The 143,572-nt window shown below is 44.7% G+C and overlaps 7 protein-coding genes, 4 non-coding genes and 2 pseudogenes across 15 annotated transcripts; 6 read left to right on the top strand and 7 right to left on the bottom strand.

Annotated features, from left to right (window-relative positions):
* Positions 1–55,222: 55,222 nt before the first annotated feature.
* LOC136548094 (uncharacterized) lies at positions 55,223–75,226 on the bottom strand (annotated as a pseudogene).
* Positions 75,227–77,606: 2,380 nt separating this feature from the next.
* LOC136549460 (uncharacterized) lies at positions 77,607–80,152 on the top strand. Its single transcript, XM_066540748.1, has 2 exons — positions 77,607–78,671; positions 78,789–80,152. The coding sequence occupies exons 1-2, from the start codon at positions 78,264–78,266 to the stop codon at positions 79,572–79,574; spliced, it is 1,194 nt and encodes a 397-aa protein (XP_066396845.1). The 5' UTR covers positions 77,607–78,263; the 3' UTR covers positions 79,575–80,152.
* Positions 80,153–87,196: 7,044 nt separating this feature from the next.
* Positions 87,197–91,363, bottom strand: LOC136549457 (pentatricopeptide repeat-containing protein At5g64320, mitochondrial-like). Its single transcript, XM_066540741.1, has one exon. The coding sequence runs from the start codon at positions 89,355–89,357 to the stop codon at positions 87,288–87,290; it is 2,070 nt and encodes a 689-aa protein (XP_066396838.1). The 5' UTR covers positions 89,358–91,363; the 3' UTR covers positions 87,197–87,287.
* LOC136553042 (small nucleolar RNA SNORD96 family) lies at positions 90,057–90,150 on the top strand. Its single transcript, XR_010782947.1, has one exon. It is a non-coding gene; the product is annotated as a small nucleolar RNA SNORD96 family (small nucleolar RNA).
* LOC136553053 (small nucleolar RNA SNORD96 family) lies at positions 90,285–90,382 on the top strand. The gene has a single exon (XR_010782958.1). It is a non-coding gene; the product is annotated as a small nucleolar RNA SNORD96 family (small nucleolar RNA).
* Positions 91,364–93,408: 2,045 nt separating the features above from the next.
* On the top strand, positions 93,409–96,762 carry LOC136549458 (uncharacterized). 4 transcript variants are annotated; one of them, XM_066540746.1, is made up of 11 exons: positions 93,409–93,553; positions 93,630–93,690; positions 94,051–94,092; positions 94,213–94,272; positions 94,422–94,441; positions 94,528–94,593; positions 94,907–95,074; positions 95,164–95,421; positions 95,671–95,883; positions 96,090–96,361; positions 96,463–96,762. In XM_066540746.1, exons 4-11 carry the CDS (start codon positions 94,233–94,235, stop codon positions 96,602–96,604), a joined length of 1,179 nt encoding a protein of 392 aa, XP_066396843.1. In that variant the 5' UTR covers positions 93,409–93,553; positions 93,630–93,690; positions 94,051–94,092; positions 94,213–94,232; the 3' UTR covers positions 96,605–96,762. The 4 variants fall into 4 exon arrangements, with proteins under 4 accessions (XP_066396843.1, XP_066396840.1, XP_066396839.1 ...); XM_066540743.1 differs by lacking the exon at positions 94,051–94,092; XM_066540742.1 differs by lacking the exon at positions 94,051–94,092 and having other exon boundaries at positions 94,128–94,272.
* Positions 96,763–96,976: 214 nt separating this feature from the next.
* On the bottom strand, positions 96,977–98,485 carry LOC136549459 (uncharacterized). The gene is made up of 2 exons (XM_066540747.1): positions 98,018–98,485; positions 96,977–97,252 (listed from the first exon to the last, which is right to left on the bottom strand). The coding sequence occupies exons 1-2, from the start codon at positions 98,144–98,146 to the stop codon at positions 97,151–97,153; spliced, it is 231 nt and encodes a 76-aa protein (XP_066396844.1). The 5' UTR covers positions 98,147–98,485; the 3' UTR covers positions 96,977–97,150.
* Positions 98,486–100,736: 2,251 nt separating this feature from the next.
* LOC136548093 (regulatory protein opaque-2-like) lies at positions 100,737–103,794 on the bottom strand. The gene is made up of 6 exons (XM_066539733.1): positions 103,328–103,794; positions 102,171–102,228; positions 101,852–102,044; positions 101,670–101,745; positions 101,431–101,556; positions 100,737–101,060 (listed from the first exon to the last, which is right to left on the bottom strand). Exons 1-6 carry the CDS (start codon positions 103,724–103,726, stop codon positions 100,737–100,739), a joined length of 1,176 nt encoding a protein of 391 aa, XP_066395830.1. The 5' UTR covers positions 103,727–103,794.
* A 3,512-nt stretch (positions 103,795–107,306) lies between these two features.
* LOC136551002 (tryptophan synthase alpha chain-like) lies at positions 107,307–111,714 on the bottom strand. Its single transcript, XM_066542598.1, has 8 exons — positions 111,380–111,714; positions 110,637–110,783; positions 110,369–110,543; positions 110,033–110,109; positions 109,219–109,296; positions 107,858–107,935; positions 107,691–107,750; positions 107,307–107,583 (listed from the first exon to the last, which is right to left on the bottom strand). The coding sequence occupies exons 1-8, from the start codon at positions 111,590–111,592 to the stop codon at positions 107,449–107,451; spliced, it is 963 nt and encodes a 320-aa protein (XP_066398695.1). The 5' UTR covers positions 111,593–111,714; the 3' UTR covers positions 107,307–107,448.
* A 3,075-nt stretch (positions 111,715–114,789) lies between these two features.
* On the top strand, positions 114,790–117,906 carry LOC136551001 (transcription factor UNE12-like). Of its 2 annotated transcripts, XM_066542596.1 has the most exons (7): positions 114,790–115,122; positions 115,240–115,338; positions 115,453–115,572; positions 116,231–116,296; positions 116,674–116,739; positions 116,822–116,896; positions 117,430–117,906. In XM_066542596.1, exons 1-7 carry the CDS (start codon positions 114,946–114,948, stop codon positions 117,661–117,663), a joined length of 837 nt encoding a protein of 278 aa, XP_066398693.1. In that variant the 5' UTR covers positions 114,790–114,945; the 3' UTR covers positions 117,664–117,906. The 2 variants fall into 2 exon arrangements, with proteins under 2 accessions (XP_066398693.1, XP_066398692.1); XM_066542595.1 differs by having other exon boundaries at positions 115,240–115,572.
* Positions 117,907–122,292: 4,386 nt separating this feature from the next.
* Positions 122,293–126,670, bottom strand: LOC136548092 (uncharacterized; annotated as a pseudogene).
* Positions 126,671–137,390: 10,720 nt separating this feature from the next.
* On the top strand, positions 137,391–137,497 carry LOC136553163 (small nucleolar RNA R71). The gene has a single exon (XR_010783069.1). It is a non-coding gene; the product is annotated as a small nucleolar RNA R71 (small nucleolar RNA).
* A 2,698-nt stretch (positions 137,498–140,195) lies between these two features.
* On the bottom strand, positions 140,196–140,302 carry LOC136553023 (small nucleolar RNA R71). Its single transcript, XR_010782930.1, has one exon. It is a non-coding gene; the product is annotated as a small nucleolar RNA R71 (small nucleolar RNA).
* Positions 140,303–143,572: the final 3,270 nt, after the last annotated feature.

Here is a 143,572-nt window from a genome sequence, read left to right as displayed (position 1 = left end):
ATAAATCCTAGAAATTCTCACGGTAGCCAGAAACTTCTAGCCTTTAATTTAGTAGACTCTAATCATCATCACCCATAATAGACATTAGATCTATTATGTTTAATGAAAAAAATACCCACATCTGTCATTATGAAAAATACATAAAGTAATCCTCTACTTTTGCATCTAAATTACCCACATCTACCATTATAAAAGACAATTCAAAATCAGTTTATAAACTATCCATGTCTGCCATTACAAAAAAATTCAAAATAACCACCTAAATTTGCACTAAATTACTAACATTTTGCTATTATGAAACATAATTCAAAATAACCTCCTAACATTGCATCTAAATTACCTAGCTTTGTCATTATGAAATATAATTTAAAATATAAAGTAATCAATGATTCTATATTTAATTTAAGGTACCCACCTATGTCATTAAGAAACACATGATCTAAAATAGACCTAAATTTGTATCTAATTACCCACGTCCTCCTATTATGATAGATAATTCGGTAACCTCATTTTCATCTCATTACTACAAGAACTAAATATCACCTTAAATTTACATCCAAATTATCAGCATCTTCTATCACAAAAAGTGCAGTCTCAATTCAAGCTCTATCACTTCTCTTAAGCGTCATGGTGTAGGTTTTAAATGATTTCTTATGTTATTGTAGTATTTAAGAACACACTCTACCATTTAACATCTTTATTTTAAAAAGTGCCAAAATAAGAGTTAATAAAAGATACAATAAACACAGTAGTTTCACCTAATCTTGGGGATAAAAAAATCTATAGAGGTCAATAAGAATAGTTATTTTAAATATTAGTAATTTGATTTGAGCACCCTATATATAAAACAATAATACACATATAATCCTGTGATATAGCAAATTCAACATGCTCAACGCCAAGGTGCAAGCTGAGTTTCTAAGAGCATCTCCAAGAGTTCCCTACTTTTTTCTCCTAAAAACTTATAGTTTGGCAACTCCTAAAAAGATTTGGGGAGGAAAAAAGAAGGTCATCTCCAAGAGTTTCTAATAAATGGCATCTAAAAAATCAAATTTGGGGCCCACATGAATTATGTTGCGGCTTTTTTTCTTTTCCATGCATCTTCCTCCTCTCACTTTCGGGCAGACCCCACGTGTCATAGACAGCAACATGCATCTTCCTCCTCTCGACAGCAGGGATGTCGCACTCACCCGCTAGGGCAGGCCGCACTCGCCCCCTGGGGCTAGCCGTGCCGCGGTCGTTGGCCGGGGCTAGCCATGCTGAGCTCACCGGTCGGGGCTGGCCGTGTCGCGCTCTCCAACCGAGCCTGTCCACACCGCGTCGGCCTGGGAGGCGTGGGGCGGAGCTGAGGCACGTCGTGTGGGCGGCGGCCGGGTTCGCCGGAGGTGGAGGGGCAACGAGCCGCGGAGGTGAGGCGAGGGCGTGCGGGAGGCAGCAGGCTTCGCCGGAGATGAAGGGGCAACGGGCCACGGCATCCTCTGTGCTGGATCTGCGATCGTGCCTGCCGCCAGGGCTAGGGCCTGAGTCCCGAGCGATTTGCCGCGCCGCGCAGACCGTGGCTACCCACGCTCGCTGGCCGGGGCTCCCACGCTCACCGGCAGCGAAGGAGGAAGGGAAGGAGCGAGGGAGGCAACGCCGGTCGCCTGCTGTGCCATTGGAGCCGCGTCCGCGTGACCAGAGCAGGCGCCGCCGTCGGGATAGGACGCGTCACCGCTGGGATAGGACCACGCAGCCGCTGGGGATGGGGCAGAGATGCCCGTGGCCGGCAAGGGAGGATCCAGAGCGAGTGGCGGCGCGCGGGAGGTGAAGGAAACCGAGCGGGAGTCGAAGGATACACGCGAGGCTGCGGCGCGTAAAGTTACACGGATGATGGGAGATTTTTTCCAACTCCTAAAATATTAGGAGATTGTATTAGGAGTTGTTGGAGATGGATTTTTTTGTGGATCTTTCTAAAAACTTAGGATTAGGACGAGGTTTAGGGAACTCTTGGAGATGCTCTAACTTAACATGTGGAAAACGATGCTACTGGGACCTAAACTTTTAATGAAAAATAATTTTTGAATAAAGGATATAGAATACTAGAATTTCTACTTAACAAGTCAAAAATTACAACTTAATTAAAAGTCAAAAGTTAAACTATAGATTCATGAAGCCACCGAAAAGGATACAATAAGAGTTTATGTCGGTGCCGAAAGTGACCAACATGTAAATATTTGTAGTTTTGCCATACGTTGTGATCAGAGGTGGCCTAGCACTCAATGACACAGGGTTTATACTGGTTCATACAACGTGCCCTACGTCCAGTTCGAGTCGGTCGGTGACTTTATTCCTGAGCCCAAGGTGCTCGAAGTTTGCAGTGGGGTTACAAACGAGAAGGAGAAAGATGGGGGTACAAGAGGTCCAGGTCGGACTCTGGTCAGAGGGACCGAGAGCGACGGGAGCTCCGCTATGTGCTAAGTGTTCGAGCGTATGCTCGTGGTTTGAACCTGATGGTTCTGTTATAGTGTACTAGTGAACTTGATCGATCTGAATCAACTTATCTGTTGGAAGAGAGCGCATCTCCTTTTATAGATGAAGGGGATGGCTTTACAAGTGAGAAGGAGGGAGTACGTTCGTTGCTTAAGTCTTGCTGCCCACACCGGACGAGTACAAGATGATGGTAGACGCCCATAATACTGTTGAATGTCAGATGCACGTGGGAGGTTGTGTCGTCTTCATTCAGGTATGGTAGATGTCAGTACCTGCTATACTATTGATGCCCAGAGGCATGTGAGGGGTTTTATCGTGTTCCATTGCTATGGTAAATGCCGACGCCCACAACACTGTCGATGCCTCAGAGGCACGTGGGGGGAGCCTTACCGTATTTGTCTGGTATGGTGAGTTGATGGTGCCCACAATACTATAGGCGAAAATGTCGGCGCCTACAACACTGCGTGGGCTCTGCCATGCCTAGGGAAGGTCGTAGGGTACTGTCCTGTAGGTGTACATGGTACGGTCCTTGGTATTGCAGATTGACTTGGGTGCCCTATCTTACCTTCTCTGCTTGTTTTCTAGTCCCTACCGAGCAGGACGTCTTCGATCGGTTGGTCCCAGTCGTCTCTGATTGTGTAAGTCCAGGAGTAGAGTTGTAAGCAGGGGTTCGGTGCATCCCCGGTCGGAAGAAGCGGGTCAGAGTCAGGAAGTGGTGTTGGGCCAGGCCTTCCTAGTCAGAGAGGCCAGTCCGGAAGGCGGGCTGAAGACCGAAGCGAGCTCTCCGGTAGGAGAGGCGGGCCAGGAGTCGGAAAGCAGGGTGTCGTTCCTCCTCGGCCAGGCCTTCCGATCAGAGATTTGGACCGCCCTTCTGGCATGTCGTTTAGGTACTTGGGCCGGCCCAAGAGCTGCGTGTTGTTCATAGCGTTCGTCTGCTGGGCCGAGCCTTTGCTGGGTAGCCGGTCCATGAGGGACCCCGGGTTTATGAACCCGACAGTTTATATATATATCTTAACATTAGGTTTTCAACTAAATACATATCATGCTAGAAAAAGACTAATACTAGAAATTCCCCAATGGAGCCCAAATATTCTTAGTAATGATACATATTCTCCAATGCTATATTATATATCCACATATATGTCAAAGAAACCATTTAATTTGTTAGAGCTGCTTTAGTCATCATTTTTTACTAAAATGATTATTAGATAAAGTGGCCTACCAGAAATGAGCCAATGGAATTGCAAAGAATGTGGAATTTACGATAGTAGAATTTGACTTTAATTTGTTTAAGTTTTTGTTAACTTGTCAAAAAAAACTAACGGTATGGGCGTAGTAGTAGAGTTAATACTGTAAAAAAGTTTCAATGTTACTAGTATAATAAACGGACTTGCTAGAGCCCGAACGTCCGAGCTAGGGCGTTAGTGTCGGAGGGTACCCGCTCAGTGAGCGAGCAGCACCCCAGCACGTCGGGGTTGCGAGCGAGCGACACAATAGTGAGCCTGTGCCATCCCGAACGTCACCCGCGTCGCTAGTCGCTTCCCATGTGCATCCCATATGCAACACCCAATCTACTTTTAAAACATCCATATGTAACAGTTGCAAACATACAAAAGAAGACAGATAAAACACTTGAAATATGAGTCTGAAACACTTGCAAAAACACCTAAAAACACTTAAAAATCATTGCAAACATATGCAAAATCCTGATGAAACACTTGTAATAGACGTATGAAATATCTGAAACACTTGAAACATCTGATTGCAACATGCATATATATGCAAGAGTCTTTTACCTATATGCCATTATAAATATCTAAAACACTTGAAACATATGATTGCAACATGCATATATATTGCAGTTGACTTGGGTGCCCAGTCTTACCTTCTCCGCTTATTTCCTGGTCCCTACCGAGCGGGCGTCTCCGGTCGGTTGGTCCCAGTCGGCTCTGATTGTGTAAGCCAGAGTGGAGTTGTAAGCAGGGGTTCGGCGCATCCCCGGTCGAAGAAGTGGGTCAGAGTCAGAAGTGGTGTTGGGCCAGGCCTTCAAGTCGGAGAGGCTGTCCGGAGGCGGGCTGAAGGCTGAAGCGAGCTCTCCGGTCAGAGAGGTGGGCCGGAGTCAGAAGCGGGTGTCGTTCCTCCTCGGCCAGGCCTTTCGGTCGGAGATTTGGACCGCTGCAAGGTCGTGATGGCGGACTAGAGGGGGTGATTAGTCCTTTCTAAATTTAATTGAGTCGGCTGACAGAAACAAATGCGGATTTAAAACTACCGGTCTAGCCAAGTCTACACCCCTCTATTTATGTTCTCTAGCACCTTCCAAAGATACTAATTAAGCAACAAAGGTGTCGGGCTAGCTAGAGCTCACCTAACCAATTCTAGAAGCAAGACCACACAAACCTATGCCACTAGTACTTTAAGCAACAAGGGAGCTCCTACACATGCTAGTAAGTAAAAGCACAAAGCCACCCAAGCTCACTAGCAATGCTCAATAACAAGGCAACCAATTGCCAAATTAGAGAGCGCAAATACTTAGCTACACAAACTAAGCAATGTGACTAACAAGGTTACACAAACCAAATTAGCCACGCAAGGGAGCCACTTCTATGCTACACAAGCAAGAACGTAACTAGTGAGCTATACAAGCTAACTAAATACAAGAGCAACTACACAAGCACAATGTATATGAAAGTAATTACAAGCTTGTGTAACGAGGATGCAAACCAACGGGAAGAACAATGTTGACACGGTGATTTTTCTCCCGAGGTTCACGTGCTTGCCAACACGCTACATCCCTATTGTGTCGACCGCTCACTTGGTGGTTCGGCGGCTAATTGGCATCACCCGCCAAGCCCGCATGTCGGGCACCGTAAGAACCTACCCCGAAAGTAAGGGTAGCTCAGTGACATGCTTTACTAGAGTTGCTCTTTGTGGCTCCCGTGGGGTGAGCACAATGCCCCTCACAAAGCTCTTCTCTAGAGCACCGCACAAGCTTCTTGTGGGCTTTGACAGAGACCACCACCAAGCCGTCTAGGAGGTGGCAACCTCCAAGAGTAACAAGCACTACCAGCTTGCAACTCGATCACCTAGTGCCACTCGATGCAACATCATAATGTAATCGCACTAGAATCGCTCTCTCACATAATCGGATGATCACTATCAAGCATATGTGAGATGGAGGGCTCCCAAGCACTCTCAAGCATGGACACAAAGTCCCCCGAGGTGCTCAACCTCAGCCATGGCCGAGACCTCCTTCTATTTATAGCCCCACGGGCTAAAATAACCGTTACCCCTTCACTGGGTGTTTTTCGGGTTGATCGGACGCGCCGGTCATATTGATCGCACATAGGACCTCAGCGTCCGGTCAATGGATGCTCGCCACATGTTACCCCATAGTCGCTTAATCTCAACGGTCAAGTGATGACTGGACGTAGCTGCTCAAAGTGACCGGATGCAGGACCCAGCGTCCGATCACTTCCAGTAAGCGTCCAGAGGTGAAAATTCGTGACCGAACACGTCCAGTCGGTCATGATCAGACGTAGCATCAGTGTCTGGTCATTTCTCCTCTTCTCTGTGCTACCACGTCAGTAGGACCGGACGCAGCCACCCATCGTCCGGTCATGAAGTGACCTAGCGTCCGGTCGAAGACCAACGCCTGCGCCTTCATGGCTTCCACTGACCAGACGTAGGACCCCAACGTCCGATCACTACATGACCAGCGTCCGATGCACACTAAGAAACCCTATCTTTTCTATACAGGGCACCGATGGCACCGTCGGACTATTCGTACTCTACAGGCGGACACTCTGCTGGTGGAGTTTCGAACCTTTCTCGCCTTTGTTCCATCACCGAGTTGATCCACATCAACTCCAATTTCATCACCTTTGTAAATGTGCCAACACCACCAAGTGTACACCACCATGTGTATGTGTGTTAGCATTTTCACAATCATTTTCCAAAGGATTAGCCACTCAACTTGCCATGCCACTCAATCCTAGCGATGATGCAAAGTTAGATCACTCGACACAATCAACACAATGATATGATCCACTTCATATCATCACATGATCATATTGGTTCATCGATCTTTACTTCACTTGCTTTTCACCGTTGCCTTCGTCCATCGGCACCAAGTCTTGCTCAAGCTTCACCACCACGCGGTCCATCGCTCTAAAGCCTCCAACTTGCCCTTCACGCTTACAACCGGTCCATCAATTCAAGTCATGTCTTGATCTTCTCCACCTTGATCACATGACTCAATGTCATGTCTCATTTGCAATGAGCTCCTTCATCATCACATGTGTGAGCTTTGCAATATCTTAGCGCCATTTTCACCTTCATGGCATATGTTGCTCACACACATGTACCTATGGACTAATCACCTATGTATCTCATATAAACACAATTAGTCCACCAAGGTTGTCACTCAATTACCAAAACTACACAAGGACCTTTCAATCTCTCCCTTTTTGGTAATTGATGACAACTCTACAAAGATATGTAAATTAAGCTCTTTTGGATTCATATTGCTTGCCCAAGCAATGTTACCATGTGTAATGATTTTGGACAAGTACCACAAACCCGAAATGGTAGTATTAGCTCCCCCTACATATGTGCTAGAGTGTTTGGTTTGAAGCTCGCACATATGCATAGATTGAAATTGTGGGAGAGTAATTACTGCCAAATGATGCTAAGGTGTATAGAATAAACCTTTGAAGCATGATACCAATCGGAGTTGCACCTTTAAGTTCATCCTTAGCACCATGGTAAGCTAGATATCACTTGGAAATAAAAACACTAGATACCTTGTGAGATCAATATTAAAAGCAAGGTACTAGCATTACTTGAAAAACATACCAAGTGTCTAGCTATCATCCTATGCATGCTAGTTTTCATTTCATCAATCAAATTCTACAACTAGCATACATCACACAAGCATGCATATTGAATTTAAGAACTTATGCAATACAAGCAAGCACATGAATATGCACATGTCAAATGCAATCAATCAAAGTTCATCAGCTTGCTCCCCCTACTTGTGTGCTTCTCTTGTCCAAGAATTTTGATCCATCTCTTTTCTTCAATGTTGCTCCCTCTTTGTCCATGCCCATGTCCAACCTCTACTTCTTGTCAATCTTTCCCAAAGCTTTCATATCTTATCTCTCCCCCTTGTACAATCTCAATCTCAAAGCTTTCATATCTTTGTACAATATCTCCCCCTTTGTCATCAATTTCCATAAAAGGTGTGCTTGTCATGATGCAAAGGTATGCATTTGGGGTAGAAGGTTGAGGCTTGAATCTTTCATTTTTGATGGACATCACTTGATTATTGGAATGACACCACTTGTAGATACCTCTTGTAACTTGTACCACTTGTATCTAGTGTAAGGCTTCTTGAGATACCACACATAGATTCTTTGATCTTGATATCAATTTGTGTGACACCTCCCCCTATGTGATAGCATGGGTCATCCATTTGATACACTTGAGCTCTTGTAGGTGAGGGATGCATTCTTCATTTGATGATCACTTAAAGTTGAGGATCACTTGTGGAACCATCATCTTGCATGATTGATACCATGTGTAGATGTGATACCACTTGAAAGAATCTTCTAGTATGGAACCACTTATTGGATTTATCAATAAAAACCATTTCTTGAACATTTGCTATCTTCATGAGTATCACTTATAGGATATCACTTGTGAGTTGATCTAGATATCACTTGTAGATTCTTGATGAAATACTTGAGTCTAGATACCACTTGAAACAAACAAACTAGATATCCATTTGCATTGTTCTCTTGTGCTTGTACTCTTATCTCTATCATGAGCTTCTATGGTTGACTTGAACTAAATTGATTTGCCTAAGCTTTCAAGTCCGGTTTGAACCAACGACAAGCTTCTTCACACCTCTTGGAAGGGTTATCTTGCCAATATTGTACTTGTCACTTGTTGGCAATCCAAATTAAATCAAGTACTTGGGTTTACTTAGCTCATGAATAAATTCATATACTAACCACTAGATCAATTAATCATTCAAGCAATAGTGGTAGGCTATGAATGTAAACATTTCATTTGTTATGCATGATCCTATAAAGTATGTACTATATGCACTAACCGCATACTAGTAAGGGATGAAATGATCATGCACATTACAATGATACATTTGCTATGTTGGAGTAGAGGATAGTCATATAGATTCCAATTCATTACTCCAATAGCAATGTGAAGTCCAATTATAAGCTTGGTGAAGACCAATAGATACCATTTTGAATTCCATTCTTCACCCATATGAAATTAATACCACTTATGATCAAGTGCACTTTCTTGTTGTGGTTGGCTTGCTTCATCTTTTGATCAATGCTTACATGAGAGCATCAACGTGAGAATACCAATTGAAATATTATGATTAGCTCTCTTTTGGGTGTTACTTGCTTTTCTTGGTCAACCCTTTTGATTGCTTCAACTAAGCATCTCAAATATTTCTCGGAACCACTTCCATGTTAGCCTTCCAAGTACCACACTTTGTTTACCTACTCATAGACGGCAAGCCCCTACAATAGGGAGAAGTGACCTCTCTCCAAGAACCATTCTTGATACTCACTTGAAATAACTTGATTGATTGGTCCAAGTGATAGACTTAACTTGATGAGTAACCTTGATTCCTACTTTAAGTCCTTTTATTTCTACTTGTTTAAGTCATTTTCTTTCTACCAAATGATTTCCAATAGTCACTACAACTTAAACTTCATCTTCATCTTGAGTTTGCTCTTGATCTTCCAATTTGAGTATCGAATATGTGCAAAGTACACTCCACAATCAAATGGCCTTGTACTCTTTGCTTCTCATGCTTAAAGATCATCTTAATACCAAACTTAGGTGCCTCAATTACTTATAAATATGTTTCCAACTTGAAGACCTTTCAATCAAAGTGACTCTAGATCAATCCAACATTTGTCACTTTTCTGGCAGATTTTGTACTCTTCAAATAAAAATGCATATCTCCCAAAATACAAATCCAAATGCCACAAAATTTGGTGGAGATGTTACTAACTAAGTTATATAGCAGCTGTAAAAATTTTAGCTTCATTTGAGTTCTATATTTCTACCATATTTCAATTCTTCCACCACTGCTACATGTTGAAAACTGTTGCACTATAGCTAACAAGATTTACTCCAAAACTGAAGCATATCTTATTCAATTCTCATGAAATTTGTACATAATCTTATACCATAAGTCTAGAGCATGTACATCAATTTTTATGCCAATCCAATAAGTTTTGATCACTCAAACATGGCTAAGATCACAGCTGGCTCAGATTTTGCAATATAGGACAGATTTCAATAATTGAGCTATACTTCATCAAATATGAATCAATTGAAACTCACTTGTTTGAATACTTTCACAAGACATAAGTCCATTCAATCCATTTACTAAATATCATCTTATGAACTTATCCAACACAAATCAATTATCCAATTCAATCATCTTATAGCAAGCAACATTGCACGTTTATCCAATTCAATCAACTCATATGCACCCAAATGAAATGATCAACAAGAGATATACCTTGGTTAGCTCAAGATCATCCAACTAGCAAGCTTTAACTCAAATATTTGCAAGCCATCTAATATCTCTAATGGATCATCAACAACTTGAATATGACACTTGTATGTTGTAGCACTTTTGGACTTCACTAATTGTTGGCTTGGCATTGGGATAGGAATGCACTAAGCTTCATAACTTGACTCTATATGTGATGATCAATGTGAAATCAATTGAATCAAGTCTCCAATGCCGATGGTACCTACAATCAATCATCCATCTTTTGATGGTACCCAAACAAGTTTGGGTCCTCTCAAGTTAGGAGCAACATACTTAGGCAACGCCTTAGTATGAGTAGCGGGATGTTTTGCAATAGCAACCATAGAGGTACCATTACCATCCTTTCTAAGCACATCATTATCAACAATTGAAATAGGCTTATAAATGTTACCTAGAGTACATGAATGTGCCATGTGTCCCCTTTCCCGGCATGAGTAGCACTTTCTCTTTTATTGAGCCTTCTCTTCCTTGCTCATGTGGTGCTTCTCATTGCCTTGCCTCTTATGAATTTCTTGAGTCGTCTTCTCAAGCTTGGTAGGACACTTAGAGGCAAAGTGTCCCGTATTTCCACACTTGAAGCACTTGATATGAGCATAATCTTTCTTCTCTATTTTCTCTTCTTTGTTCTTGCTCATTTGCTTTGCATCGTGATTCATCCTTGGACGCATTGCTCTTTCTCTTGCTTTTTCACCCCTTCTAGTTTTCTTCTTTGTCACCAAATCACTACCATCATGGTTGATTTTGATTTGCTTTTGGGGTGTCTTTTCTTGCTCAACTTGTGGCTTTGGTTGAGGCTCTTCTAGTTGCTTCACCAATTGCTTGGTTGGGCACATTGAGGTAAGATGACCCTAAGTGCGGCACTTGAAGCACTTCACATGCTTGAGCCTCTCTTCTTCTTTTATCTTCTTGAGCTTCTCAATGTTAGGGCAACCATTTGCAAGGTGTCCCGCTTCATGACACCGGTAGCACATGGTATGAGAGAGCTTTCTTTGTTGTAGCTTCTTCATCTTTCTTTCTCTCTTTCTTTCGCCCTTTGTCATCTCCTTCTTGAAGCCAAGGCCACACTTGTCACCATAGTTTCTTTGAGTCTTTAACATGTGCTCAAAGGTGACTTTTGAGTTGTAGCACCTCTCTATCTTATTGCTCAAATTCTTCACTTTATTTTTCAGCTCATTGTTCTCCTTTAAAAGATTAGTCTCACAAGGCATAGAAGTAGAACAATCATCTATATGTGAAGAGCATGGCATATCTAATAAATCATCACAAGAGGTGGATACATGCTTCTTGCCTACATCACAAGGGTTAGCAACAATATGTGATTGATCAATTGACCCATGTGATGAGCTTTCACTAGTTTTAGATTTTTCATTTGAAAGTTCTTTAGTGAGAAAAGCATGGTCTTGTACCAAGTTACCATGAGCAACACTAAGTTCCTCATGAGCCAATTTCACCTCCTCATGTGAACAAGTAGTAACGTAAAGTAAATGCTTTTAGTTGTTCACATGTGTTCTTTAGAAAAGAGTTATCATTTTTCAATTTCTCGGTTTTAGCCATCTCTTTTTCTAAAGCTTTGATCATTCAACCATATCTATCTAGAAGCTCCTCATATGAATCAAGATCAATCACATTTGCATTAGATACCTTAGTGTCACCTTGTGACATGAAGCAATGTGATGTAGTTGGAGATCTTGAAGAAACATCACTCTCATAGCCCGAGCATGATCCACCATTATCACCATCAGGTGTGCATGGAGTAGCATCATCATTGGCATCACTTGTAGCATCATCATCAATCTTGTCAAGTGATCTTATGGTATGATCATCGTTGTCATCACTTGACCATAAGGTGGAGCAATCTTCCACAATCACCAAGTCGTGGTCATGCTCAACACACTCATGCGCCTCCTTCTTGGGCTCATCATCATCATCGGAGACCGTCCCATACTTCTCATTGAGATAACTCCAAATCTCATGGGCGGTCTTCATGTCAATGATCTCTCCAAATATGCTATCATCCAAAGATCTATACATAATGTCAATTGCTTGGGTGTTGAGATCTAGGCATTTCTCTTGTGCTTGAGTTATATTATTTTCATCCAACATATGAGAAAAGCCTACATCTACCATCCACCACATTTGAGGGAAAATAAACTTAAAATTGTATATCATCCCATTTTTCCACCGTGCAAAGTGTGTGCCATCAAAAATGTGTGGACAATCAACATCTAGCCCAAAAGTCGCCATCCTCTTAGGTCGGTGAAGACCACAAATGAGAGACCTAGCTCTGATACCACTTGTAAGATCGAGATGGCGGACTAGAGGGGGGTGAATAGTCCTTTCTAAATTTAATCGAGTCGGCTAACCAAAACAAATGTGCAATAAAAACTATCGGTCTAGCCAAGACTACACCCCTCTATTTATATTCTCTAGCACCTTCCAAAGATACTAATTAAGCAACAAAGGTGCCGGGCTAACTAGAGCTCACCTAACCAATTCTAGAAGCAAGGCCACACAAATCTATGCCACTAGTACTTTAAGCAACAAGGGAGCTCCTACACATGCTAGTAAGCAAAAGCACAAAGCCAACCAAGCTCACTAGCAGTGCTCAATAACAAGGCAACCAATTGCCAAATTAGAGAGCGCAAATACTTAGCTACACAAAATAAGCAATGTGACTAACAAGGTTACACAAACCAAATTAGCCACGCAAGGGAGCCACTTCTATGCTACACAAGTAAGAAGGTAACTAGTGATCTACACAAGCTAACTAAATACATGAGTAACTACACAAGCACAATGTATATGAAAGTAATTACAAGCTTGTGTAATGAGGATGCAAACCAATGGGAAGAACAAGGTTGACACGGTGATTTTTCTCCCAAGGTTCACGTGCTTGCCAACACGCTACGTCCCCATTGTGTCAACCGCTCACTTGGTGGTTCGGCGGCTAATTGGCATCACCCGCCAAGCCCACACGTCGGGCACCGCAAGAACCTACCTCAAAAGTGAGGGTAGCTCAATGACACGCTTTACTAGAGTTGCTCTTCGTGGCTCCCACGGGGCGAGCACAATGCCCCTCACAAAGCTCTTCTCCGGAGCACCGCACAAGCTTCTTGCGGGCTTCGACGGAGACCACCACCAAGCTGTCTAGGATGTGGCAACCTCCAAGAGTAACAAGCACCACCGGCTTGCAACTCGATCACCTAGTGCCACTCGATGCAATCTCACGATGCAATTGCACTAGAATCGCTCTCTCAAAGATGATCACTATCAAGCATATGTGAGATGGAGGGCACCCAAGCACTCTCAAGCATGGACACAAAGTCCCTCGAGCTGCTCAACCTCAGCCATGGCCGAGACCCCCTTCTATTTATAGCCCCATGGGCTAAAATAACCGTTACCCCTTCACTGGGCGTTTTTCGGGTTGACCAGACGCGCTGGTCATATTGATCAAACACAGGACCTCAGTGTCCGATCAACGGATGCTCGCCACGTGTTGCCTCCGTTCAACCTCAGTCGCTTAATCTCAATTATCAAGTGATGACCGGACATAGCTGCTCAAAGTGACAGGACATAGGACCCCAGCGTCCGGCCACTTCCAGTAAGCTTCCAGAGGTGAAAATTCATGACCGGATGTGTCCGGTCGGTCATGATCGGACGCAACATCAGCGTCCGGTCATTTCTCCTCTTCTCTGTGCTGCCACGTTAGCGGGACCGAACACAGCCACCCAGTGTCCAGTCACAAAGTGACCTAGCGTCTGGTCGAAGACCGACGCCTGTGCCTTCACTGTTGCCACTGACCGGACGCAGGACCCCAGCGTCCGCTCACTACGTGACCAGCGTCCGGTGCACACTGAGAAACCCAATATTTTCTATACAGGGCACCGGTGGCACCGTCAGACTGACCGCACTGTACGGGCGGACACTCTGCTAGTGGAGTTTTGAACCTTTCTCGCCTTTGTTCCATCACCGAGTTGATCCACATCAACTCCAACTTCATCACCTTTGTAAATGTGCCAACACCACCATGTGTATGTGTGTTAGCATTTTCAGAATCATTTTTCAAAGGATTAGCCACTCAACTTGCCACGCCACTCAATCCTAACGATGATGCAAAGTTAGATCACTTGAGTGGCACTAGATGACCGATATGCAAACAAGTTTGCCCCTCTTGATAGTACGGCCATCTATCCTAAACACGGTCATCAACTTCTCTACACACCTATGACCGGTGAAATGAAATGCCCTAGGTTATACCTTTGCCTTGCGTATTCCATTCCATCTCCTTCAATGTTGATGCAACACTTGCACCTACACGATAAACAATGATATGATCCACTTCATATCATCACATGATCATATTGGTTCATCGATCTTGACTTCACTTGCTTTTCACCGTTGCCTTCGTCCATCGGCGCCAAGTCTTGCTCAAGCTTCACCACCACATGGTCCATTGCTCTAAAGCCTCCAACTTGCCCTTCATGCTTACAACTGGTCCATCAAGCTAGATCATGTCTTGATCTTCTCCACCTTGATCACATGACTCAATGTCATGTCTCATTTGCAATGAGCTCCTTCATAATCACATGTGTGAGCTTTGCAACATCTCCACGCCATTTTCACCTTTATGGCATATGTTGCTCACACACATGTACCTGTGGACTAATCACCAGTGTATCTCATATAAACACAATTAGTCCACCAAGGTTGTCACTCAATTACCAAAACTACACAAGGACCTTTCAGCCGCCCTTCTGGCCTGTCATTTAGGTACTTTGGCCGGACCAAGAGCTCTGTGTCATTCATAGCGTTTGTCTGCTGGGCTAAGCCTTTCCTGGGAAGCCTGTCCATGAGAGACCCTGGGTTTATGAACCCGATAGGAGCCTCCGAGCCCCTGGGTGATTCGAGTAGAATCATCTAGGGGATTTTTGTCTCGACGGCGGGTGCGCCGTGGGTGTAGCCCCCAAGCCCTCGAACGATTCGGGTAGAATCGTCTAGGGGATTTTTTGTGTTGCCAGTGGGGGAAGTTTTCGTTTTGTTAGCGGATGCACGCGAGCGCACCCGTGGGTGTAGCCCCCAGGTGATTTGGATAGAATTGTGTGGGGGTTTATCAGCGAGCGTGTGTGCGCGTATTTTAGTTGAGTTAGTTTGTTTTTTAGGGACCGGGCGAGACAGAGCTCGTGGATCCTAGCATCAATGCACGCCGTGGGATCAGGCGAGTTGGAGTCGTGGATCCTTGCGTCAGTGCACGCTGTGGGATCAGGTGAGTCTAAGTCATGGATCCTGGCATCGGTGCGCGCCGTGCAGCCATAGTAGTTAGTTTTTAGGGATCGAACGAGATGGAGCTCATGGATCCTGGCATCGGTGCACGTCGTGGGATCAAGCGAGTCAGAGTCGTGGATCTTGGCCTTGGTGCAGCCCACGTAGCCGAGGCAATTAGTCAGTTAGTTTAGGGATCGGGTGAGTTTGGGGTCACAGACCTAAGCATTTGGTGTGCAGTCAAGGCGTAGCCGAGGGATAGGGCGAGTTCGAGGTCGCAAACCTGTGCGTTGGTGTGCAGGTGTCTTGAGCCCCTACGCCCCATTGGGCTTGGTAGGGGTCGGTTTTGAGTTTTGTGCATTACCCTATCCTCGATTTCTCACAACCGGGGGGGCTGAGTTTTGTCGCTTGCCTCGATCGCTTGGGCTCGAGCGACGTGCTTGGTGAGCTCGCTAACAGGTATGATCGAGTGGAATCTGGGTCCGTCGTTCGTGATGGGTCAGCATAGCCCTCTTGTGACATTCCACTGCTCCTTTACCTACAACCCGGCAGATGCCTGGGTCATTCCAGAGACTGACTAGGGTGGCCTACTGGCCTCCCCTCGATCGAGATTCTGTGGACTTAGCGAGAGGTTTAGTATCGAACAAGAAGGTTGAGATGACCCTATCTACTTTGGGGTAGACTGGGCGAGGGTCGCATGGGGCTTATCTACGTTGTCTCCCCTGGCTCTGTTTGACGTGGGGTGGCCTCGAGCCCTTCGTGGGCCGGCCTTCCAACCCCGGTTGGTCATTGCTCATGTTGAATGAGGCAACTGTCGCTTCGTGACGCAACACAGAGCGTTGTGATGCATTTTGCCGCATGTGCGATGCCTTAGTTCCTGAGCCCCCGGGCGGTTCAGGGCCCGATTCGTCCGGGGGGCACGGGCGTATGAAATGAATGCATGTATGGATGTATGAAATGATTATAAAGAAATAGCGGGGGTCGGTAGTATTACCTTGATGACTCGAGTGATGGGGTTTGAACAACTCCAATCAGAAATATCCAACCGGGACCCATGCTCATCATTCGTGATGGAGTTGGCATGGCCTACATGGGGCGTCCCTCGCTCCTTACCTGCCTCTCGGTGTTTTCCTAAGCCATTCGATCAACTTTAGGAAGCCCAATGGTCTCTCCTGGCGGAGATCCCATCGTTTGGGTTTTTCAAAGTCCTACCTAGGGAGGTAGAGAGCCGCCTCACATGGTGATGCTTTGGTTTTTGTGCCCATCATGCGGTAGTGGTGGGCCATACCTAGGCCATGTCCCATCTGACCAGGCGTCGTTCCATCGGTCAGTGTGCGTCCCATTGGTCAGGGTGCGTCCCATCGTTTCCCATCCGCATTGAATGGGGAAGGGAGAGAGTTTTTCGCTCTGATCCTTTGCCCTTCTTTAGTTGTCACATTTCCTCCTTAAATAGGGGGAAGGAGAGGGCTTTTCATCGCAGTCCTTTTCTAGTTCTCCAACTATTGCCTCTTCTCCTTCTTCCTCCTCACCGAGAGTGCCTATATGCCGCGGTGGTTCCTAAGTGAGAGAGAGGGTAAGCGAGGGGGAGGACTTACAGATCCTTTCATGAATCCAGAGCATGATGTCAAGCTGGAGGTTGCCCAAGGTGGTACTAGCCATCTTTGCCTGAGGAGGGGCGGCTTCCGCCGAAGGGGGTGGCACGCTGGATTCATCTGCGAGGCCTTTTTTGGGATGGAGCCGTGTGCGGATTTTTTTCTAGTGGATCTTCACCGAGCGAGCCTTGTTGGAGGGGAAGTTGCCTAGGATCATGCTGGTGGAGGGTTCTATGCCTACAGCTACTCAGGTTGGCCAGTTCATAAAGGTTGATGAGATCTCTTCTAGCCATGGTGGCCAAACCTCGGTAGCAGTGTCCCTGCCTAGGAGCTACCTTGACTACATGAGAAGCTTAGGAGCTCCATGCTCTTCTACTGAGCATCTATGGGTGCAACGCCCTTGAGGCACCCATTGCGCTTGCCGAAGTCAAGGGAAAGGACCAGGCGGGTCCCTTGAGGTACCCGTTCTGCTCACCAAAGTTGAGGGAGCAGAACCAGGTGGGGCCCCTGTGGTGGTGGTTATGCCCAGCGGTGTGTGACGTGGCCTCTCCTTTGGCATCAGGCGATGTCATCGAGAGGCCGCAGTAGTATTTGGAGTAGAAGTAGTTTAGAAAATGTAACAGTTGAGTTTGTGGGTAAGCCCCCATGTGAATAGTTTTTTGTATCAATGAATACATCAGTTCTGTTTTTGTGATAGAACCACTATCCATTCCTTGTTTTGATCCTAGCATAGTTTTTTGTTTTTATCCTTTCTTTTTTGCACCAACCCATTAGTTCCATAGGCTGTAGCTTTTGTGAACCTGGTCATGGCCCATGGGGCTCGGCTGCTTGTAACCGTAGGTCGTGGCGGGGTGCGTTCGGTTAGGAGTAAGAACAAAGTCATGTAGGGCAATCAAAGGAATGGAATGTGCTTCCATTCGGGGATGGAGTTGTTACCATGTGATAGTAAAAAAGAGAGGTAGTATTTATTATTGTACCCCCATGGAGCCCTCGAGCGACCCGGGCTGAAAGTGTTCGGGTTGGGGTGCTTTGCAGGAGCAAGTGTTGACTAAAAAGCGGTAAGACCAAATTTAGGGGAAAACGATGTAGGTGTTCAATGTTCTAAGTGTTGGTGAGAACGTTGTTGTTTTCATCCTCCAGTCGGTAGGTGCCCGGTCAAATCACTTCGGTCACTGTATAGGGTCCTTCCCATGGTAGAGAGAGTTTGTGCTTTTCCTTCGTTGATTGGGTCTTCCAGAGTATGAGATCACCGACTTCGAGGATCCTACCCCTAATCTTCCTTTCATGGTACCTACAGAGAGTTTGTTGGTAGCGAGAGGAGTAGATGACGGTTGTCTCACGGGCCTCCTTGAGCAGATCGACTGTGTCTTGCTGAGCCTCCGTAGCTCAATCATGGTCGAAAGCCTTCACTCTTAGGGCGTCGTGGTCGAGGTCAGAGGGCAGCACTGCTTTAGCTCCATAGGCCAAGAAGAAGGGTGTGAACCCTATGGATTGGTTCAGGGTCATTCTCAGGCTCCAGAGGATCACTAGGACCTCTGCAACCCATAGCCCAACATACTTGTTGAGTCGGTCGAAGATGCGTGGCTTAAGTCCTTGGAGGACCATGCCATTGGCACGCTTGACCTAACCATTAGTACATGGATGTCCAACCGAGGCCCAGTCAATCCTGATGCTGTATCCATCACTAAAGTCTAGAAACTTCTTTTCGGTGAAGTTAGTCCCGTGGTCAGTGATGATACAGTTAGGAACGCTGAATCGGTAGATGATGTCGAGGAAGAATTTGACTGCCTCTTCCGAGCAGATGTTGGTGATGGCCTTGGCCTCTATCCACTTGGTGAACTTGTCGATTGCTACAAGTAGGTGAGTGAAGCCGCCTAAGCCCTTTTTGAGGGGTCCTACCAAGTCGAGGCCCTAGACCACGAATGGCCAAGTGATGCGGATGGTTTAAAGTTCCTGTGAGGGCAAATGAGTTTGTTGAGCATAGAATTGGCATCCCTCACACCTGCGGATGACCTCCTCTGCATCTCGTAGTGTGGTAGGCCAGTAAAAACCTTGGCAAAAGGCTTTTCCGACCAGCGACCTCGGGGCCACGTGATGTCCATAGATCCCAGCATGGACCTCGAGGAGGAGCTGCTTCCCCTAATTGGTGGGGATGCACTTCATGAGCACCCCTAATGGACTCTATTTGTAGAGTTCATCATCGAGCATGATGAAGGTCTTGGTGCATCGAGCGATCCATCGGGCTTCAGTCCTTTCGGGCAGGAGAACCTCCTCGAGGAGGTAGGCAAGTAGCAGTGCTCGCCAGTCGGTTTAATTGAGCGCTAATACGGTGATGTCAGTGGGTGACATCATCATAGAGGCACTTGGGTCAGAGCCCCCGAGCGCTGGCTTGGCGTCAGGGTCAGAGCCCCCAGGCATTGGCTTGGCATTAGGACGTGTCTGGATCGAACCTTCTAGGACGTGGGCAGACGGCTCATGAAGATTGTTGATGAAGACCCTGCTCGAGGACGGATCCCGCCTGGCGGCCAATTTCACTCGAAAATCGGCGGCATCGTTGTCCTTTCGTGAGATGTGATGCAGCTCGATTCCCTAGAATTTGTCCTCGAGCTTGCGCACCTCTTGATAGTATGCTGCCATGAGGGGGCTTTTGTAGGAGGACTCCTTAATGACTTGATCGACGACCAGCTCTGAGTCACCACGAATGTAGAGTCATGTAGCACCAAGTTCGATGGCGATGCAAAGTTCATTGATGAGGGCCTCATACTCCGTGGCATTGTTTGAGGCTAAAAAGTGGAGGCAAATGGCGTAGCATAACCTACTCCTGTCTGGGGAGATCAGAACCACTCTTGCCCCTGATCCAGGTGCCATGATGGACCCATCAAAGTACATTGTCCAGTACTCATGGGTGACATCTAGGGTCGGTAGCTGGACCTCCGTCCATTCAGCAGACTTAATGGTGGTACGGGGGATATACCTGATGTCGTGGCCCATGAGTTCGAGTGCCCACTTGGAGATCCATCCCGTGGCATTGTGGTTGTGGATGATGTCTCTGAGCGGGTTTGAAGTGACTATCGTGACTTTGTGGTCGGTGAAGTAGTGTAGGAGCTTCTAGGTTGTCATTAGAACAGCGTATAGGAGTTTCTACACCTGGGGGTACCAGACCTTAGGGTCAGTGAGTACCTCCCCAATGAAGTATACGGGTCGCTAGACCTTAAGGTGGTGTCCTAGTTCCTCCCTCTTGATGACTAGGGTGGCGCTTACCATATGGTTGTTGGCCGTGACGTAGAGGAGGAGGGGTTCTCCCTGTTTGGGAGCGATGAGGATTGGGGCCAACATCAGGGATGCTTTGAGGCTCTCTAGAGCCTACTGAGGTTCCTTGGTCTAGATGAAGGTGTCCATCTTTTTTAGGAGCTTGTAGAGTGGCATCCCTCGTTCACCGAGCCGAGAGATGAACCGGCTCAGAGCGGCCAGACAGCCGGTGAGCCTTTGCACGCCCTTGACATTGCGTATGGGACCTATGTTAGAGATGGCCATGATCTTTTCGGGGTTGGCCTCGATGTCGTGCTCGGATACAATGTATACTAACAGCTTCCCCTTTAGAACCCCAAAAACACATTTCTTGGGATTCAATCTGATGTTGAACCTTCGGAGGTTCACGAACGTTGCAGCCAAGTTTGTGATTAGGTCGCAAGCTTGAGCCGCTTTGACCACTATGTCATCGACATAGACGGCGATTATTGGTTTCGGCAGCTTGGCTTGATCAGGCTGATCGAGCGGGTCGATTTGGTCGGTGAAGCATTGCTGCATGCACCTTTGGTAGGTGGCGCCAGTGTTCTTCAGGCCGAAAGGCATGGTTAAGTAGCAGTACGAACCATACGGGGTGATGAATGAGGTTGCGAGCTGATCGGACTCTTTCATCGTGATATGGTGATAGCCCGAGTAGGCATCCAAAAAGGAGAGGATCTCACAACCCGAGGTGGAGTTGACTATCTGGTCTATGCGTAGCAAAGAAAAGTGATCCTTTGGACATGCTTTGTTGAGGCTAGTATAATCAACGCACGTTCTCCACTTCTCGGTCTTCTTTTTAACAAGAATGGTATTGGCAAGCCAGTCGGAGTGGAATACCTCTCTGATAAATTCGGCTGCTAGGAGTTTGGTGATCTCTTCGCCTATGGCCCTACGCCTCTCATCGTTGAAATGGTGCAGGCATTGCTTAGTGGGCTTTGAGCCTAGGATGATGCACAGCGTGTGCTCAGCGATGTCCCATGGTATGTCCAGCATGTCAGATGGCTTCCACGTGAAGACATCACGATTGGCATGCAGGAAGTCGACGAGGTTGCATTCCTATTTGGCCGAGAGCTGGGTCCCGATTCGCACCATCTTGGTTGGGTCGGTGGGGTCGATTCCCACTGCCTTGGTTTCCTCGAGTGGATGGAAGGCGGTTGAGTAGGTTGGTTTGTTGCAGTCTAGGACTGCTGGGGTCGATGACTCCCTAAGTCGTGGGAGCTCGAATGAGTTGATGACCGTAGTGGTGAGCTCGAAATGCTCACGGTCGCACGTGAAGGCGTGCGAGAAGGCGCTGCTCATGGTGATGATGTCGTTTGGTCCTAGCCTCTTCAGGTTGATGTAGGAGTAGTTGGGGATAGCCATGAACTTGGCATAGCATAGCCGCCCCAAGATGGCATGGTAGGACCCTGGAAAGTCCACCACTTCGAAGGTGATGACCTTCGAGCAGAAGTTGGCTCGGTTGCCAAACGTGATGGGCTTGTCGATCTGCCCAAGCGGGTATGCCTGCGCTTCTAGGATCACCCCATGGAAGGGAGAGCCCACTAGGTGGAGTTCTGACCAGGGGATACGCATGGTGTCGAGGGTGTCGACGTAGAGGATGTTGAGGCTGCTGCCTCCGTCCATCAGCACCTTGGTGAGGCACTTCTTGCGGACGATGGGATTAACAATGAGCGGGTAATGTCCCGGTCTCGCAATGTGGGAGGGATGGTCCCTCTGATCGAAGGTGATCAGAGATTCTGACCAACTGAGGAAGCAGGGGACGGCCGTCTCGGTGGCGCTTGCCTCCCTATAGTGCACCTTGTGCTGGCACTTGGACCAGATGGTGTCGGATCCACCAAAGATCATGATGCATTCATTAGGGTTGGGGAAGCCATCTCCGTCCATGCCCGCCGTGCCTCCTTCTTGGCCATCGCCTCTTTGTCGTCTCCTTCTTTTGGCCCGCCGGCCTATTGTAGGAAATGTTTGAGGAGCTCGCAGTCCTTGTAGAGGTGTTTGATGGGGTAGGCGTGGTTGGTGCATGGGCTGTCCATGAGCTTGATGAAGTGGTCAGGCAGTCCCTATTGGGGCTGCTTTCCCATGCGATCAGCCACGGCGACCAACGTGGTGTTGTCCGGTCGGCGCTGTTCCTTTTTATTCTTCTTGCCCCTCTACATGGAGGGGGCCTCATCTTGGTCCGCACGCTGGGCCTTACCTTTGTCTCGGCCTCCATTGAAGACCGCTTCGACCGCCTCCTCGCTGGAGGCATGGTTAGTGGTGATGTCGAGCAGGTCATGGGTGGTACGGGGATTTAGGCAGCCAAGCTTGTGGATCAGGGACTCACAGGTCATCCCGGAGAGGAATGCGCTGATGACGTCCGCATCGACAACATCAGGGAGGGAGTTGCATTGTTGGGAAAACCTATGAATGTAATCCCGTAGGGACTTGCTGTGTCATAGAACCGACCAATTTATAAGAGCACAAGTACAAAAACAATCGCCGAAACGATCAAATTCTTGCAACTTGAGCCCATATAAACCCGGTAGTCAACTGAAATCTCAAAGGATTTCAAACCAACTTGCATACAACCAAGATCATAGTAATTCAACATAACATATCATACGTTACAACATTTCACAGACGGTTTGCAAATAAATTACATCACCTCAGAGTCATCGTTATTACAAAACAAGTGTTGTAAATAGTTTGACTTACACACCTGAGTTTAAATACAAATACTGGTTTGCTGATCACAACCCGCAAAAGCATTCGGATAAGGGAACAGAGATCATGCCCATGATCTAGTCTTCGTCACCCGCCGGGTGGAGACAATACTTACAGAATCCCTGATATAGAAGGTCATCTGCAACAAGAGGGAATAAACCCTGAGTATGAGAATGTACTCAGCAAGACTTACCCATCGGAAACTAAAACAAATGACACCAAGGATCATGCATAGCTTAATTTAGTGGATCTGGCTGACACTTTCTTTTAGCGGAAAAGCATAAGTAATAATGATCAACTCTTAACCTGAACTAGCAGTGACTTTTAGCCATTAACCTGTCATCGATATTAGCACCTATACTAAACAATCATTTGATTAAGGTGCAAACATTAATAACCATAGCAGGTATAAATCGTGGCAACATTATCATCATCATCCATTTAACCATATCGTTAAATTAATTGAATCTACGTTGCCGCTGCTCAGTCAAGTTCTCACTATCCGGGAGAGACGACGATTCAAATCAATTCCTATCCAGCTGGAGGGGTATTCCTAACACAAACCTTGCTTCCCCCATCAGGGTCGCAAACAAGTCACCGTTGGTACAATTCAGGAGTCGCGAGTCTGAACAGTGCCGCAAAATCAGAGAACCACTCTGCCATGAGTGCTCGGTGACTTAACCCGCCCTTGGGCTTATGCCAATGGCTCCCCGCACATCCTTACTTCCATCCAGATTGCGGACCCCTGCTCGCGTCCTCGGCCTAAATCGAGCTACTAGGCTTCGCGGTCGGAACGACTTATCCTGCCAGCTAAGTGTTAGGCTGCGTTCAACATGACATAAGGACGTACAGCGTATCGGTCCTTAAACGACACAGACAGAGTCACTATGTCCAAACCTACACAAGACTCTGTCCGGTCTTAATTCATTATTAACATGGTTCTTTTCCACGATAGCAAATATAGCCAACCGTGATCCACCTCATCCTAAAGCTCGTAGGTGACAGGAAATCACCTGACTTCTACCGCACTAAGCATGGCTAAGTAACCCGTTCCTGAACTTAAATAGGATTCCAGTGCGATATCTGGACAAGGATGGATATATAATGCAACAATTGGTTCCAACCAATTCCTATACTTAATGCATCATCAACGAATAAAAGATACTCAAGGTATTTGTAAAAACATGGGAGACTTAATATGCTCCGGGGCTTGCCTTTTAGGAAAGAGGAAGGTTGGTGGTCAGGGCACTCGGGCAATTCCTCCTCGACGGCTGCTTCGTCGATTTCCTGCACCTCGGGCTTCTCCTCCTGGTTGGCTCCCTCGAACTCCAGCAGCGTCACTCCCTCTGACACACCTATTGCATGAATGCGCAAGATAAATATCATGGATGCACATGAATGAAGTTAGGGATGCTCGGGGAATGCACATGCTTACTGTAGTCCGCATTTTCCGACTTAGGCTCTATTCAAATCACTTTACTTACCAAGTTTATACAATCTAATGTACAATTGCTCTTCTTCAGTTAAGGACCTAGCGCCTGCACCTAAGCATGTTCTCAAGTTAGGCTAGCACCTAAACAATCAACAAGAACATTGCAACAAGGCATGCACACAAACATTCATATTTCAGCAAAATAGAGACTATATAGCGGTACGGTAAACTGACCATAACTGAAGATCTACAACTACAAATGACATGCAACAAGACAATTTGGAAAGCTTATGAAATTACCTACAATTCATTTTTAGACCTCAAGGCATGATTCCAACCATTACCAGGTTGAATTTATAGAACCACATAATCAGGTCTAACAAGACAGAGAGCAAGCAAAATTGTGATCTGACTTTGAACAGCTGTAGCTCCTAAACTACTGGGCCAAACGCTACCAAATTTCGACAGGAGCTAGATACATAAGTTATCTATAACTTTTGTATTCACCACATTCCCAGCAAACCAAATTATCATGGGTAACTTTGTAAAGTCCCCAGAACTGTCCCGGAAAACACAATGCAGAAAAATAATTATTAACTTATGTTGCAAACATATAATTGAACAAAACTAACTTTACTCACTCATCACACATGTCATAAGAACACCAGAAAGTAAGGTGTTCACCATCAATTCATTTCTTTTAATGCCTTTCTTAATTTATTTAATTAATTAAGAGAAATGACAAACATATATTAGAACTACACCATTTAATCTACAAAAATTACAGTAGGTGCTACATGCTCCAAGTAGACTACCATAAAAATTTCACATCATTTGAGCAAGTATAACATTCTATACAAAAATGACAAGGCATAAAGGCTTAAAATGACATAATTAGGAAACCCAAGTGAAAAGTGTCAAGCAACAGATTTTATATTTTTCCTTGCATCCTTAAGGTACTAGGATATCCTCCAACAAATTTCATGGTCATTTGATTCATAGATAATTTACTAAAATTCACACAAGGATCATTTAATGATAAAAAGGAAAATCTATAATTCAAAAACTATACATGCAATGATTCTCAAATTTTTACCAGAGCTTCTACTAAGCAAGAACAGCTCACCAACAAACTTTCATAATTTTTGGAGCACAAGAACTCCAGATATAATTTAAACAAGTTTGCATGCATTTGAAAACACATTTGAAGTTCCTATTTAATTCATCCAAAAATTCCACTACAAGTGTTCATGTCATATTTTTCCTAAATACTACACTTCACCATGATCCTAACAAAATTGGAACCACCCAATTTGGATCTACAAAATGGGAGCTACAAATTTTACAAAACAGCATCCAAATCTGAAAATTTGAACTAGCTTTTGAATACACAGTCACTGTCACGCGGGGTCCACATGTCAGCAGGGCCCGCATGGCAGTGAGACGGAAATAGGGGAGGGACTGCCGCGGTGCTCCGGTGAGCTTTTCCTCGCCGGCGTGGAGGGCTCAGTCGGTTGCGTCACCACCGTCGCCATCCCTGAGCTCAACCGCGTTGAGGGATGTATGGGGCACGACGAATGGCCCCTCGGAGCAAGGACGGCGGCGGCCATGGCGGACAGCGAGGATGCCCAATGGCATGCCGACCAACTCCAGCCATGGTATCACCCAGCGAAAGGTGCTAGAGTTACCAAGAGCCCTAACGCAGAGATAACCTAAGGTAGGGGCAGCTAGGGTAGCGCTGGTAAGCTTGGCCGCACGCACGGTCTCACGACGGTGCCCTGAGCATCACGGCGGCATGGCTGTTCTGGCTCAACGGCGACGAATCCGAGGACTATGTCTTCGAGGTAGATACTACAGCTCATAAGGGTCCTCATGCGCGTGCTAGAAGAGGCAGGAAAGGTTCAAGGCCGCCGGCCACGATGAGCTCGTGCTTGCGGCCATGGCGGACACGGTGAGGTGCACCGGGGCGTTCCCAGGCACATGCATGGTAGCATCTAGAGCTATTCCTACCAGAGCATCAGCAAACTAGCACGGTGCGCGTGGTGTGGTGGAGTGCCATGGCCACGTGAACCGCAAGCACGGCGTGCTCTGGTGAAGTCTCCAACGGCGGAAATCAAAATGTGCCTTACCCACGGTTCAAGGGAGTAGAGCGAGAGGTCCGGGAGGTGGAGTGGAAGAAGATGTGGTGATGGCCGAGACGGATTGGCCAACAGTACGGCGTCGACGGCGAGCTGCGGTGGCAAAGCGAGCGGCGTCGACAATGGCGAGCAGTGGCGTTGCGAGAGAGAGCGAGTGGGAGGCAGAGCGCGTGCGGGCGAGCAGAGAGGCAGCAGGCGTCCTCCTCTTCACGCCGGCCAGCGTGCAGCGCGGTTAGGGCCAGTCGGGCGTGTGGCATCCAAGCGGCGGCAAGGCTCTACTGCCGGTCGGTTACTGTAGCAAATCTAAAAATCCGATTCAGTTACCAAGTGAATCGACTGATAGGCGATTTTCAATGCTACATAACTCCTAAACCGTGATGATTCAGCTCATGGCTTAGTTGACAAAGTTGGAGTACTAAGTGAGATCTTCATCTTTGCCAATTGGAGCTCGAGCTGGTTCGGCTTGGTTTGGGAGCTACAACGTGAACAAGTCGGGTATGTGAAACTGAAATCCAGTCTTCACACTTAGAAAATTTCCAGGTGTTGAATACAACCCCAAAACTGACTTGTGGAACCTCTTTGAGCATGTTGTGCACATTTTCATGACTTGGCTTCTAAACAAAGTTTTTTCCTTATAAAATTTGCTACAACTTTGCTTTAGGTCGCTCAGATATGCAAACAGTCTAAGCTACACTTTTTAAACAGTCAAACTCAGGAGCTCAAGGGTTCCATAATGGTCAAACCATGACTTGGGAACCTAATTAGGCAAAATGATCAACATGAACATTGTTCCTAATGACATTCTAAGTGTAACTAAGGTTCTTAGGAGAATAATTAGCCACACCCCACATTGGTCACACCAAAATCAAGCATTACATGTACTGAAATAAGGAAAAACCAGTGAAATATTACCTTTGTTTCAAAGTCATGTTTCACATGTTTCATGATTTTGTTGAATAGTACTAACTAACCATGTTTCACTAAAGTGAGTTGCACATGTTGCACTTGAGTGTTGCACACTATTCATTTCATAAAACAAACGCACATGAAATATAACAATATGTTGTAATCTTTTGAAAACATGTTTCATGCAATATAAGCTCATGAATAGATGAATGATGCTCATGTTCATGAAATGCAAGTGCAAATGTGGAAGCCAAACACCTGGGGTGTTACAGCCCTCCCCCCTTATAAAAATCTCGTCCCAAGATTTGACAAGAGTACCATTGTTGATAGAATTCCTTATAACCATCCCTCAAATAATCTTCTCTTTCCCACGTTGCATCACGTTCACTACCCTGGTTACTCCACATGACTTTGTAAAACTTGACCACCCGACTCTGAGTCACTCGCTCCCGAGTGTTAATTACTCGGACCGGTTTCTCTTCAAAAGTCAAATCCGATTTTAACTCGATATCCCCTAGTGGAACTCTCTCTTCAGGGATGCGAAGACATTTCTTCAATTGTGACACATGAAAGACATTGAAGATAGCACTCATCTCAGGAGGTAATTGGATCTTGTATGCTACCTTACCACTTTGTCCAATGATTTCAAACGGACCAACATATCTTGGCGCAAGCTTTCGCTTCACACCAAAGCATTGGACACTCTTCATGGGTGAGACTTTCAGATAAACGAAGTCTCCAACCTCGAATTCGATAGGTTTTCTACGACGATCAGCATAACTTTTCTACCTAGCTTGAGCTATGGCCATATGAGTTTGGATAGTACAAACTTGTTCTTCGGCTTCTTGAACAAAATCAATTCCATAGTATCTCCTTTCACCGGCCTCAACCCAATTCATCGGGGTTCTACACTTCCGACTGTACAAAGCTTCAAACGATGCCATCTTGATACTCTCTTGATAACTATTATTGTACGAGAATTCAGCTAGGGGCAACCACTTTTCCCATGAACCCTTAGCCGAGATGACACATGCTCTCAACATATCTTCTAAGATTTGATTCACTCGTTCAGTTTGCCCATTGGTTTGCAGATGATAGGCAGAACTTCTTGCTAACTTAGTTCCTAATAATCCGTGTAAGTGCTCCCAAAAGCAAGCAGTGAACTGTGGTCCTCTATCAGAGACAATAGTGTGAGGTATCCTATGAAGTCGGACTATCTGATTAAAGTACAATTCCGCATAGTCAGTGGGACGGAAATCTATGCGGACAGGAATGAAGTGTGCAGACTTGGTCAGACGGTCTACAATCACCCAAATGGATTTAAAATTCCTCTGAGTAGTAGGGAGTCCAACAATAAAATCCGTACTTATCTCCTCCCATTTCCAACCTGGAATAGAGAGTGGCTGAAGCAATCCAGCTTTCATGTGCACCGCTTTGACTCGACAACAAGTGTCACACCTAGCCACATAAGCGGCTATCTATTTCTTCATTTTGGTCCACCAAAAGCGAGGCTTCAAATCATGATACATTTTGCTACTACCAGGATGAATAGACAATTTCGAGGAATGTGCTTCGGATAGGATTTGATTTCTAAGCTCTCTATCTTTTGGAACCACTAACCTATCCTTAAACCATAACATGTCATTAGCATCTACCTGAAAATGTTTGGTTTCTTGCTCTTTCATCTTACGCTTGATGTGGAACACACCTGAATCTATCTTCTGTAGCTCAATAATTTGACTCTATAGAGTACAACTGACAGTGATGTTGTAAAGGACTATAGGATGTAGGAGTTTTGACAAATGGAAGTCACTTTCAATCAAAGAGTGGCAATGAGATTTCCTGCTTAAGGCATCCGCAACGACGTTTGCCTTGCCAGGGTGATAGTGCACTTGGAGGTTATAATCCTTGATCAACTCGAGCCATCTTCTCTGACGCATATTCAACTCAGGTTGGGTGAAGATGTACTTAAGACTTTTATGATCAGTATAGATGTTGCACACATTGCCTAGCAAATAATGTCTCTAGGCCTTCAAAGCATGAACAACTACAGCGAGTTCCAAGTCATGCGTCGGATAGTTCACCTCATGCTTCCAAAGTTGGCGAGAGGTATAAGCAATGACTCTACCCTCTTGCATAAGAACACCTCCTAAACCTATACCTGATGCATCGCAGAACACATCGAAAGGTTTCTCGATATCCGGTTGCGCCAAAACCGGAGCCGAAGTTAGAAGAGTTCGCAGGGTGTGGAAAGCCGCATCACACTCGGAAGTCTAGACAAACTTCATGTCTTTTTGCAGCAACCAAGTCACAGGCTTGGCTATTTTAGAGAAATCCGAGATGAAGCGACGATAATAGCCAGCCAATCCCAGAAACTCCAAACCTCGTGCACCGAGATGGGAGCCTTCTAGTCCAACACTTCTTGCACCTTGGTGGGATCCTCCATAATTCCACCATCGGACAACACGTGTCCGAGAAAAGGTACCTCACGAAGCCAGAATTCACACTTGCTGAACTTTGCATAAAGCTTGTGTTCCCGCAATCTAGTGAGAACCACTCGCAAATGTTCGACATGATCTTCTTCATTCTCAGAATAAACCAGGATATCATCTATAAATACCACCACAAATTTGTCCAACTCGGGCATAAACACCGAATTCGTCAAATACATGAAGTGTGTGGGGGCATTGGTCAATCCAAAAGACATAACAAGGTACTCATACAAACCGTATCTTGTGGAGAATGCCATTTTTGGAACATCCTCAGGCAGAATTTTGATTTGATGATAACCAGATCTCAAATCAATCTTGGAAAAGACTTTTGCTTTAGACAACTGATCAAATAAGATATCTATGCGTGGCAGAGGGTACTTATTCTTGATTGTAATTGCATTCAAAGGCCTATAATCTACACACATGCGTAGTGATTGATCCTTCTTCTTTACAAAGATAGCTGAGCACCCCCACGGAGATGAACTAGGACGGATAAGGCCTTTCTTTAGAAGTTCATTCAACTAGGTCTTAAGTTCAGCGAGTTCATTGGGAGGCATCCTATACGGCCTTCTAGAGATGGGCGCTGTACCGGGTAGCAACTCTATCTTGAACTTCACGTCTCGATCCGGGGGCAATCTGGGCAAATCATCGGGAAAACATCCAGAAAATCACACACGACAGGGATATCTGCCATAGCCTTTACTTGCACCGCATTAGTCGTACAAGAAAGATTGATGTCCTTGGGTAGCTGTACTAGAAAACCCTCTTGATTACCAGGATCTCTGAGCATGACTACTCTAGTCGATGAATCAATAAGCACTCCATGACTGCTCATCTAGTTCATTCCCAATATCACATCGATACCCAGCCCTGGTAAAACTATCAGATCAACCTGATAACTTCACCCTCTATCACAAATTGTACGTCCCCAACTACAAGCTTGGTTGGGATAGTACCACTGGCCGCCCTATTACAATAACCCTCACCCTCAACAGTGTACATTTTCTACATAAACATGGATGCAAATGCGGGACTAATAAAAGAATGCGAAGCACCCAAATCAAATAGTACAACTGCGGGGTGTTGATCCACCAGAAACTTACCAGCCGTTACCACCTCTCCTGACGGAATATCAGCAATATTAGTGTGGTTCACCTGTCCCTGATGGCCACCTTGGTAGTTATTCTTCTTGGGGTAAGGACACTTGCTTGACTAGTGGCATGGCTTGTTGCAGTTCCAGCACGGCATGTTGCTTGGCAGAAAATTGGAATTGCCTTGACTGGTAGTGCCTTTGGGAAGAGCAACTGTAAACGCCTTCCGAAACCCAGTCTTGCCTGGATTTTTCTTCAGCAGTGGGTGGAACTTAGCAACTGATGCTAGAGGACAGAATGGAGCCCTTTGGGTGACTAGAGCCTTGGATTGTGAGGCACCCGCCTCATAGGCCCTCTTACGATTCTTCGAAGTGGCATATACAGCATTGTTGTTCTCTTGCGATAAAGCATCACTCACAAACTCATTAAAATGAGCACACTTGCAATTTCCCATGGTCTTCATCAATTTGGGGCTAAGTCCCCGCTTGAAACTAGCGATCTTTTTGGCATTAGTGTCAACAAACTCAGTAGCATACCTTGCAAGGTTATTGAAAGCCTGCAGGTATTCATTCAAGCTCTTGTTCCCCTGGGTCAGCTTCATGAACTCCATATGCTTGATTGCCATGAGACCAGGAGGAATATAATTTCCCCTGAAAGCAGACTTGAACTGATCCTAAGTGATTTGGGCATTAGCGGGCATAGTGGACCGATGTTGACACCACCAAATACCAGCTGGCTCATGCAGTTGGTGAGATGCATACTCAGTCTTCAGCACCTCAGTCAAGCGAAGCAGACAAAACTTCTTCTCGAGAGTGTTCAACCACTCATCAGCTTGTAGGGGCTCCTCAGCCTCCTTGAAGATCGGGGGTTTCGTGTCAAGAAAATCTTTGAAGTCACTATATTGGTTTGGTTCTGGTCCTTGGCGTGCACCACGACCATCACGATTTGCAATCATGCGGAGAGCCTCAGCCATAGTGCGTTGTCCTTCCACGAGAATTGCCATCAATTTCGTTGGTGTGGGTGGTGGTGGCAATGGAAGATCATCGTCATCACCAGCCACACCAGTGAGCGAGTGTGAGGCATCTGCAACCATGCGCAACCAGCAATTATTGGTGATGTTAGCACATTGGAGAGGAACAATGTAATTACGCCAAACTGAATTTACTGGAGAGAATGAAAACTTCATACAATAAACAGAGGCAATAATTTATTCTCCAATCACCACATCATCAATTAGATTACTAGCGCCATACGCAGTGCATTCCAACATGACAAGTTTTAAACTTAACCAACAAGATACACATCCCGATGGGAGTGGATTAAAGTACATTATATGCCAAGTTTGAATTAAAAGGTACATCCCACATTAGTCATAGTACTAGGTCCATTACACCAATGACTGCAAAAGCTTAACTAGTGAGATTTGCTAACTAACTACTCATCGAAGTGATCGCTGTCCACATCAGAGATGCCTTGGACTTCTTCCGGATCTTCCTCCTCTTCTTCATTTGTAGGTTCAGCTGCATTGTCATCCATCTGCACATCCTCTTCTTCGTCATTGGCCTCAATCACTTAAGGTCCACCCACATTAGGATACCTTGGTATGGGGTGAGGAATAGGAAACAGACGGTTGTTCAGTTGATGGTGCTCAACCTAAAGCTCTTCAAGCAGCTCTTGGAGCTCATGCTCCCTTTGGAAAGCATTGTGGTTAGCCATGATCCAGCCCTGACGTCTTTCTTCTGCTAACTCTAAAGCTGCATCTCTATGACGGGTCACACGATCCAACTCTTGTGCTGCCTCATCTCTCTCTATGGTGAGGTTCATAAGTTGGTTATGAAGCTCGTCTCTCTCGCGTGCTGTTTGACCCCACTGCTGCAAGCGATAATTTGCAATACCTTGAATCTCATCTACTTCTTGCTGAGCTCGCCCACATGTATCCGTCCTATGGTGATATTTGCGGGCACGTAACCTGAACTTGTGTTGGGTGCCATTGCCTTGCTAGCTTCTTCTAGCACACTAGAAAGGGTGTCCTGCCTGACTCAACAAAGCTTCAAGACTGCCATCATAGCACTCATTCCAGCATTGTCGCTCTGAACCCATTCACCACGGCCTCGAACCAAGGCCTGGTCAACCTCTTGAGTCCACTTAGCCTTAGTAGGAGCCACTCGGGGAATGGATGAAGCTGGTCCACCCACTAACTCATCCTCGAAGCTCTGTGCTATATCCATAAGCACATCAAGGGCAGCAACTTGAGCGGCTTCCCATGGGCTTTGCCCATCAGTCTCAATTCTCCACCCATGCCACAACGGTCTCATGGGGTTCTGTGGCACTATAAAGGTCACAACATACCAAGGTACGTCTCCCAATGGTACCGCCTGCCTCCACATGTAGCGGGGTGCCTCCGGGTACCCAACTAAACTGAGCACCCTCTAGAGCAAGGTGGGCGTACCGAACTGGTCCAAAAAGGTGCTGCTACCAGTAGGAAACACGGGCGCAACCATCTGTATCAAAAAGGGATGCAACTCATGTGAGAGGATTACTTTGCTGAGAGATTGAACTTAATACTTGGGATAAGCAATTATAAGGGAGGAAGTAATGCAATATGAATGACATGAGTGAATATGATGCATGCTCGTTTCGTACGTCCTCACAAACCTAAGAAAATTTAAGTTTTAGCGGAATATACGGTGGCATACATACGTTCTCTCAATTAGCGGTAACTAGTCGATCTACATGGTGCGTTGTTAGCATACCTGCAGAAAACTTCATTGCAGCCCAACCCAACAAGATATAATGCTAATAACAAAAGTAGTAACTAAGATACTCTCCATATATACATCCCCAGATATATATACTTTGGTATCCAAACTACCCGATAGATGTACCCACAATTAAGTACCTTCATATATATACATGTATACAACATGTAAATACTCTAGTAACCACAACTAACTCTCCCCTAGACCGACGGTTGGACGGTCATGCTCTCACAACTCACACTTACCTTAGCGTAGTGGCAATTGATCCATACATTACCATTCAAGCGAATGGCACCCATGCAATAGCACGCTGCATGGACGACGAAATAGAAACAATCAATTTCCCCCAAGTTAGTAATTATATATAAGCCACCTAGAAGTCCTTAAGTGGGCTACAAGGGATGTGATCACCAGTACACCTTAAAATTTTTGATTTTTGAACACTTATATATAACTATAAGTTGGAAAACCATTTTCATAACAAAAGCTTTTGTTTTAAATACCCGTATGACATGTTTAGTGTTGAATCTAGCTCTGATCCCAGCTGTCATAGAACCGACCAATTTAAAAGAGTCCAAGTACAAAAACAATCGTTTGATTAAGATGCAAACATTAATAACCATAGCAGGTATAAATTGTGGCAACATTATCATCATCATCCATTTAACCATATCGTTAAATTAATTGAATCTACGTTGCCGCTGCTCAGTCAAGTTCTCACTATCCGGGAGAGACGACGATTCAAATCGATTCCTATCCAGCTGGAGGGGTATTCCTAACACAAACCTTGCTTCCCCCATCAGGGTCGCAAACAAGTCACCGTTGGTACAATTCAGGAGTCGCGAGTCTGAACAGTGCCGCAAAATCAGAGAACCACTCTGCCATGAGTGCTCGGTGACTTAACCCGCCCTTGGGCTTACGCCAATGGCTCCCCGCACATCCTTACTTCCATCCAGATTGCGGACCCCTGCTTGCGTCCTCGGCCTAAATCGAGCTACTAGGCTTTGCGGTCGGAACGACTTATCCTGCCAGCTAAGTGTTATGCTGCGTTCAACATGACATAAGGACGTACAGCGTATCGGTCCTTAAACGACACAGACAGAGTCACTATGTCCAAACCTACACAAGACTCTGTCCGGTCTTAATTCATTATTAACATGGTTCTTTTCCACGATAGCAAATATAGCCAACCGTGATCCACCTCATCCTAAAGCTCGCAGGTGACAGGAAATCACCTGACTTCTACCGCACTAAGCATGGCTAAGTAACCCGTTCCTGAACTTAAATAGGATTCCAGTGCGATATCTGGACAAGGATGGATATATAATGCAACAATTGGTTCCAACCAATTCCTATACTTAATGCATCATCAACGAATAAAAGATACTCAAGGTATTTGTAAAAACATGGGAGACTTAATATGCTCCGGGGCTTGCCTTTTAGGAAAGAGGAAGGTTGGTGGTCAGGGCACTCGGGCAATTCCTCCTCGACGGCTGCTTCGTCGATTTCCTGCACCTCGGGCTCCTCCTCCTGGTTCTCTCCCTCGAACTCTAGTAGCGTCACTCCCTCCGGCACACCTATTGCATGAATGCGCAAGATAAATATCATGGATACACATGAATGAAGTTAGGGATGCTCGGGGAATGCACATGCTTACTGTAGTCCGCATTTTCCGACTTAGGCTCTATTCAAATCACTTTACTTACCAAGTTTATACAATCTAATGTACAATTGCTCTTCTTCAGTTAAGGACCTAGCACCTGCACCTAAGCATGTTCTCAAGTTAGGCTAGCACCTAAACAATCAACAAGAACATTGCAACAAGGCATGCACACAAACATTCATATTTCAGCGAAACAGAGACTATATAACGGTACGGTAAACTGACCATAACTAAAGATCTACAACTACAAATGACATGCAACAAGACAATTTGGAAAGCTTATGAAATTACCTACAATTCATTTTTAGACCTCAAGGCATGATTCCAACCATTACCAAGTTGAATTTACAGAACCACATAATCAGGTCTAACAAGACAGAGAGCAAGCAAAATTGTGATCTGACTTTGAACAGCTGTAGCTCCTAAACTACTGGGCCAAACGCTACCAAATTTCGACAGGAGCTAGATACATAAGTTATCTATAACTTTTGTATTCACCACATTCCCAGCAAACCAAATTATCATGGGTAACTTTGTAAAGTCCCCAGAACTATCCCGAAAAACACAATGCAGAAAAATACTTATTAACTTATGTTGCAAACATATAATTGAACAAAACTAACTTTACTCACTCATCACACATGTCATAAGAACACCAGAAAGTAAGGTGTTCACCATCAATTCATTTCTTTTAATGCCTTTCTTAATTTATTTAATTAATTAAGAGAAATGACAAACATATATTAGAACTACACCATTTAATCTACAAAAATTACAGTAGGTGCTACATGCTCCAAGTAGACTACCATAAAATTTTCACATCATTTGAGTAAGTATAACATTCTATACAAAAATGACAAGGCATAAAGGCTTAAAATGACATAATTAGGAAACCCAAGTGAAAAGTGTCAAGCAACAGATTTTATATTTTTCCTTGCATCCTTAAGGTACTAGGATATCCTCCAACAAATTTCATGGTCATTGGATTCATAGATAATTTACTAAAATTCACACAAGGATCATTTAATGATAAAAAGGAAAATCTATAATTCAAAAACTATACATGCAATGATTCTCAAATTTTTACCAGAGCTTCTACTAAGCAAGAACAGCTCACCAACAAACTTTCATAATTTTTGGAGCACAAGAACTCCAGATATAATTTAAACAAGTTTGCATGCATTTGAAAACACATTTGAAGTTCCTATTTAATTCATCCAAAAATTCCACTACAAGTGTTCATGTCATATTTTTCCTAAATACTACACTTCACCATGATCCTAACAAAATTGGAACCACCCAATTTGGATCTACAAAACGGGAGCTACAAATTTTACAAAACAGCATCCAAATCTGAAAATTTGAACTAGCTTTTGAATACACAGTCACTGTCACGTAGGGTCCACATGTCAGCAGGGCCCGCATGGCAGTGAGACGGAAATAGGGGAGGGACTGCCGCGATGCTCCGGCGAGCTTTTCCTCGCCGACGTGGAGGGCTCAGTCGGTTGCGTCACCACCGTCGCCATCCCTGAGCTCAACCGCGTTGAGGGATGTACGGGGCACGACGAATGGCCCCTCGGAGCAAGGACGGCGGCGGCCATGGCGGACAGCGAGGATGCCCAATGGCATGCTGGCCAACTCCAGCCATGGTATCACCCAGCGAAAGGTGCTAGAGTTACCAAGAGACCTAACGCAGAGATAACCTAAGGTAGGGGCAGCTAGGGTAGCGCTGGTGAGCTTGGCCGCACGCACGGTCTCACGACGGTGCCCTGAGCATCACGGCGGCATGGCTGTTCTGGCTCAACGGCGACGAATCCGAGGACTATGTCTTCGAGGTAGATACTACAGCTCATAAGGGTCCTCATGCGCGTGCTAGAAGAGGCAGGAAAGGTTCAAGGCCGCCGGCCATGATGAGCTCGTGCTTGTGGCCATGGCGGACACGGTGAGGTGCACCGGGGCGTTCCCAGGCACATGCACGGTAGCATCTAGAGCTATTCCTACCAGAGCATCAGCAAACTAGCATGATGCTGGACCAGAGGAAGAGGCAGCGCGTGGTGCGGTGGAGTGCCATGGCCACATGAACCGCAAGCACGGCGTGCTCTGGTGAAGTCTCCAACGGCGGAAATCGAAATGTGCCTTACCCACAGTTCAAGGGAGTAGAGCGAGAGGTCCGGGAGGTGGAGTGGAAGAAGATGTGGTGATGGCCAAGATGGATTGGCCAACAGCACGGCATCGACGGCAAGCTGCGGTGGCAAAGCGAGCGGCGTCGACAATGGCGAGCAGTGGCGTTGCGAGAGAGAGCGAGTGGGAGGCAGAGCGCGTGCGGGCGAGCAGAGAGGCAGCAGGCGTCCTCCTCTTCACGCCGGCCAGCGCGCAGCGCGGTTAGGGCCAGTCGGGCGTGTGGCATCCAAGCGGCGGCAAGGCTCTGCTGCCGGTCGGTTACTGTAGCGAATCTAAAAATCCGATTCAGTTACCAAGTGAATCGACTGATAGGCGATTTTCAATGCTACATAACTCCTAAACCATGATGATTCAGCTCATGGCTTAGTTGACAAAGTTGGAGTACTAAGTGAGATCTTCATCTTTGCCAATTGGAGCTCAAGCTGGTTCGGCTTGGTTTGGGAGCTACAACATGAACAAGTCGGGTATGTGAAACTGAAATCCAGTCTTCACACTTAGAAAATTTCCAAGTGTTGAATACAACCCCAAAACTGACTTGTGGGACCTCTTTGAGCATGTTGTGCACATTTTCATGACTTGGCTTCTAAACAAAGTTTTTTCCTTATAAAATTTGCTACAACTTTGCTTTAGGTCGCTCAGACATGCAAACACTCTAAGCTACACTTTTTAAACAGTCAAACTCAGGAGCTCAAGGGTTTCATAATGGTCAAACCATGACTTGGGAACCTAATTAGGCAAAATGATCAACATGAACATTGTTCCTAATGACATTCTAAGTGTAACTAAGGTTCTTAGGAGAATAATTAGCCACACCCCACATTGGTCACACCAAAATCAAGCATTACATGTACTGAAACAAGGAAAAACCAGTGAAATGTTACCTTTGTTTCAAAGTCATGTTTCACATGTTTCATGATTTTGTTGAATAGTACTAACTAACCATGTTTCACTAAAGTGAGTTGCACATGTTGCACTTGAGTGTTGCACACTATTCATTTCATAAAACAAACGCACATGAAATATAACAATATGTTGTAATCTTTTGAAAACATGTTTCATGCAATATAAGCTCATGAATAGATGAATGATGCTCATGTTCATGAAATGCAAGTGCAAATGTGGAAGCCAAACACCTGGGGTGTTACAGCCCTCCCCCCTTATAAAAATCTCGTCCCAAGATTTGACAAGAGTACCATTGTTGATAGAATTCCTTATAACCATCCCTCAAATAATCTTCTCTTTCCCACGTTGCATCACGTTCACTACCCTGGTTACTCCACATGACTTTGTAAAACTTGACCACCCGACTCTGAGTCACTCGCTCCCGAGTGTTAATTACTCGGACCGGTTTCTCTTCAAAAGTCAAATCCGATTTTAACTCGATATCCCCTAGTGGAACTCTCTCTTCAGGGATGCGAAGACATTTCTTCAATTGTGACACATGAAAGACATTGAAGATAGCACTCATCTCAGGAGGTAATTGGATCTTGTATGCTACCTTACCACTTTGTCCAATGATTTCAAACGGACCAACATATCTTAGCGCAAGCTTTCGCTTCACACCAAAGCATTGGACACTCTTCATGGGTGAGACTTTCAGATAAACAAAGTCTCCAACCTCGAATTCGATATGTTTTCTATGATGATCAGCATAACTTTTCTGCCTAGCTTGAGCTATGGCCATATGAGTTTGGATAGTACGAACTTGTTCTTCGGCTTCTTGAACAAAATCAATTCCATAGTATCTCCTTTCACCGGCCTCAACCCAATTCATCAGGGTTCTACACTTCCGACCGTACAAAGCTTCAAACGATGCCATCTTGATACTCTCTTGATAACTATTATTGTACGAGAATTCAGCTAGGGGCAACCACTTTTCCCATGAACCCTTAGTCGAGATGACACATGCTCTCAACATATCTTCTAAGATTTGATTCACTCGTTCAGTTTGCCCATTGGTTTGCAGATGATAGGCAGAACTTCTTGCTAACTTAGTTCCTAATAATCCGTGTAAGTGCTCCCAAAAGCAAGCAGTGAACTGTGGTCCTCTATCAGAGACAATAGTGTGAGGTATCCTATGAAGTCGGACTATCTGATTAAAGTACAATTCCGCATAGTCAGTGGGACGGAAATCTATGCGGACAGGAATGAAGTGTGCAGACTTGGTCAGACGGTCTACAATCACCCAAATGGATTTAAAATTCCTCTGAGTAGTAGGGAGTCCAACAATAAAATCCGTACTTATCTCCTCCCATTTCCAACCTGGAATAGAGAGTGGCTGAAGCAATCTAGCTTTCATGTGCACCGCTTTGACTCGACAACAAGTGTCACACCTAGCCACATAAGCGGCTATCTATTTCTTCATTTTGGTCCACCAAAAGCGAGGCTTCAAATCATGATACATTTTGCTACTACCAGGATGAATAGACAATTTCGAGGAATGTGCTTCAGATAGGATTTGATTTCTAAGCTCTCTATCTTTTGGAACCACTAACCTATCCTTAAACCATAACATGTCATTAGCATCTACCTGAAAATGTTTGGTTTCTTGCTCTTTCATCTTACGCTTGATGTGGAACACACCTGAATCTATCTTCTGTAGCTCGATAATTCGACTCTATAGAGTACAACTGACAGTGATGTTGTAAAGGACTACAGGATGTAGGAGTTTTGACAAATGGAAGTCACTTTCAATCAAAGAGTGGCAATGAGATTTCCTGCTTAAGGCATCCGCAACGACGTTTGCCTTGCCAGGGTGATAGTGCACTTGGAGGTTATAATCCTTGATCAACTCGAGCCATCTTCTCTGACGCATATTCAACTCAGGTTGGGTGAAGATGTACTTAAGACTTTTATGATCAGTATAGATGTTGCACACATTGCCTAGCAAATAATGTCTCTAGGCCTTCAAAGCATGAACAACTACAGCGAGTTCCAAGTCATGCGTCGGATAGTTCACCTCATGCTTCCAAAGTTGGCGAGAGGTATAAGCAATGACTCTACCCTCTTGCATAAGAACACCTCCTAAACCTATACCTGATGCATCGCAGAACACATCGAAAGGTTTCTCGATATCCAGTTGCGCCAAAACCGGAGCCAAAGTTAGAAGAGTTCGCAGGGTGTGGAAAGCCACATCACACTCGGAAGTCTAGACAAACTTCATGTCTTTTTGTAGCAACCGAGTCACAGGCTTGGCTATTTTAGAGAAATCAGAGATGAAGCGACAATAATAGCCAGCCAATCCCAGAAACTCCAAACCTCGTGCACCGAGATGGGAGCCTTCTAGTCCAACACTTCTTGCACCTTGGTGGGATCCTCCATAATTCCACCATCGGACAACACGTGTCCGAGAAAAGGTACCTCACGAAGCCAGAATTCACACTTGCTGAACTTTGCATAAAGCTTGTGTTCCCGCAATCTAGTGAGAACCACTCGCAAATGTTCGACATGATCTTCTTCATTCTCAGAATAAACCAGGATATCATCTATAAATACCACCACAAATTTGTCCAACTCGGGCATAAACACCGAATTCGTCAAATACATGAAGTGCGCGGGGGCATTGGTCAATCCAAAAGACATAACAAGGTACTCATACAGACCGTATCTTGTGGAGAATGCCATTTTTGGAACATCCTCAGGCAGAATTTTGATTTGATGATAACCAGATCTCAAATCAATCTTGGAAAAGACTTTTGCTTTAGACAACTGATCAAATAAGATATCTATGCGTGGCAGAGGGTACTTATTCTTGATTGTAATTGCATTCAAAGGCCTATAATCTACACACATGCGTAGTGATTGATCCTTCTTCTTTACAATGATAGCTGAGCACCCCCACGGAGATGAACTAGGACGGATAAGGCCTTTCTTTAGAAGTTCATTCAACTAGGTCTTAAGTTCAGCGAGTTCATTGGGAGGCATCCTATACGGCCTTCTAGAGATGGGCACTGTACCGGGTAGCAACTCTATCTTGAACTTCACGTCTCGATCCGGGGGCAATCCGGGCAAATCATCGGGAAAACATCTGGAAAATCACACACGACAGGGATATCTGCCATAGCCTTTACTTGCACCGCATTAGTCATACAAGAAAGATTGATGTCCTTGGGTAGCTGTACTAGAAAACCCTCCTGATTACCAGGATGTCTGAGCATGACTACTCTAGTCAATGAATCAATAAGCACTCCATGACTGCTCATCTAGTTCATTCCCAATATCACATCGATACCCAGCCCTGGTAAAACTACCAGATCAACCTGATAACTTTGCCCCTCTATCACAAATTGTACGTCCCCAACTACAAGCTTGGTTGGGATAGTACCACTGGCCGCCCTATTACAATAACCCTCACCCTCAACAGTGTACGTTTTCTACATAAACTTGGATGCAAATGCGGGACTAATAAAAGAACGCGAAGCACCCAAATCAAATAGTACAACTGCGGGGTGTTGATCCACCAGAAACTTACCAGCCGTTACCACCTCTCCTGACAGAATATCAACAATATTAGTGTGGTTCACCTGTCCCTGATGGCCACCTTGGTAGTTATTCTTCTTGGGGTAAGGACACTTCCTTGACTAGTGGCATGGCTTGTTGCAGTTCTAGCACGGCATGTTGCTTGGCAGAAAATTGGAATTGCCTTGACTGGTAGTGCCTTTGGGAAGAGCAACTGTAAACGCCTTCCGAAACCCAGTCTTGCCTGGATTTTTCTTCAGCAGTGGGCGGAACTTAGCAGCTGATGCTGGAGGACAGAATGAAGCCCTTTGGGTGACAAGAGCCTTGGATTGTGAGGCACCCGCCTCATAGGCCCTCTTACGATTCTTCGAAGTGGCATATACAGCATTGTTGTTCTCTTGCGATAAAGCATCACTCACAAACTCATTAAAATGAGCACACTTGCAATTTCCCATGGTCTTCATCAATTTGGGGCTAAGTCCCCGCTTGAAACTAGCGATCTTTTTGGCATTAGTGTTAACAAACTCAGTAGCATACCTTGCAAGGTTATTGAAAGCCTGTAGGTATTCATTCAAGCTCTTGTTCCCCTGGGTCAACTTCACGAACTCCATATGCTTGATTGCCATGAGACCAGGAGGAATATAATTTCCCCTGAAAGCAGACTTGAACTGATCCTAAGTGATTTGGGCATTAGCGGGCATAGTGGACCGATGTTGACACCACCAAATACCAGCTGGCTCATGCAGTTGGTGAGATGCATACTCAGTCTTCAGCACCTCAGTCAAGCGAAGTAGACGGAACTTCTTCTCGAGAGTGTTCAACCACTCATCAGCTTGTAGGGGCTCCTCAGCCTCCTTGAAGATCGGGGGTTTCGTGTCAAGAAAATCTTTGAAGTCACTATATTGGTTTGGTTCTGGTCCTTGGCGTGCACCACGACCATCATGATTTGCAATCATGCAGAGAGCCTCAGCCATAGTGCGTTGTCCTTCTGCGAGAATTGCCATCAATTCCGTTGGTGTGGGTGGTGGTGGCAATGGAAGATCATCGTCATCACCAGCCGCACCAGTGGAGCGAGTGTGAGGCATCTGCAATCATGCGCAACCAGCAATTATTGGTGATGTTAGCACATTGGAGAGGAACAATGTAATTACGCCAAACTGAATTTACTAGAGAGAATGAAAACTTCATACAATAAACAGAGGCAATAATTTATTCTCCAATCACCACATCATCAATTAGATTACTAGCGCCATACGCAGTGCATTCCAACATGACAAGTTTTAAACTTAACCAACAAGATACACATCCCGATGGGAGCGGATTAAAGTACATTACATGCCAAGTTCGAATTAAAAGGTACATCCCACATTAGTCATAGTACTAGGTCCATTACACCAATGACTACAAAAGCTTAACTAGTGAGATTTGCTAACTAACTACTCATCGAAGTGATCGCTGTCCACATCAGAGATGCCTTGGACTTCTTTCGGATCTTCCTCCTCTTCTTCATTTGCAGGTTTAGCTACATTGTCATCCATCTGCACGTCCTCTTCTTCGTCATTGGCCTCAATCACTTAAGCTCCACCCACATTTGGATACCTTGGTATGGGGTGAGGAATAGGAAACAGACGGTTGTTCAGTTGATGGTGCTCAACCTAAAGCTCTTCAAGCTGCTCTTGGAGCTCATGCTCCCTTTGGAAAGCATTGTGGTTAGCCATGATCCAGCCCTGACGTCTTTCTTCTACTAACTCTAAAGCTGCATCTCTATGACAGGTCACACGATCCAACTCTTGTGCTGCCTCATCTCTCTCTATGGTGAGGTTCATAAGTTGGTTATGAAGCTCATCTCTCTCGCATGCTGTTTGACCCCACTGCTACAAGCGATAATTTGCAATACCTTGAATCTCATCTACTTCTTGCTGAGCTTGCCCACATGTATTCGTCCTATGGTGATATTTGCGGGCACGTAACCTGAACTTGTGTTGGGTGCCATTGCCTTGCTAGCTTCTTCTAGCACACTAGAAAGGGTGTCCTGCCTGACTCGACAAAGCTTCAAGACTGCCATCATAGCACTCATTCCAGCATTGTCGCTCTGAACCCATTCACCACGGCCTTGAACCAAGGCCTGGTCAACCTCTTGAGTCCACTCAGCCTCAGTAGGAGCCACTCGGGGAATGGATGAAGCTGGTCCACCCACTAACTCATCCTCGAAGCTCTGTGCTATATCCATAAGCACATCAAGGGCAGCAACTTGAGCGGCTTCCCATGGGCTTTGCCCATCAGTCTCAATTCTCCACCCATGCCACAACGGTCTCATGGGGTTCTATGGCACTATAAAGGTCACAACATACCAAGGTACGTCTCCCAATGGTACCGCCTGCCTCCACATGTAGCGGGGTGCCTCCGGGTACCCAACTAAACTGAGCACCCTCTAGAGCAAGGTGGGCATACCGAACTGGTCCAAAAAGGTGCTGCTACCAGTAGGAAACACGGGCGCAACCATCTGTATCAAAAAAGGATGCAACTCATGTGAGAGGATTACTTTGCTGAGAGATTGAACTTAATACTTGGGATAAGCAATTATAAGGGAGGAAGTAATGCAATATGAATGACATGAGTGAATATGATGCATGCTCGTTTCGTACGTCCTCACAAACCTAAGAAAATTTAAGTTTTAGCGGAATATACGGTGGCATACATACGTTCTCTCAATTAGCGGTAACTAGTCGATCTACATGGTGCGTTGTTAGCATACCTGCAGAAAACTTCATTGCAGCCCAACCCAACAAGATATAATGCTAATAACAAAAGTAGTAACTAAGATACTCTCCATATATACATCCCTAGATATATATACTTTGGTATCCAAACTACCCGATAGATGTACCCACAATTAAGTACCTTCATATATATACATGTATACAACATGTAAATACTCCAGTAACCACAACTAACTCTCCCCTAGACCGACGGTTGGACGGTCATGCTCTCACAACTCACACTTACCTTAGCATAGTGGCAATTGATCCATACATTACCATTCAAGCGAATGGCACCCATGCAATAGCACGCCGCATGGACAACGAAATAGAAACAATCAATTTCCCCCAAGTTAGTAATTATATATAAGCCACCTAGAAGTCCTTAAGTGGGCTACAAGGGATGTGATCACCAGTACACCATAAAATTTTTGATTTTTGAACACTTATATATAACTATAAGTTGGAAAACCATTTTCATAACAAAAGCTTTTGCTTTAAATACCCGTATGACATGTTTAGTGTTGAATCTAGCTCTGATCCCAGCTGTCACAGAACCGACCAATTTAAAAGAGCCCAAGTACAAAAACAATCATTTGATTAAGATGCAAACATTAATAACCATAGCAGGTATAAATCGTGGCAACATTATCATCATCATCCATTTAACCATATCGTAGTCCGCATGCTTACTGTAGTCCGCATTTTCCGACTTAGGCTCTATTCAAATCACTTTACTTACCAAGTTTATACAATCTAATGTACAATTGCTCTTCTTCAGTTAAGGACCTAGCACCTACACCTAAGCATGTTCTCAAGTTAGGCTAGCACCTAAACAATCAACAAGAACATTGCAACAAGGCATGCACACAAACATTCATATTTCAGCGAAACAGATACTATACAGCGGTACAGTAAACTAACCATAACTGAAGATCTACAACTATAAATGACATGCAACAAGACAATTTGAAAAGCTTATGAAATTACCTACAATTCATTTTTAGACCTCAAGGCAAGATTCCAACCATTACCAGGTCGAATTTATAGAACCACATAATCAGGTCTAACAAGATAGAGAGCAAGCAAAATTGTGATCTGACTTTGAACAGCTGTAGCTCATAAACTACTAGGCCAAACGCTTCCAAATTTTGACAGGAGCTAGATACATAAGTTATCTATAACTTTTGTATTCACCACATTCCCAGCAAACCAAATTATCATGGGTAACTATGTAAAGTCCCCAGAACTGTCCCGAAAAACACAATGCAGAAAAATAATTATTAACTTATGTTGCAAACATATAATTGGATAAAACTAACTTTACTCACTCATCACACATGTCACAAGAACACCAGAAAGTAAGGTGTTCACCATCAATTTATTTCTTTTAATGCCTTTCTTAATTTATTTAATCAATTAAGAGAAATGACAAACATATATTAGAACTACACCATTTAATCTACAAAAATTACAGTAGGTGCTACATGCTCCAAGTAGACTACTATAAAAATTTCACATCATTTGAACAAGTATAACATTCTATACAAAAATGACAAGGCATAAAGGCTTAAAATGACATAATTAGGAAACTCTTGTGAAAAGTATCAAGCAACAGATTTTATATTTTTTCTAGCATCCTTAAGGTACTAGGATATCCTCCAACAAATTTCATGGTCATTGGATTCATAGATAATTTACTAAAATTCACACAAGGATCATTCAATGATAAAAAGGAAAATCTATAATTCAAAAACCATACATGCAATGATTCTCAAATTTTTACCAGAGCTTCTACTAAGCAAGAATAGTTCACCAAAAAAAATTCATAATTTTTGGAGCACAGCAACTCCAGATATAATTTAAACAAATTTGCATGCATTTGAAAACACATTTCAAGTTCCTATTTAATTCATCCAAAAATTCGAAAACAAGTGTTCATGTTATATTTTTCCTAAATACTACACTTCACCATGATCCTAACAAAATTGGAACCACCAAATTTGGATCTACAAAACAGGAGCTATAAATTTTACAAAACAGCATCCAAATCTGAAAATTTGAACTAGCTTTTGAATACACAGTCACTGTCACGCGGGGTCCACACGTCAGCAGGGCCCGCATGGCAGTGAGACGGAAATAGGGGAGGGACTGCCGCGGTGCTCCGGCGAGCTTTTCCTCGCCGGCACGGAGGGCTCAGTCAGTTGCGTCACCACCGTCGCCATCCCCGAGCTCAACCGCGTTGAGGGATGTACGGGGCACGGCGAATGGCCCCTCGGAGCAGGGACGGCGGTGGCCATGGCGGACAGTGAGGACGCCCAATGGCACGCCGGCCAACTCCAACCATGGTATCACCAAGCAAAATGCGCTAGAGTTACCTAGAGACCTAACATAGAGATAACCTAAGGTAGGGGCGGCTAGGGTAGCACCGGTGAGCTTGGCCGCACGCACGGTCACACGGCGGCGCCCCGAGCATCACGGCGGCATGGCTGTTCCGGCTCAACGGCAGCGAATCCGAGGACTATGTCTTCGAGGTAGATACTATGGCTCATAAGGGTTCTCATGCGTGCGCTAGAAGAGGCAGGAAAGGTTCAAGGCCGCCGGCCACGATGAGCTCGTGCTCATGGCCATGGCGGACACGGTGAGGTGCACCGGGGCGTTCCCAGGCACATGCACGGTAGCATCTAGAGCTATTTCTACCAGAGCATCAACAAACTAGCATGGTGCTGGACTAGAGGAAGAGGCAGCGCGTGGTGTGGTGGAGTGCCACGGCCACGTGAACCGCAAGCACGGCGTGCTCCGGTGAAGTCTCCGACGGCAGAAATCGAAATGTGCCTTACCCATGGTTCAAGGGAGTAGAGCGAGAGGTCCGAGAGGTGGAGTGGAAGAAGATGTGGTGATGGCCAAGATGGATTGGCCAACAGCACAGCGTCGACGATGAGCTGCGGTGGCAAAGCGAGCGGCGTCGACAATGGCGAGGAGTGGCGTTGTGAGAGAGCGAGTGGGAGGCAGAGCGCGTGCGGGTGAGCAGAGAGGCAGCAGGCGTCCTCCTCTTTATGCCAGCCAGCGCGCAGTGTGGTCAGGGCCAGCCGGGCGCGTGGCGTCCACGCGGCGGCAAGGCTCTGCTGCCGATCGGTTACTGTAGCGAATCTGAAAATCCGATTCAGTTACCAAGTGAACCGACTGACAAGCGATTTTCAACGCTACATAACTCCTAAACCATGATGATTCAGCTCATGGCTTAGTTGACAAAGTTGGTGTACTAAGTGAGATTTTCATCTTTACCAATTGGAGCTCGAGCTGGTTCGGCTTGGTTTGGGAGTTACAACATGAACAAGTCGGGTATGTGAAACTGAAATCCAGTCTTCACACTTAGAAAATTTCCATGTGTTGAATACAACCCCAAAACTGACTTGTGGGACCTCTTTGAGCATGTTGTGCACATTTTCATGACTTAGCTTCTAAATAAAGTTTGTTCCTTATAAAATTTGCTACAACTTTGCTTTAGGTCGCTCAGACATGCAAACACTCTAAGCTACACTTTTTAAATAGTCAAACTCAGGAGCTCTAGGGTTCCATAATGGTCAAACCATGACTTGGGAACCTAATTAGGCAAAATGATCAACATGAACATTATTCCTAATGACATTCTAAGTGTAACTAAGGTTCTTAGGAGAATAATTAGCCACACCCCACATTGGTCACACCAAATTCAAGCATTACATGTACTGAAACAAGGAAAAACCAGTGAAATGTTACCATTGTTTCAAAGTCATGTTTCACATGTTTCATGATTTTGTTGAGTAGTACTAACTAACCATGTTTCACTAAAGTGAGTTGCACATGTTGCACTTGAGTGTTGCACACTATTCATTTCATAAAACAAACGCACATGAAATATAACAATATGTTGCAATGTTTCCAAAACATGTATCATGCAATATAAGCTCATGAATGGATGAATGATGCTCATGTTCATGAAATGCAAGTGCAAATGTGGAAGCCAAACACCTGGGGTGTTACAGCCCTCCCCCTTTATAAAAATCTCGTCCTGAGATTTGACAAGCGTACCATTATTGATAGAATTCCTTATATCCAACCCTCAAATAATCTCCTACTGGTAGCTCTTGAGGTCCCAGGAGTTACCAGGGCGGACATACGTCCTCTTGAGGTCCACCCAGTCGCGGATGCTGTCGTGCGAGAGGAATTCAAGCCATACCTGAACATGTTCCCCTACGCGGATGGGGAGATACTGAATGATGAAAAAGTCATCATCCACCCCTTTGGCTCGGCAGGCGAGCTAGAAATCTTTGAGCCAAATACCAGGATTTATCTCCTCGGTGTACTTGGTGATGTTGGTGGGCGATCGGAAGTGCTATGGGAACGGCGCTCTCCAAATACGCCTATCAAATGCCCGTGGTCCTAGGCCCTCAGGGATGAGACTCTGGTCGTCTAGCCAGCGACCATGCTCGGGGCGCATTTCGCCACTCCCCTCGATGGTTTGGCCGAAACCCATGTCGCCTGCCCTCATCGCCGCCCGGTGGATGTCATCATCATGTCGGGCCTGATGCTGGTTGTTGATGACGCTACAAGCGTCTTGGTGTGGACTGGGTCATTCATGTACCAGTGGTCGGTGTAGAGCAGGCGCCAAGTTGGGCCACGGCATGGCTGCTGCCTCCTAAGCCACGCTTGGTGGCTGTAGCAGCGAGCGGATCGAGCAATCCGTCTGATGCATCCCCACTCCCCAGGTGGGGAGAGAAGGCGCGTGCTAGAGTCGCGATGCGGAGCTTTCCGCCTATTGAATGGCGGCGGCTTCTACCACCACACGGAGGTTCCGGTAGACCGCCCGCTCCTTGGGGTCAACAGGCTTGGGAACGTCGCATAGAAGCATTGCCGCAGCAGCGATGTTCTGACTAGCCTAAGCAAACTGTGGGGGATCGTTCCCCTCATTCGTCATGTCATGTTGGACCTGGTAGGCGCGACCTCGAGCGCCGCCCGCCGGGTCAAGCGCATGGGGCGCAACGTGCTGCACCAAGCGCGTTGGTGCAGGTGATGGCTGGTTCTACCACTATTGTCGTAGTTCCTCAGCGTGCTCTTGCACAAACACGAGGGCCCCCGCATGTGGGTCCAGACGGGTGTGAGTCTGCATAGACTCCACAACCACCGACGGCTGTCCCAGAGCGTCCACCATACCGCACTCTTGGGATGGACAGTGGCTAGGTGCCATATTGCCGATGCTGGAGCCGTCGCTCTCACCCTCGTCATCTGGGAGTTTGTGGAAAGTGGTAGGAGCATAGCTCGCCATTCCCATGAATTTGGATGTGAGGGGGGATGGCGCCAGTGTCCTTTGGAGCCCCCGAGCGCACGTGTCCAAGGGGGATGCGAGGCCATAGGGGAACCAATCATATGGTGTTTGTGGTGCGGTCAATACGGTCCCTCCGGATAATTGGCGGGAGAGAGTAAATAACAGTACGCACATTACTCAAAGCGGAGTTTGAGCAGAGAGTTAGCACAGAATGAAGCGCAGATGCCTCGTCATTGAAGTCGTCGTGTGTCCTAGAGCCGATGGAGGGTGCCCCTCCAACTAGCGCCGGAACGAGTGTCTCCTCGTGGAGGTGTAGTACGCCGAGCCAGTCGGCGACGAAGTCTAGGCTTTCAAAGAGGAAGGCCTGGGATGGCCCAAAGATGGGTGGAACCCACATCCCAATAGGTGGGAGTGCGAGAAACTCCAATGAGCCAAAGTGAGTCATATCGCTTGACCCCGCCATGGTGAAGGTGGTGAAAAAGTGGGCCATCTGATGACCAAAAAGTGTTGAACGTACAGCATCTTCCCAACTGATGGCGCTAACTATCGGTGCAAAAAGTGACCAACACATAAATATTTGTAGTTTTGCCATACGTTGTGATCGGAGGTGGCCTAGCACTCAATGACACAGGGATTATACTGGTTCAAGCAACAAGCCCTACGTCCAGTTCGAGTCGGTCGATGACTTTATTCCTGAGCCTAGATGCTCAAAATTTGCAGTGGGGTTACAAACGAGAAAGAGAAAGATGGGGGTACAAGAGGTCCAATTGGACTCAGGTAAGAGGGACCGAGAGCGATGGGAGCTCCACTATGTGCTAAGTATTCGAGTGTATGCTCATGGTTTGAACCTGGTGGTTCTGTTGTTGTGTACTAGTGAACTTGATCAATCTGAATCAACTTATCTGTTGGAAGAGAGTGCATCCCCTTTTATAGATGAAGGGGATGGCTTTACAAGTGAGAGGGAGGGAGTACGTTCGCTGCTTAAGTCTTGTTGCCCACGCCGGTGGGTACAAGACGATGGTAGGCGCCCATAATACTATTGAATTTCAGATGCACGTGGGAGGTTGCGTTGTCTTCTTTAGGTATGGCAGATGTTGGTACCTGCTATACTATTGATGCCCAGAGGCATGTGAGGGGTTTTATCGTGTTCCCTTGCTACGGTAAATGTTGATGCACACAACACTGTCGATGCCTTAGAGGCACATGGGGGAGCCTTACCGTATTTGTCTGGTATGGGAGTTGATGGCGCCCACAACACTGTAGGGGAAAATATCGGCGCCTACAACACTGCCTAGGCTCTGTCATGCCAGGGAGGTCGTAGGGTACTGTCCTATAGGTGTACAGGGTATGGTCCTTGGTATTGCAGTTGACTTGGGTGCCCTATCTTACCTTCTTTGCTTGTTTCTCGGTCCCTACCGAGTGGGCGTCTCCGGTCGGTTGGTCTCAGTTGGCTCTAATTATGTAAGCCAAAGCGGAGTTGTAAGCAGGGGTTTGGCACATCCCCGGTCAGAGAAGCAGGTCAGAGTCGGAAGTGGTGTTGGGCCAAGCCTTTCGGTCGGAGAGGCCATCCGGAGGCGAGCTGAAGACCAAAGCGAGCTCTCCGGTCGGAGAGGCGGGCCGGAGTCGGAAGCGGGTGTCGTTCCTCCTCGGCCAGGCCTTTCGGTCGGAGATTTGGACCGCCCTTCTGGCCTATCGTTTAGGTACTTGGGCTAGCCCAATAGCTGCATGTTGTTCATAGCATTCGTCTGCTGGGCCGAGCCTTTGCTAGGAAGCCGGTCCATGAGGGACCTCGGGTTTATGAACCCGACAGTTTATATATATATCTTAACATTAGGTTTTTCAACTAAATACATATCACGCTAGAAAAAGACTAATATTTGAAATTCCCCAATGGAGCCCAAATATTCTAAGTAATGATACATATTCTCCAATGCTATATTATATATCCACATAGATGTCAAAGAAACCATTTAATTGGTTAGAGCAGCTTTTGTCATCATTTTTTACTAAAATGATTATTAGATAGAGTGGCCAACCAGAAATGAGCCAATGGACTTGAAAAGAATGTGGAATTTATGGTAGTAGAATTGGACTTTAATTTGTTTAAGTTTTTGTTAACTTGTCAAAAAAACTAACGGTGATGGGCGTAGTAGTAGAGTTATTACTGTAAAAAAGTTTCAATGTTACTAGTATAATAAACGGACTTGCTAGCGCCCGAACGTCCGAGCTAGGGCGCTAGTGTCGGAGGGTGCTAACGGTGGCTAACTATAGGATCTTTGGTTGGCCTAGAGAGGGGGTGAATAGGCCTATCAAAACAAACATTCAAACTTTTATCAAATTCACCCTGTGGCACTGCCGCTCTGGAGGGCGGCACTACCAGACTGTGGCACTGCCTGGCCAGAACAGCGGCACTACTGCACCTGCAGATAACTTTGAGTCATAGTTCAAAATCCATGAACGAAAATTTAAATCGGAGAAATTTTCTAGCATACTGCCGGTATGACAATCACAGATCAAGAGCTAGAAGTGGTAGAAACACCACACACAAGTAGATCGGCTAGAAACCCTAGAAATCACCTCAACCACAATATGTTATGCAAGTAATGTAAATTAAGCATAAATGACACAATGATTTATCCCGTGGTTCGGCTCGCCATCAAGACTTGCCTACCTCCATGTTGTTGAGGTTAGCCACTAAGGCTTAGGGCTTTCCAACCCTTCCTCATTCTCAAATTAAGAGACTTAACTCTTGAGATTAGGGGTGAGTTTACTAACTTTCAAAGATGGTTACAAACCTCCCAGTGCTGCCACACAAGTTGGAAAGCTCCACGAGCGACGCTCTAGCCGGCTAGGAGCCAAGCTCCAAGAGTAACAAACACAACTGTCGGCCAAAACGTAAATCAAGTGCTCTTTAGAGTTGGGGAATCAATGGAGCTGCTCTCTAATCGAGTTTTGGACCCTTTTCCCTCAAAGATTGATGGGAAATCAATGGATTTGCTTGGGGGATTAAGGTCAACAATGGAGGAAGAGAGAGAGAGTGGCTCCTTTTTGTTTTGGACGCGCTAGAGTGAGGAAGAAGAGGCAGTGAGCCGTTGGGAAGGAAGGGAAAGGGTATAAATACCCCCTAGCCCCCAACGGTCACTTGAGTCGTGGCAGTGCCGCACTATGGCAGTGCCTCTCTTCAAGTACGGCAGTGCCACACCACGCAAGACAGCGATGCTAAGAGTGAAGTGTAGACTATCTTGGCTATGAATCTGATGATGCATGTGTATGTTTGAGCACTTGGTAACACATATTAGCTTAAGCATTGCATCCTCCTTTATAGTACGGCTTTTTCTATACTCAAATTCAAAATATAAAAAAAAAAATTAAACCTCCTTTGAGTTTGAAGCCATCTACATTTGTAATTGGGGGCTCCTCTATTTCGTGTAGCATCCTCGAACATGAATTCCCTACTTGTCATCTCGATAAATCTCATTAGTTCTCTAATTGCGTGATCATTATCATCAAAACTCACAATTAGGGATTGATTGCACTTTCACTAATGGCATTGAGAAAAGACTTAAATGCCCTTAGGCTAGAGAAACTAAATAAAGTTCTATTTTCCCATGTGTCATTCCCTGGCTGAGTGTTTTGACACCAAACTGGTTGCCATTGACCATTATTTACCACACTAATTTGTATTTAAATTATTTGCAATATTTTTTAATTTTGAATATCACAAATTTGAAAATCTCGCACTCTTATATTAAACAACAACATATTCCTACAATAATATTTTCGATCTAGTTGGTATGACTAAAATCAAAATAAAAATAATATTAAGGTGCATGGTGCCAACTACCTCGCGTTGCGGCACCCTGCACGCGCCTCCTCCTCGCGGCCGCTGATACAGATAAAACATACGTCTGATATAGATAAAACATTTAGATCATACACTTAAAACATACGTGCATAGCTATTGTAACATGTGCAACATTCCGATCTACTTTTGCAACATCCCGATCTACTTTTGCAACATGGATACGAAACAATTGTAACATACCTCTGAAATAACTAAAACACCTAAAACATATGCTTGCAATATGCATTTGCAGCGCAACATCTCCTTGCAGCTTGGGAATAGAGGCTCTAGTTCATCTGCATAGAGCTCATTGGTGGCATGAAGCTCGTCGCTTTGATGGAGAGAAGGCCGCGACTAGGTCCAGTAAAGAAGGCCGTGATGGATCCGGCGTGAGCTGTCATCGCTCCGATGGAGACGTATGAAACATCTAAAATACTTGAAACATATGCTTACAACATGCATGTATATGAAACATCCAGATATATTTTTGCTACATCCAGATGAAAAACACTTGCAACATACGTCTGATATAGATGAAACATTTAGATCATACACTTGAAACATACATGCATACCCATTGCAACATGTGCAACACCTCGATCTACTTTTGCAATATCCCGATCTACTTTTGCAACATGGATACAAAACAATTACAACATACCTTTAAAACAACAAAAACACATGAAACATATATGCTTGCAACATGTGCTTTCAGTGCAACATCTCCTTGCTGCTTGGAAACAGAGGCTCTAGTTCGCATATGTAGAGCTCGTTGGTGGCGTGGAGCTCGCCGCTTCGGTGGAGAAGACCATGATAGGTTCAGTGGAGAAGGTCGTGATGGATCTAGCATGAGCTGTCATCGCTCCAATGGAGAAGGTCGTCCCCACGTTGGAGAAGGCCATGGTGGAAGGGGGGCGCGGCGGAGATGGAGGAAGGCGAGCGGCCACGACGGGCTAGAGACCTGATGGAAATTGAGGAAAGGCGGGCGGACACGCTCAGACGGGGTGAAGATACCAGCTGGCAGGCACTCGGATGTTATGGAGAACGCTAAGCTGGAGTGCGGTCACGGTGCTGCAGAATGGAAGCGTTAGAGTGTTGGAAGCCTTCTGGAGAACGAAAGTGTCCGAGTGTTGGAGAGGATACAACTGTTGGGCTGGTGTTGCAGCCCGCGAATGGGAGCGTCCGGATGATCGAACGCCCTCAGCATAGTATTTTGGTATAACAAATCCAAATATTTTGATGGCAATAATAAAACAAACATTTCCGTATAACAAATCTGGATCTTTTGATGGCAATAATAAAACCATAGATCGATCAGTTTACATAACTAACATTTTAGAACTATGATAGAGAAACAAAACACATGCGATGACCACGTACACATCAACAAATAATTAAAAACAAATCAAATGGTAATACCTACACTTTGCTTGACCAACTACTACTTGACCCCCAAGAGGCTTCCCCTGTACAACCCAACAACGCTACACAATTTTCTGAAATTGACCACGTCCTCACAGCCACCGGTCCGTGGATTATACACCCGCACCACGCTATTGGGGTATCGCACCCTGAATGCAGTTTGTCCATCGTCCAGCACCATCAACGGCTACGCCATGATTTCACCGTCGCCACGGAGAATCTTCCCTAGAGGAAGAGGCTCCACTCTCAGCCACATCCCCCTGTCCAGGTCCATCGTCAACACCCACATGTCCATGGCGTAGGACAGGTAGTCATGGTGCACAAACACCAGGCAGTCGTTGAGCTCGACCAGGCTGATGCTGTCGCTGCAGCAGTTGTGCTTGTTGGAGGAGAGTGGGCACTGGAGGAGCATCGGCCTCCACTCCTCCGTCGCCAGGTCGAACGAGGCGATGATGTCGTACTCGGCCCTCTGAGGGATCAAGAAGTGGGTGACCCCTCGCGTGACCGCCCAGTGCCGGGAGGGCGCCGTGCCGACGACCACCGGAGGGCTCGGCGCCGGCCTCCAATGCTGCTTGCTGCCACCGCTACCATTGAGGGTGAGGATCTTGCATGACTACTTGGTCTCGCCATGGCCGACGGTGTAGACATGGAGCACCTTGTGCTCTCCCGTCATGGGGACATGCCCAAACACGTACGCCGATGAGGTATTGTTGCCGTTCACGTACGCCGGGATGCTGGTGACATCACCGGTGGTCGGGTCGAGCACGCTAATGACCGTGGCGCCATCAGTGTCGATGAGGCAGAGGAGGTCATCGGTCACGCTGAAGTGGCCGTTGCCTTGCTTTTCCAGCCGGGCGACCGTCGTGCTAGACGCCACGTCCACGAGCATGACATCAACGCCGGAGATGTTGGCGGCGTTGTAGTAGGCGGCGATGAGGAGTGGGTTTGTCTTGCTGGTTGGCCGCCCGATGGTGCGGAGGCAGCCTAGGATCTTGGTAGGTGGGCGCAGCTGCCCCTGCCCGTCGTCGTCTGTCGGGAGGACGGCGGCCTCATTGTTAGGCGGTGCTTGTCCTGTTATTTCTATAGGATCACTAGGATCATAGATCTAGCCGGTAGAGTGATTCTATTTGGGATAAAAGACGTAGTACATCCTAATACATGTAGAAATAGAGAGACAGAGAGAGAAGGGAGAAGGTGTTGAACCTGACACTGCAGAGGGGGAGGGTTCAGAGGACGCCATCATGTTCATCGGTGTAGTCTGCACACGGGCAGCGATGGCCGGTGAAGAAAGTGGTGAAGATGTCGACGTCGATGGAGCAGGCGGCGCGGCTAGTGGCTTCCCGTCACTGGCTATGCCCCTCTCTAGATCGGGTTAGGGTTTAGGTGTTGGTGGGGAGCTTGGCTCAGGCGAACCTCATCATAAGAGCCGTCGGCCCCCACCTCTTTTTATAGCGCATTGTGATAGGGGCCCTCCAGCCATGGTGGGCTGGGCGCCCCCGATCAGGGCGCAAATCAAAGGCCCAACTGGGCCATTGGGTCCAGTTAGGATTAGAGATCAATCTAATAATCTCCCCCTTGATCTCCTTCCATCTTTCATTTTCATATCATTTACTTTTGTTCATTCCATTACAGATTAGCGCATAGAGCATGTCTCATCGTCACGATCCATTGCCGATAGATTTAACAGCTACAACACACGACTCTGTTCTGAAATAGATACTTATCTTTGGGCCTTCTTTTGTCCAGGAATTATAGGCTTTTCCTTAAACCCATGCTGGCTATATGTTCTCTGAACACGTTGGGTGGTAAGCCTTTTATAAGCGGATTCACGAGCATCTTTTCGATACTTATATGCTCAAGACTTATGACATGATCCTGGACTTTATCTTTCACAACATAATACTTTATGTCAATGTGTTTGGTAGCACAACTTGACTTATTGTTGTGAGCATACTGTACTGCCGGATTATTATCGCAGTATAACTTAAGTAGTCTATAGATATCATCAACCACCTTTAAATCGGGTATGAACTTCTTTAGCCAGTTCACCTGCCCCGTTGCCTCATAACATGCTACAAACTCGGCATACATTGTGGACGATGTAGTGACGGTTTGCTTTGAGCTTTTCCATGAAATAGCTTGTAACGTCCCGCCTCTACAAGGCCGGGCCCGCTTACATTTGGCAGCTTTTCTAGGACATAGACTGCCCTCACAGACCCACACAAGTCTTTTCTGCACACTTTGTCCTCACTCATGCGCACCCGGGAAGGACTTCCCGGTCGGTCACCCATCCTGAAATTGCTCTAGACCAAGCACGCTTAACCTCAGAGTTCTTTAGAGATGGGCTTCCGGAAAAGAAGTTGCAACTTATTGGTATGAGTATCCTATTAATCCTGTTAAGCCCTGGGCTGGGATGTTACATCTTCACCCCCTTAAGACATCGATGTCCTCATCGGTCAATCCCAAGCCAGGAACGTCCCCTCTTGGCCACATCCGTGTGTCTAGTGACAGTGCATGTGCCATGCTGTGTGACCACTCTAGGACCACCCCAGCCATGCGCACCATGCCTGCGCAACTACGACACACGCGCCTGTGAAACCACAAGAGTCGGCTCTGATACCATTCTGTAATGTCCCACCTCTATAAGGCCGGGCCCGCTTACATCTGGCAGCTTTTCTAGGACATAGACTGCCCTCACAGACCCACACAAGTCTTTTCTGCGCACTTTGTCCTCACTCATGCGCACTTGGGAAGGACTTCCCGGTCGGTCACCCATGCTGAAATTGCTCTAGACCAAGCACGCTTAACCTCAGAGTTCTTTAGAGATGGACTTCCAGAAAAGAAGTTGCAACTTATTGGTATGAGTATCCTATTAATCCTGTTAAGCCTTAGGTCGGGATGTTACATAGCTCCCCCTACGAGAGTTAATACATATCTAGACGTAGATTTTTTATCATCTCCCGCATAATCTGAATCTGAATACCCCACTATATGGAGTGAACCTAATCTTCTATATGTCATCATGAGGCCTTTCGTTCCTTGCAAATAACGTAAGACTTTCTTTACTAATTTCCAGTGTTCTGTTCCAGGATTGCTCTAGAATCTGCCAAGTAACCCGATAACAAATGCCAAGTCAGGGCGCGTACATACTTGAGCATATTGCAAGCTTCCGACAGCTGAAGCATATGGAACCGCTTTCATTTGATCGATCTCATATTGGTTCCTAGGGCATTGAAAATCCCCATAGATGTCGCCCTTGACTATAGGAGTAGGTGAGGGACTACATTTGTGCATACGGAATTTCTTTAAGATTCTTTCTATGTATGCCTTTTGTGACAGTCCTAATACCCCTTTACTTCTATCTCGGTGAATCTCGATCCCTAGAACGAACGAGGCTTCACCAAGATCTTTCATATCAAATTTTGAGGACAAAAACTTCTTTGTCTCTAGTAGTAGACTGACATCACTACTAGCAAGTAAGATGTCGTCCACATATAGGACAAGGAAGATAAACTTCCCATTCTTGAACTTTGCATAGACACAATTGTCCTCAACATTCTCTTTAAACCCAAAATTCCTTATTGTCTAATCAAATTTCAAGTACCACTGTCTTGAAGCTTGTTTTAATCCATAAATGGATTTCTTTAGGCGGCATCCCATTCATTCTTTTCCTTCCATAACAAAACCTTTTGGTTGTGCCATGTAAACATTTTCCTCCAAGTCTCCGTTGAGAAATGTCGTCTTTACATCCATCTGATGTAATTCTAAATCGTAATGTGCCACTAATGACATTATGATTCTGAAGGAATCCTTACATGAGACTAGAGAAAAGGTCTCATTGTAATCAATCCCTTCTCTTTGCGTAAAGCCTTTTGCCACAAGTCACGCTTTATATCTCTCTATATTCCCTTGAGAGTCAAGTTTTGTTTTGTAGACCCATTTATAGCCTACTATTTTAGCTCCTTTAGGAATTATTTCCAAGTCCCAAACTTTATTGGCATTCATTGATTTCATTTCATCTTCCATGGCCTCAAGCCACTTTGATGAATGATCACTTCTTATGGCTTCTTCAAATGAGGTGGGATCATCCTCCATTTGAAATTCCTCAGTGTTGTATACTTCATAGTCAGCAGGAATAGCTTATTTTCTAGCTCTTTGAGACCTTCTAGGGGCCTCCACATTTGGCACATCTTCTGTTTAAGACTTTTGTTGCTCCCCCTCATGTGTGGCAATAGGTTCTATAGGATCCTAAAGAACAGGTTCCTCATCATCATTCATTGTTGCCACAGGCAGAATAACAACAGGTGTTGACACCACAGTATCTTGTATTGTTGGTGCAGCGACAGCAGGTAGTGAGAAAAATGGCTCATGAATCATTGGAGTGGGCGCATACACCCGCTTCTCTTCAAGGTCAATTTCTTGATCTACCATGCTCTCCCTTATCATTTCATCCTCTAAGAAGACAGCATGTCTTGTTTCCACAAACTTTGTATGTCTGTCTGGACAGTAGAAACGAAAACCTTTTGACTTTTCTGGGTAACCAATGAAATGGCAACTCACTATTTTGGGATCTAGCTTCCCAATATTTGGGTTAAATACTTTAGTCTCAGCAGGACACCCCCACACACGTAAGTGGTTTAGTGAGGGTACTCTTCCTGTCCACAACTCATACGATGTTTTGGACACCGACTTGCTTGGTACTCTATTGAGAATATGAATGGCGGTTTTTAACGCCTCCATCCACAGGCTCATCGGTAAGGTGGAGTAACTTATCATACTGCGCACCATATCCATTAGGGTACAATTGCGCCTTTCAGCTACTCCATTCTGCTGAGGTTCGCCTGGTGTAGAATACTAGGCTACTATGCCATTCTCCTATAAGAACCTTGCAAAAGGTCTAGGAACTTGGCCATATGGGGTTTGCCGACCATAGTACTCCCTCCCACGGTCGGACCTGACTATCTTAATCTTTAAATTGTGTTGGTTTTCAACTTCTACCTTAAATATCTTAAATTTATCCAATGCTTCTGTTCTTTCTTTGATTGAATAAATGTAGCCATAATGGGAGTAATCATCTGTGAATGTTATGAATGAATCATAACCATCCATACTCTTTACAAGAAATGGACCACAGATGTCTGTGTGAATAATCTATAAAATTCTTGCGCTTCGTTTGGCATCTTTCTTAATTTTCTTTACACACTTTCCTTTTATGCATTCTCTGCATTGTTCTAAATCTAAGAGCTCCAATGGAGGAAGAATATTATTCTTAACTAGTCTTTCTATTCTCCCCTCGAAATATGGCCTAAATGACAGTGCCATAATTTCAACATCGCATCGTGAGCTCTCTTTCATTTTCTGTTTACATCTGCAGACGAGGATATATTCACATTGTCGCACGCAATGTTCCCATGATCGCATACAACATTTACATCATCACGTAGTGATAACAAATAAAGCTCATTCTGTAAGATAGCAAGACCAACACATGCATTATTAAATGTTATCTTACATTTGCCATTTTCAAAATGGCAATCGTATCCATCATTGTCCAAGCATGAAACACTAATCAAATTTCTCTATAATGAGGGAACATAAAGAACATCTCAAAGTATAAGTGTGAAGCCATCAGCAAGCTCTAGAGAAAGATCGCCAACGGCTTCAACATCTGCTCGGACTCTATTTGTAACTTTAGCGTGTCTTTCGCTTCTTTACGTAGTCCTCGTCGAACAGAATCCCTGTAAAGAATTAGCAACATGAACAGTTGCACCTGAGTCAATTCACCAAGTAGATTTCGAATACTGTACATATAGGGATTCATTTATGAACGTAATAATGTTCTCATCTTTCTTTGACATGATCATCTTTAAGTAATTAGGACAATCTTTCTTATAATGTCCCATCTTCTTACAATAGAGACACTGGTCTTTCTCTATTGTGAACTTGTTCTGCTGAGGCTGATATAGCATGGGACCCTTTCCCTTTGACTTTAAGGAGGAGTTAGTATTATTATTCTTTTTTTATTGTCTTTCAGATAATTGATAGTGCCACCATTGACAGCTTTCATTCTCTCCTCCTCTTGCACACACATAGCCATGAGCCTCTCCATGTTCCATTTCTTGGGCTGTATGTTGTAGTGGACAACAAAAGTGTCAAACTCTTTTGGCAAGGAAGCAAAAATCATATGGATAAGAAACTCTTTTTTGAGAGCCAGATCCATTGGTTTTAGCTTGGATGCCAAATTGCTCATCCTTAGTATGTGCTCTCTTATGCCACCATTACCTGAGTACCTCTCTGTCACCAGCTGCTTTATCAGCTAGGTAGCATATGTCTTTGAAGAGCCAGTGAACTGACTCTTTATTCTTTTGAGGTACTCAGTGATGGTGTCACACTCTGGGATTGAGCCCACAATTGCAGGCTCAATCGTGTTCTTTATCATAGCCAAATATTTCTTGTTGGTAGTGACCCGCTTCCTATGCTCAAGGTTATAGAACATTCTTTGGGATGCAAAATTCCTCTCTTTGGTTGCCTAAGCGGCATCAGCCTCGTTTGTCTCCCTCACCGGTGCCACAGGCTCAGTGGGACACGGTGAGGTGACTACCCAGTTCACCTCAGCCAAGATGAAGGCTAGGTCAATCTTTTTCTTTCACTCCGTGTAGTTATCACCTTTGAGAATGAGGATCTCTTTGATACAACCCATCAAGTTGTATCCGCCTGAAAACACAATTCATATAGAGTGGGAACATAAATAATAACAATAACAATTGCATGCCTTAGTTCTAATGTTGCTCAAAATTAAAACATACAATTGTCCTCTACACTAATTCTACATCACCGTTGGACAGAAATAGAATTAATGCATGACAAAACATCATAATATTGCCATTAATCAATGTTGGTAAGAATAATAATAATATTATAATCAATTAAAACATATCCCTTTTCAAAATTAAATTCTCCCGTTGGTTCGAATTTAATAATGAAAATAACATCTTTAAATAAGCAGCGGAAAAATAATCTCAATTTAGTGAATTTTACCCACAGAAAAATTCTCTTTTCTATTTTCTTTAAGCCATTTATTCATTTTCTAGAAAATAAATATTTACTGGAAAAAGAAAAAATTAAAAACTAATTCATTTTAGCACTGTTCATTCGGCCCAGCCGGCAAAACGGCCCGGCCCAACTCCCTTGTACGCGGGCTGCCCGCACCCAGGCCGCAACCTGGGCCTAGGACGGCAAAGCAGCGCGGCCGCTCGCGCCCGCCTGGGCCGGCCTTCGGTCCGGTCGATCTCGGCCGCTCATTCAGATCCAACGGTTGTCCGCGCGAGTCGCTCGATCAAAACCACGACGGCAGCGGCTCCCCTCGAACCCTAACGCCATTTCTTTCTTCCCTTTCTTTTTCTTCGCCGCTCTTCTCAGTGCAGCGCAGCCGCAGTCCAAGCGAGTCGAGCGGGCGAAACTGTGGAGCGATGGCGTCGTCGCCGGCCCCCTCGCCGGTGTGTGCGCTCCCCAGCGGGTGAGCGCGCCGCCGTCGAGCGGCCTGGCCGCGGCGCCCCTTTGGCCGGAGCCAGGCGGGCAGCGCCCCCGGCTTGGCCTTCTTCTCCCCGCGCGCCGGCGAGGCCGCAGCGCTACGCAGCGGCGAGGTAGACCCCCCCTTTCCCCAACATCCCTCTCGGTTTTGCTTCTTTGTTTCTATTCTCGGATTCAACCGATTAGGGATACGGATCGAAGTTAGGGTTAGAGTTCCACTGTTTATCTTTCCTATGAAGTCTTCACGGGTTTAGGGTTCGGCTCTTACCTTCTTAAGGCCGAAACCCTCTTTTTCTTCTCCTTTCCTTAACCCAGTTAGGGTTATGGTTCAACCGAACCCTCTGTTCTTCTTAGACCCGCACTGGATCTAACCTTCTACTTTCTTTTCTAATCGGTTTACCCATTCTAGATCAAAAACCCTAGAAATCGATGGCTCTGGTACCATTGTTATTTCTATAGGATCACTAGGATCATAGATCTAGTCGGTAGAGTGATTCTATTCGGGGTAAAAGACGCAATACATCCTAATACATGTAGAACTAGAGAGACAGAGAGAGAATGGAGAAGGTGTTGAACCTAACACTGCAGAGGTGGAGGGTTCAGAGGACGCCATCACGTTCGTCGGTGTAGTCTGCACACGGGCAGCGACGGCCGGTGAAGAATGCGGTGAAGATGTCGACGTCGATGGAGTGGGCAGCGCGGCTGGTGACTTCCCGTCACTGGCTGCGCCCCTCTCTAGATCGGGTTAGGGTTTAGGTGTCGGTGAGGAGCTCGGCTTAGGCGAACCTCGTCATAAGAGCCGCCGGCCCCCACCTCTTTTTATAGCGTAGTGTGACAGGGGTCCTTCAGTCATGGTGGGCTAGACGTCTCCGATCATGACGCGAATTAAAGGCCCAATTAGACCGTTGGGTACGGTTAGGACTAAATGTCCGAGTCCGAGAGCCCCGACGTGAGCGCGTTCAGGCGACACGGAGCGCTGATGAGTCACTGAGTCAGGAGCCCGTGGGCGTCGGGATGGCGGCCGCGCCAGCGTCGCCGCTGGACGCATCCTCCTGGGCCTGGGCTTGGCCCAATCATACATGCACGCACGCACCCATTCCTGACGCTGCCTGCAACCAAACAGAAACACGGAGCCTGCTGTGCAATCCAACGGGCCGGCGAGCCTTGTATCAGCAATTCAGAAGCCTGGGCCTCGTCTTCTTCAGTCGAGTCTTGATGCAGACGACTTCAACCATAAGCTGACTTCAGCAGGTCAGGACTTGAACCTCCGTCCTCCGATGGGGCCTCATCGTGGGCCTGCTCTCATGGCCCACAGACCGGCCAGTCCGGCGAACTGAACTGACCGATGGCGCTCTCCGATCGACGTGCTGCAGCTGCAGCCCATCCAGGTGAGGTGACGATCGAGCGTACCTTGAGCAGCACCAATATCTCTCCCGTATCTGAGACTCGACACCGCCTTGATTGTCAACATGGACGGTTCATTCATTCATTAATCCATTGTACTGAAACTGAGACTTATATTCCTTCTTCTGCTGTAATTAGACATGGATTGGACAACTAATCAACGATTCATTCATTCATTGTTTGTACAAGACGCAGAAACTCTGTCGTTTAGGCCTTGTTCGTTTGTTACATATTATGTTAGGCGTATAGATAGTTGGACCCTGTGCGTGTTACTGTTGGTTGTTAACATAGGGATTACGTACGTACGTCTGACAGTGCAGGATGCCGTGTGGTCACAACAACTAACAAGAGGTAGCCAGCAGTGTAGGAGCATGTACAGCAACCTGGATGTGGATGGATTTCAGACTCGCCATCGCTTTGGAGCTAGCTAGCCACCCACACACTGCATGCAGTTTCCTCTTTAATTTCCTGCAGCTGTTCCTGCGAATGCGAGCGACATATCCATATCCATCGTCCACAGGATCGGACACGCGCGCCAACGACAGACTAGTGGATAGGAAGAAGGGGGAAAAATGGCGTGTGGATCGATCGGGATCGGGATCGGGATCGAGTACGACTGTACGAGGCCACCGCCCAGCAAGTAGGAGTAGCGAGAGTGCGTCCTGTCACCGGACGTCCACGGCGACCCGTAGCCGTACGTCGTATTCACGTCAACTGCATCGTGCATCTGCCTGCGTCGTCTCCAGCTCCACGGAACGGAACGGTCGCTGAGCATGCCACAGCACACTCTGACTGACTTGAGAGCCCTCACCCTTTAATTTAATCCGGTACTCCCTTCTTGGTTTTTTCTAAATTCATAATTTTTATTATGCATCTAGATATATATTATGTCTAGATACATAATAAAAGTTATGAATCTATAAATACAAAAACGTCTTATAATTTTTGACTGAGGAAGTAGTAATTAATGATTTGTTAACCTGTCCATTCAACGTCTATAAATGCATGCATGCTACATCTCTCTCTCTGCTCTGCAGGTGCTTAATTAACTAACAGTTCCTCCAGCCACATTGCTCAGAAACTTTTTTTTAGGGCAACATTTATCCCCTCAGAAAACCTTACAGCATCTACTCTAGCTAACTCCACTAGCTAGGTGATTGAGTTAGAGTTGTTCTTGGATCCCTCAAAAAACAAAATCATGTGATTAATAAAATGAAATTAAAAAAAAAAACACACCAAGATTATCTAGACATACTAGCCTCCTGCCCCTCTCATCTCAACCTAATTTAGCCTGTTCTTGGATCCTTTTCAGTTTTCACTCCAACAAGGCTCCAAGGTTTCAACTCCTCCTTGAACTACTGAGCTAGGGGGAGGACGGAGACACCACATGAAAAACACATTTGTTTCAACTCCTCCTTACAGTATCTAGAAAAAACACATTTCTAGCTAGTACGTACCACAAAGGCACACAAGGAACCAATTAAACAAGCAACCTGCCGGTTTTGGTTAACTCACGGGGAAAAATACAGATTACCTTCTCAGTTTCTCCGAGGGATATGCAAAATATATCTTGTGGATGTTGTAAGTACAACTCACAGGAAAAATCAATCACGCAGTTTCCTATGTGTCTCATTATATGCCCTGTTGGACGTTTGTCAGCATAATTCATCACGATATTGTTGCGATGGATGCGCCAGAGATAATCCTAGCCTTAATCATTACAAATTTATTACATATACTTCGAAATTATCATGCTCAACATATTGTACCTACTCTACTAACGCTGCATCTATATGCCATTAGTTAAACTCTGTTCTCTTGTCTTATAATCCGTACTTTTCAACTTGTTTTTTTTAACCGGGATAGTGTTTTTCTCTCACAACAAATCAACTGAAACAGTGTTTCGGCTTTTTTTCAGCGAAGCGAACGGGGCCATATCCTCTCATATTCTCCTTAAGAAAAAAGCACATTTTAATATACACAAGTATATAGATATATATATACTAGGTCTGCGAGAGACATGTTTGGAAGGATACGGAATTTTGTAGAGGACGCTGATGACACCTATCATCAGTCAGCTCCTTTGCCCCTTGGCATAAACCCAACCACACAAAACCACTCTCTTAATTCCCAGCCAAGCAACTCACCTAGGAAATTAAGCCTTAATTCGTCTAATAAAAAATTCACAAACTAAAAAACTCACGCAAAAGACATGAACAGCACACACTTTTAATTTTGCAGAAATATAATGGTCTCTCTCCAACCAAACCAAACCATAGAAATAAACCTCTCATTATCCTCTACTAGTATATCATCATCACCTCTATCCCTATCAGACGCTTAGTATGGGGCAAATAGACGTGACACCTGCTTTGTGGTAAACAAAGTGTCCAAAAAGGCATCGCTTTCATGGAGGGATCGGAGAGCGTGAAAAATCAATTTACATCTTGTCAGGTGAAAGTGGTGCAGGTAGGTGGGGCCACTGTGCTCCCCCTTCTAGAATGTCCTTGCATATATATTCCCATGGTGAAAATAAGTCACCAAAAAGTTGATCCCTACATGTGTGTGTGTGTATCAGTAAATGGGGTAACTATGTTTTATGTATTCAAAACCAAAGTTCAAGATAAATAAACTTCAAATGAGAGAGTACACCACCAGCATATTCCTCTGTATATGCTGTAACTAGACCATTGATTTTTTAATTGAACTGTTTTTCTTTCTTTTCCTTTTTTTTTTTTGAAGAAAGTTTTTTTTAACTGGACTGTCCTTCATACCATTCCTAATTGCAACATACGTATATCACCTTGCTACATCAAAGTTGAGGCATCATACATCTAAGAGAAATGTGCTGTCACATTCACGAGTCTGCACACTATTCTGGAACAGGTGAAATGTGCAGTAGTGAATATTCAGCCATTCATAGTATCCATAACTAAATATTTTTCCATGATTTCATACAGGGATGAATTATTATCTGTGCAACATCATAATTAGCACAATAAAATAAAGATTAATGACAAAAGGGCAGGTGATAAAGCCTATCTAGTCTAGCTAGAAGAAAGCAGGGAGCATTCTTTAGAGCTAAGGCTATTCAGTTTTCAGTCTCATCTGCCTGGTGGAGCGCTCAGTCTATATGATGCTTCGGACAAGTCCCTTTCTGGCCTGCCTCTGCATGTGGGGACCAGTACACGTGTCACATGCAGTCATAGTGAGCCCACTATTGAATGAGTGCACATGAAAATGATCAATACTGGGTGACTTTTGTGCTGCTGTTCTTTCATTTGAAAAGGGCCTGGGAGCAAATCATGCATGCATCCTCCATGATTTCCCTACCAAATCGTCCTACCTTTTTATTTGCCTTTGTATATATACATGGTTAGTGTAATAATTTCACAACCAATCATCACCTTGTGCACTTGCTTGATGTAGCCTTGTAGGGCTTGACCATAGGAAAGACATTCTCCAACCACTGAGACCAAGTTAACATTTATTATTACAGTAATAAATAACCAATTGGAACAGTTTGGACTCATATATACCAACTAAACTTCTCATCAACTCTGAACTCTGAAGGTTAACATTTCCTTCCAAAGTTAGATCACCTAAACTACAGACAGACTAATTGAACAAACAAATGAAATTCCCTTGTTGCTTGTTTCCCACGGATTACTTAAAACTGACCTAAATCTTTCCAAATCTTGCTGAGAACAGCAGTACAGCACTACTGCTGGTGACAAGATAGTTCAGCCTCATCTCTTCCTTTCGATCCTTGAAGTGATTGAGCAGTAGCTGATGTGAGCTTTTCAAGGTTCTTGTTGTTTTGGTAGCTAGGGACAAGGCCTCGTTCGGCTGGCAGAATTTTGACTGAAACTGACTGAAAAATACTGTTCTGGCTGAATTATTGTGAGAGAATAATACTGTTCCGGCTGAAAAAAAAAAGCAGAACAAACTGAATATGGGATAAGCCGAACGGGGCCATAGGTTTGGTTCTTTTGATTGCTATGCACATAGACTTCATGAGAAGGTTCTGTCTCACACCATTATGGTTTGGTTTCGACGTGCCTCTCTCCTAGCTAGATCCTAAGGTAGCTAGTAGTGCTTAGAACACTTGAAGAGCCGCATTCATGCGTTGTGATTGTGTAAAAGTGTAGCAATATTTGTATTGTTTCCTTTATATAAAAATACATGTTGGGGTGACCTATGATCAGATTCTACAATTTTTCATGTTATAGTTCTGAGAGGCTTATGTTTATTTTGTTTTATTTTTCATTGGCAAACCAGAAATAAATTTAGCATCAAGATGCTGAATCATTAAATCTAATTAAACTCAACGGATAGCAAATTATCCTAGAGAAAAGAATAGAATAGAAGTTAGGAACAGAAAAACTTTATCTTTACCGCCTGCCAAAGCGATCGGTGTCTCTAGTGATTTAACAAAGAGTGATTCATTTGGATAAGTTTTTTTTTACTAGGCATGACGCTAAGGACGGCGTGATCAATAGTTCCCAAACTCAGATAGATTAACAAACTAGATCAAGCCGTTGATGAAGTATAAATGCTCAAAAAAACGAACAAGACAAAGTGAACACATAGGAAATACTCAAGTTGTTGCACCACTTTGCAATGTTCAATTTAATGGTTTCCACAATAATTAATGGCTTGATTAAAACCGAGTGGAAATTTGACCTATATAGAGCCTATTATTGTAGTATTCCAAAAAAAGGAAGCACATGCTCCCTCTGATCATAGATATAATTAAGTAGTTTCAGATTTATACTAAGTCAAACTTTTTAAGGTTTACCATCAATAGCAAAAAAAAACACCAATAGTTTTCTGGGCTCTTGTGTTCTTGCTATTGTTTTCAAGCCTAATTGTGATTTTACACTCATTTTTCCAACTTCGTGATTTTGCACCTGTTTTTTTTTAACCGAAGGCAGTGTTTGCCCATACTCCATGAAGAAGACCTAATGGTGTAGTGTCAGCTATAAAAAGACTAGTTTGTCCATGTAGAAATGCCCCTACTTTATCACTTCTTTCCATATTTTTTACATTTAAAGCATTTTGACAAACACCGCAATAATTTTGACAACAAAACTTGACAAAAATCTGCACACATTTCAAATATGAGCAAACTTTGGTAAATATTTAATTATAGGCATATGAAAGAGCATGAAAAAAAATACAAGCTCACCCATAATTCTTTTACCAATACTTTGGATTTTTCCCCTTTTTAATTCCTTTATTCCAACTCCAACTAATAGAGTCAAATATATAGGGCCGAACGGCTCGTTCGAGTTATAAAGGTATGGGCAAAATTATCAAACCTAAAAAAAAACGAGAAAATCACAATTGGTATTCATACCAGGGGCAAGAGCACCATTACCCAATCTGCAGACGATCGTCGTCCCGGTTCCAGAAAGATATGTAAACTGAACTTTGGATATATAGATTGAATACATCGGTACGACACGCATCAAAAGGGACTAGCAACAATATATTAACCATATAAGTATGGTTACAACACAAGGATTAAACCCAAGTCTGCAAAAGTAGAAAATTACATTAGTTTCTAGTTCCTCAATAATCCATTATTGCGCTTTTGCGTGGAAAAAAAATAAACCGTGCACACACCCAGCAGCTTGTTGTGGTTATTAATTTATGGCTTCGAGATCAAACAAGTGATTCAGCATGTCCATCGAACAATAGTTAAGTACGTCATCAAGCCAGTTGTTCAAACTAAATCATTGTGCCTTTGGCTTATCCACTCTGGAGTCATCTGAAAACGAAGTGGCATAGGAGGAATTCCTGAAGCAATAATTTGGCTCCTTGGGACATCTCTTCCATACCCAAGAGTTGTTGAATGTGTTCTACGATACAGCAGTGGTGCTACAAACTACTTGAAGTTCAACTATATGCTAATTTTTTACATCATTGTGGGTTAAAACGATATGCTACTTCCAGCCAAAGTATGGCGTTACAGACAGTATTTTGTGTCTGAAAGACTGAAACTTCAAATTTTACTGACCAGAGGTAGTCGCATTTTATCTGCCATTGTATACAAATTTGTGGTTTCAAATCAGAAAAGTTGTATATTTGGCCAAAAGAAAAACGTTAGACCTGTGTGGATTCTGGGATAACTCGTTACATGTATTTCAGTATTTGCAATCAAGGGTTCGTACACAACTGAAAATTTAGTACGTACTAGGATATATAACAGTTGGATAATACTACATCATATACATGAGAAGGTGCTGCAAAATATTTGATCACGGAGACAGTGTCACCCCACCTCGTTTGATGGAGACCAAAAAAAAAAAGTGTGGCACCTCTCTCTCTCTCTCTCTCTCTCTCTCTCTCTCTCTCTCTCAGTTTCAACACAGTACTGAAATCATATTGCCTACCTTTTAGAGCCGAAAGTCAAGATAGAAAGGCCCAAAAGTGCAAACCATCAAAATAGGGCAAACACATACACATTGTGTGTGATCTAAGAATTTCTCAAAAAAGATAGGGTTGTGATGATCAGACTAGGTGGGTTAGTTGGCTCAGTACACACTCTGCATCATCTTGCATATGAGATATGAGATACCAATCCATCCATCCATCAGGCATCAGCTGCGTAAGGTGTATCCGTCAGTTCTTAATGGGGGCAGAGAATAGTGGTTAGGGGACAGTGTCAAGGAAGAATCAAGTCGTTACACCAATGGATAGGAGCAAATAACCACTCATTAGAGGTACGCATAGTAGGTCCCTTCTCATAAACAACAAAATTAAAGGATCATGATCTGCTATTCTCACTTGTTAAACTTGCATTTGGACACCGGGAATTAATTTAGTTCCTATCTGTCGGATGCGCAACGTATCTATAATACCATGATAGTTTTATCTTAATTAATTATTATTGGTATGCCTAGCTACCTGTAGAGGTTTTCATAGTCTTTATACACAACAGAAGGGGCACATATATGATTTTTAACAATATATGGTACTCCCTTCATTCCAAATTGTAAGTCAGTTTGGCTTTTCTAGATACATAATTTTTGCTACGGATTTAAATATAAATTATGTCTAGATATACAGTAAAGTCTATATACATCTAAAAAAACCAGAACGACTTACGATTTGGAATGAAGATAGTATTTTGTAACATTAAGAAATTACATATTTGAGTGTGCACAGATGATAAAATTTTAATTTAAATGTCCTTAAAATGATATTTTGAAACGGATTCCCTCAAACTTTTTTCCCTAGAAATGCCCAACTTCACTGTGCCATATGTGTTACAAATAGTAACCATTGTCGGGCCCTATTGGTTAGTACAAATTTTATTAACAAACCGAACTGACTGAACCCCCGCTCCCTCTTTTTTACACAAAGGAGGTTTTATCTCGAAATAAGAATGGTGTTGTGACCTATACTATTTATTTGGCCCTGGCACTGTACATTCCGTGTGAATTGAAATGACTGGTTACAAGCTGATTTCTTAAGAATTATGTTTATATTGAAAACATTATTAGGTAAGTTTTATATGGCAAATAAAAAGGGCATGGGACAATGCATGCATCACTATCTCTCTCTCAAATGGTTACCCAAAGTCCACATAGAGCAATAAAGTAGAAAAGGACAATTGGCATTCACTGGCCAATGGAACCATGCACAGTAACTAAAATAAAATCACAAACACACAAAAAAATATAATACTAGCTCCCAAGGAAAGAATAGAAAAATGTAACATAAATAAACTATACATGGGGCAACCAAATTTCTTTTCACTATGCTGACGGTTTCTTTTGTCATAGACTTCTAGATCAAAATATTAACCATACAGTAGATGAAAACAACACATTAAACTGTCCATGCTTCCACATAAAAAAAATATAGATGTTCAGCAAATCATAGTCCATCTCATCTAGTTTGTACACATCCTCATTTGGTCTCTAGTCTCTAGCAAGGGAAGGAAACAAAGAGCAAAAACATTTTCATCCACCTGCATATATATTCTAAGGCCATCCTAGCTATCCTATGGTAGCTGCAAGCCTGCAACAGGCCAAGACCACCTCGCAGCCAATCCAGCCGCTGCCCGGCCGGAGCCGGACCAGGCAAAAGGCAAATCATAGCTCACGTCAGTTTTTTCCATTTTTTCCCCTTTCACGTGTTGTTTTCATGCGCCGGGAAAAGGCCAGAAGAAAAGAAAAATGGAGCAGCACAGGCCGGCGCAGCCACACGAGATCCCGTGGGGGCACGTCGCGCTGCCTTGTCCGTGCTGTGCTCGTCGGTTTACGCACAGTGCACGGAAGGCATCGTCGTCCCCTGCGTGACGCGCCTGTGGCCGTCGCTGTCTCCCCCGCGCCCGGGCCATGGTTCGCGCGCCGCGTGTCCCCAATCCCCATCAGCGCCCGGGCTCCTCTTTTTTTTATTAGGTTTGTCTTAAGCCCCTCAACTATTGGGTTCGTCTAATTTTGACCATCAACTACAAAACCGTCTAATGTTGGTATCTCAACTGTCAAAACCGTTCACTTTTAGCACCTGAGCACGAGCGGAGCTGTTTTGTCCAACGTGGAGCGGGTTTAACCACGCCACGCTAGCATTGACAGCCACGTAGGACATCTGCCTCCATCTAAGTGACATATGGGGCCCATGCGTCAACCACTCAACCCCTTCCTCTCCTTCCTCCAGCTCCACCAACATCCGGACAGGCGAGCTCGGCCCCGCTGCCGGTGGGGCAGGTCCGCACCAGCGGTGGACGAGGTGGGCGGAGCATGCGTGGTGGTTGTAGAGGGGGTCACATGGCCCTAGGGCGCCGACAGTAGCAGCCCCGGCGGCATGGCGTAGGCCGGCCGTGCATAGGTTTGTGGTAGCAGCGGCGACACTGTTGCGTTCAGACGAGGCGGCGGCTTGAAAGGTCCTTGTGTGATTTTGATAATTGAGTGACAACCTAGGTGGACTAATTATGTTTATATAAAATACACAGGTGATTAGTCTATAGGTGCATGTGTGTGAGCAACATATGCCATGATGGTGGAAATGACTTGGAGATGTTGCAAAGCTCACACATGTGATGATGAAGGAGCTCATTGCACATGAGACATGATATTGAGTCATATGATCAAGGTGGAGAAGATCAATACATGACTTGGCTTGATGGACCGGTTGCAAGCGTGAAGGACAAGTCGGAGGCTTTGGAGCGATGAACCGCGTGGCGGTGAAGCTTGAGCAAGACTTGGCGCCGATGGACGAAGGCAACGGTGAAAACAAGTGAAGTTAAGATCGATGAACCAATAAGATCACATGATGATATGAAGTGGATCATATCATTGCTGATCATGTTGGTGCATGTGTTGCATCGATATTGGAGGAGATGGAATATAATGCGCACGACAAAGGTATAACCTATGGCATTTTATTTCATCGATCATAGGTGTGTAGAGAAGTTGATGACCGGATTTAGGATAAATGATCGTACTATCAAGAGGGGAAAACTTGTTTGCATATTGATCATCTAGTGCCACTCGAGTGATCTAACTTTGCATCGTCGTTAGGATCAAGTGACATGGTAATTTGAGTGGCTAATCCTTTGAAAAATGATTGTATCGTGAGGTTGCATCGAGTGGCACTAGGTGTTCGAGTTGCAAGCCAGTGGTGCTTGTTACTCTTGGAGGTTGCCACCTCCTAGACGGCTTGGTGGTGGTCTCCGTCGAATACCACAAGAAGCTTGTGCGGTGCTCCGAAGAAAAGCTTTGTGAGGGGCATTGTGCTCGCCCCGTGGAAGCCACGAAGAGCAACTCTAGTTGAGTGTGTCATTGAGTTACCCTCATTTTCGGGGTAGGTTCTTGTGGTGCCCGATGTGCAGGCTTGATGGGTGATGCTAATTAGCCACCGAACCACCAAGTGAGCGGTCGACACAACGGGGACGTAGTGTGTTGGCAAGCACGTGAACCTCAGGAGAAAATCACCATGTCAACAGTGTTCTTCCCATTGGTTTGATATCCTCTTACACAAGCTTATAATTACTTTCATATACATTGTGCTTGTGTAGTGCTCTTATAATTAGTTAGCTTGTGTAGCTCATTAGTTACCTTCTTGCTTGTGTAGCATAGAAGTAGCTCACTTGCGTGACTATTTTGGTTTGTGTAACCTTGTTAGTCACATTGCCTAGTTAGTGTAGCTAAGTATTTGTACTCTCTAATTTAGCATTGGTTGTCTTGTTATTGAGCATTGCTAGTGAGCTTAGAAGTTTTGTGCATTTACTTACTTGCTTGTGTAGGAGCTTCCTGGTGTGTAAAATATTAGTGGCATATGTTTGTGTGACCTTGCTCCTAGAATTGGATAGATAAGCTATAACTAGCCCGGCACCTTTGTAGTCTAATTGGGATCTTTATAAGGTGCTTGTGAACTTCGCTAGAGGGGTATAGTCTTGGCTAGACCGATTGTTTTAATTCCGCAATTATTTCGGTTAGCCGACGTGATTAATTTTAGAAACGACTATTCACCCCCCCTCTAATCGCCATCTTGACCCTACACGGCTACACCAGGCTAAGCGAGGGGGGAGGACGGACTAGGGCTCACCACTGTTCTGTAGAAGGCTCTTGTTGTCTCGAAAGCAAGCGGAGCTGTGGGCGAGATGGGGTTGGTTGCGGCGGAGGTTGAGCTCGGTGCCAATGAAGGCCACCGGCGATGAGAATGACTCGAGTAAGCTTAATAGAGGATGATCCATGATGGGACCATGCCCAGCAGTGAGCTCAGGACCCAAGGCTACTATGGTCGTGAGGAATTGGAGATAAATTGGATACATCGCAAATTTGAGAGGGGAATTGGAGCGTAGAGGCCGTGGCGTCCGTGCTGCCGAGCGCGGACAAGGTGGGTGACACCGCTGCCTCGGCGCCGCCCATCCTGGCGAACTCGCACACCCCAGCGCGGCCCTCAGTGCTCCCCATCGCGGCGCCCTCAGCGCACCCCACCGCGGCCTCCAGCACGCAGAGCACCTAGCTCGAGGACACGGCATCAGCTTCTAGGACGCGCACGGCCGCTGGCATGGCGCCCAACCGGACCATCTCGGCGCAAGCGCGCCACGTCGCCATAATGGCCGCCAGGCACATCAGCCCTGCCACCACAGCCTTCCTGTCTAGGCCGCCGCCCCTCTTCTCGTCGTCCGTAGGGCACACGAGGCGGGTCAGCTCACCGACCAGCTCCTCGGACTCCTCCATCGCCGCCCGCGCGCCTGGGACCGCCGCCGCATTGCGAAGCAACGACTCCACCAGCCTCGTCGTATCCACGCGTCTCTTGCTCTGCTCCTTGATGCAGTCAGACGCCGTGATTGCCACAAGCACCCGCACGACTGCCTCCTTGTCCGCGCTCCGTAGCACGGACACCACGGTCTTCGCAGCGCCACTGGCCTGAGTCATGGTCCCTATCAGCGCCGGAGCTGGAGGATGGAGAGGGAGAGGATGAGTGGGTGACGCGTGGGCCCCACATGTCACTGGGATGAAGGTTGGTGTCCTATGTGGCGGTCAACGCCAGTGTGGCGTGGTCAAACCCGCTCTACGTTGGACAAAACAGCCTCGCTCGTGTCAGGTGCTAAAAGTGAACGGTTGAGGTACCAACATTAAACGGTTTTGTAGTTGAGGGTCAAAATTAGACGAACCCAATAATTGAGGGGCTAAAAGTGGACTTAATCTTTTTTTTTTAAATTCGTCCATTTCGCCACTTGCCAGTGGGTTACGTAGGGCTTTCTCGTTTTACCCCTAGCTTTGTGCCCCATTTACGGCTTCCGGTTTTTTATTAGGCACAGAAGAAGTGTACGGGTATGGCTGTAGGGCAATGGGGTTTTTTTCCTTCCCCGCTTTATTCGGTACAATGCAAGAAGTGTATTAGGCCAGTTCCAGAGCTGATTTTTTTTTCTGTTTACGGTCGTACCTAAGTAGTTTTCTTTAGGAGGAAGAAAAAGTTTAATTCCCATGCTTAGCAAATCTAAATTTATCAAGACCAATACGATCCTTACAGGATCGTCAACGAAGTCGAATAACAACTAATCATATGAAAATAATTCGTAAATACACAAAGCGAAGCACCGAGAGAAGCAACTAATGATGAGACACAACTAGTAACTAAAAATGGCACGACTAAGCGGTGAAGATCTTTTGAAGCCCAGCGTCTGAAAAGAGAACACAAGGAACACTACAATCACGGCATCGCAAACCATTGCATTTCACAGCAATACAATGAAGGCTCATCCTCGACTTGACACATGGCTTATTGCAATTTCTCTTTGCCAGCGAAGACCCTTTTATACTTATCACATCAGTAAGATTAAGCTTTTTATATTAGAGACCACATCACTTAATATGCAAGGTATCTATACGTGGCACCTCTAATAAATTTAATAAATAATCGCTTTCTCTATCCCCAATCCCGTTTCTCTATATATATATCTCTTCTCTTGCGTACTCGTTCGGTGCTTGGACGCTGGGGCGTGGTGCTCGAGGCTCGGGCTGGCGCGGTGAGGCTTGGATCTATGCTGCTGAGGTGAAGTGATGCAACCCCCTCTTCTCCCCACGACCTCCTGCGGCGGATCCGACGACGATGGAGTGAGGTCAATGGTGAGTCTATCTCCTCTTCTCGGTCTCTTTTGTGAAAGATCTGGTGCGCCACTAGCAACGACGAGTTTGGGGTGATGGTCTTGATGGTGGACCTCACAAAACATGTGAAGCAACCACGCTTCACACCCGACGTGTATCTTGTTGATTTCTTCATTCATTATAGGATTGTCGAGACGATTTCTTTGTGGAGAAGCAATTTCTCTCTTCCGAATAACCCTCTCACCACATCAGTGTGGAGTCTATGGAAGAGTAGTTAATATTATAGAAACTATGCTACTCAACGCGTTGAGGCTACTCTTAGAGTGCCCGCTGTGGCGAGAGATCTTTTGTTGCGCCAACCATATTAGTCAAGCAACATATTTCTAACAATAAATACGAGATGTCTTATTGAATACAGGAAGGAACCGAACACAGAGGAATCAATCTATTACTACACTAAATGGAATGTCAATTAGTTTTAAACTTTTTACGATTTGCCTATATACGAATATCAAACCATCTATTCGCATTAATCCGCAAACTCTAGAATAGAAGTGTTATGATTGTACTTCTTCGCATGAAGTTTTTTATCTACCAATATCATAAAACAATGTATTTTATAAATTTCTCAGTTCAATAAATAGATGGCCCAGGTCCTATATAAGTTGATTTTTTTTTGAATTTCTATATAAGTTGATTATGGCTGAAAGCATAATGCTAAAACTAATTATAATAAAGTACACTCCACTAATCATTCTCGCACAAAACTGCGGGCTGCACAAAACAACGGTAAACTCCAAAGGGGGCAAACTTGCCATTCCACGCTCAAATAGGCCTTTCCTAAAAAAAACTACGGATTTACCCCTCCTTATGCAGCAGTTGAGCACATGGCTTACCCCCAACAGCCAGGGGTAAACCCGTCACTTCTCTCGGCGTCCACGGAGTACTCCGTCCCCCTCTCCCAAAAACGGCAACAACACCGTGACCTACCGTCTGGGCCCACCTGTCAACGTCGTCCTTCCCCCGTCCCCACACCACCTACACCCACTACGCCACGTACTCTGTGGGCCCACCCACCATCCACGTCACCCAACCCCCTCCGCCATACAGGCCCCTCCTCCCTCTTTATAAGACCTTGCGGGGCACCTCACTGTCCCACTCCTCCGTCCTCGTCTCCGAAGAGAGGAAGAGAGCACGAACAGCCGGAGATGGACACCGGCGGCGACCCCTCTTTGGGCTACAAGTAAGACGGTGTAGACTGTAGCTGTTGTTTGGTTGTAATAGGCAGGGCACGCCGCACGCGCCATTCTTGTTTCGGTTGCCAAGTGAGGACGGTGGTTGTGGTTGGGTGGAGCGGGGAAGGAGAGGGTGCGGCGGTGGTAAGTGGCGGCCGTCGATGACGTTTCTGTTCCCGGTGAAGAACCAGCAGGGTACGATGGAGGGCAGGCCGACTGCGCCGGCGAGGGTGTCGATGTTCCGGAGGCTGATGGTGCGGGTGACCCCGGCCGAGCGCCTGGTCGGGGACGGCAAGGAGAGAGAGAAGGAAGAGAAGGACGAGAAGCCGGCGGCATCCGGCGTCGCCGGAGCGGAGGCGGATGTCGGGTCGGTGGCGCTGGACAAGATGGTGATCAGCTTCATGGAGGAGTCCTCCGCGGCCGTGGAGCGGCCGCCGCGCGGGCGATGCAGCAGCTGCTTTAACGGCAACCAGGACGGCAGCGACGACGAGGACTTCGAGTTCCTGCCCTCCGCCTATGCCCCCGCCGCCGCGCCGGCCGCGGCCGGCGACGCCTTGGAGCTGCTCAAGGTACCGTCTTTTGTCCGGATTCGGTTCTTGTCGCCTCCGAAGTCGATCGTCGTCGAGTGGTCATCGAGAATTAATTTCCATTTCTTCCTTTCCCCCCCTTTCCGTTCCTTCTCGCAGGGCCTGGTGCAGTGCGCGAGCACGGCGGAGCGGAACCTCCTGGCGGACGCGTCGCGGATCGCGGAGCGCTGCGGCAAGGGCTCCGGCTCCGGGCGGAAGAAGGCGGACATCCGCCGCGCCGTGGCGGACGGGCTCCGCGCGCTCGGGTACGACGCGGCGGTGTGCACGTCGCGGTGGGACAAGACCCCCTCCCACCCGGCCGGCGAGCACGAGTACATCGACGCGGTGGTGGAGTCCGTGCCCGGCGCCCGGCTCGTGGTGGAGGTGGACTTCCGGTCGGAGTTCGAGGTGGCGCGGCCCACCAAGGCGTACCGCGCGGCGCTGCAGGCGCTGCCGCTGCTGTTCGTGGGCACTCCCGACCGGCTGGGCCGGATCGTGGCCGTCGTGGCGGAGGCCGCGCGGCAGAGCCTCCGCAAGCGCGGGCTCCACTTCCCGCCGTGGCGCAAGCACGAGTACATGCGGGCCAAGTGGCTGTCCCCGCACGCCCGCAGCAGCGGCAACGGCAGCTGCCCGGACAAGGCGCCGGCGACGGCGCCCGCCACGCCGATATCCGCCGCCAACTTCTCCGGCGAGTTCGAGCTGCGGTTCGACGAGAAGCCGAAGGCGTCCGCCGCCGACATTCCCGGCGGAGAAGACGACGGGGCAGACAAGAAGATCACGGTCGTGGTGTCGCCGACGCCGGAGGAGCCCGGGGCGGCTAGCAAGCTGAGGCTGAGCCCGCAGCCGCCGCAGGCCAAGAGGAAGGTGGTGACCGGGCTGGCGTCCCTGCTGCTGCTGGCCAGCTGATCAACCCAAGAACAGAGACTGTCTGCCTCTCCGGCTCCAAATTTTTTCCCTTTTTTTCCCCTACATCAGAACTCAGAAGATTTTCCATCGCGTGTCGATCCGTCCGAGGGCCGGCTCCAGGTGTTTTAGCGGTTTTCCGGCTCTTGGAACAGTGAGAGAAAAAAAAAGACGCCTCCTTTTTTTTCTTTTCCGTCGTTTTTTTGTTCCTGCGAAAAACAAAAACAAAATTTTCAGTTGTCCGCGGCCGGGGGAACGGAAGGAATCCCGGGCAGTTTTGGGTTCCTTGTCCTCTCTTCTTGGGAGGAACTGTCGAACTGAAGCGTCGCTGGTGTGATCTGAGCTGCTTTGCAGTACTGTGTCGTGTTGATCAGGTCATCATGTCAGTCTTGTGACTTCAATTGAAGAGGTACTGGTAGAAGAAAGTACTATAATTACTCTGCAACCACCGTTTTTGTTTGTTTCTTGCGCTTTCTTTGGGACATGTTTGGATGAGATTCCGGGATTCTAGATGAAAATGATCTGCAATGTTTCTTGAATTCCGTGCCTCTAAAATTATAAAGTGTTCGGATGAGATTCTAGTAAGACTTATCGGCCTGTTTTATTAAGTGTTTTTCTCTTATAATAAATTAGTTTCAGTCGATTTATCAGCGGTAAAAATTATCAGCTAAACAGCTCGTTTAGGTTTTTTCTATTTGAATTTTTGAAATTTATGTGGATCCAAAACGATGTACTAAACTCGTATAGTGTAGTGCTAGCATTGTCCTCGTCCTACTACTGTCATTCGTCCTATTTGTTTAGTTTATAAACCGTATTTTTAAATTAATGAATATTATTTTTTTATAATAATTCAGCCGAGTATTAACAGGACAATTGTTGCAAACACCAACACATGATGGTCTATTGAGCAGTCCAAGTCATCGCACGTCAGCTCTGTTGTGAACAGCTTCTATGTTGACTGGGTCATCATTTACTGCTAGTTTTTACTGTGCTGGGCTGGCCGGCGGTTTACCGCGAGGGTGGGGCCCGGCATCATTGACCGGAGCGCGCAGAGGGTATTCGTCTTTTTCGCTTGACCTTATCGGCCCTACCGCGTTTCAGCGAAATAACACCGCAAGTCGTCGTACGTGCAGGTCTGCGCTGCGCTCGCCGTGGCTGGCGACGGTGGAGGACGAGGCCACGAGGCCGACGCGTGCGGCCGTGCGGGCAGGGTGCGCGTGTGCGTGACTGCGCGTGTGCGCGGCAGCGCGCGCGCAGGCCCATGGCGACGGCGTGGGTTCTCTCCTCCCCACCACTTGCCCTCTTTTCCACGCCGCGGTAAATAATAAAAAAAAGAAAAAATGGAAAAGGAAACCCAACCCCAACCCAAGGCAGTGCTGCCACCACTTGGTTATCGAAAAATTTGTTACGGTACACGGGTGCATAGTGGTACAAAAGTACATAGCACTTTTTTGGCTGGGAACGAAATAAATCGTGTTGCATTGGCGGTCTACGACACAACACGATTTAGGGCTCGTTGGAGCGGAGAAAAATAAAACATAGGAGGAATTTTCAAAGTTTTTTTCTCTCTAAACTTTTGTAAGTTTATAAAATCTTGTAGGGATTTAAAGTGTTACGGCATTCGAATCCTGTATTCCCTCCGTCTAAAAAAAACCGTCGTTTTAAAGTAAATCTGAACAAACGCCTGTGTAGATTCATTCCTAAAACAACGGTGTTTCAAGGATAGAGGGAGTATTTATTTGTTTTCTATTCTTGTATATTAGAGGTCTTGTGTTCTATAGGAGGTTTTATCGAGGTCAATCGGTTTGCCATAAGTTTGGTGTGCCCTCGTCATTTTACCGCTAGTAATTTGAGCCAATTCCTTCGTTGCCACTAGAAATTATAGCACTTCCTTCGTTACCATCTAAATTTTTCAATTTCCTTCATTGCTCATTGCCATCGAATATATTTTGTGTTTCCTTCTATGCCACTTCCGTTAAAACCTACTAACTTATAGTTGCCGATAGCTGGGCCCCACTATATATCTCTATTATCCATCGGTCTACGACCTGCTGGCGGCCTTAGGCAGAGCCAAACCTGCCATTGGCAGCGGGAGCCAAGCTTAGCGTGCCCTCGCGTGTGCCGCTCCAGCGGTCGAAGCCGGAGGCCGTGAACCGCTGGTTGTCTAGGCGTCGCCCTTGGCAGCATGCCCGCGCCGCCGCGGTCGCGTTCAGCACCACCTACGGCGGCGCCCGGGGTGCACCAAGCATCGCCTCGAGGCCCGCACCGTCGGCCTGTTCGCTTTGAACTTATCAGCCGACTTATCAGTTAATCTACAGTATTTTTCTCTCACAAGCAAAACAGTTTTAACCGACTTACAAGTCGGCTTTAACACCAGCCGAAGCAGTGAAGTACCAAGCGTGAGCACCTAGCTCGTGGCCTCTCTCTCTCCTGTCAGGCGTGCAGTCGCGCCGCGGGGCAAGCAGCAGGGCCGGCTTCCAATCCAAGCTGGTATGAGCAAAAAGACTGAGAACGGTACGTGTACACCACCATTCAGTCTGTTGGTTTAGCTGTGGCTTGTCGTAAACGATCGTAAATTTTCAGTCAGAACAATATTTTTTCTTTTACACAAACTAGCCAGCAGTACTTCTTTATGAACCAGCAATGATACGAACCAGCCAACCGAACAGGCTGATTGCTGCTGCCGCGAGCCTGCTGGACCGGAGCATCGGCGAGGCCAAGGTAGGTGATGAACGTGGACGGTGGAGCTTCATCTTCGTGTGAGCAGACAGAGTGCAGCGGCAGAGCAAGCACGTTGCGTCATGCCATCATCTGCTGTGTCGTCGAACTGCAATTCAAGGTGGCATACTTGACGGACGCATCGCAAAAGCAGTACAGCCAGGAGCAGAACTTGAAGCAACTCCAGCAAGCTAGAGAAAGAGTAAAAAGTTGTAGTAGCAACGCACTGGTGGCGCTGTGATCAAGTGCCTAATTCGTTGGATAGCAGTCTAGCAGGACTAGTAAATTAGCAACGCAAGAGCAAGAAGCCAAGCTTAGACCCTGTTTAGTTTCCCTCAAAATCCAAAATTTTTTACGCAGTATCCGTCACATCAATCTTACGACACATGCATGGAGTACTAAATGTAGACGGAAAAAAACTAATTGCACAGTTGAGTGAGAAATCGCGAGACGAAACTTTCGTACCTAATTAGTCCATAATTAGACACTAATTACCAAATACAAATGAAAGTGCTACAGTACCCAAAACCCAAAAAAAATCGGATCTAGGCCTTGTTTAGATTGTAATTTTTTGTAATATGGATACTGTAGCACGTTTCGTTTGTATTTGACAAACTTTGTCCGATCATGGACTAACTAGGCTCAAAAGATTCGTCTCGTGATTTACAACCAAACTATGTAATTAGTTATTTTTTTACCTACATTTAATGCTCCATGTATACGTTCAGAAATTGATGTGATGGAGAGAGAGTGAAAAAACTTAGAATTTGAAGGTGATCTAAACAAAACCCTAAACGGGGCCTTAGGCCCTGTTTGGTTGGGCTTTTGGCTTTGGCTTTTTGCCCCAAAAGCCAAAAGCCCAACCAAAGGGGCTGCTTTTGGAGGACGCTTTTTCAGAAGCAGCTGCTTTTTCGTAGTTCATTTTTGAAAGCTGGGTTGACCCTGCTTTTGGCTTTTGGCTTTCTGCTTTTCAAAATTGGTGGAATAAAAAGCTCTTCCATAGTTATTTCAAGAGAGATAAAGATAAAAGGTATATTTTATACTTGTTTAACCAAACAGCTTTCAGCTTTTCTACAGCTCACAGCCCACAACAGCTTTTCCACAGCTCACAGCTCACAGCAGCTTTTTCCTACAGCCACAGCTCAACCAAACAGGGCCTTAGTCAGGGAACCAGTCCAGTGCACGCAGTTGAGTCCTGACTCTTGGGCACCGCTCAGTGACGATGCAGCCTTTAGCGCATCTGCCCATGTCCTTTCCGGCTTCAGATGTCCAGCGACTCGGGAATAGAGGCGACAAAAGAGGCTTCCACACCACCTAACGGCGATACTAACGGGAAGTGACGGAAATGGCAGATAGAGAAATGCAAATTGTACCTGATGGCAATGAGGGAAATTTGGAAAATTTGATGGCAACGATGAAATTTTCTCTAGTAATTTCCACCCGGTAAGCGTCCAAGTGAGAGCACTGGAGAAGCATCGGGAGGACACAGGTACGCCTGCCTCCTAGCAGTGCGCACGAGTGGCGGTCGTACATCCATTTTGACCGAGACAACAACGGTGGTTACCGTGCCGTCAGCCGTGTGGGGCCAGAGCCATTGACCGAGTGGCAGCCCAACGCTGCGCTGGTCGTGCACTCGGAGTCTCGGACTGCCATGCCAGGCGGTGCAGTGCAGCGAAAGGAGGCCCGGCGCGAGCGTGAGCGTGTGCGCGTGCGTGTGCGTGCAGGTCTGCGCCGCGCTCGTGGTGTCTCGACGGCCGAGACGCGACGCCGAGGCCGCAGCGTGGGTGCAGCGCACGCCCGCCCGTCCGCCCCTCTTGCATTCTTGCACAACCGCCACAGCAGGCGGGGCAGCAGCATTCATCGATCGCCAAACAGAAAATTAACCAGCCAACCGAACGCCTTGGCCGGCTGGACTGCAGACACGTACCAGTGCTCCTCAGCTTCGGCTTCGCTGCCGCAGGATCTCACTCGTACTCGGAGCAGGCCAAGCCGTTTGCAGCTTCGAGCAGACAGCCGCAGAATCCAAGGGTGAATAAAAATCCTGCCTAGTAACACGCGAGGTTGGAACGGTAACAACTCCCATGACCCATCCAGTTTGCTCTTGCTCCCACGCACGCACGCAAACACATACTCAGAGATTTTTACCAATTCTAAAGACAGGGCTGTATGCAATCTCATAGTGCTGATAATGGAGTGTCATAGTGCTGATAATGGAGTGTACCAATACAGCCCTGTCTTTGGAAAATCAAGAGAAAATCTATCTCTAGTTTACGATATTTACCAATTCTATACAGGATCCCTCTCTTGATTTTCCAAAGGCAGGGCTGTAGAGATTTTTAACCAATTCTAAAGACAGGGCTGTATGCAATCTCATAGTGCACGATGCGTCCACTCCATTATCAGCACTATGAGATTTTCCAAAGACAGGGCTGTATTGGTACTCTCCGTGTATGGCCGCCGCCTTGGCCGTGGACGCATCGTGCTTTGGGGAAGCCTCGGAAGCGACGACGAGTCGACGACCACGCCTTGCATCTGCGGCCGAGCCGCGCACGCTGGTCGCTGGCTTTCGGTTTGGGGACGGTGAGGCGGCGGGGAGTGCGCCGGGGACACACGACGCTGGGTCGCTTGCCTTGGGCCTCGCAAGCAAATACTAGTAGAATGCTGGGAGGAGAGGAAAAGCTCCTGGATGCCACCAACATATTGTGCTGCACTGAATTAGGAAATGCCCGGTTAGAATAATACAGTGCTTCAACAAACTGAAAATAGGCACAATAATACAAGAATACGTATAGTACCTGGGAGGCCTTGCCATGCTTTCATGTGCCACAAGCATGATTTTTTCAGCATTTCATCAATCAAAGTGCTTGGGTTCAGCATGTTCAGCACGATGGATGTTCTTTAAAAACACACATGTCAGAATCTCAAGAGAGGCCAAATGTTGACCTTAACTGCCGTGGAAAATGCTGACCACAGACAGCATCACAAGTTCACGATCAGTGCCAACCATCCCAGGGAGACTCTGGTTCAGGCTTCACAGGTATTCAACTACTTACTCAATGGTTCACTGCCACTGCACAAGCCAGGAGAAAAGAGGAAACTATCAAAAAGTTAGCTTACAGTCACCAAATGAAACAAATTGCATCTCTGTAGGAAAAGGTACAGTAGATCAAACTTCATGACTCCAAGTTTTTGTGGTCATATCCGGTTAAATGAATTGAGTGAAAAACTTAATAAACACAATGTCTTCATGAAAAAAGCGTGAATCCATCCAAGCTCCAGATCAGTAGTGCTAGAATAATGCAGCCACCCACAAGGGCAGAGCCTCATGGAGGCCAATACTGTACAATACATTAGTTGGCCAATAGTGTACAATACATTAGTTGGCCAATACCTATGCAATACAATAAGCTTAACTTTAATAATTTGATTTCGTTAAACCGCAGTATTTCATGTTTAAAATCACAGTGTTGGCATTCATCTATGTATTGACCCCTTCACAGTGCTGCTACTACGACTTTAATTCACACACACACGCGCGCGCGGAGACAAACCCATCAGTTTTCAAGAATACAGATCCCAAAGATAAAGAAGTAACATAACACAAAATTTTCATCTATATGAAGGATCAAGGTCTTCATCCTGCACCAAACGGGATTCCTGTAATTAGAAAACCCACACAGTTATCATAGTGCTGATAATGGAGTGTACCAATACAGCCCTGTCTTTGGAAAATCAAGAGAAAATCTATCTCTAGTTTACGATATTTACCAATTCTATACAGGATCCCATCACAATCTCAACAGCAATTTCACAGTCTCTTCTGATATTGCTAACTCAGAGAATCCAATAAGAGCGCACAATAATAGGCTGGTTATGCCAAAAAATTCAGATTAAACCTCAAGAGCATTAGCTACTCCAGAACTATCAAACTATTATGTTCCCTCAAGCTACCCCCTTTTTCTTTTAAAGTAGACACTGGAACTCCCCTTCGGCACCTCAATTGAAGTGGTAATATTCTGAAGAACACTGTATGACTATAAGCAGGTTGGGTCGTACTCTAAGAAAACAAACAATGAAAAAGTATTTGGGGTGCACTTGTTTCATACTATATGCTGCTTTTCAAATAGAAAAAAGATTATGTGAGCAAGTACTGTACGTCCAATTAACAGATTTTTCTTGCCTCCTAGGATTTCTGTACCTTAGGGCAGTTCAATACTGTAGGTAGGATGTGCAGCTGGAATAGTAGAAAGGTCCATTATTGTCACTCACAACATGACCACTGTGCTACCAGAGATCTTCCCTTCCCGTTCAAGCATTTTCAGCCAAGACTCTGGTTGAATTCTGTCAATGACTATTTGCTTTGGTGCTTAATCAGTAATCTAAGAGAAAAAGGGCTCCAATAGTCCTGCAAAGCTCAGCATTATATGTCATCAAGCTACACTTCACGCAATTAACCAATTTACCAATTATATTACATCACTGCTAAAATGAAGATTTCCATTGTTTCAGTTGGGTAGTTGCCCTTGTTTGCCATAATGACAACCAAACAGGTATGCACATACAGTTTGTAAATGCCTATAACAGGTTCTCTAAATTCTAGAGCACAGAACATGGTTGGGTCAAGATTTCCAAAGGAATAAAAGATTCTACTACATAAAGAAAGTATGCTTATGCTACAAACATCAGTAATTTTGCAACAAGCACATTTCATTAGAAAGTTGCTAGCTTTTTAAATTTACTTGTACCTTGTGAGTACAACTCAAAATTTAGTACTATTGTATCCATTATCACTCTGTGCAGGAAGATATTAAATAGCATTACTTGGTCAATAGATGTAACTTTGATGGTACAAGTTGTAACAGAGAAGAAATATGTACCAGATCAACATGCACGACATCACTATGCTGGAAGTTAAGATGCGCCCATATTGATCTAAAAGCATATCGAGCTGCAGAGTCCCAAAACCGTTATGACATACAGCATATACAATAAATCCTTCTAGTAACCCTCAAGATTGACTGTCTGCCTAACAAAATTTTGCACCATCATTCCCCACGTTCGCTCATTAGGAACTATTCCCCCACTTACTGCTTTGTCTAGAAGCATAGCCACATCATCAAGCAATCTGACTTTGCAGTGCCAACTAATGAGAATGTTGTATGTGATAATGTCAGGATGCACATTTTCGTTGGGTAGCTTCTCTAGGAGATTTAAAGCAGCATGTGTCCATCCCACTTTGCATAACCCATTTATGAGAGTATTGTAAGTCACAATGTCAGGTGTCAGTCCTTGATTCAGCATCTCCTTTGAGAGCTCCAATGCATCACGTACCTTTCCTGCCTTGCACAGTTCATTGATCAGCATGTTATACGAGAAATTATTTGGCTTAATTCCCTTTGTCATCATTTCCTCAAGCAACACCATACTCCGGTCAACATTCCCCTCTTTGCAGAGGGCTTTAATCAGGCCATTGTAGCTAATAACATCTAGCTGGAAACCATGAAGTACCATTTCATTTGCAAGCCCTAGGCCCTCCTGCCACCTTCCACTGCGAAGAAGTGCATGAATGAGAGTGTTATAGGTTATTCCATTGGCGACAACACCCTCTTCAAGTAAGTTTCCGAAAATATGTTCTGCCTCATCCATCAGGTCATTGTTGCAGAGATGATAGATTATTGTATTGTACGTGCAAATATCAGGCTTGCACCCCTGACTCTTCATCTCTTGGACAAGCCTCATCGCTTCATCAAGCTTGCCATCCTTGCCTAAGGCATATACGATTCCATTGTATCCTTGGGAGTTCATACTAAAGCCCTTGGCTGACATCTGATCCAGCATTGCTCTTGCCTCATCCCACATGCCATTCCTACAAAATGAATGCAGCAAGGTAGAGTAGGTCACGATGTTTGGTGCACAGCCCTTATCATCCATCTCATCAAGCATCCGCACTGCTGAACCAAACCTCCCAAGCTTGCAAAGGCCATGCATCAATATACTGTATGTGTGCACATCCGCCGGGCATCCTTTTGAACCCATCATCTCATACAACTCTGTCGCCCTGGCCAGCTTCCCCTCCGCCAGACATCCACGGATCACCGTATTAAGTATCACCACGTTCACCTCCGGCAACCTCCCCAGCATCGCGCATGCCTCGTCCACCTGCCTTGTTCGGCACAGCCCCCGCAGGAGGAACCCATATGTCACCGCACTTGGCGTGCATCCCTGCATCATCATCCTGTCCACCAGCCTGGCCGCCTCCCGCACACGCCCGAGCCCGCACAGCCCGAGCACTACGTCGTTGAAGGTGTTCACGTCCGCCGCACACCCCATGAGCAACATCTCGTCGAGGAGCGTCGCGGCCTCGGCGACCCCGCCCTGCGCGACCAGGGCGTGGATGACGGTCTGGTAGAGCACGGCGTCGGGCACGCATCCGTGGCGCGCCATCCCGCGGAGCAGCGCGAGCGCGTCGCCGGCGCGGCCGAGGCGGCAGAGCGCGCGCGCGGCGACGCCGAAGGTGAAGGTGGTGGGCGGGACGCGGTCCCCGAGCATCCGGCGGTACAGGAGCAGGGCGTCGGCGTGGCAGTCGGCCCTCGCGAGCGTGGAGAGGACGACGTTGTAGGAGCGGAAGGACGGGGTGACGGCGAAGCGGCGGGGCATCTGGTCGAGCAGGTGGAGCGCGCGGCCGGGGGGCAGGGAGCGGAGGAGCGGAAGCAGGAGGGACTCGCGGAGCGGGGGCAGGCGGGAACGCGGGAGGGAGTCGAGGAGCGCGAGCGCGCGGTCGGGGTCGGCGGCCCCGACCGCGAGGATGGGGCGGAGCGGGAGGGAGGAGAGCGAGAGCGCCGGGTGCGAGGACGCGTACCAGTCGAGGAGGAGCAGGGATGTGGCCGGGGAGAGCGGGAGCGCGAGCAGGCGGGACAGGCGGCGCGGGGTGAGCGGGTGCGAGGAGAGCGTGGAGCGGAGGCGGGAGAGGTCGAACGGCGCCAGAAGCTCCGGCCATGACGTCGCGGCGGCGGGGTTGAGCGCGGGCCGCGGGGGCGGGGGCGGGGGCGGGCGCGGCGGCTCATCCATGTCAGCGCGTGGCGTGCAGCGAGTATCCCGCTGCCGCCACCGACGGCGCCGCTAAAGATTGCCGCTGTCGTGCTACCCGTCGCGCTTCAGGCCGCCGCCGATGCCGCACCGGAGACAACATTTGCCGAGCTCGGGAGCACCATCGGGGGAGGAGCAGCCGCGTTCAGGAGAGTGGATGCACTCATGCACAGCACCAGGCGGGCTGCTCTCTCTCTCTCTTATTTCTTGGGCTGTTCTTTTGGTATGGGCCAGCATGTCGTCTTGTTTCCATTTGAAAAAGCATGGGCCGAAGTTCCTTCTCCTTTAATTGGGCCCCATTAGGCAGAATAATCAAACCCTCATCGTCACATCGTCCTCGGGAAGCAATCCAACGGCTGGAACAACACCCCAGTTCCTTTATAAACTGACCACCTCCCTCGTCGCTCAAACACATCACCTGGCGGCTAGCTAGGGTTTCTGCTTTCCGTGCTCGCCGCCGCCGCCGCTGCCGTCGCGCCATCCTTTTTGTTTCTCTACATCGTAGTTGGTCATGAAGCATCGTCGTGTTTTTTCTTTCTTTCCTTTGTGTAGATAGGAGTTTCTCTGATTTTTTCCCCTCTCTGGTTTTTCCCCTTGCGAGATAGGAATTTTTCTGTTTTTTTTTCTTGCCCCTGGTGAGATAGGAATAATTCTGTTTTGTCTTCTCCATGCGAGCTTGGTGGACTGTGATGAAAAACGCAATCAAAACACACCATCTTTCGGGGCTGATTGGCTCGTTACGAGCCATGCTGCCAACTCTGCAATTCTGATGTCCCCATGCCAGGCCGCAGATCTTTCGCGCGTCTTTTCGTCTAAAGGTTTTGTGCTTCTCCATGCTTTTATTTATTTTTGCCTTGAGATTATGCTTTTATATGCTCAATTGTAGAAGTGGATCTGAATATTTGATGATGGCCGGTGATGAAACTCAGCAATCAAAAACACCATCTTTCGGGGCTGATTGGCTCGTTACGAGCCATGCTGCCACACTGCAATTAATTCTGAGGCCAAACAGAGTAACCACTTTAGAATTTGATGCCGCATTGTTGATAATTTTTTGCAGGAAAACTAATCTTAGTTAATATTAATAATCGGACGATCAGACCGGGAAGGGGAGCAGTTGCCGAACAATCCAACAAAAGCTGACAGCATTCTTGTTTGTCTGTCAGTGCAATAGTTCGGTCAGAAACTGAAGCCACTCTCAATTCTCTGAGGCGATTTTTGTGGTTCAAACCACCAATGACGACGAACGATTTGAATAAGGAAACAAGCCTTAAGAGCTGAACTAATAACTGTGTAGATTTAACACATTTAGAGGATTAGAGGATGTAAGCTGAACTAACAACTGTGTGCATTTAGAGGATGTGAAAATTGGATACAGGAATCAAGATGCAATTCTATACGATGACGTCTATTCCGTTTCTGTTTTGTTGGACTAATGATCTCTGTAGGCCCAGATCCTGACTGAGTAATGCTGCCACACTGCAATTAATTCTGTGGCCAAACAGAGTAACCACTAACCACTTTTCAGTCTGATACCGCATTGGTTATGATATCAAAATTGAGTTAATATTGACAATGTAACATCCAGCAGAACACACTAGGAAGGGGAGCATTTGCCGCACAAGTCCAACAAAAATTGAAGGCATTCTTGTTCGTCAGTCATGTACAGTGTTTCGCCCAGAAATTGAAGCCGTTCAAACATATACGCAACGGTCTGAGGCGATTCTTGTGGTTCAAACCACCCATATGAAGACGAACGAAAATAGATTCTTGGTTCAAACATGTACGCTTGGCTTATAAAACGTATTTTTTCAGCTAGCAAACAGTATTTTTCTCTTACAACAAATCAGTCAACAGTTATCAGCCAAGCGAACGGGGCAATGAAGACAAACGAAACTAGCATCCCATGTGAAGGAACAAAACAAGCCTTAAAAGCTGGCAGCCTTAAAGCTGAACTAACAACTAGTGTAAATTTAACTGCAATTGCACTCCACAGTAAGAGGATGTATAAATATAATATAATAGGCTACAAGAATCAAAAGATGTGTAAATATAAATTTAACTGCAATCTGGGGTATCATATAATCTACCATGGTGGTTCAGTCTAAGCTATTTCGTTTCTGTTTTATTACTGGACTGATGGTCTCTGCACTGCTCGTAGAATGGGCCCAAATCCTCACTGAGGAGTGAGGACAGGCCTGCAGCCCACGACTACCGGCCCATGATCCACATCCTACCAACGATTTATTTGAACCGGATTTTTTTTTGAACGCTATTTGAACCGGATTAATTAACGAAAACGAAGAATCCGGGCTTCCCGTCTCGTCGCGTCTTCCGCTTCCGCTCGTCGACCACCACCTCCACACCTCGCCTCGCCTCGACGTCTCCTTCCTCCCTCTCGCCAAGCAAAGGCCACCGCCACCGCGCGTCCGGCCGGCCGCGCCCTTTTATCACCCCGCGACCGCTGTTGGCGCGGGACCTTTCCCTCCCTGCTTTCCTTCACCTCCACCTCGAAGCCTCCTTGCCGACCAGAGGAGCAGCCGTAAGGGTGGGGGCGATCGCGATTGGTGCTCGGCTCTCGGCTGTGAGCCCGTGACCAGGTGGCGTCTGCGGCGTCGCAGAGATGGGGTGTGCCCCGGCGATGTGGGCCGCGGTGTGGTTGCTTGCTGCCGCGGTGGCAGGGGTTGCCGATCCCGGCGGCCTCCAGCGCGCGTAAGTGCAGAAATGTTTGGGCGATTCTACCCATTTCCTACATTCATGTGTCAGATTTGGTGTGCGTTCAATTGTTCATTGATGCGATCCATATGCTAGCTTCGGGTTGAGATGATATTGTCATCTCATTTAGGAGATTTCTCCGATATGACCAAGCCATAATTTCAATGCTGGATCAACCATTTCACCCAAAGCATATGATGCGATGTTTATGTATGTGTTTAAAATGACTGAATGTTTCCAACTACCAAGCATCTGACGCTTGGACTGGACTCTTTTTTTTTTATTAAAAAGAAAACTTGAATCCCTCAGAAGGCTTGGACTGGACTCATTTTTTTAATTAAAAAAACTTGAATCCTCAGAAGCATGGCCATGAATTTCGGTTTGTCATCTAAGAATGTTGGCACGTGTGAAACCAGAGATAGTAAGGGGAGTAGGTTGTGTTGGTGACGCATGGTGCTGAAACCTTAAACCAAGTGGGTATAATCACGTGTAACGGGAATAGGTACTAGCACTTTGAGGGAATCATGACTAATCAAGCATATATCTGTATATGCTTTGTATCATGAATGGATGTCAATTTTATGAAACTGAGCACTTCACCATATTATCTTTTCTTATCCACAGACAGTGATCTAATCAAATGGGGATTTTTCTGTTTGTATGGATGGTGAAGCTATCTTCAGAGTTCTCTATTACCTGAGCGAATGGGAGTGAAACATGTCTGCAGTAGTTTTCTTCCGTTTATTTCTACTTTAACTCAGATGACATGAAATAATTTGAGATGGAAACATAGGTCATTTCGACAAGATATAGTCTGTAAAAAATTCATTTTAGTTATCAGACTTTTGATCAGAGACAATTACGCAGGTTTCCAATAGTGGAGCCAGACCATGGGCATACGAAACTCCGTCTCACAAAAGAAGGTTTGGAGGCAATTCAAAGGATCAGAACTCCAATAGCTGCTGTCTCTGTATGTTCGAAACTTTATTAGTCCAATGGCTTATTGCTTTAAATGAATACGGGGTAGTTAGTTTTTCATAACAAACACAAACCTGCTGCCATTTACATACCAAGTTCTGTCTCTTTTATTATACAATCAGGTTATTGGTCCCTATCGGTCTGGAAAATCTTTTCTTCTCAACCAACTTCTCTCCCTATCATGTGACAAAGGTACGTTGAGCACTCGAGTTTATGTTATAAAAATGATGCTTCAGAAAAATCAAACACATGGATTTTGAACTTGCTGATATATCGAGTTTATGTTATAAAAATGATGCTTCAAAAATCAAACACAGATTCGTGAAGCCGATATATCGAGGCTTTCATTTGCTGTCGAAATTGCTGAAGAATTCTATGGAAGGTTCGCTCCGTCTATTTCTGATTCAAGCTTCTCATTTTAACAAGTGCGTCATATTCTAACATGTTGCCATTTTCCTCTCTGACTTGTGGTAACTAGAGTCAAGGTAAAACTTCATTAACCTACGTCTCAGAGTTATGAAATGGAAAAGTATACCAAAATCATGTTGTTTGGCTCTGCAGGGGCAAGATGTTGCTTTTGAGCCAGCAAAACTTCTGTGGTTGATCCAGAGGGATTTCCTCCGTAAGTTGCTTCCTGAAACACATGGACATTTTTGTTGGAATGCATAAAAAATGAGAACCAGACACAGATCAGATCATCATAATTGTCGTTATAAGGCATATTCCCTTGTCTCCTAGCATTGAAAATGTTGAATCTGCTCAAAAATTTTAGGGGTATGCTTGACCTTAACATCTTTCTGGATACAGAAATAGTGCCAATTCTTCAAATAATCAGATTCGTTACTGTTTCTTTTCTGTCTACAAGAGTATCTGTATAAATTAGTCTTTTGAAGGAGTTAGTCATACTATTTTTAACACTTTGTTACCTCATCTCTTTTATCATATTATTGTCATGGAGTTCATAAAGTTCATTTTGTTACAGTAACTGGTTGATGCTCTTGTTAGGTACCTACATTTTCGAAAGGTACTTAATTAATTAGTAATCAACATGTGTTGTAGACTTGTAGCAGCAGCAGTAGTAGTATACACCCGTACGCCATAATTTATCAAACTTCCTCTGATGCCGGTAACTTCCATGACCCAGAAGGAAAATCTGTTCAGCAGATGGTTGATGAAGCTCTCCTACGGGTACCTAACAACAATGGTTAGTTCAAGTCTTCAAGATATCTTACAACCTATTTTTAGTGTGCTGTTTAATTTTCTATGGAAGCATTTTCCTTTGCACTTTGCAGATCTGGATAGTTTTTTATCTGCAATTGAACTCAACTTACCCCCTCTTTTATATTGCTGCAGGAGACAAAAATATTGACGAGGTAATGTTTTTTCAGCCCATATATTATTAACTTGAAGATATGATATGCAATTCTGGTTGAAGAAAATAATGTTTGTTTTACATCAGCTCAACCAAATCAGAGACTCTTTGGCGGTTATGGGAGATAACAGTACAGCTTTTAGTTTACCACAGGTGAGACAACCTTTGATTTTTCATGCTCTGCAATGCAATTAGAAGCATTGATGGCTGTGAGTTGTTGGATCTCAAATATGCCACTTCAGTACACATTATGCTATGAGCATAAAATTTATATAGTCTTACTAAAATTGGAAAACATGATTTTTTTTGTGTGGAGGAAACATATGCTTGTCTTTGTTCTTTCATCAAGATACATATATGAGAACAATATTACAGTTCTTCAATACTGTCCTATACTCCAATGCGATTATACGCTATGGTTCCTTTTGCATCATCAGTAGGTGAGATTGAACTTATTCTTTTCCAGCCTCATCTGCAAAGGACAAAGTTATGTGATATGGAGGACCAAGAACTTGATCCGTTGTATGTAAAGAAGAGGGATCAATTGAAAGAAGTTGTTGCATCCATGATAAAACCGAAAATTGTGCAGGGTAGAACTCTGAATGGAACAGAGTTTGTATCCTTCCTAGGGCAGGTAATACTTCTTGGAGAGTTCATTGCTGGTACTGAGTATATTGATATATCATTGCAAAATATTATCTAAAATTATCTCTCTTTGTTTAGATACTTGAGGCTTTGAATAAAGGTGAAATTCCATCAACCGGGTCACTTGTTGAAATTTTCAATAAGGCCATTCTTGAACGTTGCTTGAAGGTGTACAATGAAAGAATGGGCAGAGCAGGTCTACCAGTGTCAGTGGATAAATTTCAGCAGTTCCATGATCTGGCAAAAGATGAAGCTAGAAGGCTTTTTGACAAGCAACATTTCGGTAAACATCATGCTGCTCAGTCCAACTTCAAGCTTGATGAAGAAATTAAAAAGGTTTTTCTACATATTTTGTTCATCATTTTATTCAGTCCATATTAAAATCTTATCTTTTGCATTTTGTTTTGGTCGTGAAGGTTTGCATTGCTTGCTACAGAGTTCAAAATTTTATGTTTATTTTTTCTGAGCCTTAAGTATGAAAGTGTAGTGTTTCGTGTACTATATTTTGCATTTGAGTTTCATGGCTTTTAGGGATATTGAATACCGATAATATCTTCAGCATACCTAACCAGGTATTCGTTTTAGGTCTACAGAAACTTTGGTCAAGCTAATGAGTACCAGTCATCAAAGCTGTGCGAAGCACGGTTCTCAGAGTGCGAAGATAAAATGGAACAACTTCAAGTCTTGAAGCTTCCATCCATGGCAAAATTTGATGCCGGATTTCTTCTCTGCAATCAAAGTTTTGAAATGGATTGCGTGGGGCCAGCAAAGGAAAGCTATCAACGCCGAATGTCAAAGGTTTCTCTCGTTTCACTTACAAGTTCAGATAGCTTTTCATTTGGATGATGACTATAACTGTGATGGATTTCAGGGATAATGCAGCTATTAGGTGTCCTCAACTTTATGTTCGCCCAGTAAAAAAATACAAAATGACCTTTTGGCTGTATTCCCTTTCCTGACAATGTTTAACTGAACCTAGTTTTACCTTCTATGCATGCTTCCAGATGCTGGCAAGGTCCCGAGCTCTTTTCATCAAGGAGTACAACAACAAACTCTTCAATTGGCTGGTCATATTCTCCCTGATCATGGTTGTCATTGGGCGCTTCTTGATCAAGTTCTTCCTGCTTGAAGTCGCTGCGTGGGTGATGTTTGCCTTCCTGGAGACATATACGAGGCTGTTCTGGTCATCAGAGTCCCTGTATTACAACCCCGTCTGGCACATGATCGTCTCTTCGTGGGAAACCATCGTCTACAGCCCTGTTCTTGATCTTGACAGGTCAGGAATCTTCCTCCCTTCAACTCTACGCTGCCCATGGCATCTCTACTGCCTGCTATGCTCTGATATTACTCTTATATGCTGCTGATGAACTTGAACAGATGGGCATTTCCAATCGGCGCTGTTCTGTTTTTTCTGGCGTTTTATTGGCGTTGTCTTGGTGGAAGGAGAGGAATTGCCCGGTCACTGCTACCTCTGTATAACGGGTCTTACAGAAGCTCCAGTCGTACAAGAACAGACTGATCCCTCAAACTACATGCACAAACACTCCATTAGCATGCACACAATTGTACATAATCCATGTGTTGGTGGCCATGATTATCTATAAACTTCTGTTGTCAATATGAAACCCAAATAGAGTGATTATCTATGCCCAAAGGCTTATCATGCTTATTTCCAACAACTGCATTCTTCAATTATGAGTGAAAACTCAGATTGTTGGAATCATAATTATATAATATCAAATACAGAAAAAAAATAACTTTCTTTTATTCTTCACCATTCAAACAACACTGTTGAAGTCGTACCATATGACCTAGCTCCCACGAGAAATACATCAAATTATATTTAGTCGATTCTCTCTTCTCAGTATCTCATGGCTCACAACATCAGGCATCACAACAAACCACTTGTGGATATTATTGTAATAACATCAGTAAAAGGATGCTAAAGACCAGGGCTGTTCCACTTCCATATCAACAACCAGAGTAACAAGTCAGCATCCATATAGAGATGGATTCATCATCTGTGTTGTTCCCTGGATACAGATGCCTAGAGACCACCATCCATTCAGCTCTGCTGCCTCTTCCGAGCAATCTCCCGAGCCCTTTCACGCAGTTCTTCTGGTGGTGGAGGGCGTGGGCCTTCGGGCGGATAAACCACATAAGGACGCTGCAAAGGGGTACACAGGTAGTTTAATCTTGATGAAAATCTATATAGTCCAGGGTCTACCAACACATACACGTAATGAATTCATCTTTTTCAAGTTTGAGACCCAATGGATCAATCAATTGTGAGAAATTTTTCATTGATGAACATAAAGAAACGTCATCTGTCAACAAACCATACCACAACCATGTCACTTAGCAGTAGAACAAACTGCCATATGCATGCTACGTCAATAAGGATGTTCATTAGGAATCCAAACAAGAATATCTATAAGAAGAGTTATAGATAAAAATTTCACTACGAAGAGAAGTACCCAAACTCCAAGGACTCGATACAAGCAGGCGTTTGGCACTTTAGTGACAGAACCATGACTCTGTTTCTTGTAATAGGATTTGTGGAGTCAGGGATTCAGCTGCATACCGTTGTACCAAAGCTTAATTTTTCTTCCTAAAATAATGCAAATGATACACACTTCTCAACATTCTAGTAGAAAAAACGAAGGATAATAAGAATGTTGCATCTAAACCCAATTGAATTTGCTTAAATGAACTAGCACCGCTGAGTAGAAGACTGAAATTGTGTCGCACCATCCAAATCCAAATCAGCTAAAACCCTAGTGGCCAAAACATGTGGCGCAGGTAGCAGCACTGAACCACAGATCCCCAATCGGTCTCAAGCCCTAGTGACACAAGCAGCAGCAGCTAATTCGCCTGACAGGGAGCGAGAGGGGGAGGGAATGAGAAATTGAGAAGTATAGAAGGAACGCACGAGGCCCATGAGCTTCTTGAGGGTCTTGGAGTCGGTGGCGACGAGGTAGGTGAGCGCGACGGGCACGGAGACGTAGACGCCGAACTTGGCGATCTCCAGGATCCCCTTGGACGTCCCCAGAGACGACATGGTAGTCCGCCGGCGGCCCGGCGACCGCAGCCCCACTTCCTTCCTTCCTTCCTCCGCTTGACTCCCTCCTCACCACGCCCCCGTCGGTTCCCCCTCCCGGTCTCTCTTTCCTTGGAGGCGGCGGCGACGGCGAGGCGGAGCACGGGCCGCGCGGCCGTGACGGCGAGGAGGAAGGGGCGCGGGGGGACGGCGCGACTGGAGAGGAGGAGAAAGAGGAAGGGGCGCCGGCGGAGAGCAGCCGAGCGGCGGCGGCGGAGGTCGTCCTGGACGCGATGGAGATGAGGAGGGAAGGAGAACAGAAGCAGTGCGTTTGCGGGGAGAAGACCTGGCATTTTCCGCGCCCGACCGGGTTCGGACCACGCCCAAAAAAAAAAAAAAAACAGTTATTTTGGAAAAAAAAAAAGAGAGTCCTGCCTATGACCACCCACTAGCTAAGTCGGGCCTAATTTGGCATACGCCTAGGCATCACATATTTTATAGCGTAAAATAGTTAAAAATAGTATTTTCGTCTAGGCTCAAGTTAAGAGAAATTTTTCTGGGCAGCAGGATATGTGCCCAAGCCTTGTCCAGTAAGGTTCGTGGGTGCTGGGTGGGCTAAAACCTGTCGGGCTCGGGCTCAGGGCAGACTCAATTTGTTCAGGTCTAGCGGTGAGAATTAACTCTTTACCATTATAACGGACGACGCCTCCTGACATAGCACTCTTATTGGTTGCTGCTACGTTTATGGTAATAGAGACAGAAACTCGATATAAAATTGTCACTTTTGTTCGCGTGGCACGTTGGCACCTCACCCTTGCGTGGATCCGAGTCAGCAGCCCTTGTGAAATGATCGCCCTGCCCCAGCGTCTTTCTACATATACTCCCTCGCGCGACCCACTCGCCTCTCTTGTCCCCTTCTTTCTCTGTAGTCTTGCCCGCCTGCTGCCACCATCGTCACGCACAACGCTCCCCCTGCAGCGCTGTCTCGCAGGACCACTATCGCGATAGAGAAAAGGTATGTGGCTACATGCAACTCTTTTTTCGCGGTCTACATTGCAATATGTCGTTGGATGAGGACTAGGGTTAGGGTTCTTCAATTTGATTCGGATAGGACTAGGGTTAGGGTTCTTCAATTTGATTTGGGTTTTTGTCCCTCTTTGCTTTTGTAGGCAGCTGATGTAGTATTTGGTGAAGCAATGGATTCGAGTGGTTGCCCTATTTGGTAAGTTAGCACCTCCGAAGGACTGAGCCGGTAGATCTCAAGATTCACGAAATCACCACAGGCGCCTCGCTGTCGACGGGGACGTCGCCTACTAGTGAAAGCATGGCGCCGATAAATCCTGGAATAAACCCAGGAAAATACGAGCACCATGCCAAGTCGAGAACTTGAACCCGGGTGGACATGTTCTACCACAAGGAACCCAACCAACTGATCTATGATCAGTTCGCTGGTAAGTTAAATCTCTAACTGCATACGGAATGGTAGTTCTTGGTTTAGGAAACGTGTCGTGTAGGATATTGTCTAACTCCTTGATTCTGTTTTCTTGATTCATTTTGTCAGGACTGATCCTGGCAACGCGTTTAGATTATTTGTTAAGTGTGCTAAGTATGTCGCTGAAGTAGAAATAGCCGAGCAGGAGCATGAACTCTGGTTGGATAGGAACGGGTAGTATAGTCTACAGAAATTTCATGATGAAATAGACACAAAGATCATTTAGGGGCCATCACAAACACTGAAGTTTGGGTGGCTGACACTGAGAGTGGTTTTTAATGGAAAGTTAGAAGAGATGAACATTTTCATCAGCTGATAAAGGATAGATGGGATGAGCCATGGCTCTACAGGGGCGGGGGGTTGTCGGCGACGGCGGTGGGCGAGTGGGACCTGGGTCCTGCGGAGCAGAGAAAGAAGGGGATGGGAGAGGGCAGTGGGCCACGTGGGGGGAGTAGAAAGACGCCAAGGGCATGGCGGTCATTTCACACGGGCCTACTGACTCGGATCAGTGCTGGGGTGAGGTGCTGGTGTACCACGCAAGCAAAAGTGATAATTTTATGTCTAGTTTCTCTCTTTGCTACCAATAGCGTAGCGGCAACCGTAAAAGTGATATCTCGTTATAATGGTAAGAAGTTAATTTCCCTCATTTGCAGTTCGGATAACCACCTGAGGAAGGAGAAATCAGCTATACTCCTCCTACGTAAGAGAGAGGAAAATAAAGTAAAGAAAGAAAATAAAAAATTAAAATAGCAAAGGTACGGAGTATTATGGATATTTTTTATCTACGTAATAAGATGTGTGATCCAAATAACCCTAGCTTCTTATTTATTAGCTATATTTTTTATCTAATTTGATTTGATATAAAATCTGCAGCAAATCTGCTTGCAGGTAGATGGACAAAACAACACTATTATTAAGGCCTTCCAAACTGCTGGGATCAAAACAAAACACTCATGGTTGTCAATTTATTTGAAATGTCAAGGGTGACCACCAGCCTTATTCAGCAACAGCTGCAAATGTTCCCAGCGATTCCACGACACAAAGAAGAAACCACAAGTCCGCCCGCGCAGTGCAAGCACAAGTGATAACTACAACACGAGATTACGAAACTTGCAATGCCTAATACATATGCATGTTTATGGTCTCGTTTGGACCCAACATCTCTGATTCCTGCAGAGCAGCTATTCGGTTTATCTCTGTGGTGGTATTCAGAGTTCCACTGATAGTTGGCTCTTCAGCTTGCAGTTGCAATTGCAATGGGTCTGGCATGGGTATGAAGCTGTTGTCAACCAAAGCATCGTCTGCTGGGGTGGTAGTGAAATAGTTGATGATGTCGTCTTGGATAGGCACTGGAACATCACAGCTGGGAAGCTCTGGAATGGGTACGGAGGTCAGTGAGCTCATTTCTATGACCCGCTTTAGGGAGTCCTCTCCCATCTTCACCTGCAACCAGATTTTATACCATGTTAACTACACAGGCATAGCTTTATTACTCCTAGTGTAGGATTCAATGATTTTGATGCGTTGAAGCATAAAAACACAGTTAGGCCCCGTTTAGATGCAAGCCAAAAACCAAAAATTTTCAAGATTCCCCGTCACATCAAATCTTGCGGCACATGCATGGAGTACTAAATGTAGACGGAAAAAAAAAACTAATTACACAGTTAGCCGAGAAATCGTGAGACGAATCTTTTAAGCCTAAATAGTCCATAATTGAATAATTTTTACCAAATACAAACGAAAGTGCTACAGTAGCCCAAAGCCAAAAATTTTCGGAACTAAACGGGGCCTTACTATATACAGCATATCATACCTTAGCTCTTAGGGTCTCCATGTCTGCTTTCAGTACCCTGTTGTCAACATTAGCTTCATTGTACTTTTGGTTCATAGCAGCAAGGCGCCTCAGCAAACAAGAATTCTCAGCTTTTAATTTTTCTACCTGTAATGATCAAGCACCATCTTACACTCATGAATTACTCACATATTCTTGATTCCTTTTTCAGTAGACAAATGAAAACTATATATATAACAATATAATTTGCGATACCACACCTGGTCCTCCAGATCCTTCAAGTGAGCGGCTTTTCTATATCTTGAGCGTCTGGCTGATTCTCTATTAGATTCCTTTCTAAAATTAAGTAACAAATAAGTTTATAAGTCTCCCATGGGAAGGTTATTTTTTGTTGATATTGAAAGGATGCGAGGTAAAACCATATGTTGCAAATTAATGTTACCTTTTCCTCACTCTTTCCTCAGTAGGCATCTTAAATCCCAGAATCTCTACTTCACCATCTATATCCTCATCTGATGGTGAAGGATCCCTTGAGGAAGAGCTAGTAGCAAGCCTCACGCGAAGATCTGCATTTTGAGCATGATTATTGGTGGGATCTTCACCGTTGAGCTTGCTCTGCACCAGATTCTTGCTACCTATAATGAGCCAAAGAGGAAGGAGAAAAGTACGCCTTATACATAATAATTAACTTTGCCTTTTAACATTATTATTCAGTCATATATTCCTGTAAACAATGTAACAGGGCACATAGTAGATAGTACCTCCATTTTGATTGTTTGAGCTTTGAGAATGTTCTGAGTTCACATCACTACTAGAGGCCTGTGGATGGGCATGCCAAAATTTGAAATTAAAACATTTGGAAAACATCCAACACAATTGCTGAGTGGGAACGTCCAAAAAGCACGGTAGAATGGAACATACATATGCACATGCAAAGTCAGCCATTTCCACTGTAATAATTATTGTGTAGTTACCAATAATTAGCAAATGAAATGTTGTGGTCATATCTTAAATTCCTTATTTGACTTTATAGAATATTTAATAGATATTGCAACTGTAGGCATCGAATTTGAGTTGCCACATCCTAGTTTGATCATACCTGACCTTTATCATAAGTAAAAATAGTATTGTTTCCCTAATGTAGTTTTGCAACCATTAAGTTTGTAAAGAGCTCGTTTGTAAATATTGCCTAATCTAGTTTTAAAAAAACTAGTAATAATGGATTGCTAGTTGTTTGTATACCCACACATGCCATAGCTCAATCCAATATCACAAATCTCGTGGCACTAGCTCCATATAAAACAAAAACAGTGACCTGTGATGTGGCATTATTGTTTGTCAGTTTGTATAGACAAACATGGCATATATAGCTCATCATAGGTACTGTTTGGATCAGTTTCGAAATCTTAAAAACCAGTTTTTGTCTCTACTTTCTAAAATCTAGATTCTGAAGAAAAAAACTGGCTGGAGTGTTTGGATCTCTCAGTTTTTTAAAAATCTGACTTCATTTATTGCTCTATGGGTCACAAGAAACTGGCAAAAGTTGGATATCAATAGCTTCTTGGTTTTTAATAATCTGGCAAAACCAGATAATAAAAACTGACCTATTTGGATCCCACCCAGTTTCTAAAAGTCATATCCTTAAACACTATCAAAAACTGGAGAGATCCAAATAGGGCCATAGATCTCAACAAATTGTAACACCATATCTCTAGATCATGAATTATCTATCCACATCACTTTAAAAAGGTGGTTGGATGCACTAGATGTGATATATATAAACTTAGTACTTCCACAAAAAGCATTAAACGATCGATTTCAATTATTGCACGCCCAACTAATTAAGAACGCTACAAAACCTACAACCCATAGAGTACAGTTCAAGAAACATTAGAAAAAAGACAGGGAAGAGCAGTACCCTCCACATTTTGAAGGCCATGAGGTCCTCCTCCAACTTCCTCTTCAGTATGGCATTGTACTCCATGGGATCACCTACGTCACTCACCGCCGCAGGCGCCATCGCTCCCTGGTCCACCTCCACCACCGGGTCAACATTTAGGGCTGGGCAACTAGAGTTTGCCACCGGCGTTGTGCCAGTTAGAAGCTCCTCTTCTAGTAACCCCTCAAAGGTCCACTCCGTGGTGTTCTGAATCTGATCCATCATTTCGCCACCCTCCCCATCACCACTATGAGTAACAACACCATCTATGATGACACTGCCGGTGCCGGTCATCACCAGAGGCTGCTGCTCTGGTGGTGATGGTGGCAGGTCCCAAAAGGGTCCGAGGATCTCCTCCATTGAGAAGACATGTTCCATGTCCAACAAGTAACTATCAATGATTTCAAGGGAAGTTCAAGGAAGGAAACAAGCACTAGGTCAGGTTGGCTTTCGAGAGGATGGAGAAGCAGGTCAAGCTAGGGAAGGACCCATAGATATGGGTTGGCATATTTCTATGCAGCCATGATTTAGAGCTATGCTTGGGTGAGTTAGGCTTGAAGGGTGTTCTTCCCCCCTATTTATCTAGTGCTGGGCAGTGTCTGCACAAATTTCTGGAGAGGCAAAAGTAGTAGTGCATTGCCCTTGCACTCAATGTGAACCAAGTAGCCTGCTGTGTTCTATGTGACCATGGCAAATAGGACAAGTGATTTTGTTTGAAAGGGAATGGAAAAGGCTAACAGAAATTAAAGTCAGGTGCGCTACAGAGTTGTTATGGGTTTTATCGTGACGCTATGTATATATTTTGTTTCATTTTAACTCCTTCAATAACACGTGTGTTAGTAATAAGCCAAGCGTGCAGTGGATCAAACTGCTGGCCATGTCCGTGTGTTCTAACTTTAAATCATTGGATTGGATAACAAGTTATACTGACTTTGCACTAGATACCATGCCTTACCAAACATGTATTGCACTTTCTGTTCTACCTAGATCTTTGAGGTTCATGTGGATTGTGGAGGAACTACAAGAAACACAAAAAAAAGTACACAACCTTCACTTTTATTGTGATAGTGAAAATGCGTACAAGCAATCAGCTGTCCAAATGAAAGCAAAGCTAAACAGAAATCTCAGCTAATAGATGCTATGAGGATATGGGATATGGCATAGTATAGTTTTAAGTTTTTGTTTTTTCCTGTGACTTGCTACATTTTAGAGTAATCTTGCCTAATAATCCAATGAACGATGCTTATCCATTTATAACCTTTCTGATCACTGATTAATTAGCCAACAGGCTGCACTTATTAGCTTGTCCGCTACAGCTAGCTTTATTTCTTATCTAAGAAATGTGCACAGGGAAACATAATCTTACACACTTTGCACTAGGCTGTGTTACCAACATGTATATATTCATTTTTTCACTAATTTATGCTCCTAATAAAGTATGGTATTTATGGTGACAATATTATAGATTATTTTTGTACATACACTTTCACACACATCTACCCTAATCTAAATTCATATATAGAAAACCAATCACATTTTTATGTTAGCCCACAGCGCCGATCCTGTCGGTTTTAGAGCTTCTCCGGCGACGCCTGCTCAGTTGTCAACTGTGCAAGGGCTGCCACAGGTGACCTAGGGAGGATGGAGAAGACTACCCACCTGGGTTTGGGCATCCGGCCCACGATGATGGTGACTCCTCCGCTGCACGCCGCCTCCATAGCTTCACCAAACGAATACTTCGGAAGGTTGCCTCTCCACTCTTGCCTCGACCGCCTGCACAGCCGACATCCGCTACGTCGGTACTCCTGCTGCGTAGCAAGCGCTTGGCGGGTCGGGGCCTCTCTCGGGTGCCTGCTTCCAAGCGAGGCGAGGTCCTCATCATGCCGCACATGGCCCTCACCATAGGATTTTCCACGCCAAGCACTTCAGGAAAGAAGATATACGAGGACCTCTTCAAGACAGAACCGAGTGCTTCCAATGTTGAAGTGTTGCACACCCTATTTCTAGACACCGGGGTAGGGACGCGCAAGAAGCCGCGTCAACGGAAGGCCGTTTCTTGAGTCGAAGCAACACCCGTCTCTTGGTTATTTAGCTTCTGAGTAATACGATAACTTATATCAATACACAAGGATGGTCTGGCATTGTGCTGCTCCTTCTAGACCTCCTAGGGCGCTTAGTTAAAGCGCAACGTTTGTATGTTTAAACTATTCTACTTTAACACCAAAAATACGTAAATCTTTTGTGTATTCAAGAAAAAAAAACATATTTTTATGTTTCAAAGATAAAATTTCCAAAGTATAAGACATTTTGGTTTTCTAAATACATAGTTTTTACTATGCATTTAGATATACATTACGTCTAAATGCATAGTAAAAGCAATGTACCTGAGAAAGATAAAAACGTTTTCTAATTTGAAAAAGAGGGAGTACATAATAAAATGCCCATTTTACGACCAGGTTACTTTCTGCTAGTTTTGTTTATATCTTCAACTTTTCTTATTAAAACGTACAATAAATGGAAAATACTGACACAAGTTAGGTGCTATACTCCCTCCGTATACAAATTTAAAGTCGTTCTGGGCGACGCTACATCCATGCAAAAGGAAGTCGTTCTGGCTTGAGGGGCTGGTTTTGGACGCGTTTGCCCCTGGCGACGCTTTGTTCCGCGCGCCCGCTGGTTCTCCGTTCGATGCCCAGCACGCTCGCCGCCCGCTTCGTTAATACGAAGTACTCCCAGCACGCTCGCCGCCCGCTTCGTCGCTCGCGTCAAGGCAGTAAACACGCGCCGCCCTCGCGCAGGTGCTGCTCGCCTTCGCCCTCGCTTTCTCACGCTCGTCCGCGGCTTAGTGTTTAGGTTTGCCATGGAGTTCGGTGGCGCAGGTGGTGCTCGTCGTGGAGTCTGGCGGCACGGGTGCGGAGGAGTCGCAGGAGATCGCGCTGGAGTCGCTGCGGAGGTCATCACGCCGGAGTCGCTGGAGGTCATCCCGCCGGAGTCGCAGGAACCGGAGGAGGTCGTCACGCCGGACTTGGAGATGGAGATGGTGCCGGACTCGCAGATGGAGGCGATGCCGGAATTGAAATGCCAGAATTGAAATGCCGTGAGCACCAACGAAGCAAACGCGAAAAAAATAGCAGCAAACAAAGAAAACGAGAGCGACAGCGGCCAAAATCGAAGATAACGCGCCCAAACCAGCCTACCGACGCGCCAAACCATCCCACCCGCACGTTCACAGTGCCATGCAATTTTTCCACAGACCCATGCAAAATCTTGTTAAAACAAAAAAAACGCCGGCCAAGGGAGTCGAACCCTACCCGCAAGCCTCAAGTCCCACCCACCTGACCAGTCCAGCTACGAATCGTTCTTGTCTAGGAGTCACCCACAGACGTATTTAATAAGGGTAAACATGGAAAAATACCACTTAATTAATGACACCTTGGTAAGCACAATCATGTCCTAAACGACTTTTATTTCCTATATGGAGGGAGTATATGATGACGATCCAAAGCTTTCCAAATCCAAAAAGACAAAGGTTAACAAGAATTGTATGTATCTGCTACTAAGCTACAAATAGTTATGCTGGCATTGTAAGTTTCTGCCTTTTCGATGCCCACTAATATATGTTAGTCCGTATTAATATAAATTAATGTAAAAGAGAAAAAAATAAAAATAACTTTTGTAGCTTTATACTAGGCACACCACATTGTACTTAACACATAATTAGTCTCGAATTCATTACATAATTGCGTTATACTAATCTCTTCCTAAAATACCAAGTACTTTAAATATAGATCTCATGTTGACTCGTTCAAATGCTGGGTTAGAGAAAGAATAGCCATTCAGAACCACGATCATGCCTACTCATCTTGTTCAGATGACGGAATCCAATGAGAAATTCAGTCAGTTACTGACCTTAATAATCATGCTTACTAAGGGTGATTATGCTCCTCCGTGCAAAACATATGAACATTGTGGGGGGCCTTGATTTATTCATTTGAGCATTCAACATAAGGACACAATTATTTTCGCTACACAACAGCAACCCTGCAAGCCAAAATTGGAAAAGAAAAATCTTAATTTCTTTGCTAATGAAAATGGTTGGTTCATGACAATGCGGCCTTCAGGTTCTTGGCTAACTCTTCTAGTTTCTTTAATCCTTCTTCTGGAGAAGCAGCTTCCCCCAACAGCCTCACCATTGCGCTACCGATGATCACACCATCTGCGCCCCATCCTGCAATCTGAACAGCAAATAAACAAAGCAACAAGGGTGTCAAGGACCTACATTGAGTAAGAAACAACCACAGATCATGTACTTAGCAGGAAAGAGATGGCAATTACGGTTTACCTGCTGCACGTGCTCTGGAGTCGACACACCAAAGCCAACAGCCACGGGTTTTTCTGTCACCTATAAAAGCAACATATTTTGTATTAGCAATGTGTCCTTCGGACAGTACATAGGCAGTAACGCTACTTCACTAAATAGCATTAAATAAGGATGATGCAATTGCAAACCTTCTTGATATCCTGAAGAAGAGATTGCACCTTGCCACTCACATTCGTACGTGTACCAGTAACTCCAACAGTGCTTACCTGAATAGCACATATGTTAGCAACTGACTCATCATTTGACTATCAAAAACTCGATCCCAAGGGGGACGACTTCATCGGACTCCCCAGGATATTGCATTAAGAAGAGGATCATCAAATGTATTAAAATATACGCAATAGTAGTAAAGTTGCTTTATTACTATCACCCTGTTCGCTTGTTGGTTTCAGCCAGCCCAAACCAGCCAGCCAACAGTGTTTTTCTCTCATAATAAACCAGCACCAGCCAGCCCAAACCAGCCCAGAAACCAACCAGCGAACAGGCCAATAACCAGAATATCTTCTTGGTGGCTGAGGCCCTATTTGGTTGGGCTTTTGGCTTTGGCTTTTGGCCCCAAAAGCTAAAAGCCCAACTAAAGGGGTTGCTTTTGGAGGCTGCTTTTTTAGAAGCAGCTACTTTTCCGTAGTACATTTTTGAAAGCTGGTTTGACCCTGCTTTTGGCTTTTGGCTTTCTGCTTTTCAAAATTGGTGGAATAAAAAGCTCTTCCATAGTTGTTTTAAGAGAGATAAAGATAGAAGGTATATTTTATACTTGTTTAACCAAACAGCTTTCAGCTTTTCTACAGCTTACAGCCCACAGCAACTTTCCCACAGCTCACAGCCCACAACAGCTTTTTCCCACAGCCACAGCTCAACCAAACAGGGCCTGAGTAAAGTTCCAGGGAAGTATGCCAGAGCAGATACATGTGTTCTCTAGGTTTAAGCTGCCAACTTGAAATGGCATGGGTTATTCAAAATGTTCGCAGCCTGTTTGGTTGGGCTTTTGGCTTTGGCTTTTGGCCCCAAAAGCCAAAAGCCCAACCAAAGGGGCTGCTTTTGGAGGCTGCTTTTTCAGAAGCAGCTGCTTTTCCGTAGTACATTTTTGAAAGCTGGTTTGACCCTGCTTTTGGCTTTTGGCTTTTGGCTTTCTGCTTTTCAAAATTGGTGGAATAAAAAGCTCTTCCATAGTTGTTTCAAGAGAGATAAAGATAGAAGATATATTTTATACTTGTTTAACCAAACAGCTTTCAGCTTTTCTACAGCTCACAGTCCACAGCAGCTTTCCCACAGCTCACAGCCCACAGCAGCTTTTTCCCACAGCCACAGTTCAACCAAACAGGGTCTTATAACGTGTAATAGGTCTATTGTTCACTGCAATTGTTCTTCTCATCTTATGTGTAGTAGTTGGAGTTGGACTATTCTAAACTGCCAAATTATGTATTAGGAACAGAGGTATGCTGTAACAAAACAGACTTTTTAGAAGTAGTACAGAATCTGAAAAACTTACAAGATAAATAAATCCTTCTGAAGCCTGTGCAATTTTCTCCATTCTTTCATTTGGTGTAGTCGGTGTTGTCAGTAGCACCTGCATATATTCATGCAAATGAATCCTATTAAACAGCTAGTGCAAAAAAATGTTACCTCAAACCGCACAGAAGAAAGAGGAATAATTGTTATTCGCCCATAATCAGCACGGAGGACAGAGCAACCGATACTATGGCATCATGGACACGATCATGAGTTATGAGCTCAGAATAGAGCCTGTACTTTTGAACTTCTGTACATTATGCTTATTATACAGAAATCTATACATATTCAGGTATGCCCTTCCTTACTGTTTTTAGTGGAAAAAAAAGGAAGTAAAATTAATAGTTAAATATTGTAGCTTAAAAGAAAATTAGAGGGGAAAATGTAATCACACAGCTTAGAAAATAATGAAATATACATGTAGTCTCCATATTCTTACTTCTGAACGTGCACAATTAAATAAGCACAAAACAGGATAGAGAGGGTTAAAAGGTGTCTTCAAGTTGGAATTATATCCGGTGAAATTAGAGGGGCTAGATGCACTTATATTTGGTGAAGTTAGAGAGAGGCTAGATGCACCTATATTTGGTGAAGTTAGAGAGTGGTTAGATAGACTTATATTTGGGATCAGAAGCAGTATAATTTTGTATCAGCATTCAAATAACAAGCATGTAATGCGGACCTCTCTTTAAACAAATAGAGAATTCAGTGGTGCGCAGAAAAATGGCGAGACAAAACAGACACTAAAATCTACAGGGTTAAGGTGTACATCATAGTATAAGAGGGGGGCCTACCAGCTCTAGGTTGTTTTTGGCAGCCTCACTCCTCAAAACATCTGTCTCTTCCAAAGGAACATCTGGTACCACAAGACCTGAATGACAGTATTACATCAATTATCACACTGAACATGAATTTCTGAGAAGCTAATCCAACACAGATTTTCTGTTGGGAAGATTTGTCAGTATTATTATCTGAACAGTGCTATGTTTTAGCCAGATTAAGATAGAATGGAGGAATCTAACACTATATATAAAATTAATGTGATAAGTATTTGCCTATAATGGTATTTTAATGGGACTGAACATCACGAGAATGATGTGATTAATTAGATAAAAATATATATATATTACCATGTACACCAGCTTCTTTAACAATACTCATGAACTTCGGGATACCGCGCTTCAGAATCGGGTTGTAATATGTGAAAAGTGCTACAGGGCACGACAGCTCAGGTATCACCCCCTTTACCATGGAGATGACATCCTCAAATGTGGTGCCCTTTGCTAGCGCGCGTGTCGCGGAGGCCTAAAACGGTACAAACCGAAACACAGGAATAAGCAGAGGCATACATAAGCGACATAGTAATACGAACAGACTAGTAGAGGCATACCAACCAACCTGAATAACTGGGCCGTCAGCCAATGGATCAGAGTAAGGCACACCCAATTCAATCACGTCTGAACCACAGGCATCAAGGATCTTGAGTGCTTTTGCTGTGGTGGCCAAGTCAGGGTCACCAGCAGTGATGAAGGGGACGAAGGCAGTCTGAAGATTTTCAGATAGTAGTACTATAGTAGTGAGCTCAAACTAATAAACAATATAAAAGGGGGGAAATAGTCAAAGTACAAAATTTCAACGCTGATCTAGAATGATAAATGTCACATAATCTCAGTAACTTGAGTTTGAGTACTATTGTGCTACAAAAATCTAAGTGAGTACTGTCAGAAACATATGGATTGTTCTTAGTACCATATAGTGCAGAGGAAAGAAACATGACAATTGATGAAATCCATCGAACACTGGTTCACTTGGAGGAAATGAAAATTATCGGCAGCATTGGGAATTACATGCCGAAATGTAACACTAACATGACCCAAATTAAAATGCAAGCAGAAACAGCATGACACAATCCGGTAACCACTGTCAGTCAGCGCATACAATCCTCGACGCCTCCTATCCTATGCCAACCCATCCAATCTTACCCAGCGCAAAACCGTGCTACTCTATAGGATCACCCAAGCCACCCAGCGCAACGGCCGCGATACGCGCGGATTAAAAAAAACCGCGCATCAGAAGCCGCAGTGATTGGGTTTTTCCCCAAAAAAAAAAAACGAAAATGAAGGATTCGCCGAGGACTGTACCTTCCCCTGCTCCCTGAGCTCGGCGAAGGTGCCGGAGATGCTGCGCTTGTCCTCCGCCACAGCGGCGGCGGCCGCCGCCGCCGCGGCCCTGACGGCGACCGCGGGCGCGGCGCCGCGGAACGAGACCCTTCCCGTCGGCGCGGCGCCCCGCCTCGGCCCCGCGGCGGAGAACGACGCCGTCCCCGTGGCGGCGGCCTTGAGCGCGAACGCCATAGCGGATTGGCGGATGTGTGGGTGGTGGTGGCGCTGACTGGGTGGGCGGGCCGCCTCAGTCCTCACGTGAGCGACCGCGGAGTGTTCGACGCCGTGCGAGGGCGCGTGAGGTGGTGGCGGCCGGGTGATGCAGTCGTGGCCGTATTAGTAAGGGCCCCCGCCCCCGGGGTTGGTGGGCCGAGATGGATGAATCGCTCGGGCGCCTGTGGGCCACCTTCGCCAGTGGACAGGTACGCTGCGGTCTTGCTCAAAAAAAAAAAAAAAAGGTACGCTGCGGTCTGCCTTCTGTGCCCGTCGTCTGATCTATGGCTCGATCTGTTGCAACCACGTGCGCGTTTAATAATTTTTCTTTGATTCAAGCACTGGGCCAAATTTAACCAGGGCCGGCCGAATTGGCGACGCCGGAAACTTGCGGAACAGTAGCGCATCGTAGCATTTCGTTTGTATTTGGTAATAATTGTCCAATCGTTGACTAATTAGACTCAAAACGTTCGTCTCACAAAGTACAACCAAACTGTGCAATTAGTTTTTGATTTCATCAACATTTAGTACTCCATGCATGTACCGCAAGTTTGATGTGACGGAAATCTTCTTTTTGCATAGGGCCAAAGTTTGGATTTTGGGTAACTAAACAAGGGCCAGGTTAATAGTAAATAATAATAATATTAACATTTATGTCTCTAAATAAATTTGTTATAAAAAATATATTCTATAACTAATCTAATGATACTTATTTTGTATCATTGATGTTAGTACTTTTTAATATAAATTATAGTAAAAGTTTAAACTGTTCGACTTCTCGAAACACGAGAAATGTATTTTTTGTGGATGGATGGAATAATTAGGAATATTAATACTTAATACTTAACGCTAGATATACCTCATTCGTTCATAGAAGGATGCAATTCTCAATTTTTGAGAAGTCAACTGATTTAAAGTTTGACCAAAGTCATATGAAAAAGCACCAACATTTATGACACGAAGATAAGTATCACAAAATTAAATATGAAATTTATTTCTGCAATAAACCTATTAGATATAATTAAACAGTAACACTATTTTCGCTATAAACTTTGTTAAAATTGAACTAGTTTGACTTGACGGAGAGAGTACTTGTCAACACTTAGATATTTGTTATTGGTATTACCTGAACAATCACTAATTAACAATAAGCTCATGTTTTTGTTTGACTAAAAATCACCATTAGACAAAAAAAAAAGGTTAATAACCTCACCCAACGAAAAGTGCCGGATCAATCCATTCAGCATACTCAAGGAACCAATGACCCTGGCCCTTGGGCTACTCTTGGACCCTGCGTGCGTCACCTTCCACCAACAATGCAAGTTGTCGAGGATTCTCGTCCAGTTCGTTTAGCTTATAAACCGTACTTTTTCAGTCAACAAACACCATTTTTCTCTCACAACAAATCAACCAACGCTACCCCAGATCACTCGTCAAGCAAGAGAAACAGATCAGTATCGGTAGGCAGGTAGTTGGATTTGAGGTTCTCTGCTAAAGACTCGCGCATGGACAGACGCCGGTCCTTGCCCTCTGCTTATATTACGAAGACATCGGAGAGGAAGCAACACGGAAGCAGCTGCAGCAGGAGGGGCGACGCACGACGACGCCGTGCCCGTGCGCTTGTCGATCATCATATCGTCGTATCGTGGCATGTTTCAACAGAGGAGTAGTAGCAGCGACCGAGCGCGGTTGCTACTGCCAAAGTGACGATTGACACCGACAGGCAGCAGGCACTTTAATTTGCTGTCACCACCTGAATGAACTCTGTGCTGTGCTGTGCTGTGATTGAGAGGAAATCCAAGGAAGGAACGAAGCTTGGTTTTTTTTGTCTTTTCGGTCGCCAGATTCAGAGGACGACCCACGACTAGTGCGATGCGATGCGACGCTTGGAGATCGCCCGTGGTTGTCGTGATCTCGTCGACGTTTTCCAGCTCCCCAAACCCACCCAGGCACGCAGCGGCGGGCTGCGCTTCCATCTTCCATCTTCCATCTTCCATCTTCCATCGATCCATCCGTTCTACATCTTCCTATCTCTCTGATTCTAGCCAATTTTAACCACGCTTTATTGTTATCTCTCTTAAATTAAATTATCTCAAATTTGACCGTGTCAATTTTTTTAAGACAGGGTATAGATGCAGCTTGAGTTAACCAATCTTAATTTTCTACTTGAAAAAAAATCTAGCCTTGCTAGACGAGGCAAGGCGAATCAAGTGAGCAAGCCAACCAAATGTGTCCATAGTTACCGAAGTGTACTCCATCTGTCATGAAATATAGCATATTCTAGTTATTTTCAGACAAAATAAAGGAGAGTATAATAGACGTATATATATTTATCCCTCGCTTAACATTCTAATATATTGGAATCCGATTCTATTTCCCATCATTAAAGTGTGGATTCTCAGTTTTCCTCATAAAAAATAGAGTAAAGTCCACTAGCGGTCCTCAAACTTGTTCGGCTGTGTTATCTCGGTCCCTAAACTCGCAAATCGGCAGTTTAGGTCCTCAAATGTGCTCATTTGTGTCATCTCGGTCCCTAAACTCACAAATCACTCGTTTAGGTTCTCAAACTTGTCCGATTGTGTCATGTCGGTCCCTAAGCTTGCAAATCGCCCATTTAGGTCATCAACCTTGTTCAGTTGTGTCATCCCGGTTCCTAAATGTTGTAAATATTGCAAACTTGTAAATTCAATATATATTTATAGAACTGTCCAAAAATTATAAATTTAATTTTGTTAGACTCCTCGCAGCATGTACTTTAAAGTAGAATAAAAGAAATCACCATGTACTTTCTATTTTAGGGAGAAACAACCAGGAAGATCATATGTTCGGTTTGAAAAGATAGGGGAGGAGTTTGTCTGATTTTCTAGTCTAGGGATAAAAAGGTAACTTTTATGATAATTGAGGGAGGCAAAGTAAACTTTTTTCTTTTCTTTTCGCAAATCTTATCCCATTGATTGATCGCCAGTCACGTTGTGCTGCACGGGCCGCTCCACTGCCCCAGCCCAGACAGACGTTACTGCAGCCAAACCCGGTCCATTTCAGCGAGGTCCAATTCCGTACTGTTTCTACCTCAGGAGCATATGGCCCACATCAAAAGCCCACGGCCCATATCCCCTCGCCTCCTCCCTTCCCCCCGGCCTCTACTAAAGAAACGCCCAGCCGCAGCCTCCGCTTCCTCTCCTACAGCTTCACACTTGCCCGCAGCAGACCAACCGCTCCCAGCCAGCCTCCCTGGTGTGTGTGTCTCTTGTCGCGAGCCGCCCGAAGCTTCGGGCCCTGACGCGTGGGCCCCGTCCGCGTCCGCGCCCGCCCCCGCCCCCACGTCGCCGGACATGGCGGGGCAGCCGCCGCCGCCCGGGGGCTCCGAGGACGACTTCCTCGAGCACTTCTTCGCCTTCCCCTCCGCGGCCTCCGCCGCCGCCGCCGGGGGGCACGCGGGCGCCGGTGCCGGCGGGGACCACCCCTTCCCCCTCGCCCTCAGCCTCGACGCCGCCGCCGAGGCCAAGCCGGTGAGCTCCCAAGCCCCAAGCCCCCTGGGAGTGCTTGCTCCTGCTGCTACTAGTCGTCCAAGTGAAAGGCTTCACGCCCTGAGTGCCTGACTGAGTGTGTGTGGGTGCCTTTCGCAGGACCGTGACCCCGTGCAGCTCGCCGGCCTCTTCCCGCCGGTGTTCGCTGGCGCCGGCGGCGTGCAGCAGCCACACCTCCGCGGACCACCTCCTCAGCAGGTCGCAGCCGCAGGAGCAATTTTGTGTCCCAGCGGAATGCTATTCTCCACTTCTTTTCTCTCTCTCTCTTGCGAATTTTCGAGGCTGCTGTTGATTCTTGCCAGTTCCACGCAGATGTTCCAGGCGCAGCCGAAGCCGGGCGAGGGAGGCATGGCGCCGCAGCCGCCAGCCCCGCGGCCCAAGGTGCGCGCGCGGCGGGGGCAGGCCACCGATCCCCACAGTATCGCCGAGAGGGTAAATACCTGACGAACTCCACCCTTGCATGTACAATAATTGCAATTTAGACCGCAGTTTCGTCGTCTCAGTGCAGACGCCTGCGCAATCTGAGGTTGCTGTAGTAGCCAGTAGTGGCCCACGAGATTTTCAGGTGCCGTTTTCTGTTATCAGGAACTTAGCTTGCTCCCGTAAGCTAGATTAGCGGGTGCTGCGGTGCAAGTAACTGGATGTGTTTAAGGGAAACGTTGCTTTCGTATCTTGCCGTATCTTGCTGTGGGGTCACGGGTGGACTGATGTGGTGGAGGCATATGGCGTGCTGTTTAAGCATCATGAGCTACTTGCAGCATAACCATGATGTTGCATTGTATTGGAAGTCACCGCCTTTTGGATGGTTCATACATCAAACTGGAAACTTGTTTTCTACTGAGTGTGCTATGATTACTGGAGAAGTATCCAATGATTGTGTTTCAAGGTGTAAGCCACTTGTTAATTAGGTAATGCATTACAGTAGCCTTTAAAAATGGAAAGACTGGCATGTTGCTTGTCTTTTACTTGTGTTAACTTCCACATGCTTTCTTTTAGATGAACTTTTTATTTTACACTGAAGCTTTGTGAATTCTCATAGGGGGTTTTATCAGTTTTTTTTTCTTTAAAACCTCCATATGTTCCGATGCAGCTAAGGAGAGAGAGAATTGCAGAAAGGATGAGGGCATTGCAGGAATTGGTCCCCAACACAAACAAGGTAATAATTCATGCCATATTTCCGGATGTCATACTTGCGTGTTTGAAATGCCTACCATGGAATTTTCAGCAAGTGGTCCAGGCTTATGATGACCTGACAGTAGGGTTTATCATAGTGCGTCTAGTTCTTTTTGTCTTATGAACATGATTATCTGCAGAGATGATAATTGTTGTTCCCTCATAAGTGCATAACTGTGTTCACCAACAGTATGTTGCATACTGCTTGAAATAATAGGAATACCACTTTTGGTTTAGTAGAATAATTATGCGATTATTGCGAACGATAAATGATACCATATCAACTGGATATTGAGCTTCCATCTGTTAATCCAAAAAAAGTTGAATAGCAAGATTGATGTATTGCTTCTAACTGTGCAGACAGATAGGGCAGCCATGCTAGATGAGATCCTTGATTATGTGAAGTTTCTTAGGCTTCAAGTAAAGGTATGTTTTTTTTAAATGCAGTGTTGTCTTCAACATCATAAGCAACAGTGAACACCCAATGTCTTTTATACTTAAATTTCAGGTTTTGAGTATGAGCAGACTGGGTGGTGCTGGTGCAGTTGCACAGCTGGTTGCTGATATTCCACTCTCAGTTAAGGTAACACTAACAAGAATATATGGTTTTAGACTAGAAGCTCTTTATGAAATTATTTTGATTGAAATTGTGGTTCATTTCCTCAAATTATTCAACCCCTTTCACTTACATAGAACAGAACGGCGTCATAATCATTCATATCATGAGTTCCTCTTGGCTTTTCTTGTTCAGCAATAACCGCATCTATTACTGTTTGCCACAAAGGAATGTTCTTTGTTTACTAGTGAGTTGACTAGTCACGATCATATTTTCCGCGTCTACCAAGGAATTGCCAACTTTGTTTTATTGGTATGACATATGTGACCAAGCCTGCTTTCACTGTGGTCTGACCTACCTTCTGGGGTCTGCAATCAATCTTGAAAACAGACATGTTGTCAATTTTGTGCCCTCATAGCATGGATGCACTGATAGTGGTGAATGATAATATGTCGGTGCTTTCTTGATTAACGATAACCATGTCCAGATTCATGGTATTTTTCTTTTGTATCTTCATTCATGCTCTTACACGCTAAACTGAATCTTGCTTGAACAACTAGGGTGAGGCAAGTGACAGTGGGAGCACACAGCACATATGGGAAAAGTGGTCAACTGATGGCACAGAAAAGCAGGTCGCGAAGCTGATGGAAGAAGACATCGGGGCAGCGATGCAGTTCCTTCAATCCAAAGCGCTATGCATGATGCCGATCTCACTTGCAATGGCAATCTACGACACCCAACATTCCCAGGATGGCCACTTACTGATGAAGCCTGAACCCAATACGTCCTCGTAGTATAGTAACATCAACCTTGGCGTGCATTTGAACCCCCTAATACTATTAGGCACCGATATATCCAAAGAAGTGTATGATATACCCAGCGTTCCAATGTGCTAACCGTGAGATAGGAAAGGACCTTAAATTGGTATATGACGTAGCCTCCCCTTTCCCTATTTTGTTTCAAATCAAAGCAGCTTTGGTTGTAAGGATATGGTAAGCTCAATATTCTGCTCATGCTCATGCATACATCTTTCAATGTGCCTATGAGTGCAAGTGATGGGTAGAGGTACCAGACTACCAGAGAGTCTGGCCTGCTCTCATGCTGTTTATTTCCTTTTGGGTCTGTAGTGCACTAGCCATACACTTTGGTGGTAGGGCCGGTGGTCGCCCTTTTGGTAGTGGATGTTTGGACTAATGAAAAGAGGCCTGCTGCTGATGTATGTGTTGCAATTCTGAGCAAATGGTTGACGAAATTTGAAAGAATGTTCAGATGGAAGGTGATGCCGATGCCGAGTGGTGGGGGGTGATAGCTTGCATTGTCTAATTTTTTTAAGAGTGGGAGCGGAGGTCTCGGTCAATGGAGGCCGAGCGTGCGATGATGGGCTCGCCGCTAGTGGGAGCGTGCTCCTCCTAGGCTTCGCTTTTCTGCCTACAAGTCGCCGTCTTGATAGGAACTGCCTGTTAAAGTTTTGGCCCCCTTTTTGTGTACTACTGCTGGTTCATTCACGGTCACGGAGCTATGTATATTCGTTCCTCTACTAGGCTGACTTAACATGTGATCAGGATTCATGCATGCTGCCATGCCACCTTTTACCTTGGAGGAGTGTGTGTGTGTGGGTAACAGCTGTTTTCATCACACTGTTCATGCCGTCGACGGCAGGGTTTTCCTTTCCACCCTGCTGTGCTGTCACTGCTGCTAATCTGATTATTGTCGTCAGTCATGGATGCTTGACACCCGTGTTAGGTTCATTTCACCTGTTGTTCGGCCTGTTCGCTAGTTGGTTTTTGGGCTGATAAGTCCGACTAATGCTGGTTTGTTGTGAGAGGAAAATACTGTTGCTGGCTGATAAGCTCTGGCTGAAACCAACAAACGAACAGGCTGGTTCTTGTTGACAGCAAAGGTCGTAATTCAGACTTGCAGTACCTTGCCTTGCCTACTACATGGAATCCACTACTGAAAGGATCATTGGCAAGTGATACAAAGGGACAGTTTTTTCCCCCTTGAAATCAAGATAAAGTCAAGTCATCATTTTAATATATGGTGAGTCCTTTTTTTTTTTGTGTGAATGGATACATTGGCACTTGCTTTACATAAAGTGTCAATTGTTTGGCACAATTATTTGCACTAGTTGGACTGCATTGTTACATGTAGTAGTATAGTACGGCGTGCTGTGAGAGAATGTTTCCCATCCCACGGAATAGAAATATACTGGTGTCTTCTCTGTGCTTTGCAGGAATATTATCTGCATCCGCCGTCGTGAACTTGTGTTTGGATTCTGTTGGAGAAAGTAGCAGTGTGTTCCCGGCTCCAGCTAGTGCGGTTGGTGGTTAATCCAAAATGTTCCATTCATCATTGTTCTTGCTGCCGCTATCGTGTTGGCATCTTTGCCATCTGTTTTACTTCGCGATTTCTCTTGGGCTTTTGGCATGCATTTGTGGAGGCATGTACAAAAGTCGCGCATCAGCCGCATCATAAATAGCCAAATCAGTGAGATCTTATAGAGAGGATGAGAGAAGCCCTCTCTTTTCAACAAGGCTGGCTCTCAGAATCGTGGCACAATTTTTTTAATAAAAATGATTTTTTATTCCGGTCTTTTTAAGAGGTTTACACATAACCAATCTTTATTACAGTTTCAACCATCCGCAGTTTTTATAAAGCTTAAAAAAGCGAAACCAAGCGAGCGAACGCCTATCTAAGCACTACAAATAGATTAGATAAGTAAAAGAATCTTATATGTTTATATATATAGATGTAGTGGTCATTAGTCAATCAACCTGAATGAAGATGCTTGACATCCCAGCGCATCCAACCGAAAAATTTCGGTGTAGCATCATCCTGACCTGTGGTGGGACAAGGCCACGAAATCCCTCCGAAAGGAAAAACGTAGAGTTTTTAACGGCTCACCATTTTACATAATGTGAAAAGTGTGGAAAGAAAAGAACCAACAAAATCTTCAGAAATGAGCGAAGAAGAACAATCACTCATGTAGCCGAGCAAAATAGAGGGGATATGATGGACGTAGCATAAATATGCAGCGTGTTCGGCTGGTCAGGTTCGGCTGGCTGGTTGGCCTTTTTTTCCAGCTAGAGTAGTGTTTTTCTCTCACCAAATTTCAACATAAATAGTGTTTTCAGCTGCGTAGTAATTTAATGCAAGCCGGCTTTGTGGTTGACATCCTATGGGCTATGGCTGCTTGTTTCTGTAGCTGTGTGGGGTTCCTACGAGGGGAGGACGGTAATCAATGTTTAAGAAATGATCTGTATAACCCACGACACGGGTGTTTTTAATCGGTTGCACGTTTCTTTTCTATTGGGGTCGTCTTTGAAAATAGGATAGTTTTAGTCAAAAAAAAAAAAAGAAAATAGGATAATTTTCAAGCTTGCCTTAAAAAAAGCCCATTAAACCCTCCAAAACTGGCTAATAATCCTAAACCCGTGCAAAAACTAAGAGCGCCTCCCAGAGTTTCCAAACCCACTCCCATTCTTACTTTTTCTGGTAAGATTGAAAAAAAGCTCTCCAGCGACTCTCTATCTCAACTCCCAATCTTCCCGTACTTAAAAAAACCGACTCCATCGCGCGGAAATAATCGACCGGCCATTTTGGAGGTGGAAGGATGTGGAGAACAATAAGAAGCAGAACGGAGTTCATAATGCAAATATACAAGAGAGAAAAAAGTATAAAAGTGGTTCGGGTGGCTTAAAATAATCTAGGATTTCTGATGCAAAATTGCTTTCTACAGCTTGTTCGTTTCGTCATAAACGATCGTGGATTATTTACTGCTGGCTGGTTTGGTGTGAGAGAAAAATACTGTTCCAGCTTATAATCCACGATCGTATACGAGCAAACGAACAGGCTGCTATACTTTAGGAGTTAGATTGTAGAAACCGTTGAAGAAACCCAACCAATAGGCGCCCAACTTTTTTTAGCCACTTCTGAAACTCATTGATTTAGGAGATGCTCGGAGGTAGTGGGATTTACGGTTTTGGGCTAGCGGAAAAGCTTTTGAGTCTATCTAATATTTAGTCAAATCTCCCTTTGTCCATTGATTCACACGGGACAAATAATTTTTCAAGTGCACATGCAAGTTTCCTTCCGTATACAGATCTGCTCCTACATAAAGTTCTGCTCATGCCAAACGCCTAGAGAATTGCAGATTCTTGTGGGGTGCTAGTTTACATATATGGAGATTGATTTGATGTTCAACAAATCTTAGTTGCAATTGCGTAATTTAAAGATGAAATATTTGAATGGCATTAAGGCCACAAGGATTTAGATCTCGGAAACTGTTCTCGAAAAGAAGAAAGTAGGGAAGAACAAGCGCCCAACTTTTCATGAGATTGTGCGTATGAAGGACGCGCAGCTGATGAGCAAGATGACTCATGAGACGGGCGCTGTACTGCGCGAAGGTGGTATCCCCGAGTTAGTTCTAAATCATTTTTGCAAGCCGATTGATGTCTAGTCGGTTGGATCTTGGTACTGCAGCAAATTTAGCTTATGATCTGGGGATTATACTTTGGTTATTAATGGCTGACAACTTTGGCCGTTATTGTTGGCAACTTTAGCTTATGTTCTGGGGATTATACAATACTGTAGAGTTGATGGTGCCATTGAAGTTTTGAATGGATTACTTAATGACTAATAAATAAAAGATTTTGCTAATGGCTGTGTTAATTGGTTGACTTGGTTGACTCTTCTGTGTACATGTTTTGGGACGGTAAAAAAACTTATGGTTGCGGTAATGTCATTAGATGGTACAAATCGTGGCATAGTTGTGGTAATATCGTTAGAAGCTAGTAAAATTTTAGGCCCAGCCTTAGAGCCAAAGTCCTTTATCTTTTATAAGCACTATATATATAATCATATCAAAGAGGGGTGTTTGGTTGCCCCTCCTAAATTTTAGTCGCTGTCCCATCGGATGTTTGGACACATGCATAAAGTATTAAATATAGACTAATTATAAAACTAATTACATAGTTTGCGACTAATTTGCGAGACGAATCTTTTAAGCCTAATTAGTCCATGATTTGACAATGTTTTGCTACAGTAAATATATGCTAATGGCAGATTAATTAGGCTTAAAAAATTCGTCTCGTGGAGTACCGACGGATTATGTAATTTGTTTTTTATTAGTATCCGAACACCCCATGCAACATTCTCCCGACACACCTCCTAAATTTTAGTAGCTGGATCCAAACACCCCCTAAATGGAGCGAGGCTTTTGCATTTCACCCATCATCAAAAACGGGTTTCGCAGTTTTACCATCCCTCAAAGTGGTTTCGCTCGTTTGCCATTATGAGACTGGTGTAACCCGCTGAAATACATTTTGGGTAGTTTTAATTCGTGGAAAAAAAGAAGACACATCCTTCCACTTCTACCCCTGCCTGCTGTTATTTTCATCAAAAAGGATCGAACACAAAACAGATCAGCCCTCTCCTCCATCCCCAGCGGCATCAGCCGGCACAGGCCTGCCACCACGCCGCTCCCCTCCCGTGCCGGCGCTGGCCTTCCCCACACCGCCCCTCCCCTGCCGGCACGGGCCTGCCACCACGCCGCTCTTCTCCCATGCCGGTGCTGGCCTCCCCCCACGCCGCCCCCTCCCCTGCCGGCACAGGCCTGCCCCCACGCCGCTTCCCTCCCGTGCCAGCGCTGGCCTTCCCCACGCCGCCCCCTCCCTTGCCGGCACAGGCCTGCCACCACGCCGCTCCCCGCCCGTGTCGGCGCTGGCCTTCCCCCACGCCGCCTCCCTCCTTGCCGGCACAGGCCCACCCCCACGCCTTCTCCTCCCCTGCTGGTGCAGGCTCGCCCCCACGCCTCCCCTGTTGGTGCTGGCGTAGGCTATAGCCCCTCCTAGCCAGCACCGCTCCACTTCGGCGCCGCCCAAATGGATGGGAGCAGCAGTTCGATGGGGGCCATCCAGAGGGCTGGGAGTAGAGTCCTTCTCCCTCTTGTCCACTGCGACAAATGCAAATGCCGCATTGTCAAGGCATTGATAGCAAAGACTGAGAAGAACTATGGGCGCATGTTCTACATCTGTCCAACTCGAACGGTTCTATGATTTGTTCCACTTTGTTTGTAATTCATGTGTTGTATTGTTCAGACAATTGAATTTTCTTTGCATTGGTGACAGATGAATGGTGGTGGATGTGACTTTTGAAAGTAGCTGGAGGGCTATGAGCAATGGCTGGTTGATAACAAGCATGTGCCACCCTCTTATCAGCCTGTTTTTCAGAGCACTAAGATGCCACAACCAGAAGAACAGTCCAAGGGAGATGGTGGACAACCACAGCAGTTCAAGGACCTGACAAGAATAGCTAGAAAGATTGTGTTCTTGCTGAAATGCTTGATATTAGTTTGTGCACTTCTATTGGTGACCAATTTGTATGGAATTGTTAAGAGTGGGTGATGAGTGTGCTTTCTGTACTTGTAGCACTCGTGTGCTGAAATAAATGAATGGAAGTACTCATTAGTGACTTGTATCATATATTGTGTCATGTGTGCTGTGTCTTTTGTGACCAATTTTCTATAGAATTTGGATAGAATTTTGGACAGAATTTTGTGATCACAGAGATTACTACTTGTACTAGCTAGTAGCTAAGCCAAGAGCTTTCTGGTCGCTCGCTTGTCATGATCAGGCACTGCTCATCGTCATAGGATCCATTACCTGACGGCAGCCTGATGGATAGGCATAGATCCAAGAGCATGACACCATTTGAGGAGCATTTCAACAACAGGTAATGGCTAGGCTAAGGTCCATTCTCAGCGATCAGGTAATAAGCTAATCGACTGATGTAATCAGCCTGATGGTCGCTGAGGCTAGCATGATCTCACTACCTGAGAAATTAGACTTGTCATTCAAACCAAATACAATGGGCACTTTCGCCGTTTTCTGATCTCGACTTGCCACACAAATGAAATTAAATTATAGATGGTGTTGCCAATCATCAGAACAAAAAAATAAGCACGGGCTGTCGAGCACCTCTGCTGTGAGCAGTCACAGGTTCATAGATGCAAATTCTGGGCTACACTTTTGCATCTTTGGGCAAACAGAACAAGCAGTCCAGCACCTTATGCTCCAAAAATATAAACCGGAAAACAAAAGCAGCACATCAGCTCAGAGGAGCTACGAACATAAGCAGCAACAGGACCGACATTGTCAAGTACGATACCATATACTTCGGTTCCACAAGGCGACAATAGTTTCAAAGGTGAAATCAAAGTTTACGATGACCCTAACAGATTTAGCTGCAAACAGAAGCACACAGCCAAGTTTATTTTTCTTCTGGAGGTTCAGCTCCCTTAGTACTCGATTTCCCAGCGACGCTGGTAAATGGCAACAGACTCCTGGGTGACATTAGGGCAACCTGACAAATTGATTCTCTTCAGGTTGGTCACAATTTTCAGGTGGTCTTCTTTTTCCTTAGCATCAGCTTCTTTGCAATTGTCTTCTTCGTTGTTTTTCTTTGGATCTTGCTGGGAGTACTTATGTCTTCTCCCATCAGACTGTGCATTGGCTGAGGACTTGTGCCTTCTCCCATCAGACTATGTATTGGCTAAGCACTTGAGCCTTCTCCCATCAGACTGTGCATTGGCTGAGCACTTGTTTCTTCCTCCATCAGAAGCGAAAGTTGTCTGACATTTGAAAAAAAGTTTATAATTAATGAAACAGAATATTGGACATATGAATGAATAACAAAATATTAGACACTTGTACCTTCGTGTCAACCTATTAGGACTATCCTGCAGCACTGTTTCTCTTGTTTTGGTAGGACTTGTGACTGGTGGGACTTGGCCACAATCATTGTCAGGCTCCCCAGAAATATGCTTTTTTGCCCTCTTTGTAGGGACCTTAGCATTTTAGCCATACTTAGTAGTATTTGGCCTAGCCTTCCTTTTTGGTGATTTCTTAGTCCCATTAAGTCTGCACTTGTAACTAGTTTCTCTATGTCCCAATTCTTCACATCTCTTGCATTTCCTTTTCCCTCTAATTAGTTGCCTCTTACCTTTAGCAGCCTCAGCGACCTCCAATTCAGCATCTTTGTCAGCTTCATTTGCAGCCTCTTTGGCAACCTTCTTGGTTTTGCCACCACTGCCTCCTTTCAAACAACCTTTAATTCTCAGTTTTCTGTACCTTTCAACACCTTTTTTAATCTAGTGGTGCCTCAATAGGAAAAGGAATATCAACTTTTGACCATTGTGTCTTATCTGGAAGTGGTTCTATCAGCCTCTTATATGCATTTTTGAACCTCTGCACAGAGTAATAGTCATGAACGAAGTCCTCCAACTTTACATCAGCATTTTGTTGGGCTGTTATCAAGACCAAAGCATGCCGACAAGGCTTTCCAGTGTGCTACCATTCAAGACAGGTACATTCATGCAAGGATGACTTGACAACATGTCTATTATGTGTGCTAGTAGTGTCATGTACTTCTGCAGCAAAACTAACTGCCTTCACAACGGTCAGGTTTCCTAATCCCCTAGTCCTTGCTTTCAATATAGTTAGGATAGCAGGTAGGATGTTACCCTCTAGTTTCTCTGAAATCAACCTTCTCTTATTCCATAATACCATTATCATCTCTCTAATTTTGTCAGCAAGCTCAACTATAGGAAGATCCTTCCAATCTCTAATCCGGTTATTAAAAGACTCTACAAGATTGTTGGTAACATAGTCGCACTTAATTTCTTGATTGAAAGCACTTCTCATCCACAACAAATTGTGGTGGTTATGAAGCCATTCCAATACTTTAGGGCAAGCTATCACAATTTCATGGAAGAAATATTGGAAAACTTCAGGCCTATGTGTCCTTGCTGTAGGATACATTTTTGAAAAAATATCTCCACCAAATCTTTTTATGAAATTCTGCATTAGATGCCTAAAGCATTCTCTATGTTCAGCATTAGGGAAGACATCTTTAACAACTTTCTCTAAACCTTTGCATGCATCAGTGCAAATAGCAAGCAGTAGTAGGTTTCCTATTACTTTGTGTAGCTGAGTCATGAACCATGTCCAATTATCTATTGTTTATCCATCTATGAAACCAAAAGCAAGAGGGTACATCCAATTATGACCATCTATTGCAACAGCTACAGCCAAATGTCCATTCCACCTAACATTAAGTGCAGTTGAGTCTACGCTCAGATAAGGCCTACAACTCTCTAAAAACCCTCAATGCAAGCACTTAATGCACAAAAAATCTGTGGAAGTAAACCTTGCCATCTACCTCCTTTAAGTCAATTTCAATCACACTACCTGGTGACCGCTTCAATACCTCTGCCCTCCAGTTGAACAACATTTGGAAGCTCTCCTCCTAGCTACCAAATATTTCCCTCAAGGCAATATTCCTTCCCCTCGCCACTGTGTCATAGTGAATTTCACACTTGTGTTTCTCTTGTAGCTTCTTCTGCAATTCTTTAGGGCCCATGTTGGGAGTCTTCTTAAGGTGGTGAATAGCCTTTGATGCTACCCAACAGCTTGTTGGAGCGGTGGTCTTCCTCCTTGCACTAGAAGAGCATATATGCCGAGAAATCAAACATGTGACCTGCAAAATACCAATGAATTAGATATTGATCAGCAACAAAAAAATGTAGAAAAATGTTAGCCACTAGTTAAACACCTTAATGGTTGCCCCATCATGTTGCCTCCTTCTAACAATATGCCACGGGCAACCTTCTGCATTGCAATCCCCAATGTACCGTTGTGGCTCAGATTTCACTATGTGCAGCTCGAACTCCTCATTTATTACAAACTGCCTCATTGCCAATCTAAATTCTTTTATGTTAGGGTACACAGTGCCAATGTCCATACAAGGGTTGTTTGGGTCATAGACTAAGATTCTCTCCCCTAGCACATGATCGTCAATAGGAATGGCAACCCCTACTGTGTCAATCTCCTCCTTAATAGTGGCATTCCTATTTTTAGGCCCATTTTCCATCTCTATAGAAGCCTGCTGCTCTTGAGATCGATATTCATCATCCTCAATTCTCAAACCCAACGGACAAAATAATTGATCCTCATCAATTATTTCTTGCCTGCCCTCACCCTCTTCATCATTTGTGTCAACAATCTATAGGTTGTCCCATTCAACACCTACATAATATTCTATAGCCAATGCATTACTACTAACATCAACACATCCATGGTCTATGACCTTTGCATTGTCATCAACACCACAAGTGTCTGTTACAGTATCTATTCTAAGCTCAGGCTCCACATCGAGCCTGGATAAAGCGAATGCAAGAAATATAGTTAAAATTCTATTCGAACAACTCTATCAGCGTTTCGAACTATGCTCGAGGACTACAAATACAAGAGAGAGAGAGTGCATACCGAGGAATTAGATCACTCCAACTGCAATACATGGGGCGGCGCCAGCTTAGGGGATGCATCGGCTGGGGACGCGCTGGCCTGGCATGGCAACCTGGGCACTGGCCTGGCCCATGGCCTAGGGTAGAGCTGAGGCTGGCCTAGGGCCGAGGCAACACTTGGATGGCTTAGGGTGGTGGCAGCGCTTGGATGGCCGGGTGAAGGCGGGAGGCGGCACCTGGATGGCCGGGCGGAGGTGGGACGAGGCACCTGGTGCGGCGTGGTGGTAGGCCTGTGTCGGTAGGGGAGGGGCGGCGTGGGGAAGGCTAGCGCTGCCACAGGAGGGGAGCAGCATGGTGGTAGGCCTATGCCGGCTGATGCCGCTGGGGATGGAGGAGAGGGCTGATCCATTTTGTGTTTGATCTGTTTTTATGAAGATAACAGCAGGCAGGGGTAGAAGTGGAAGGAGGTGTCTTCTTTTTTTCCACGAATTAAAACTACCCAAAATGTATTTCAGTGGGTTACACCAGTCTCATAATGGCAAACGAGCGAAACCACTTTGAGGGATGGTAAAACTGACCCGTTTTTTATGATGGGTGAAATGCCAGTCTCAAATGGAGCGGGGTGGAGTGGTTTTTGGGCCGGGCAGGCAAGATTAGTTCAAGCCGGTTATTGTTCGGATTATAAGGTCACTAGAAAGGCAGGCACGCTTCGCCACGCCCTTATAAGCTATGTAGTGATGTGTCTCATTAGTTGGAGGTCAGTGGCTTTGCATGTTGCTATGACTTTAGTTCAATTATCAATATTATCATCTGAGAATTTTAACCAAACCTCTTAAAGAGATAATAAATCATACAAATAGATTTTTTTAGAATTACACATTACAAGGTAGACACCGATAACACACACGCACACTCACCCCTATGAACACACATACGTAAAACCTACCCCTATGAGCACCTCCGAAGGACTGAGCCACAGACGCCTCGCTGTCGATAGGAACATCGCCTACGCACGCACACTGACCCTATGAGCACACACACGTAAACCTTATGAACACATGTATGTTAACCCTACCCGTGTGGGCACCTCCGAAGGACTGAGCCGGTAGATATCAAGATTCACGAAGTCACCACAGACACCTCGCTGTCGACGAGGACATCGCCTACCACTGAAAGCATAGCATCGTTAAATCCTGGAATAAATCCAGGAAAATGCCAGTACCTATGCCAAGTCAAGGACTGTTGGTGTTTATTAATGTGTCACTTGTTTTAAGTAGTCACCCTATGTTGTTTACATTCCTTAGCGTCTTTTACTAGGTTGTCATCTCTAGTGTTGGTGCCAGAAATGCTTGTTGGTAAAACCTAGTGCCAATTCTAGAATGACACTAAGAAGTACTTTAATATTTCATGTGACTAGAAAGAATATATATAAATGAAAGGAATCTGTAAGCTCATAGATAATTATACCATTGTAGCACTTCATTCGGGAGTATTCCACATATCGTTATTTATATTTTTACCACAGGGAAGGTCTGGCATGAACATGAATTGATATTTTAAGCTATTGATGGAGAAGTAAACCATAACCAATATTCTACTCACAATAGGGGTAAGTCATAGGATAAATTATGTATATGATAAGTATGGATTAATGATAAATCACTCATTGTACTCCTTTCTATGGTATTAGCATGGTTAAGTAGAATATTAGAGGAATAATTCCTAAGTCATTCTTAATTACAAGTCAAAGCATACATTGATTAGTGCAATTACACCTAGTAATCATGGCTAAGGTCATCTTTATATATACACATAAGGGATATTACTAAGGAAGATTAAGAACAGAGCTTGTTCTTCCTTCGTAACCGGACCCTACTTGCACCTATGTTTGAGGAATGGACTACAAAGGACTCAACGGGAGTGTTACATCTGCGATCTACCACATGACCCAGAATATAGGGTGTATCCGTAGGTAAACAACATATAAGCACCATGCTTACACAATGTCGACCACTCACCCCATGTACACCAGAGCGAGCGCTATACGAACTTATGCATAAACATAATGATAAACTAGCTATAACTAAGAATATAATCAAAGTAGACGATGAACATTATAACTAAGAACATGAATATTGTAAATACGAATGTTGTCATAACAATTGTAGCAAATATATAAAAGCAATATGAGATACAAAAGAGAGGGGGTACAAAGATTATACCAAACTACGCTCTTGGCAAGATCAGGAATCCAAGCAAAGCCTGCTTGCCTCCCTCTAGACCTAGCCTAACTAGCATGCCCTAAAATATGGTGAAGCTCTGAGGATGATTAGGGTTTCTATCTTCAAATGACTTATCAATGCATCAAGGGGGTGGCAGGGACTGATATATATAGACTGGAGCATCAATCGTGAGCCCTTGTATCAAACCGACTTAAAGGATGACGTAGATGCAACCTAGGAGACGGTGGAGAACCAACATAATGAGGGATGACATGTGGTCCCTAGGGGGTTGGCGACCAATAGGTGGGTCCACCCAGCCCCACCTTATGCGTCTCACCCTCTGCTTTGGTGTATAGTCCTCTCAAGTCTTTTGGAACCTTCTAGGGTTGTTTTCGCTATGGATAAGCATGATTAAATCTGACATGTAGGTCCACCTTGACAATTTTCTGGATAAACCCTGTGGAAAATACAGATTCATCAAAACTCGTGGAATTTGTTAGTTTAAACCCCTAGACCTTCGTTGGTGATTATATTTATGCCCTTATGCATGTTATATTGATAGTTTATAATGGTTGTTAACTACCATCAATAAACTCCCCAAAGCTTAACCTTTGCTAGTCCCTTAGCAAAGCTAAACTCAGTAAATAGATCAGGAGTTACATCGATGCTTTCACTCCGCAAAAGTACACATGCATTCAAACAAGAATTATTCTTCGGATTAAAGTAAACCGATCTGACTTTCAAACTTACCCATATTACCTTCAACCATGGGGCTTCTCAGCCTTCACTTGGGTCTTGAGCAATTGAAAGATAGAACGATCAAGTCGAGCACTATGTCTCAAGTTCTTTGTTCAACCATTACTCCAGAGTTTTTATAGATTTTCAAAATAAAACTCAGAGCTTCCTTTGTATGACACTCTCAAGTCTCTCAATATATGTGGTATTTGTGGATTCTCACCAAGGCAATAATGATGTTATGCCTTTCTCTTCCTACAACTAAGCTTATGTGGAGCTCATAGGAGTGGAGAAAGCATAAAAGAGCATACTTGCAATACATATATTGTAAAGTCAAACCTCGGATCCAAAGAGAGTTGAGTCATACAATGTCGACGAAATATGGTTGGCAGTCCACCGAGGGGGTGCCCATGGTGGTAGATTATCGGTAGACGGTGCGTGTAATCAGGAACCAGATGGTTACAGAGGCACAAGATACAAGATTTATACAGGTTCGGCCGCTGTGTTGGCGTAATACCTACGTCCTGTGTCTCATTATTCTGTATTGATTGAGATCTAGATGGAGATCTGTATGATCTGTATGATCTTGTCCGTTAGGGGACCCTTACCCCTCCTTATATATTCTGAAGGGACAAGGTTACAAGTAAAGTATCCAATTTGGTACAATTACAATATAATGTCGTGCTCCGCACGTCTTCACCTTGCGGGCTAGGCCACTTCTAGTGGTGCGGCCCATGTATACCCATGAGGGTATAGGGGGTCTATTCCCCCATAGCTAGTCCCCGAGTGCCTTGTATCCTTCGAGTAGCATTGTTTTGAGCTTGCCAAAAGGATGTAAGGGGCTCAAGATAAAATTTGAAAAATATTTCCCCCGAAGTGTGCCCACTTTGACTCTAAGTCAAGAAGAGACACCGTCGTCCTTGTAGAATTGGAGGCGTTTGATCCATCAGAGTGAGCACATTCACCGCAAGGTGAAGTGTGCCCACTTAGTCCCCGAGCCTGGTAGTAGGTGACATAGGCACGTGGTGCCAGGGTCCAAAAAGAATTCCCACTGAAGTTGAGAATCCATTCATCGTATAAGCAATACGAGATGCACTGGTAGGTGCATCATACTGATGTAGTCCCCGGGCTTGCTGGAAGGCGAAGTATGAGCCTTGTAGCAAGGTCTAAACGAGAAAGAATATCCCAACTATATGCGAGTCGCCAGTCGCATGTAGTTAAGACGCAAAGTCCCCGAGCTGTGGTCTGAGAGTGGTTGAGGCAGTCCCCGAGCACAGGTTAGGGGCGAGCGGCAGAGTCCACGAGTTGTGGTTGGAGAGTTGTCGAGGCAGTCCCCAAGCACAGGTTGAGGGGCAAGCGGCGAAGTCCCCGAGCTGTGGTCGGAGAGTTGTCAAGGCAGTCCCTGAGCACAGGTTGAGGGGCGAGCGGCGAAGTCCCCGAGCGTAGCTCGAGATCCTTGCAATATAAATACATAGAATGGTAGTACATGATGTACAAAATAATAAATTATGGAGAAAAATCAGCGGTGAAGAAATAGCGTATGACGCTCAGCAGTCATTTGCAAATGAGCGTGATGTGATAAAGCAGTTGGTGCTTTGTAAACATTAGTGTTAATGTAAAGTTTGTGTTTATACTTAATATAAATTGCCCGACCAGTTAGTATGTAGCTGAGTCTCTAGCCCTAGCTAGCCCGTTAACCATAACGCGGGGCGCGGAGCCCGTGCACATGTAGGAAGAACAAAGCATCACTAAGGAGCCGCTACCAACCACCCATAACACAGAGGGCAGACGCTTATGCATGTGTAGGAAGGAGCCGAAGACAGGGCCTTTTCTAGAGACATTGAGCGTCAACATGACTGGTCGAGGATTTGCATTAAGTATAGCTGTATGTTATATTTAAGATTGTATACATGGACAAACGTTATTTGAAGAATAATCATGATGAGGACGTTTGTGGAGAAACATCATAATGAAAAATTATATTAAATATAAATATTAGAAGTGTACTTATCTTTGGATAGAAATCCGGTCGGCGGTGATGAAGTTATCTGGTCCTCGAGCTTTTCGGCCTGTTGTGACGGTGGTCGCGGTTGTCATAGCGCTGTTCTTCGTGGCGATCATCATTGCGATGTGGTCTGGTGGTCTGGTGGTCAGAGCTCGACGAAGCCACTCGGGACGTGGTCTGGTGGTCTGGTGGTCAGAGCTCGACGGAGCCACTCAGGACATGGTCTGGTGGTCGGAGCTCGGTGGAGTCGCTCGGGCCATGGTCAATGTGGTCTGGTTGTCGGAGCTCGATGGAGCCGCTCGAGACATGGTTGACGTGAGCTCGGCGGAGCCGCTTGGGATGTGGTCCGTGGTCGGCTCAACATGGCTCAGCATGGCCCGCTCAGTGGCTCGACGCGGCTCACTTCTGCATCGTCGTGGCTCACTGGATGGCTTGAATAGCTTGATGTGGCTCGCTTGTGGCTCGGCGTGGCTTGCTCAGCGGCTCGCTCCGAGGCTCGCTCAGCGGCTCGTGTGGCTCCCTTGCTGCCTAACTATGGCTCGACCGACTTGGCGATGGACACACCTGGTTGGAGTTCTAATGATGTCATGATGACTGCGCCTCCTACCAAAAGTAGTAGTAATCACGTAGATATGGATATACCCAACGTATATGTATATACATTCCATAGAAAAGTTTATTGAAAAAGGAAACGTGACTTAGCTTCTTCCATATTGGCAAACGTAGCCCACGCATGTACTCCGCCGTCTTCTTGCATGTACACATGCATACAAGTTTGATCATGCATGTTGATCTCTTCCCTTTACTCGTGTACTCCATGGCTGATTGGATCTTGTATGTGCTAGATTACTTGCTTGCTAGCTCATGCCGTATATGCTACATGTAACTCCACTACTTGCATGTTGATGTACGGACCTATGCACACCCAATCTGGCGTGATGACATAGCACTGCTGCAGCGAGTTCGCTGGACTCCTACTTGCCGACTTAGCAACAAGCGTTAGCCGTCAAGAGTGTTCGTCGTTGTTGTAGATAGATTACGCCATCATCGCTTGGCTCCGATCAATGAAAAGAAAGATACGCCATCTGGTTCGCTGGAAGATCAGCACGCACAACCCCTAAAAGGGGACCCCTACCTAGCGTGCCACTGTCGACGAAATATGGTCGGAAGTCCACCGAGGGGGGTGCCTGTGGTGGTAGATTATTGGTAGACGGTGCGTGTAATCAGGAACCAGATGGTTACAAAGGCACAAGACATAAGATTTATACAGATTCGGCCACCATGTTGGCGTAATACCTATGTCATGTGTCTCATTATTCTTTATTGATTGAGATCTAGATGGAGATCTGTATGATCTTGTCCGTTAGGGGACCCTTACCCCTCCTTATATATTCCGAAGGGACAAGGTTACAAGTAAAATATCTAATTTGGTACAATTACAATATAATGTCGTGCTCTGCACGTCTTCACCTTGCGGGCTGGGCCACTTCCGGTGGTGCGGCCCATGTATACCCATGAGGGTATAGGGGGTCTATTCCCCCACATACAATCAAATCAAAATGTGCATGTGTATGGATGTATGTGGTGGATATATATGTTGGTTAACCTATTTCTACTTTGCTCCTTGAAAACATATCTCTCCTTTGAAACTTGGAAACAACTTTGGAAGAAAACATGGGCTATCTTATTTATCTTTTCTTCTTTTTTTAGGCGAGCATCTGAGTACCCATTGTTTTCAATATCTTGGACACTTGTCTATTTTTTCTCATCTCTTTTTTCTTTTTCTCTTTTTTTATGAATAACTTTTGCATAGCCTCATGTCTCTTTTCTACAACAAAACTTTTGAGAGATAGCAACAAGAACTTGGAGCATTTATTTGGTAGATATTCTATCAAGAATATTTTTGGTGTTTTCTCCTAGTATAGGAGTAAAATATTTTTGGGTGGATCTAGATGGAATGGCATGTTGTTGCGCCTACCCCCAGTGTAGTAGTGTATATTTGGGTGGTGTGTACGTGATCTTGATTTTAAGAGCATAACAAACCTCTCATAAGGGTCAACAAAGCTTGACTCAACTCAATGCAAAACAAGCAGCATGTATATGAAAGTTTTCCTAATCTAAATATCATGTATGGCTTTGGTAGAAATTCAAGCTTTGTCATACAGGAGCTCATCATGTAGGATTTTCATATTTTTCAAAAGATAAATCTCCGGAACTTTAGTGTCACTTAGAACAAGATAAACAATAGCTCAGACCTTCTCATATCATATTTGTCAATTACCTAGACTTAGATCAAGCATACGCTACCCATGAGTTTCAAGTTCAGAGTAAATTCTTATATCAAAACAGTCGCATCCAAAATTCGGGAGAATTCGAGGCTGAAAACTAGGTACTTGAAAGGAATTACAACAGAGCAACTATTCATCATTTCCATGTTGAGAGATTATCCTTTAGAGTCCTTTTATTTATTCAGCTCTTAAAAATAAAAAACAAGACACACACTTTTTTCATTTTTAAGATCACACCTTACTATTATATATAGCTAATACAAATATAAATTTTTATTTTGCTTTTAGTTTGTTATGCATCTTTATATGACTTAGAAATAATAGAACAAATGGGAAAGAAATACTTAGCTAGATACATGTGGATGCCTTTCCGCCAAGCTGAATGTTGGCACGATCGAATGTTGAAGTTGAGTGATCCTTTTCAGAGCAGATTTGCCAGCGGATGTCCCTCTCGTCTCGGGATGGAATGAGATGAAGACAACCAGGTGAATTTGCTCTTGATCTTGGTACATCATCCTACAAAATACCAACAAAAATACCAAAACTCATGGAACGGATTAGGATAAAAGGGTTATTGATCAGCTGTCCGGAGATTAGTTATCTTGAGGTTTAGAAATATGTATGTATGGTATTTTTATTTTTATGCCATCATAGTGACTATTTTTATGGGCTTTTACACACTGTAAAATTACTCACGTGGGGCTTAAATTTTATGGTGATAAAATTTTTATTTTCTTTTCTAAATGTAATACCAATGCAGGAAAGTAAATATGCTAAAGTGAAAAGAATTCATGCAATGCTAGGAAGTAAATATGGATAACTACCGATGTTACCTCCCGACGAGGGTTCAGATTTTTAAGTCCTTCGGACATAACTCTTCTCCTATCTTGTTCATTCCTTGGGTGCATCAGTCGGTCCTGAGGATGGAGACCCTAATGGTTGCACCTCTTGTGATGGTGACTCTGTTGATGTCACTTTTTTCCTTCCACACTTGCTTGGTCTATGGACTGGTCTTAGGCAGAGTAGATTTATCTTTCACAACTTCTTTAGGTTCTTTACCTTCTTCTTATTCATTCTTTGGGAGTTGATTCTTTTGGTTTCGGGATGATCAATGTCTCCTCCTAGAGCGGGACTTCTTCAGCTACTCATAAGTGGTATAACTATTAAAATAACAATGTACCTTCTCTCTAGGAAATTGTAAGTGGGCTTGTCCAGATCCGACATAAATGATTGCGTTGGTTGTGTTAAGGAACGGTCTTCCCAATATAATCGGTGTATCATCTTATTCTTCACCCATGTCTAGAACCATGAAGTCAGCAGGGGCAAACTGATCATGTATTCTTACCTTGACATCTTTTGCTATTCCTTCTAGAAATTGGATTGATTGGTCCGCCATCTGCAATTGCATATATATATAGGGAACAATGGTTTATTACCAAATAAATAATCATATGTTACCTTGGACATTATGTTGACACCCGATCCAATATCATAGAAGGTCGTATGAAAAAATCTTTGTCCAATGGTACACTCGATCGTGGGTACACCAGGATCATCCTTCTTAGCAAGGAATGGTGAAGCGAGAAGGTGGTCGTACTCTGATATGAATGTGTTGATCATGTTGACTGATTCTTCTTGTGGCTACCTAACCTTGTTCTTCTTTCTTCTCCCGTTGTTCTTCTTCTTGGTCACTATTGTCTCTTCACACAGGTACAACATTTGTGGATGTCCATAAGATTGCAAGATGTTATTCTTGAAAGAAAACTTCTCCTTTTTATCCTTAATTGTGAAGCAAATCTTGGCACTATCCATGTAGATAATGGCTTTTGCGGTGCTTAGGAAAGGTTGGCCCAAAATAATGGGTGCCCTTACATCTCTACCTGTTTCCAAAACCACAAAGTCTATGAAAACATATGATTGTCCCAATCAAACAATGGCTTCTTTAAGAACTCCCTTGGGGTAGCAGAGTGACTGATCTGCAAGCTGCAAATGCATATTTGTGTACAACAAAGTATCTCCATTAATTTTATCATAGACTACCTTAGGCATGATGTTGACACTTGCTCCGAAGTCACAGATAGCTTCTTAGAAAATATGCGGTCCAATGGTGATGGGGATGATAGGACTTCCTAGATCGCTCTTCTTTTTTGGCAAGGTATAATCTATCCACCTTCTTGATGATGGTTGTATATAGTTGTATGTTGTATTGTGAATATCGACAAGATTTATAGTTTCTAGATCTTTCAGTTGCCACAGAATCTTACTTTTGTCGGACGGAGGAACAACAGCTGCCAGCTGAGCTATTTGTGATTCTACCATTTTATTAAAGCTATGCTGGTTCTTAATGGCAAAAGCAAAGCTGTCCATTCCATTATTTATGTTCTCTAGAATTTTATCATTGGTAGCTACCTTTCTAGATAATACCTCCATAAGTTTGGATTGGCCAGTAATTAATTCTCTTAAGGGTATTTGATTGAAATTATTCAAATTATTACCTTGATAGTTACTGTGGTAATTACCTTGGTAGTTGGGCCTTTGTTGTTGATTCCATCCTTGATTCTGTTAAGGATGAGAGTAGTTGTTGTTGACAAAGTTCACATCCTCATGGGTCTTAGGGCAGTTGCTCCCTGAATGCCTAGTGTTTCCACACTCTTCACACATCATGTAGGAATCTTGAATGTGCATGACTTCTTGCTTCTCATTGGCTCGATCTTTGAGCTTCTTTATTAGTAGATCCATCTTGACAGACAACATGTCTACCTCCTTGAGTTGATACATACCTCCATCTCTCTTGCTGATCTGAAGAAATTCTTCATTCCAACCTTGGTAGGAGGCTATCTTCTCCACAAGAGCTATTGCAACTAGTATGGTGAGTGACAATAATGCACCTCCAGCAGCAACATCCATAGTCTCATGGGTACTATTGGCCAACCCGTGGTAAAAAGTCTACATGAGTAGCCAATTCTCCATCCCATGATGAGGACATTTCACAATGTAATCTTGAAAGCGTTCCCATGCCTCAAGGACAGATTCATCATATTGTTGCTGAAAGCTTGAGATTCTACCACGCAGAGCATTGGTCTTGCCTATGGGAAAGAACTTTGCTAGGAAGGCAATGGAGCAGTTATCCCATATACTATTTCTATCTTTGTTGGCATAGAACCCTTGCTTTGCCTTCCCTAAGAGTGAGAATGGGAAGAGGCAAAGTAGTATGTCATCTTGGGTTATTCCTTTGATGGTGAAAGTGCTACAGATCTCTAGGAAGTGTTGGAGATGTGCACTCGCATCTTCATGTGCCTTTCCACAAAACTGACTTGCTTGCACCATGTTGATGAGGGCTGGCTTGAGCTTGAATTCATTGTCTCCAACATTGACTGTTGGTCTGGTTCAGATGTTGGCTGTAGTTGGAGCAGAGAATTCATGGAGAGTCTTGTTAGCCATTGCTTTAAATTCTAGTGTTAAGCTTTGCCTTATAAGATTGTCTTCTGACTCTAAAGCTGAAACTTTCTTGAGTTTATCCTTAGTTCTCTTGAGTAATGCTTCTGGATCGTCAACATAGTTTGTCACAAGGTCAAAATCAGTCATACATTACCCTGCATAAGATACACAAGTAGATAAAATAAGGGTAAGCCTGTTTGAACAGAGGTTAATGGTTATTTTGATCACATCAATAAGTATAAGTTTATCAATACTTCGTTTGCCTTGCTACCTTCCTCAGCAACGGCGCCAAAAATGCTTGTTGGTATTTCTTAACGTGTCACTTATTTTAAGTAGTCACCCTATGTTGTTTACATTCCTTATCATCTTTTACTAGGTTGTCATCCTAGTGTTGGTGCCAGAAATGGTTATTGGTAAAACCTAGTGCCACTTCTAGAATGACACTAAGAAGTACTTTAATATTTCATGTGACTAGAAAGAATATATATAAATGAAAGGAATCTACAAGCGCACAGATAATTATACCATTGTAGCACTTCACCTTGGAGTATTCTAGGTATCGTTATTTATATTTTTACCACAGGGAAGGTCTGACATGGACATGTATTGATAACTTATGCTATTGATGGAGAAGGGAACCATAACCAATATTCTACTCACAACAGGGGTAAGTCATAGGATAAATTATATATATGGTAAGTATGGATTAATGATAATCACTCAGAGTACTCCTTTCTATGGCATTAGCAAGGTTAAGTAGAATATTAGAGGAATAATTGCTAAGTCATTCTTAATTACAAGTCAAAGCATACATTGATTAGTTCAATTACACCTAGTTAGATTATTGTCATGTTCATGCATAAGTTCGTATAGCGCTCACTCTTTGGATCTAGGGATGAGTGGTCGACATTGCGTAAGCGTGGTGCTTATACATTGTTTACCTTCGGATACACCCTATATTCTAGGTCATGTCATAGATCACGGATATGGCACTCCCGTTCAGTCGTTTGTAGTCCACTCCTCGAATATAAGACAAGTAGGATCTAGTTACGAAGGAAGACAAGCACTATTCTTAATCTTCCTTAGTAATATCCCTTATGTGTAGATATGAAGTTGATCTTAACCATGATTACTAAGTGTAATTGCACTAATCAACATATGCTTTGACTTGTAATTAAGAATGACTTAGGAATTATTCCTCTAATATTCTACTTAGCCATGCTAATATCATAGAAAGGAGTACTCTGAGTGATCAATGATTAGTTATTACTTGCCACTCATATACATTTATCTTTTGACTTACCCCTGTTGTGAGTAGAAGTTTGGTTATGGTTTATTTCTCCATCATGTGTATAAGTTATCAATATATTCCCACTATTCGTTCTTCCCTGCTGTAAAAATATAAATAACGATACCTAGAATACTCCTAGGTGAAGTGCTACAATGGTATATTATTTGTGCGCTTGTAGATTCCTTTCAATTATATATATTCTATCTAGTCACATGAAATACTAAAGTACTTCTTAGTGTCATTCTAGAAGTGGCATTAGGTAGTACCAATAAGCATTTCTAGCACCATCGCTAGGGATGACAACTTCGTAAAAGTGATGCTAAGAAATGTCAATTACATTAGGTGACTACTTAAACAAGTGACAAGTTAATAAATACCAATAAGTATTTCTGGCGTCGTTGCCACGGAAGGTATCTAGGTAGTAAGGAAATATTGATAAACTTATACTTATTGATGTGATCGAGATAACCATTGATCTCTGCTCAAACAGGCTTACCCTTGTTCTGTCTACTTTTGTATCTTATGCAGGGTAATGTATGACCGGTTTTGACCTTCCACAAACTACGTTGAAGATCTAAAAGAATTAATCAAGAGAACTAGAGCTAAACTTAAGAAAGTCTCAGCTTTAGAATTGGAAGACAACCAGACCAGGCGGAGCTTAACACCAGTTTTTGAAGCTATGGCTAACAAGACTCTCCGTGAGTTCTTTGCTCCAACTATGGCCAACATCCATACTAGACCAATAGTCAATGTGGGGGACAATGGATTTGAGCTCAAGACAGCTCTCATCAACATGGTGCAAGCCAACCAATTTTGTGGAAAGGCACATAAAGATGCGAGTGCTCATCTCCAACACTTCCTGGAGATCTACAGCACTTTCACCATCAAGGGAGTGACCAAAGATGCCATACTACTTTGCCTCTTCCCATTCTCACTCTTAGGGAAGGCAAAGCAATGGTTCTATGCTAACAAAGATGAAACACTACATGGGATAACTGCTCCACTGTCTTCCTAGCCATGCTCTTTCCCACAAGCAAGACCAATGCTCTGCGTAGTAGAATTTTAAGCTTTCAACAGCAACATGATGAGTTTGTCTCTGAGGCATGAGAATGCTTTCAAGATTATCTATCAAAATATCCTCATCATGGGATGGAGAATTGGCTACTCATACAAATTTTCTACCATGTGTTGACCAACAGCACCCATGAGAATATGGATGCCGCTGCTAGAGGTGCTTTCCTGTCACTCATAGTCCTAGGTGCAATAGCTCTCATAGAGAAGATGGCCTCCAACCAAGGTTGGAATGAAGAACGTCTTTAGACCCGCAGGAGTGGTGGAGGAATACATCAACTCAAGGAGGTAGACCTGTTGTCTACCAAGATGGACCTACTCATGAAGAAGCTCGAAGACCGAGCTAATGAGAAGCAAGAAGTCATGCACATTTATGATTCCCACATGATGTGTCAAGAGTGTGGAAACACTAGGCATTTAGGGAATAACTTCCCTGAAATGCATGAGGATGTAAACTTTGTCAACAACAACTACTTTCGTCCTCAACAGAATCATGGATGGAATCAGCAACAAAGGCCAAACTACCAAGGTAACTATCAAGGTAATAATTATAATAATTTCAATAATCAACCACCCTTGAGAGAATTGATTTCTAGCCAAGCTAAAATTATAGAAGGCTTATCTAGAAAACTAGCTTCCAATGATAAGATCTTAGAAAACATAAATAATTGAATGAATAGCTTCTCCTCTGCCATTAAGAACCAGCATAGCTTTAATAAGATGATAGAATCACAAATAGCTCAGCTAGCGGCTGCTGTTCCTCCGACCGATAAAGGTAAGATTATGGGGCAATCGAAAGATCTAGAAACTACAAATCTTGTCGATATTCACAATGTAGTATACTATTATATACAACCATCAACGGGAAGGTGGACAGATTATTCCTTGCCTCAAAAGAAGAGCGATCCAGCGAGACCTATCATTCCCATCGCCATTGGACCTCATATTTTTTAAGAAGCTATCTGTGACTTCGGAGCAAGTGTCAACATTATGTCTAAGGTAATCTATGATAAAATTAATGGAGATACTTTGCTGTACACAAATATGCATTTGCAGCTTGCAGATCAGTCCCTCTGCTACCCAAGGGAGTTCTTGAAGGTGCCATTGTTCAAGTGGGACAATCATATGTTTCCGTAGACTTTGTGGTTTTGGAAACAGGTGGAGATATAAGGACACTCATTATCCTAGGTCGACCCTTCCTAAGCACCGCAAAAGCCATCATCTACGCGGACAGTGCCAAAATCTGCTTCACAATCAAGGATAAAAAAGGAGAAGTTTTCTTTTCAGAATCGTATCTTGCAATCTCCTAGACATCCACAGACGTCGTACCTACCTGAAGAGACAACAGTGAGCAAGAAGAAAAACAACAGGAGAAGAAGGAAGAATAAAGCCAGTCAGCCACAAGAAGAGTCAGTCAACATGGTAAATACAATCCGATTAGAGTACGACCACCTCCTCGCTTCACCATACCTTACCAAGGACGACCCTGATGTGTCGACAATCGAGTATATCATTGGACAAAGAATCTTCCACAAAACCTTCTATGATATTGGATTGGTGTCAACATAATGTCTAAGGTAACATATGAATACTTATTTGGTGATGAACCTTTGTTTCCAACATATATGCAATTGCAGATGGCGGATCAATCAATCTGATTTCTAGAAGAAATAGCCAAAGATGTCATAGTAAGAATACATGATTAATATGCTCCTACCGACTTCATGGTTCTGGACATGGGAGAAGAAGAACATGACACACCCATCATCCTTGGAAGGTTGTTCCTCAACACTACGAACGCGATCATCTACGTTAGATCTGGACAAGTCCACTTCCAATTCCCTAGAGAAAAGGTACACTGCTATTTCAATAGTTATACCACTTATGAGCAGCCAAAGAAGACCCACTCTAGGAGGAGACGTCGATCATCCCAACGCCAGAAGAATCAATCTCCAAAGAATAGATGGGAAGAAGATGAAGAACCTAAAGAAGTTGTGAAAGATGAACCTACTCTACCTAAGACTAGTCTATAGACTAAAAAGGTGTAGAAGGAAAAAGTGACATCATCGGAGTTACCATCATAAGAGGTGCAACCATCAAGGACTCCATCTCCGAGACCGATAGATGCACCCAAGGAATGAACAAGACTGGAGAAAGGCCTGTTCGGAGGACTTAAAATTTCTAACCCTCACCGGGAGGTAACATCGGTAGCTATCCATATTTACTTTTCCGCATTGCATGAGTTATTTTCACTTTAGCATATTTACTTTTATGCATCAATTTAGCATTTAGAAAAATAAAATAAAAATTGTATAGTTGCATCATAAAATCCTAAGCCCCATGTGAATGATTCCTTGGAGTGTAAAAGCCGGCAAGAACATTCATCGTGGTGGCATAAAAATAAATAAAAATACCATGCATATATATTTCCTTTTCTGCATATCAAAATCAGAAAATCCAAAAAATACTAGACTGACATCCTGCTAAAATTCAACCAATCAGAAATATTTCTAAACCCACAAGAACAACTAATCTCTAAATGGCGGACCGCTAACCCTTTTATCCCAATCCATTCCATGAGTTTTGGTATTCTTATTGGTATTTTGCAGGATGATGCACACATGATCAAAAGCAAGTTCACCTAGTTGTCTTCATCTCATAATGAGGGAGACATCTATAGGCAAATCTGTTCTGAGAAGAATCACTCAACTTCAAAGTTCAACCACGACAACATTCAGCTTGGGGAAGAGGCATCCCCCATGTATCAAGATAAGTATTACTTTCCCTTTTATTTCTAAGTTTGCTATATAGTTACTAAATAAAGAGATTCATAACAAAATAAAAGGTGTGTTTAGTTTTCTTTAAATTTGATTTTTAAGAGCTAAATAAAATGGGCTCTAAGGATAATCTCTTGTAATGGAAAGGATGAATAGTTGCTCTATTGTAATTTCTTTCAAGTACCTGGTTTTCAGCCTTAAATTCTCCTAAATTTTGGATAAGACTGGTTTGATATAAGAATTTACTCGGAACTTAAAACTCGTGGGTAGCATATGCTTGATCTAAGTCTAGGTAATTAATGAGTATGATATGAGAAGGTCTGAGCTGATGTTTATCTTGTTCCAAGTGATACTAAAGTTTTGGAGATTTATCTTTTGAAAAAACATAAAAATATTTCATGATGAGTTCTTGTATGACAAAGCTTGAATTCCTACCAGAGCCATATATGTTATTTAGACTAGGAAAACTTTCACATATATGTTGCTTGTTTTGCATTGAGTTTAGTCAAGCTTTGTTGACCCTTATGAGAGGTTTGTCATGCTCCTAAAATCAAGATCACGTACACACCACCC

This window comes from Miscanthus floridulus, chromosome 4, assembly GCF_019320115.1.
Source record: "Miscanthus floridulus cultivar M001 chromosome 4, ASM1932011v1, whole genome shotgun sequence".
Lineage (NCBI taxonomy): Eukaryota > Viridiplantae > Streptophyta > Magnoliopsida > Poales > Poaceae > Miscanthus > Miscanthus floridulus.
This window is presented reverse-complemented; position numbering and strand designations above follow the sequence as displayed.

Coding starts and splice junctions, on each gene's coding strand:
- LOC136549460 (XM_066540748.1), top strand. CDS start 78,264: ATGACGTTTCTGTTCCCGGTGAAGAACCAGCAGGGTACGATGGAGGGC. Junction 78,672..78,788: donor ACGCCTTGGAGCTGCTCAAG/GTACCGTCTTTT, acceptor TCCTTCTCGCAG/GGCCTGGTGCAGTGCGCGAG.
- LOC136549457 (XM_066540741.1), bottom strand. CDS start 89,357: ATGGATGAGCCGCCGCGCCCGCCCCCGCCCCCGCCCCCGCGGCCCGCG.
- LOC136549458 (XM_066540743.1), top strand. CDS start 94,233: ATGGTTGATGAAGCTCTCCTACGGGTACCTAACAACAATG. Junction 95,075..95,163: donor TTGTATCCTTCCTAGGGCAG/GTAATACTTCTT, acceptor CTCTTTGTTTAG/ATACTTGAGGCTTTGAATAA. Junction 95,884..96,089: donor ATCAACGCCGAATGTCAAAG/GTTTCTCTCGTT, acceptor GCATGCTTCCAG/ATGCTGGCAAGGTCCCGAGC.
- LOC136549459 (XM_066540747.1), bottom strand. CDS start 98,146: ATGTCGTCTCTGGGGACGTCCAAGGGGATCCTGGAGATCGCCAAGTTC. Junction 97,253..98,017: donor TCAAGAAGCTCATGGGCCTC/GTGCGTTCCTTC, acceptor ACCCCTTTGCAG/CGTCCTTATGTGGTTTATCC.
- LOC136548093 (XM_066539733.1), bottom strand. CDS start 103,726: ATGGAACATGTCTTCTCAATGGAGGAGATCCTCGGACCCTTTTGGGAC. Junction 101,557..101,669: donor TGAAGGATCTGGAGGACCAG/GTGTGGTATCGC, acceptor TGATCATTACAG/GTAGAAAAATTAAAAGCTGA. Junction 101,061..101,430: donor TGGAGACCCTAAGAGCTAAG/GTATGATATGCT, acceptor ATCTGGTTGCAG/GTGAAGATGGGAGAGGACTC.
- LOC136551002 (XM_066542598.1), bottom strand. CDS start 111,592: ATGGCGTTCGCGCTCAAGGCCGCCGCCACGGGGACGGCGTCGTTCTCC. Junction 110,110..110,368: donor TAAAGAAGCTGGTGTACATG/GTAATATATATA, acceptor ACTGTCATTCAG/GTCTTGTGGTACCAGATGTT. Junction 107,584..107,690: donor CTCCAGAGCACGTGCAGCAG/GTAAACCGTAAT, acceptor TTTGCTGTTCAG/ATTGCAGGATGGGGCGCAGA.
- LOC136551001 (XM_066542595.1), top strand. CDS start 114,946: ATGGCGGGGCAGCCGCCGCCGCCCGGGGGCTCCGAGGACGACTTCCTC. Junction 115,573..116,230: donor CCCACAGTATCGCCGAGAGG/GTAAATACCTGA, acceptor GTTCCGATGCAG/CTAAGGAGAGAGAGAATTGC. Junction 116,297..116,673: donor TGGTCCCCAACACAAACAAG/GTAATAATTCAT, acceptor CTAACTGTGCAG/ACAGATAGGGCAGCCATGCT.